We start from the raw sequence: 144,179 nt of genomic DNA, 5'->3' as shown, positions 1-144,179 counted from the left end.
CATAGACCTTATTTTACTATAACTACTACTACAGAAGTACATATACTTTTTTTACTATTACTACTACTACAGAAGTACATAGACTTTATTTTACCATTACTTCTACTACAGAAGTACATAGTAATTTTTTTACTATTACTACTACTACAGAAGTATAATATAGACATTTTTTACTATTATACTACTACAGAAGTATATATATTTTTTAAATATAAGTACTACTACAGAAGTACATAGTCTTTTTTTTACTATTACCACTACTACAGAGGTACATAGTTTATTTTTACTATTACTGCTCTGACAGAAGTATATATACTTTTTTTTACTATTACTACTACTACATTAGTACACAGAATTTATTTTTTATTACTACTACTACAGAAGAACATAGACTTTATTTTACTATTACTACTACTACAGAAGTATATAGACTTTTTTTTACTATTACTACTACTTTATTATTTTTTCACGTAAAAAAGATTTCATGTTGAAAAAAACCCATGTTTTTCAGGGTTAAATGATGTGCGTTTTCTGACTCTTTTCAGGCATTTTTTTCAAGTTAAAAGACGGTTAAAATGTTACGCAATAAAGCATATTTGTTTACGTTAAAAATACATTCGTTTTTTGGAGTCTAATAAGGACTTTATTTCATGTCAAATATACGCCTAAAAAGACACCAAAAGCACATGTTTTTGCACGTAAAAAAGATTTCATGTTGAAAAAACCCCATGTTTTTCAGGCTTGAATTACATGCGTTTTCAGACTCTTTTGAGGCATTTTTTTCATGTTAAAAGACGGCGAAAAAGCTACGCAAAAAAGCATGTTTGCTTACGTTAAAAATACATTTATTTTTCGGGGTCTTTTAAGGTTTTTTTTTTCATGTTAAATACACGCCTAAAAAGACACCAAAGGCACATGTTTTTTCACGTAAAAACCATTTCATGTTGAAAAAAACCCATGTTTTTCATGGTTAAATTACTTGCGTTTTCTGACTCTTTCTAGGCAGTTTTTTCATGATGAAAGACGGCTAAAAAGTTACGAAAACAGCATATTTGTTTACATCTAAAATAAATTCGTTTTTCGGGGTCTTTTAAGGCCTTTTTTTCATGTTAAATACACGCCTAAAAAGACACCAAAAGCACATGTTTTTTCACGTTTAAAATACGTGCATTTTTCAAAGTCTTTTTAGGCTTTTTCTTCATAAATACACGCCTAAAAAGATACCAAAAGCACAAGTTTTTTCACGTTAAAAATATTTAATGTTGAAAAAACCCATGTTTTTTCACGGTAAAAATGCGTGCGTATTAAGCATAAGGAATTTCATATTCAGAATTTGGAAGTTAGAATTTAGATTATAACATTTAGTATTAATTTTGAAATTTGAAATTTGAGGATTAAAGTTCGAATTTAGAATATTGAATTTTGTATTTTTAATTAGATTATTTGAAAGTTAGAATTTAAAATTTTATATTAATTTTGAATGTTGAATTTTGAATTCGAATTTCGAATTTTGCATTTAGAAGTTAGAATTTTGAATTTTGTATTTATTTTGAATTTTGATCTTTGAATTACGAATTCGAATTTACAATTTTGTGGTTTGAATTTCGAATTTCGAGTTTTAAATTTTGAATTTTGTTTTAGAATTTAGAATTTTGAATTTCGAATTTAGAATATGGAATTTCATATTTTGAATTAGGAGTTTTGAATTTTAATTTTTGAATTTAGAATTTAAGATTTTGTATTAATTTTGAAATCGAATTTTGAATTTTCAGGTTTGAATTTGGAATTTTGATCTTTGAATTATGAATTCGAATTTAGAATTTAGAATTTAGAATTTTGAATTTTGATTTTCGAATTAGGAATTTCATATTTAAAGTTTTGAACTTGGAATTTATAATTTGGAATTTATGTATTTTGAATTTTGATTTTTTTGATTTTCGAAATTAGAATTTAGAATATAAATTAAGATTTTGTATTAATTTTGAATTTTGATCTTTGAATTTTGAATTCTAATTTTCAATATTCACGTTATACAATATTTTGAATTTTAGGTTAGAATTTGAATTTGAAATTTTGCATTTAGAATTTGAATTTACAATTTTGAGGTTTGAATTTCGAATTTCGAGTTTTAAATTTTGAATTTTGTTTTAGAATTTAGAATTTTGAATTTCGAATTTAGAATATGGAATTTCATATTTTGAATTAGGAGTTTTGAATTTTAATTTTTGAATTTAGAATTTAAGATTTTGTATTAATTTTGAAATCGAATTTTGAATTTTCAGGTTTGAATTTGGAATTTTGATCTTTGAATTATGAATTCGAATTTAGAATTTTGAATTTTGAATTTTGAATTTAGAATTTTGGATTTTGAATTTTGATTTTCGAATTAGGAATTTCATATTTAGAGTTTTGAACTTGGAATTTATAATTTGGAATTTTGTATTTTGAATTTTGAATTTTGATTTTTTTGATTTTCGAATTTAGAATTTTGCATTTAGAATAAAGAATTTAAATTAAGATTTTGTATTAATTTTGAATTTTGATCTTTGAAATTTGAATTCTTATTTTCAATATTCACGTTATACAATATTTTGAATTTTAGGTTAGAATTTGAATTTGAAATTTTGCATTTAGAATTTGAATTAAAGATTTTGTATGAATTTTTGAATTCAAATTTTGAATTTTGAGGTTTGAATTTCGAATTTTGTATTTTAAATAATGTATTTTGAATTTTGATTTTGAATTTGGAATTTTGATTTTTTAATTTTTAATTTTGAATTTTAAAAGTAGAATTTTGCATATAGAAGTTAGAATTTAAAATTTTGTAATATTTTGAATTTTGAATTCGAGTTTTGAATTTTGAGGTTTGAATTTCGAATTTTGTATTTTGAATTTTAGGGTAGAATTTGAATTTAAGATTATGTATGAATTTTTGAATTCGAATTTTGAATTTTGAGGTTTGAATTTCGAATTTTGTATTTTGAATTTGGAAGTTTGAATTTTGAATTTTGAATTTTAAATTTTGAATTTTAAATTTTGAATTTCGAATTCAAAATTAGTAATTTCATATTTTGAATTTTTTACTTGGAATTTAGAATTTGGAATTCTGTGTTTAGAATTTAGAATTTTAATTTTTGAATTTCGAATTTTGCATTTAGCAGTTAGAACTTTTGATTTTGTATTTGTAGGGTGTATACCCTACCATCCAGCATGAATTGGCAGGAAACCATTATATTATAACTACGTGTCAAAGTGACGATACTTTATTGGAGACCGGAGAATTCCAGAATGACCACGAAACTTAAACGGACGTTGTGTCCCTTTGAAGGGTAATTTACAACTGTTTTATTTAATAGGAGTGGGTGGTCTCATTGGTCCGCAGCGGCCATTGCAATGTTGTGATTGGTCGATTCCAAAGCGTCCACTGAGGACGCCATGCTTTTACAAAAATCTCTAAACTTATGTAGTAGTAGTAATAGTAAAAAAGTCTATGTTCTTCTGTAGTAGTAGTAATAGTACAAAAATGACTATGTACTTATGTAGTAGGAGTAATAGTAAAATAAAGTATATATACTTCTGTAGTAGTAGTAATAGTAAAAAAAATCTTTATACTTTTGTAGTAGAAGTAGAAGTAAAATAAAGTCTATGTAGTTATGTAGTAGTAGTAATAGTAAAAAAATCTATATACTTATATAGTAGTAGTAATAATAAAAAAAAATTATATACTTTTATAGTAGTAGTAATAGTAAAAAAGTCTATGTACTTCTGTATAAGTGGCAATAGTAAAAAAAGACTATGTACTTCTGTAGTAGTAGTAATAGTAAAATAAGGTCTATGTACTTCTGTAGTAGTAGTAATAGTAAAAAAAAGTCTATATACTTCTATAGTAGTAGTAATAGTCAAAAAAAACTATGTACTTCTGTAGTAGTAGTTATAGAAAAAAATCTATATACCTCTGTAGTAGTAGTAATAGTGAAAAAAGTATATGTACTTCTGGAGTAGTAGTAATAGTATAATAAAGTCTATGTAATTATGTAATAGTAGTACAAGTAAAAAAAAAGAATATATACTTCTGTAGTAGTAGTATTAGTAAAAGAAATCGATGTACTTCTGTAGTAGTACTAATAGTAAAAAAATTACTATGTACTTCTGTAGTAGTATTAATAGTAAAATAAAGTCCATGTACTTATTATGTAGTAGTTATAGTATAATAAAGTCTATGTAATTTTGTAGTAGTAGTAACAGTAAAAAAAGAATATATACTTCTGTAGTAGTAGCAATAGTAAAAAAAAGTATATATACTTATGTAGTAGTTGTAATAGTAAAAAAAATCTATATACTTTTGTAGTAGAAGTGATAGTAAAATAAAGTCTAAGTACTTATGTAGTAGTAGTAATACAAAAATAAAGTCTATGTACTAATGTAGTAGTAGTAATAGTAAAAAAAAGTATATATACTTATGTAGTAGTTGTAATAGTAAAAAAAATCTATATACTTTTGTAGTAGTAGTGATAGTAAAATAAAGTCTAAGTACTTATGTAGTAGTAGTAATACAAAAATAAAGTCTATGTACTAATGTAGTAGTAGTAATAGTAAAAAAAAGTATATATACTTATGTAGTAGTTGTAATAGTAAAAAAAATCTATATACTTTTGTAGTAGTAGTGATAGTAAAATAAAGTCTAAGTACTTATGTAGTAGTAGTAATACAAAAATAAAGTCTATGTACTAATGTAGTAGTAGTAATAGTAAAAAAAAGTATATATACTTATGTAGTAGTTGTAATAGTAAAAAAAATCTATATACTTTTGTAGTAGTAGTGATAGTAAAATAAAGTCTAAGTACTTATGTAGTAGTAGTAATACAAAAATAAAGTCTATGTACTAATGTAGTAGTAGTAATAGTAAAAAAAAGTATATATACTTATGTAGTAGTTGTAATAGTAAAAAAAATCTATATACTTTTGTAGTAGTAGTGATAGTAAAATAAAGTCTAAGTACTTATGTAGTAGTAGTAATACAAAAATAAAGTCTATGTACTAATGTAGTAGTAGTAATAGTAAAAAAAAGTATATATACTTATGTAGTAGTTGTAATAGTAAAAAAAATCTATATACTTTTGTAGTAGTAGTGATAGTAAAATAAAGTCTAAGTACTTATGTAGTAGTAGTAATACAAAAATAAAGTCTATGTACTAATGTAGTAGTAGTAATAGTAAAAAAAAGTATATATACTTATGTAGTAGTTGTAATAGTAAAAAAAAATCTATATACTTTTGTAGTAGTAGTGATAGTAAAATAAAGTCTAAGTACTTATGTAGTAGTAGTAATACAAAAATAAAGTCTATGTACTAATGTAGTAGTAGTAATAGTAAAAAAAAGTATATATACTTATGTAGTAGTTGTAATAGTAAAAAAAATCTATATACTTTTGTAGTAGTAGTGATAGTAAAATAAAGTCTAAGTACTTATGTAGTAGTAGTAATACAAAAATAAAGTCTATGTACTAATGTAGTAGTAGTAATAGTAAAAAAAAGTATATATACTTATGTAGTAGTTGTAATAGTAAAAAAAATCTATATACTTTTGTAGTAGTAGTGATAGTAAAATAAAGTCTAAGTACTTATGTAGTAGTAGTAATACAAAAATAAAGTCTATGTACTAATGTAGTAGTAGTAATAGTAAAAAAAAGTATATATACTTATGTAGTAGTAGTGATAGTAAAATAAAGTCTAAGTACTTATGTAGTAGTAGTAATACAAAAATAAAGTCTATGTACTAATGTAGTAGTAGTAATAGTAAAAAAAAGTATATATACTTATGTAGTAGTTGTAATAGTAAAAAAAATCTATATACTTTTGTAGTAGTAGTGATAGTAAAATAAAGTCTAAGTTCTTATGTAGTAGTAGTAATACAAAAATAAAGTCTATGTACTAATGTAGTAGTAGTAATAGTAAAAAAAAGTATATATACTTATGTAGTAGTTGTAATAGTAAAAAAAATCTATATACTTTTGTAGTAGTAGTGATAGTAAAATAAAGTCTAAGTACTTATGTAGTAGTAGTAATACAAAAATAAAGTCTATGTACTAATGTAGTAGTAGTAATAGTAAAAAAAAGTATATATACTTATGTAGTAGTAGTGATAGTAAAATAAAGTCTAAGTACTTATGTAGTAGTAGTAATACAAAAATAAAGTCTATGTACTAATGTAGTAGTAGTAATAGTAAAAAAAAGTATATATACTTATGTAGTAGTTGTAATAGTAAAAAAAATCTATATACTTTTGTAGTAGTAGTGATAGTAAAATAAAGTCTAAGTACTTATGTAGTAGTAGTAATACAAAAATAAAGTCTATGTACTAATGTAGTAGTAGTAATAGTAAAAAAAAGTATATATACTTATGTAGTAGTTGTAATAGTAAAAAAAATCTATATACTTTTGTAGTAGTAGTGATAGTAAAATAAAGTCTAAGTACTTATGTAGTAGTAGTAATACAAAAATAAAGTCTATGTACTAATGTAGTAGTAGTAATAGTAAAAAAAAGTATATATACTTATGTAGTAGTAGTGATAGTAAAATAAAGTCTAAGTACTTATGTAGTAGTAGTAATACAAAAATAAAGTCTATGTACTAATGTAGTAGTAGTAATAGTAAAAAAAAGTATATATACTTATGTAGTAGTTGTAATAGTAAAAAAAATCTATATACTTTTGTAGTAGTAGTGATAGTAAAATAAAGTCTAAGTACTTATGTAGTAGTAGTAATACAAAAATAAAGTCTATGTACTAATGTAGTAGTAGTAATAGTAAAAAAAAGTATATATACTTATGTAGTAGTTGTAATAGTAAAAAAAATCTATATACTTTTGTAGTAGTAGTGATAGTAAAATAAAGTCTAAGTACTTATGTAGTAGTAGTAATACAAAAATAAAGTCTATGTACTAATGTAGTAGTAGTAATAGTAAAAAAAAGTATATATACTTATGTAGTAGTAGTGATAGTAAAATAAAGTCTAAGTACTTATGTAGTAGTAGTAATACAAAAATAAAGTCTATGTACTAATGTAGTAGTAGTAATAGTAAAAAAAAGTATATATACTTATGTAGTAGTTGTAATAGTAAAAAAAATCTATATACTTTTGTAGTAGTAGTGATAGTAAAATAAAGTCTAAGTACTTATGTAGTAGTAGTAATACAAAAATAAAGTCTATGTACTAATGTAGTAGTAGTAATAGTAAAAAAAAGTATATATACTTATGTAGTAGTTGTAATAGTAAAAAAAATCTATATACTTTTGTAGTAGTAGTGATAGTAAAATAAAGTCTAAGTACTTATGTAGTAGTAGTAATACAAAAATAAAGGCTATGTACTAATGTAGTAGTAGTAATAGTAAAAAAAAGTATATATACTTATGTAGTAGTAGTAATAGTAAAAAAAATCTATATACTTTTGTAGTAGTAGTGATAGTAAAATAAAGTCTAAGTACTTATGTAGTAGTAGTAATACAAAAATAAAGTCTATGTACTAATGTAGTAGTAGTAATAGTAAAAAAAAGTATATATACTTATGTAGTAGTTGTAATAGTAAAAAAAATCTATATACTTTTGTAGTAGTAGTGATAGTAAAATAAAGTCTAAGTACTTATGTAGTAGTAGTAATACAAAAATAAAGTCTATGTACTAATGTAGTAGTAGTAATAGTAAAAAAAAGTATATATACTTATGTAGTAGTTGTAATAGTAAAAAAAATCTATATACTTTTGTAGTAGTAGTGATAGTAAAATAAAGTCTAAGTACTTATGTAGTAGTAGTAATACAAAAATAAAGTCTATGTACTAATGTAGTAGTAGTAATAGTAAAAAAAAAGTATATATACTTATGTAGTAGTTGTAATAGTAAAAAAAATCTATATACTTTTGTAGTAGTAGTGATAGTAAAATAAAGTCTAAGTACTTATGTAGTAGTAGTAATACAAAAATAAAGTCTATGTACTAATGTAGTAGTAGTAATAGTAAAAAAAAGCATATATACTTATGTAGTAGTTGTAATAGTAAAAAAAATCTATATACTTTTGTAGTAGTAGTGATAGTAAAATAAAGTCTAAGTACTTATGTAGTAGTAGTAATACAAAAATAAAGTCTATGTACTAATGTAGTAGTAGTAATAGTAAAAAAAAGTATATATACTTATGTAGTAGTTGTAATAGTAAAAAAAATCTATATACTTTTGTAGTAGTAGTGATAGTAAAATAAAGTCTAAGTACTTATGTAGTAGTAGTAATACAAAAATAAAGTCTATGTACTAATGTAGTAGTAGTAATAGTAAAAAAAAGTATATATACTTATGTAGTAGTTGTAATAGTAAAAAAAATCTATATACTTTTGTAGTAGTAGTGATAGTAAAATAAAGTCTAAGTACTTATGTAGTAGTAGTAATACAAAAATAAAGTCTATGTACTAATGTAGTAGTAGTAATAGTAAAAAAAAGTATATATACTTATGTAGTAGTTGTAATAGTAAAAAAAATCTATATACTTTTGTAGTAGTAGTGATAGTAAAATAAAGTCTAAGTACTTATGTAGTAGTAGTAATACAAAAATAAAGTCTATGTACTAATGTAGTAGTAGTAATAGTAAAAAAAATCTATATACTTTTGTAGTAGTAGTAATAGTAAAAAAGTCTATGTACTTCTGTAGTAGTAGCAATAGTAAAAAAAGACTATGTACTTCTGTAGTAGTAGAAATAGTAAAAAAATCTTTATACTTTTGTAGTAGTAGTGATAGTAAAAAAAGTCTATATACTTCTGTAGTCAACAAATTGACTGGTGTGATGGTCAGGAGTCAGATAGTTAGTTATCTCCAATCCCCATTTAATATTTGGAAAAAACATATATGTGTGCCGGCCCTTGGTTGATTCATCCCACCATCGCTGCCAGGTCTTCCACGCCGCGTCAAGCGTCATGAGCCCGCTGCACAGCTAGAATTGGGATTAGTGCTAGCTTCATTTCTGATTTCGGAAATACATTATTTTAAATTATCTACGTATGTTTTTATCTTAATAGCGTCCAAGTTTCTTTTTTGCATTTGTTTAAATAAAATTTGACAATGAGGCATTATTTTGTGAAAAAAGTCAACCAATAAATAAAAGTGTTTTTTTTTCAAATTATTTATTTAGTTTTGGACTTGACTTAGGGAATTGGTGTCATTTTCTCTGTCCAGTATTGAATTAAGAAAACTGTCTCCATACATTTAGCATTAAAGCACCATCTAGTTGGAGCTGCTTTAATAATTATATTAATAATAATTCATCTAAAATTTTCGTTCTTTTTGGTGACCTCGAAAAAAAGACGAAAAATGATTGGCTGAAACTTTCAGACCGGTGGTTATGGTAATTGCTTTTTTAAGAACTAAATGAGAATACAAAACAGTATACAGCGTACTTACACAACGCGCGCCTTTTATTTAAAATCCACCGATTATTATTATATATGCCATTGTACATAATATTAATATTATTATGTCGATTTTAACGTCCAATGACATCCGATGAGGACCAAACGGTTGTCAGCAGACGTTATCGGACGTCATTGGACATCATCGGACCGGGCTGTCACTAAGGATACTAGGAATGAACTGGGAGGTGGGTCTCTCTTGTGGCACCACAACTTTTGATTATCCGTAAATAAAACTCTCGGTAGTGTGATACCAAATTTATTCAGGTTCAATTTTCACAGTGTTTTAATCATATTAATTATTATTGTTCAAACAATTAAAACTTATAAAGATGTCCGTATACTATTTATTTGATTATTGTATAATCTCTATGAAACTTTCAAAAAAGTTTCAAAATGTTCACACTCAATTCGAGGAATGTACACGTAAATGTTCGATAAATATTTTTATTTCGTAAAATATTTTCTTATAAAAAGTTATAATCGTATTGTATTCACCTAATATTAAGTTTATAAAATAGTTTTTATTTTACAAACTGCTTACAAAAGTTTATTTATGTTAACAAACTTATTTACTAAAAGTTTATTTATGTTTACAAACTTATTTACTATAAGTTTATTTATGTTGACAAACTTATTTACTAAAAGTTTGTTTATTATTTATAAATAAAGTTTCAAAAGTTTATTATTATTTATAAAAAATAGTTTCAAAAATTTATTATTATTAATTTCAAACTCAGTTTATTTATTTGTTTTCATTTAAAAACAAAATTTCACGTAATTTATTTCGATTGCGTCATCCCGAAAATACGTAGCGAAATCCAAGCGGCTTTTCCCGGAGCGAAATAAAAAAGAGAATACTCCGCGAATACGTTAATAACGTGCAATTTTGGTTAACGATGGGTAAGCGATGTGAAAAATGGACATTTTTTTGAAGAGTAAGTAGGTACCTACTTATAACAATTTCTACCACTTATTATATAATGTATATAAAGCCAATTTTCAATACGTCTTTTAAGTATACAACGAAAATGCAAATTAAAATAATATGTTCAAAATTGACCTACCACTTTTTCGGGCCTAAGGCCGCCAATGCGTGTGACCCATTATAAATATTTAGGCACATGGTTCAATGAGAAATGGAACCAGTCTCAATAAATAAAAACTAGAATTGAGATCGCAAGGAGTGCCTTTCTCAATATGAGACGCCTCCTTAGCAATCGAGACCTTAACCTAAGTCTGAGCTTGCGTATGGTACGTTGTTATGTTCTCTCAATTTTTTTCTAAGGTATGGAAGTATGGACGCTAAACCAAGATATGTCACGGAGACTTGAAGCTTTCGAGATGTGGCTGTATAGACGCATCCTCAAAATTCCTTGGACTGACCGGGTGACAAATATTGGAGTTCTCAATCGAATGGGGAAGGACGAGAAGTCCTACTTAGTATCGAAACCAGGTGCCAGATGAATCGTCAATTATAAAAAAATATATGAGAAGTTTGTATTATTTGCAAATCTCTGAAATAAAAAAAAACGGTCTATAACAGGAATCTATGGATATCAATTGACGAAACAACAGACATTAAAGGATGACACATTGCCAATGTTATCATTGGTATTTTGGATGTAGATGAAAACCTCTCCAAACAAAAATTTCCTTTGTATGTGGCTGAATTAGAAAAAAACGAATCATTCTATAATAGCTAGACTTTTCGATGACTCCGTAAAAATATTAGGTGAACATTTTGATAAAGACAGAATATTATTGTTTGTTTCCGATGCAGCCTCTTACATGGTGAAAGCAGCAAAAGCTATTAAAGTATTGTATCCAAAGTTGTTACATGTTACCTTACCTGTATCTTTCACGGATTGCTGAAGAAATCAGAGGAAATTTTCAAGAAGTAAATCGCCTTGTATCCAGTATGAAGAACTTTTTTTTAAGGCACCATTACGAATTCAAATTTTCGAACTAAAAGAACCAAGCTTGTCACTACACCCTCAACCCATGATGACTAGGTGGGGAACTTGGCTTAGTGCAGTAAATTACTATACTGCGAATTTGAAAAAATTACAAGAAATTATGGAGATGCTTGATGAGGAAGATTCCAGCTCTATTTGAATAGGAAAAGAAATAATGGGAAACCGTTCCAAAAAAATTAATTGGCATTCATCACTTCAAATTATGGTCATCTGGTAAACACAATTGAAATGTTAGAATCATCTACTAAGTCACTAGTGGAGCAAATTAATATTTTAAATAATACTGCTGCTAAAATAAAAAATGTTCCTGGACCAATTGGAATAAAAATAAGTACACAATTAAATAGTGTTTTAAATAAAAATACTGGACTTTAAACGCTGCAGAATATTAAAGCTGTTTTGGAAAATCCATCAGATGCCTCAGATGTTTCAATTTTTTCTACTTAAGAAATAGTTTCATTTACATACGCAAAACAACATCTGTTAGTAGAAGTGGGAAGAAGTTTTTCCATGTATAAAAATTTACTAACATCAAATCGTCCAAGATTCATTTTCGAAAATTTGAAGCATTATATTATTATTTATTGTAATAAAGCGTTGTCTGTTTCTGAATAAATAATAAATTAAACTGTTGAAATATATATGATTTATTGTAATACTTACTTAAATTTTTAGCACCTATTCTTGTTTTTACCACCTAATTATGAAATTTTAATAACAAATTTCCAATTATAACTACACTCTAGCAGTAGCACCCGGCGCAGCCCGGGAGTGGAATGGTTTAATATTTGAGGTTCTATATGTTTATCCTGGATACAGCGGCAAACACATTTTGAAAATAGCCGATATACTGGATTATTTGTTAGTTTGGGTTAGTTTAGGTTATGTTAACTTAGGTTAGGTTATCCTAACAAATATTTTTTTCCGAGTGTTTAATTTAACAAGATAATTAAAAGAGTAATAATAAATATTATTAATAACTAGCTGAAGTACCCGGCTTCGCACAGGGTCGCTTTGTGGTTATATTTATCTTAGATATTTAAAAAATAATAAGAGGTAATTATTTTTTTAATATTAAAATATCTGTGTAATACAATATGGCAATATGAAAATAATTCTAATATGAGTAAAAGTCAAACAAAAGAACACTAAATTAAAATCGAATCCAAAATATGAAAACTTTATTAATGGTATTAAATGTAGTAAAAAAAATTAAAATTGGATGGAACAAACAAACTTTGTATTTTATATAATACTAATTCAGAAACCTTCGCAGGTGTGCGCATAACAACTAACAAAAATTTCATCGCAATCAGATGAATGGTATAGGAACGCATACGAATAGAAGAAGAAGATGATTTTCTAATTCAGAAATCTTCGTGGGCATGCGCACAATAACTCACCAAAGTTTCATTGTAATCGGCTTAATGGTATAGGAACGCAAACGAATAGAAGAAGAAGAAGATGGTTTTACTAATTCAGAAACCTTCGCCGGCGTGCGCACAACTGGTCAAAATTTCACAGCAATCGGATGAATGGTATAAGAACGCATACGAATAGAAGAAGATAGAATAGAAGGAAAAGAAGAAGAAAATAGCTGTATCAATTCAGAAACCTTTGCGGGCGTGAGTACAACACTTGATCAAACTTTCATTGCAATCGGATGAATGGTATTTATAGGAACGCATACGAATTTAGAAGAAGATAGAATAAAAGAAGAAGATGGTTTTACTAATTCAGAAACCTTCGCGGGTGTTGGCACAATTACTGACGAAAAGTTTCATCGCAATCGGATGAATGGTATAGGAACGCATACGAATAGAAGAAGAAGAAGATGGTTTTACTAATTCAGAGACCTTCGCCGGCGTGCGCACAACTGGTCAAAATTTCATCGCAATCGAATGAATGGTATAAGAACGTATACGAATAGAAGAAGATAGAATAGAAGGAAAAGAAGAAGAAAATAGCGGTATCAATTCAGAAACCTTTGCGGGCGTGAGTACAACACTTGATCAAACTTTCATTGCAATCGGATGAATGGTATTTATAGGAACGCATACGAATTTAGAAGAAGATAGAATAAAAGAAGAAGATGGTTTTACTAATTCAGAAACCTTCGCGGGTGTTGGCACAATTACTGACGAAAAGTTTCATCGCAATCGGATGAATGAAATAGGAACGCATACGAATAGAAGAAGAAGAAGATGGTTTTACTAATTCAGAAGCCTTTGCGGGTGTTACCACAACAACTGACGAAGGTTTCATCGCAATCGGATGAATGGTGTAAGGACCATACGAATAAAAGAAGATAGAATGAAGAGGAAGAGGATGGTTGTACTAATTCAGAAACCTTTGCGGGTGTTACCACAACAACTGACGAAGGTTTTATTGCAATCGGATGAATGGTATAGGAACCATACGAATAAAAGAAGATATAATGAAGTAGAAGAAGATAGTTTTTCTAATTCAGAAACCTTTGCAGGTGTGCATACGACCACTTACCAAAATTTCAGCGCAATCGAATGAATGGTATAGGAACGCATACGGGACAGACAGACATTCATTTTCATATATGAGATATAGCCTATACTCTTCGCGCAAGAGCAAGCAATAAGTTGACAAAGTTTTATCGCAATCGGATGAACGGTATGGCAGCGCATTAAATACGAACAAACAAACACATATTGATTTTTATATATTAAGATTACGGAATGAAGCAATATTTAAACCAGTGGAGCTCCAATAAGCGGCCATTATTGTGAGGTGTAATTTAACAAGATAATTAAAACAGTAATAGTAAATAATATTAATAAATACGGAATGAAGCAACAAGATAATTTTAAACCAGCGGGACTCCACTTCAACTTCCTACCCATAAGAAAAACAAATAATTTGGATAGTTTGATGAACCAAAGAAACACTTTCATTTATTTTGTGAACCTGATTCTAAATCACCACACCAGAGCTAGTCGAAGAATTTAGGTTATCACAAGTTTTGTTTTTGTTTTGTTACGCCAAAGTATAATTCTTAACGCGCGTACATATTAAGTACACATACCGATTTTTTTTTATTTTGTATTTTGATCACAGTATAAAAAGAATTGAATCATATTATGTCAAATATTAGCAGGTGGGGCACCCTCACTCAGCGGACAACTTATAATGGTGGATAGTATATATTATGAATATTGAATTTATTTCAATTTTAATATTTTATTTTTATTTTATTTTGCATTTTCTTATAACTACCATCATAAATTATCATGTGTTCGAAATTTGAATTAAGCTCATAAATCACGTGGGATCAGTCAGAGCCGAATACTATTTGTCAGAAATGTTGAGAATCACTCTAAGCAAAACAAAAAGTGACAATGACAATTTTAATAAGTATCAGCTCTACGATCCTTGGCGAGTTTTGGATTTTTTGTGAGTTTCAGATATTTTCTTCATAATATTATCATTAGACGATGGTCGATGAGACACCACCGCTCTCCAATAATTATTTTTATCGTCCTTCTTCAAATCTCATTTGGCAGATGTGTTTTTAGCGTCAATATTAGTATAGTATTCCTACATAGTCCGCCTTTGACAAGGAGAATAAAATTATTGTATCTTACAATCAATATGAAAAACTCACGCATAGGTATACTTCAAATTAGCCAGAATGTCGGAATTTACAGTGGTCGAATCTATGTAACAGATAAGGGTAAAAAATAAAGGGCATATTTCAATCGATTACTCGTCTCAGCGTCTCTGCCAAGGGTACTTCTTTAACTGTAGACTATTTGGAATAATAAATATTGATACTCTTACCATAATATTCACACTCTTCAAATCGCTTCCGCACTAAAACTCCTCCTTCTCGCGAAAGACAGGTGAAATTTGACACGTCATTTAGATTGTTTACTGTGCGTTTCTCTTGTGAATGGTTAAGAAAGAAACCCGTCAAAAGTTTTATCAGAGCGGTCCCGTTGTCAGTGTGGTTTATGGCCCCCACAAAAGGGGGGCTGACAGGGCTCTAGCCTGGGGGCCCGGGCTTAGAAGTTTTATCAGAGCGGTCCCGTTATCAGTGTGGTTTATGGCCCCCACAAAAAGGGGGCTGACAGGGCTCTAGCCTGGGGGCCCGGCGTGGCAAGGCAAGTCGACCAGTTAAATACACAAATTTGCTCTAATACTAAGTAAAAAAAAATCGGCTGCGGCGCTATTTTCCATTTCAAAATATGTGGCTGTGTGATGTGATAATATGATGACTGATATAATTAAATGATAATTCATGCGTAGAATTTGATTTTATAATTATTTTTTGTGTGTTTGTTGACTTTCAAAATGGCTTTTCATCAAATATGGCGAAGGATTCCATGTTGCTTGGGTACCGCAAAAGGAGGTCACGATCAGTGCTACATAATAAATGCTGAGTGTCGACAACTCAATAAATCAACTGGATTTATTTAAAAATCGCTAAAAACACACGGAATACCCTTAACCCTGGGGTTCCGTGGGAACCACTTAGGGAACACTACTGTAGAAAATCACACTGCCCTTAACCTTAGCGGTAGGTAGGGGGGCCACCATAGATCCTGGTCTGGGGGCCCGCTATAGGATGTGGGGGCCATGGTGTAGTTATATGTGAAAAATGAGATCAACCGTGTCATAATGCTTTAATTTATCCACTATAATGGAACTAGTAAATTATCTTTTCCGGGAATAGCAAAAGACATTGAAAAATAGCATAATATATTATTCATGTATTATTTAAAGAAAGCAGGTGTCCATAGACGGAAGCATGCACGATGAAATTGCTCGAAGAACAAAGCTGGGATGGAGTGCTTTCGGACGTCTGAATATTATCTTCAAGAGTAACCTACCATTATGTCTTAAGCGTAGGGTGTTCAACCAATGTGTGCTACCCGTGCTCACGTATGGCTGCGAGACGTGGACCCTCAACACGAGAGATGTCCAAAGGCTAAGAGTCACACAGCGAGGCATGGAGAGGTGCATGTTGGGCATCACGCGAAAGGACCGTAAGAGGAACGAATGGGTTAGGAAGCAGACAAGAGTACGCGATGTAATAGACGTTGCCAAACAGCTGAAATGGAGATTGGCGGGGCACATTGCTCGCCGAAAGGACGGCCGCTGGACAAATGCTGTCATCCAGTGGTACCCAAGGGGTACGAAACGGCCACAGGGTCGCCCTAAAAGCCGCTGGATTGACGAACTGGTAAAGTTCGGCGGAAATACGTGGCAGCGAACGACACAGGACCGAGATAGTTGGAGAAAGCTTGGGGAGGCCTTCATCCAGCAGTGGATTGACCCCGGCTGATGATGATTTAAATAACACGTTGTAAGTATAGCTACAAACTTTTGGCTTAATTTTTTTTAAATCGGAATGGTATATTTTAGCAACAAGTTTCATAAAATAATTACGAAAGTTCGTTTACAAACCTTTTAAGAATTGAACCTAAAAATTGGTGAGTGTCGAGTTACAACTTTTCTGAACTGACCGCATATTCAAAATACAGCCGTTCATGGTCCCCACAAAGGGGGGCTGACAGGGCTCTAGCCTGGGGGCCCGGGCTCAGGAGGGGCCCGACGTGGCTGATCAACTAGTTAAATGAGATAAACACACCGTGAATTTATAAGCTCTAATAGTAAAAAAGTCGCCTGCGGCGCTATAAGACGAGTGTAATTTTATTTTATAATTATTTTTAGTGTCTCCTGACTAATGAAAACGACTATTTATCCAACATGGCGAAGAGTCAGATGTAACTTGGCTATCACAAAAGAGGGTCGCGCTCAGTGCTTCATAATATGATGCTGAGTGACGACAATTCAAGTTGATTTATTTAAAAATACGAAAAATCGCTAAAAAAAATACACGGAATACCCTTTATTTTACGCGGAACCCTGGAGTTCCACGGAATATCATTTGGGAAACACTACTATTGAACATTACACTGCCCTTAATCTTAGCGATAAGTTGGGGGGGGGCGCCAAATATTGTGGCATGGGGGCCCGCTTCAGGATGTGGGGGCCATGCAGCAGTTACAACGTAGTTTTCCGTGGACGAATCTAAATTTTTTTTAGGCATACATGTTTTCCTCGAATGCACTCAATTGATAATTAACTGAGCACACTTAAATGTCGACTTACTTTGGCAGCAACCCCGCGATATATTTATGTCCGATAGAAATTTGAACAATCATCTGCAGCTACGTGCTACAATAAAAACAACATCAACAATTTATGTACATTTATTTTATCATGTAACATTTTTATATTATATAATATTAATATGCAATTTATTAATTGTACCTACCTAATTTTTAGTTTGACAGTTTTTCAATCGCCAAACAGAACATTGTTTCCGCATGTCTATTTTACTTCAGATTTAAATATAAAGAGACGCATTCGTCGATTATAATTAATTATTGTTTGTCCATTTGAAAAATTTTCAGATGCCATAATATTTATTATATAAGGTAAGCACTTGTAGATATAAACATTGTGGATAATATACAGATTATTTCATTACTTAAAAAAAACACAACAAAATATTTACCTTTTGAGACTATCGAAATATTTGGATAGATATATTGCACAAGAGTTAATACAATTAAAATAACTACATAAAAAAATAATTTATCTAATCATGAAACCAACTGGCTCTATCATGTCGGAATTGTTGTTTATATGGTTTTATAAAAATGCAATTATGTATTATTTTGATAAAATACTAGTAGGTACACACTATGTACACAGACTATAGTTTACATTTAAATTGATAAGTTATTGTCATAAGATCTCTGCAAAACGAAATATAGGTACACATTAAATAATTATTTTCAAATAATATTATGTATTACAATCGGAAGTATAGTACAGACTATAGATATATCAGTATAAAGAGATTCTTAGGCCCGTTTCAGACGGGACACCGGTGTCGCGCTCGTATATAATAAGAAGGCCTTTGTATTCGAATAAAGGGTCCTTTGTATAATTTTTATGAAAGCCCCAGAGATAATGAGTCAACGCGTGTCCGGTACACGTTTCCGTCGGCTGCTACATTCTCAAGCCGACGATACACTTGTTTTTGTTGTTTTTATTTAATAAAACGCAATTTTTTGTAGTACTTATTCCACTTTTAATCACTAGATTAGGACCGGTTTCGTCCGCCTCGGAGGGACATTTTCAATGCAGTTCCATCATGAATTGACAGTTAACAAAATTAAAAAAAACACTTGTTTTTATTACCGCAGCATTTTATGTTCTAATTTATAAAGCGAAATTGTGCGTTGACTCATTAGCTCTGGGGTGTTCATAAACATAATACAAAGGCCCGTTTATTCGAATACAAAGGCCTCCTATATTATATCGAGCGCGACACCGGTGTCCCGTCTGAAACGGGCCTTAGATACGTAATATCTGTGGGGATGAAATAAATTTGTTATTTTATTTACGTTATCGTTATTTATAAATATGAAATTGAAAATTAATAAATTATACATATCCGTATGTTATTATTTATATATGCATGGGTTTGCAACCCGGGTCGATTTCTTGAACCCGACGAAATACTGGAATTATAAATAACATTTAATATTTTTAACAAACGACGAAAATTAAACTAGAGTATGTAATCAGTTTTTAAATAAAAAAGAAAACATCATAAATAGTCATATGAAAATTTCAATATATTATAACATCAACGTTCCCTCCAATGTCTATAAATTGATCTGCACAAATATTTACAATTTCTGCATACATATGTGTTATAATAATGAATTAGTATGCAATACCAGACGAAGTACTAAAATCGAGAACGAATATTGTGCATGCATATAAAAAATAGTTAGTTACTTCCTCGGTTGATCTAAGGCCTATAATTTAACAAGCTCAATTTATTTTATCTACGCAAAAATGTGATTATTTACTAACATATTTTTTGCAAAAATTGTTCTGCTCAAATAATGAACTTATGATCCTTACACACAACAGACAACTCAGAGGGAACGTTGCTTATAATCCATATGTATAGAATACTATGAACTTTTAAAAAATTGTATAAAATTCACTATCCTATATCATATCGTATATTACTTTCAATAATAATAATCAAGATTTTAAATTTAAGTTTTTCCGAAAATAGTTTTTAATAGTTTTATTTATTTTCTCAGAGTTGCTTGATTGGTAACTTTTCTAAACATGTAATTATATTTTTTCTCGTCAATCAGAGAATTAAGATTGTCTCTAAATCTGTTTTTGTGCATTTAATGTTATTACAAGAAAAACTGTCTCCAACTTCATCTTAATTCGGTACGAATACTGAAAAAACACAACCCCAGGATTGCACTCCCTAATCTATACCATGTAGGTACTTAATAGTTATTATAATTAAGGTAGTTTTCGCTTGAAGTCGATGAAGGCACATAGCGCGATCATAATATCCGACAGGCATTCCTGAGGACGTTCTTCTTTTTGGCCCCTCGGTGCTTCCCCGGCCGCAGGACGATCGTGCCGTTCGTCGGGTGAGAGAGGTGACTAGGGCTGAAGGCACCTGGAACACATTTATTGATCAACGTTAGGTAATTCTACACTTAACATTTCAATTTCGTCAATGTTAATTTCATAAAATCGATATTTACACCCATCACCTATTCATAGAATTCAGAGCACCATCATGTGATGATTTCGCGGGCATCCAATAACTGTGATCAACCATACAGTATCAAAACCTTAGACTATAGATACATCTAGACGCCACCCGTTGCATTGCTAAATGAAGCCGCGTGCCTTGCGTTTGGTTTGTGGGCGAGCGAACACATTCGTCTACAAATGTTCGAGACCATAGACCATTTCGCTAGTGCTCGCCCAAAGTGCTCGCACTAGACGCTCAGAATTAAAATATGATTTTCTATTTTTTAACGTTATATAGTATTTTTAAGCGGTCAAAATGCAACCATTAGATAAAGATATCAATAACTTAAGTTATTTTAAAGAAACACTATGTCACTGATATTAAAATATATAATAAAATACAAATAAATTATCACGAACATGTATCAACTTACCTATGAAACGTAATACCATCTTCATGCTTATCAGTACGGCTACCAAATTTTAAGACAACACACAGAACTATCTTTTCTACTTAATTAACTAAAAATATTTACCACTGACTTTATGTTTAACACAAAAAATATAAATTTTAGCAACACGAGCTCGCAAGTTATCGACGCTATGTGAAGCGTTTCGCCCCGATTTGATGGCGATATTTTTGGAAACTGGCTCACACTTATGTAGACCTTTTATCTTACTCTAGCGCGTGTCGCAGAAATTGTAAGGGTGCCGAATACTTTCTCACTCGCACTCATGCATAGTTTTTGTTCAGGCCTTGATCAAAACTGACAGTGATCTACCACACTCTTCCATTTTCATTCTTCAACTAAAACAAGCGTATTACATTTCACTGAGTTTCTCATTCGTCTCGGTCTTCTTTTGGGCACTCATTGCCTTCATTTTCAAACTATTCTCCTACTGTACAAAGAGACTACTGCGCGACGTTAAGGGGAAACTACGTCTCAGCTTAAATCGCGGGGATTCATAACTTGCCTTCTTTTTTTACTCCTAATACAGGTAGTGAGTTATGTAATACAAATTAGGTAAGCATGACAACGATTACCACGTAAGTCGATTAAGGAAATATAAATTGAAATGGTCAATGCTTCCATCGTGTTCTGATATATGCTAAAAGTTTCAAATGTCTAACTAGTCGGAAATATAGTTAAAAATTGATTGCAAGACTTGTCCTGGATAAACAACCACCGGACAAACAAGATACGAGCTAAGAAAAACGTGATAAAAAAAAACAAATCACATTCTCAGCAAACAGCAGTTTTTTAGTGTCAGTTCACTGTGTACACGTCTCTATGCATCCCACAAGTCTTTGATCACCCCAATCTCGCCTCTATGCACCCCTGTATTTTATTTTAATCGATTTTTTTCAACCAAGATGCATAGAGACGTGTACACAGTGAACTGACACTAAAAAACTGCTGTTTGCTGAGAATGTGATTTGTTTTTTTTTTATCACGTTTTTCTTAGCTCGTATCTTGTTTGTCCGGTGGTTGTTTATCCAGGACAAGTCTTGCAATCAATTTTTAACTATATTTCCGACTAGTTAGACATTTGAAACTTTTAGCATATATCAGAACACGATGCCAATGCATTTTTTAAATACTTTTAGGCATCTTTAAGTAGAATTGAATTTTCAGTTAATTCTGTTTTGTATGAAAAGTTATTTCGACACCATTATTGGTTGCTAGGGGTCTGGGGTCCTAGCAACTAAATTATTAATATATACCTACGTGCGTTACAATGGAAGTCAATATGACATTTCAGTATTATTTCTATCAAGTACAAATTTTTTTGATCGTTTAAGCAAAAATAAGTCAAATCAAGTTTATATGATTCAACAGAAAATTTAAAAACGTATATAAAAAGTTCTTTTTGTCTTGTAATTATTAATATATTGTCACCTATGAACTCCTATATTTTTTTTTATTTCTGTGCAAATGATTTCTTGGTGAAAACATGATTTCGTAATACGATGTATTAATTGTACCCACGCAAAATGTCATACAATGTGACATAACATTTTTTCTATCACTTCCGTTATATGTGTCTATAAATCTGAGGGCAAACCATAGGACGGCCTCAATAAAATAAGAAATGAACAGTATGTTACTGACTGATAGCAATATGGCGTCGGGGTTCAGCGAGGTCCGCTTCCTCGTCCTGACGGTGCAGATCGGCGAGACATCGCGCCGCGAGATGGCGGAAGACAGCGCCCACGTTGACGTCCTCCTTGACAGACGCCCGCATCAGTCGGCAGCCCAGCGAGCGGGCCAGCAGCTCGGCTTCGTCCCTTCAAATCGAGCCAGTACAAAATGACAAGTTCTTCAATTAATAATTAATATAATGAATATGCAAACAAACTATGCGACAGATTGTCATATTATGTTACAACTCGAAATAGCCATGTCCGTTGCAACACTCTCTGACATGGCCCCCATAAGGGGGGGCTGACAGGGCTCTAGCCTAAGGGCCCGGGTTCAGGGGGGCCAGGCGTGACGGGTCGACCACATAATTGAGATAAACACATATCTTAAATATGCTCTAATAGTAAAAAAGTCGCCTGCGGCGCTATTTTACTTCGAAATTATTAGCATTTTAAAATATAAGTATGGTTGTGCGATGCAATTTTTGGTTATTGTGTGTTGATACTCGACAACTCCATAATTAGATGTGTTAAAAATTACTAAAAATACACGGAATTTTTATTGACCTCAAACACAATTTAGAAAACGCCACTGTAGAGCGTCAGACTGGTAGGTAGGGGGCCCGCTTAAGGATGTGGGGGCCATGCTTTCTGGCCATATGTTTTTATTTAATATTAGTAATACTCCCGTTAACAATTATATCAGAGTAGATGTTTCATGGAAATTGGATTTGAACTCTATTTTTCTAGGTTTTCTACTTTACCATGTTCATCAATTTTAGCGACCTGGATTTCTGATTGCAACAGATAACGATTATATTATATGATTTTTACCCCACGGCGGAGTAGTGGCAGAGTGCCTACTTCTCACTGAAGCCGCAGTTCCGAAGTCGAATCGGCGTACTGTTCTTTTTAATCTGTGTTTGATCCGAGGAACATACACAATGGGTTGGACGTATTTTATTGCAAACAACTCATAAAAACCCCCTGTTAATATAACCTCCACTCTGCCCTACGTGCGTATAAAAATAGTAATTTACTATCGTAGTAGATTTTTGGGTTTCCACCGTGTGTCCTTCCTTCTTTCCTCGACGTTTTGGGGTCGTTGCCCTACCTTACCTACACTAAATTTCATCATAAAACATATCATCTCTTGATAATGGCATATGAAACGAGCCTGAAACGTCGAGTAAAGAAGAAAGAAGGACACACGGTGGAGACCCAAAAATCTACTAAGATAAAAAAAACAACCGTGAAAGCCTCAAACATTATATAGTAATTTACTGTTTATATACTACGTATACCTACACTAAGTTGAATAAATTTGCATATACCGACATTATTTATGTATATATCCCATGGCATACCCATTCCCCATATTATATACATAGCTAGACGTACCTATACATGACACGAAAATGCCGAACAGCAAAAGACAGGTCGCTAAAACTGATTTTATAGAATAGAGCCAAATTCTTATAAATGATTAGGTATATTTTTTACATCTTTCCAACATTCCAACCATTCCAGAAACTATTGCATTCAACATAAACTATAAAAAAAATAAAACAAATAATAATACAGTGTGATTAAAGAACTGATCACAATTAATTGGCTCCATTGTGAAGATCCCAAATAATAACCTACTCCTGATATGCTGTTCACGGTTACGATTCTTTGGCAGAATGAAGACAGAGCACCTACATACGAATACGAGCGACTTAGCTAGTAAGTAGTGAAGGGCAAATAAAAAATACTTACGGCCCAACAACGCTTTGGTCCATTAAATCAATTTTGTTTTGGACGATGACCGTTGGAATGTCGCCGCATTCATTTTCCACCTGCAAAATATGCATACACACGTGTCAATTTATGATCGATATTATCTGAGACATGCAGTGACTGGATTACCAGTCATGCGATCGAGAGGCAGAGGAAAACAAGATTACAAATGACATTAATATACTTAAGTATACAACTATTTAGAAATAGTTTTCACTTCAACACATAGATATCTACTTATCCATGAAGAAAAAAAACACAAACATCCAACTTTTTATGAAAATTTATAAACATCAGTGGTGAGGGGTGGAGGTAAGCTGTTAAGATTCGATATAACTAGTGCATACTAAACATTGTCAGTCATAATTATTTGTTTTCATTGAACTAAGAATACAATTTGCAGATAGTGCTAGTTCATCATCATCAGGGGCGCGACAACCCGGTGTGGGTCCTGGCCTCCTCCAACAGCTCCCTCCACCTGTCCCTATCCAGTGTGGCCGCTTTCCAATTCGGTACCCCCAGAATACGGCAGTCACTGGCAGCTCCATCCAACCAGCGAATCTTTGGCCTGCCTCTTCTTCTACGCCCTATTGGATTGCTGGACATCACTCTCTTTGCCGGTTCATTGTCATTCATACGGTGCACATGACCTAGCCATCGCAGTCTCCCAATCGTAATTGATTAAACTGCGCTGCAATCTTCGTACAGCCCGTAGAGGTCAGCATTATATACGATAGTGCTAGTTAGTTTTGAAAATTCAATTAAACCCTACCTCAACCAAACCATAATAGTTTAGATACACTATGGGCGATCCGAAAAAGAGTGCACACTTTTTCAGTCATACTTATTTGTATTATTTGTTGAATTAAGAATACATATTACAGATAATTTTGACTAGCTTTTTTTTAAGTCATTAACCCTTGCCTATACCACACCATACCTAATCGATTAAAAATATTCTTCTTTTTATAAAATATCTAAAATTATGTAAGTATGGTGAATGCCATAATTTTAGATATTTTGTAGATAAACGAACATTTTTTAAATTATTATTTACTATGGCTTGGATTAGGCAGGGTTTAATTGAAATTTAAACACCATATACACATTGTAGTATTAGTTCATTGCAAAAAAATACGTTTAACTGACAAAGTTTAGTATCCACTATTTATATCGGATCCTTACATCCTACATCTACCCTTCGCCACTTATAAACATATTATAATATACAACCTGCTCTCAGAAAAATGGCTGAGAAGTATTAACTTTGAAATTAACCTGGAGATCCAGCTCCACGATTTGCTGGAAAATACCTTTGTTACGATATAACAAGTAGAAATAATGTAAATTTCATTATAAAACAAACATGTAGGTACCTATACTTTTTGTCAGAGCAGAGTCTACAGAATAATAATTATTCCAGACGATTTCAATGATAATCGCATTATTAATAATGAAACTTAACTTTTAATTTTAGTTATTTAAAATTAATATCGTATAAAGGTACAGACTGTAGATGTCCGATTCAGTATAAATTATGCAGGTAATTTAAAGTAAAATGCATTTTTACAACGTTTTTATTAGCCCGCATTCTTGTTTATCTGGTGGTTATTTATCCAGTACAAATCTTGCAATCGATTTTTAACTAACTTCCCGACTAACTAGACATTTGAAACTTTTAGAATATATCAGAACACGATGCCAATGCATTCGTTTAATACTTTTAGCCATCTTTAAGTAGAATTGAATTCATTTTCAGTTAATTCTGTTTTGTATGAAAAGTTATTTCGGAAGAAATCCATAATCCAATCCACTATTAATGGTTGCTAATGGGGTGGTCCTAGGAAGGTCCTATGGAAGTCAAAATGACATTTCAGTATTCTATATTTTGTTTGTTTGTTGCAAGATAGCAAAAAAATGATTTGTCCTAAATTATTAATTCATAGAATTGTCAAGTTTATATGATTCTACAGAAAATTTAAAAACGTGGTATATAAAAAGTTCTTTTTATCTTGTAATTATTATTATTTAAATGCAAATCCTCCAGGTTAGATATTTTTTTTAGATCTCGATTAGCTAAGAAAAACGTGGTAAAAAGTATCTGAAAACCTTTCACATCTTCAATGCGTTTCTTGACCGGAAAACAATAATATAAATCTTTGTGAGTAAGTAGGTTGGTAACTCGTAACAGAATCGGTGAATAATTTATATCATTGTCTATCATTGGTTATTAAAATTCAACAATAAAAATACAATCAGAATTCAGAATGGAATTGATATGTATCCAAAATAATTGTTATTCTTATTGCATCGCTACTCTTAATCAAAATTTTCGTTTCTTTACCAACCAAAGATGCTTGTGTAATATTATAATATAGAGATCGCTTGCATTATTAATATTTACGTGGATGAATAATTATTATTTCGAGGCGCTTGTTTTTCCATTAAACTCAGCATCATTTTTCACGGCATATAGGAAGATTAGTAGACAACGATATTTATTACACATTGGTGAACATTACAAAAAGCATAGCAACAGTGCAATACATTCACGTTGACGATGCTTCTATCTTTTTCAAACAAACAAAAGAACAGGGTACAAGCTAAGTAATACGGTAGTAAGAAAAACAGACCTTATTATTTTATTACAATGTTTTTATTAGCTCGTATTCTTGTTTGTCCAGTACAAATCTTGCAATCGATTTTTAACTAACTTCCCGACTAGCTAGACATTTGAAACTTTTAGAATATATCAGAACACGTTGCCAATGCATTCTTTTAATACTTTTAGCCATCTTTAAGTAGAATTGAATTCATTTTCAGTTAATTCTGTTTTGTATGGAAAGTTATTTCAGAAAAATCCGTAAAAAGTAAAAGACTATTATTGGTTGCTAAGGGGGTGGTCCTAGCAACTAAATTATTGATACATACGTGCGTTACTATGTAAATCAAAATGACATTTCAGTATTCTATATTTGTTTGTTTTTTTTTTTATTTACTTCATATCAAGTACAAGTTTGACCATATTGAGCATAATAATTCAACAGAAAATTTAAAAACGTTTTATATAAAATGTTCTTTTTATCTTGTAATTATTTTTAAATAAAAAGAATATAGGCGGATCTTAATTATTCTCCATCACTTCAGTAAAATATATCTATAACTCGGGCAAATCAAAGTACATGCAGTATGTCGGCATGCACAGTCAAGTCAGTCTGAACAATATAACCTGTAGATACTTCAATTAGTAACTACGGCCGAAACAATCGACCCACTCTGAAACCATTTTAAGAAATATTTTAATTTAAGAAAATAATCTAACCTCCGAAAAGACTTGTTTAAGTAATGATGTTAACTGTCAATTATTATTCTTGGTTGAAAAACATCAATTAAAATAAAACACAGGGGTGCATAGAGACGAGATTGGGGTGATCAAAGACTTGTGGGATGCATAGAGACGTGTACACAGTGAACTGACACTAAAAAACTGCTGTTTGCTGAGAGTATGATTTGTTTTTTTTTTACCACGTTATTCTCAGCTCGTATTCTTGTTTGTCCGGTGGTTGTTTATCCAGTACAAATCTTGCAATCGATTTTAACTAACTTCCCGTCTAGCTAGACATTTGAAACTTTTAGAATATATCAGAACACGACGCCAATGCATTCTTCTAATACTTTTAGCCATCTTTAAGTGGAATTGAATTAATTTTCAGTTAATTCTGTTTTGTATGAAAAGTTATTTCGGAAGAAATCCGTAATCCAATCCACTATTATTGGTTCCTAAGGGGGTGGTCCTAGCAACTAAATTATTAATACTATATATACGTGCGTTACTATGTAAATCAAAATGATATTTCAGTATTCTATGTTTGTTTGTTTGTTTGTTGCAAAATAGCAAAAAAATGATTTAGGACAAATAAGGCATTATTTGTCCTAAATTATTAATACATAGAATTGTCAAGTTTATATGATTCAACGGAACATTATATATGTATATGAAAAGTTCTTTTTATCTTGTAATTATTTCAATTCCAACTTCACACACAATGTAGTCAGTTATTATCTTTTTTCTATTTGGTGATATAATCTCGTATCAAAATTTTCTAACGGTCAGTTTGCAATCCACACACATCAAAGACAAAGTTTTATTTAAATTTACGTGGATTATTGAGAAAAAAAATAACACGGAAATTTGTAGTGCGATTGGTGCCAACTGCTAGTAGATAAGTTTTTTTTAGAATTATTAACCCAATGCTTACGGGCTGCACAAAATTGTGTTTTTGCTAATTACTTTTCAAATGCAAATTAACACGTTAATTACAAAATTAATTAAGGGCCCGTAAGCATTGTGTCCATGTCCTTGCTTTTTCGTACAAGGTGGTTGTTAGTAATTTTGAACAATCACAAACACCCAGGTTTTGAGAAAAAAACACACCTACATAGTGTGTCCTCACCGGGATCGAACTCAGAACTCTCTCAGTAGATAAGTTGCTTGAGTCGTTTGTCCAGGTTTTGTTTCTATTCACCCATTATATTGTACCTAATTAATCTACATTAGGTATCTAATGACGATCAAGACTGGTCACTTTTCCTTAGAAGCCGATGATATAAGTCAGTTATAATTAATTGGTAGAATACATTATGTTTTACTTGAATTAATAATATGAGTGTAATTGATTTTGTTATAAGGTTGCGAATAATGAATGAAGAGTTACTTTAAGTTTCCAGGAGTGCGCGGCGTGGAAGGAGTCGCGGTCGGTGGTAGAGAAGGCCAAGACGCACGCCTGAGCGCCGCGGTAGTACGCCTTCGTGATGGCGTCGAACTCCTCCTGCCCCGCCGTGTCCCACAGCATCAGCCGGACTTCTTCTCCGTCCAGCCTTCAATTGAGAAATCGCGCGGATAAATCAAACAGGAAGTCTTGAAACAGGTGTCGGGTAGTCTCGGAATCCTAAGATCTTGCTGAATTTGTTCATCCCGAAATCACGGAATTGAAAATTTTCAAATCGGGGTATTATGTAGCTGTTGCATGAGTATGCTCTGAGATAATCTATGTTTGTGGAACACAGAAGTATATACAGTGATGTCCCATGGGGGACTATTTTTTTTCTATATTAAAAATATTTCAGACACTATTCCCTTCAGTTATGATAGTGGAGACAAAAGTTTAAATCGTGTCGATAGCAAGTTTTGATTTACGTACGTGTGATTTTTTTTTTGCGATTGTGGAGGTGTAAAAAGTATAGATACATAACTACTAATGATTTACCTGCTAAAGCATAACGAAATCAAACTAGACGTACAATTTAATATAGTTTGTAAAGATTTTCTATGTCAGCAAAAAAGACATAGGCATTCATAATATTACAGAATATTACATTTCTTTTCACCACCGATGCTGGAATCGAAAATTCTGGTATGAAAATTTTGTCCGCGAATTTAATCCACAGTATCGAGTTCGACCGTACTTGAAAGATAAGCGTACTCCGACGAATAAAATAATGTATTATAATAAAATATCATAATCATTAAGGGCGGACGTGCTCAGCGTGGGTCAAAATGGAGCTTTTTTTCTATTTTCAAAGCACGATCCTGGACATACCTTAAACGTTGTAGATAATCTATTTATATAATTTTGAAGCCTTATTTGTCCTTTATATTTATTTTAAACATGTTATGTATGTTGTAGCTTAACCACTAGGGGATGACAAAAGAAATGGCGTATTTCAAAAAAAACACTACCTTATTCTTAGGTCAATAATTATAATAAAGCAATCATTATTCGTAGGATGTTTATCACACTTGAATAGTCAAAGACATAGCTTATAATTAGTATCTTTAGAATTATCTTCAAGTGTGTTAATCTTGTCGATTTTTGAATAATAAAATGCCTAATTCTTGTCAAATTTGGGATCACAGAGATTATCAATATAATTTTTTATCGTAAATATTTTACTAAAATTATCTCGTCATAAATTATACTAATGGTTTTATAAATGCGTTTAAAAATTAATAAATGTAAAAAAATCTTAACACCACTGCACAGTTATGTACTGAAATATGACTATATTCTAAAACATTAGAGCGAGAGGTTTAAAAGAATACTATTTTATGTTATAAAAATACTTTATGCAGTCATCAAATGTTTAAAATAAATATAAAGGATAATAAGGCTTCAAATTATACAAATAGATTATCTACAACGTTTAAGGTATGTCCAGGATCATGCTTTTAAAATAGAACAAAAGCTCCATTTTGACCTACGCTGAGCATGTCCTCCCTTAACCAGAGTTAGATTTAGTACCTACCTACCCAAGGATTATCTTCCCTTAATAATAGACATAGGCAGGTATCGTATGAAATCTTTTAGTTGGGTCTAGTTCTGATTCTATTTAGATATTACTCATTCAGATCATTGCACAGTTCGAAGGAAGGAGGTGGAAAAATATTTACTCAATCTGTCTCTCGAGGAAGTCCACGCCGATGGTCTTCTTGTACTCTCTGGTGAAAGTTCCCTTGCAATATCGCTGGATCATGCTGGACTTTCCGACTCCGCCGTTGCCGACTATCACCACCTGCAGTAGACAAAACCGAAACATCATGTTACATCTAAGAGCATACATAAGTGAAACGCAAATAATTTTCAACAGTAGGTGGAACAAAATTTCGCAGTCGTCGCCAATCGGAGACTGACCGTCGAGGTGTGAGCACGTCAATTTGTTTTGTGATGGCGTCGGAGGAATATATTCTTAAATCGTGTAAAGATTACTAAAAAACGTTCCGCATGTACGTGAAAAAGAAAACTTGTCAATGAATATACTATTATTATTACGAATATAACATTAAAAGGACGCATGTTGAATTTTTATGACAAATTATATTTCGTTCGGCTCGCGTCATTTGCACATTCCGCGCATCGCCCACTCACGATCTTTTTAGACAATGCCTCAGCTGAAGTATAGCCTTAAAATCTGCATCCGATTGGTATCTGCAAAATACTGCGCCGAAAAATGTTGCATGGAAAATTATTTATTATCAATATAACAGCTTATTTCACAAATATTCTCAGACTTTCACGGCTCTTTCCAACTCTAACAGACTTCTTCCATCGTGTCGTGCCAGAACAAGTCCTCCTCTTGTCGAATCCCGGTCCAGTCACCGATGTTTCCCAGCCAGAAGAATCCCCGCCTCTAAGCGAGTAGGTAACTAGGATCATGGACAATATGAAGAAGTAGGGATACTGCGATGATCCTCGAAACTGGGAATGTGGTACCGAGGAAACTGCACTATTCGCGATGGTATATCCGCTCGATCCGACCGGCTGCACCGTCGACGATGTGTTTGAAACCAATCGCCATACGCGGCCATCAAGATGGCCATGGCACGATTGGCCAAAGTCTAAACGCATCTCTCGCATGGACACGAAGGGAGAAGAACGCCATATGTCCACGATATGCCGTTTTGCGTTGACTCACAGTGGCCGGTTGTTCTCACCTTTCGCATTTTTTTTATCAGGACAATAAATATTGTAGAATAGTAGTCTTTCTCAAAGTGGGTGATAACGCCCCCTTGTGGGCGGTGGAGGCTTTCAGGGGGCAGTAGAAGACTCAAATAAAATTAGGGGGCTTTAATGAAATCTAGAGGGGCGACGGCAGACATATTCTATCTATAAAAATCCGACGGAATCTAGACATGACACCACTTGAGATGCGATTTACTACTCGAATGCTTAGAGTCCCATATAGACGGTAAAATTAGTCGCTTACGCATGTAATAATTTGGATGTAGCTTTATATTTCATGTACTTAGTCCATGGTTAAGTTAACTAAATAAAATTCTGTGATTTCCGATATTTTTTTTCATACAAAAATTTTCGATCGATTCGAGAAATCGGCTGTTTTTAAGTGAGTTCGAGCCTGATATTAACAAACTCGTCGAAATGCATCAGGTTCATCCTTCACATTAGATAAGTTTTAAATTCAAAGCCTTATTTTAATGTTAATAAAAATACTTCTACATATGATTAAGTATGATTTTTATTTCCTCTCATTGAAATATTCTTTTATATCAGAAATATGATATGGGTCACACCCTATCTATCCTATCCATATAATAATGCATGTTTAAAAATTATATTTGCAATAACTGTTTTTAAGATACGCAACAGATGGTAATGTAAAAAGGTAAGTTAAAAAATATGAGGGGCACTAGATTTTTTTTTAATCTCAAAGTGGGCGGTGGTCGAAATAAGTTTGAGAACCTGTGTAGTAGAGTATACGTTTTACAACTATGCACTTTTTACTACACTGATACGCCACTTTGACTGATTACCTCGCATAAAATTAGATCAAATGATATTGACTTGTGTTAACACAATGCTTATGGGCCCTTTTAATTAATTTTGTAATTAACGTGTTAATTTGAATTTGAAAAGTAATTAGCAAAAACACAATTTTGTGCGGCCCATAAGCTATGGGTTAATATGTGTAGCAATAAGTAAATAAATAGATAATATATTGGGTATGTAAAAATACATTTTTAGAATATATTACATTAATTTCATCCTAGAGCCGAAGCGCAAAGTTATGAAGCATATTATACTCTAACAGCCCTGAATATTATGCATGTGTCGTGAACCATTTTTTTTAATTACTATTGGGTATAATTTATGTTTTCAACATTTTTCATAGACCAGTTACATATTATAAACAAATAGCTTTAAACGTTTAAAAAATAATTGGTATATATGAAGGAAACATTTTAAGTTATTTTTTTTTCGATTTTAACTATTTTATTGTTTCATATAAGGCTGCGCGCAGACGGCAAAGCGAAGTTTCGGATTCATCCGCCAAACGTCGTTTACGGGTCGAATGCGTTTTGTTTGCGTTTCGTTTACGGCGATATATCGACGATGCTGTCCAAACATCTGGACAGAGAAAACACAGTTTTCAAGGAGATTCATAAACGCCTTTTTTTGAAACTGCACCCTGCTGCGAGAGTATTTATCTCTCATTACAGTGGTGTACAAGGGTAAATAAATCAATATAAAATCAGTACATAATATTGCATTATACCTACATTTATTTTCCCACTATTGCTTCTTTTGGAGCTGGACTGTTTTATATCGATAGCGTTTCAAAAATTACCTATTATTGTGCCTATTATGTATCATCATAAACTTTGTCTGATCAATACTATCGACCGAGGGTACTTGATGGAGTTTGAATTTAAATTCTAATTGATTTAAGTTTTGTACTATTATTATTTATTAATACAATAAAAAAAAATAATTATAAGTTAATACACGAAGAAAGGGTAAAAACCTTATTACCTAGATACCCACTAAGTAAAGGATGAAGTATAAAAACATAATATTGTGAATAATTTGAATACTTGCATTGTTTCTAAAAACTTGTTGTAAATACTATTAATACATTCGGTAGGTAAGCAGTTTTACAAAATAAAATAAAAAAGTTTTGACACAGCACAGCTATGAGAAGAAGTATTTCATCAGAAGAAAGGCTCGCCATAACTAGAAGGTAAACTAAACTAAACTAAAAAATATACATATACCTATACAAGTACATAGGCACATACCTATCAATAGTAGTAGGTAGGTATTCATTATTCTCACTACAATTTATTATTATTGGTACCCGTTTACATTTTAGTGTATATATATATAGATCATCTAGATGAACAGATTTTAAGGGAGATATTTCAAATGTTTATTTATAATATGTGACAAAACAGAACACCCGGAAAAAACCTGGCTGTTCTGTTTTATCATGTTCTGTATTGTTATTGTTTTGTTTTGTCATGTTCTGTTTTGTCATGTAAAAAATAAATTATAAATAAACATTTGAAATATCTCCCTTAAAATCTGTTCATCTAGATGATCTATATATATACACACTAAAATGTAAACGGGTACCAATAATAATATATTGTAGTGAGAATAATGAATACCTACCTACTACTATTGATAGGTATGTGCCTATGTACTTGTATAGGTATATGTATATTTTTTAGTTTAGTTTAGTTTACCTTCTAGTTATGGCGAGCCTTTCTTCTGATGAAATACTTCTTCTCATAGCTGTGCTGTGTCAAAACTTTTTATTTTATTTTGTAAAACTGCTTACCTACCGAATGTATTAATAGTATTTACAACAAGTTTTTAGAAACAATGCAAGTATTCAAATTATTCACAATATTATGTTTTTATACTTCATCCTTTACTTAGTGGGTATCTAGGTAATAAGGTTTTTACCCTTTCTTCGTGTATTAACTTATAATTATTTTTTTTTATTGTATTAATAAATAATAATAGTACAAAACTTAAATCAATTAGAATTTAAATTCAAACTCCATCAAGTACCCTCGGTCGATAGTAGTGATCAGACAAAGTTTATGATGATACATAATAGGCACAATAATAGGTAATTTTTGAAACGCTATCGATATAAAACAGTCCAGCTCCAAAAGAAGCAATAGTGGGAAAATAAATGTAGGTATAATGCAATATTATGTACTGATTTTATATTGATTTATTTACCCTTGTACACCACTGTAATGAGAGATAAATACTCTCGCAGCAGGGTGCAGTTTCAAAAAAAGGCGTTTATGAATCTCCTTGAAAACTGTGTTTTCTCTGTCCAGATGTTTGGACAGCATCGTCGATATATCGCCGTAAACGAAACGCAAACAAAACGCATTCGACCCGTAAACGACGTTTGGCGGATGAATCCGAAACTTCGCTTTGCCGTGTGCGCGCAGCCTAAGTTGGCAACCGTTCGAATATTATAAAATATTTCCATCAGAATCTACTTTAAAGTTGTCATATGCCGTGTAATTATAATAAAAGTCGTCGTATGCCGGTGCAAAGATGAGATATAAGACATCATAATTAATAAATTTCAGAATCAGAATCGCCCATTATTTGTTTGACGCAATATCGGTATGTGACTAATCGTTCTAATGATTATAATACAAGCCATAAATGGTCAACCCACGGCCCGCGGGCCGGTTACAGTCCCCAAAGTATTTTGTCTGGCTCACATACACATACAGACATCTATAAATAAACATACCAAAGTGTTACCAAACAGTTTTTTCGAAGTTAAAACAAATTGAGGCTAAAATGTTGAACGACGACAACAGACTAAAATTTCGAAAGTTCTTTGCAATTATGCACAATATTATTTTAGTCTAATACTCCCAGCACTATAAAATTTCTAATAAAACCACATTTAGGTATTTATTTACATATTTTAATATAATTTGTAATCACAAGATTATAAAATACACACAAGTACCTAAATACTTAAAATGCTTGTACAGGTCAATAAATAAAATAACTGCTTTTACGTTATTTAATATTGTCGACAAAGATCCGAGAGTGCCTACCTTCTCATATAATATATTATGTAAGTACCTATGCATATACGCTAATGTAACGCATGAGAAAGTATATTTAGTTGAACCCTTGACCCCCCCCATCAGTTCAACAGAAGTGTTTCAAAAAGTCTTTTTCGTAACGAGATATTTTTTTTTTCGACCATGTCCGATCCTAATAGGATCATATGGGCCTCCACAGATTAGAGGTTTGTATTAACACAATGCTTACGGGCCCTTTTAATTAATTTTGTAATTAGCAAAAACACAATTTTGTGCGGCCCGTAAGCTATGTGTTAACAGATTTTGTTTTTTTACGAGAAATGGATGTCAGCCACTTGCTCAACCTATTAGGTCCATACCCTGATTCACACACAAATTGAAAAACAATATGTGTACTTGCCAGACCCAGGATTCGAACCTGAGACCCACGGCGTGATAGTCCAACGCTCAAGCCGCGCGACCACCGTGGGTGTCAAACGAGATATTAGTACTTACTTACATAGAAACTTAATTAGATATTAATAAATATTTACCTTTAATGCTATTTCCAGCTCTTCTTCCCTCATTTCAAGCAATTATAGAGCCCAAGTATTTTTTAATGATTGCTACATTATTTTGTGTATAATAGTTGTTCTTAAATAATTATATTATTAATTTCTTGTTTCTGCTGCAGTGTGAGCAGCCCTAATACAGCTTCGTTCTGAAAATTAAAAAGAAAACACAATTTTAATCACCCTTGTCGAAAGTATGCTACATATAAATTGCGAGGGCGTTCATGTATTTACCCACATCACCATGAAAGGGTTTTTTTTTTTTTTTTTTTTTTTAATTATTAATAACCATGTCCTTGCTTTTTCGTACAAGGTGGTTGTTAGTAATTTTGAACAATCACAAACACCCAGGCTTTGAGGAAAACACATAAGTGTTTTGTCATGACCGGGAATCGAACCCAGAACTTTCGGGTGGAAGGCCAGCGCCTTACCCACTGCACCACGAGAGCCGCCTACCATGAAAGGGTTACATGTAAGTTGTACGTATGCAGTTAATCGTGGGACACTTATTCGTGCGCCGCAGTACGTGAAACATGAGTTCGTATAACATTTTATCAAATGACGAGTTCTTCGTTGAACATTTCACCATGGAATACATTTGTAGGTATCTTATAAAATGCGGCGATATTTTTCAAATAGTACTGTTCCAATTAGATTAACCCTAACCTAACCTAGTAAAGACATCTCATAAAATTCGCCACATGTTGTAGCATACGTACAAATATACTCCACGGTGAAATGTTCAACGAAGAACTCGTCATTTGATTAAATGTTACACGAACTCATGTTTCGCGTACTGCGGCACACGAATAAGTGTCCTGCGGTGAACTGTTTACGTACAAATTTCCGGATACGCCATGAAAGCGATGATAGATCAAAATTATTTTTATTTTATTTTTTGATTTTTTTACTATTATAATTGTAGTCTGACAATTCTGACATGTAAAATGTACTTCGTCTACTATTCGTGCAATGGCGTTAACCCTCGAATAACCCTCACAGTTTCTGTGCCTTCTTTAGCACACTATGTGAACTCATATTGTCGCCTTAATAAAACTGTCGCAAAGCGGCTATTTTCTTACCGTAACTCTCTCCTGCTATTGCACTGTGTAGTACCTATGAAGACATAGAAGACAGTTGCCATAACCTTGTGAGCACACTTTCCACCTTGAACTTTTAAGGGAAGGGAAAGTTTTTGAATCGGTTTCAGCATTCACGCGATACATTTCGCTATGGTGTTATACATTTCCAATATTTCACGAAACGTTTTTAGAACTAGACCTCCCGAATTTCCATTTCTTCAGCTTTTCGAGAAACTTACAATCATCTGTCTAGTAAAATTAAATCTTCAGATTTCTTTCACATTTCTTAGAATATAAATTACGCGATTCGTTAAAGTGTGAGGGTCGTCTATAATGGGACCCACCCTCATTATTCTGTTTGCTCCGAAATTGATATTTATAGTTTGATAGAGAAGTCTTCCATAAACTACCATCATGCGCGCATCGATCTCCGGCTTCTCCCCTTTATTGGTAAGCATGGCCCCCACATCCTGAAGCAGGCCCCCAGGCTAAGATGTTTGGCGGGCCTCCCTACCTATCGCTAAGGTTAAAGGCAGTGTGTGACGATCTACAGTTGCATATTCCAAATGGTGTTCGAGGTAAAGTTAAGGGTGTTTTTTAACGATTTTTTGTATTTTTAATACACCCACTTTTATGTTGTTATGCGCATTTATTTACGCACTACCGACACAACCACATATTATTATTAAATGTTAGTTTGCTTGAAGTGAAACAGCGCCACAGGCGTCATTTTTACAACATTTTATTAGGTCGTATTCTTATTTGTCCGGTGGTTGTTTATCCAGTACAAATCTTGCAATCAATTTTTAACTAACTTCCCGACTAGCTAGACATTTGAAACTTTTAGAATATATCAGAACACGATGCCAATGCATTCTTTCAATACTTTTGGCCATCTTTAAGTAGAATTGAATTCATTTTCAGTTAATTCTGTTTTGTATGAAAAGTTATTTCGGAAGAAATCCGTAATCCAATCCACTATTATTGGTTGCTAGGGGTCTAGGGTCCTAGCAACTAAATTATTAATATATACGTGCGTTACTATTGAAATCAAAATGACATTTCAGTATTCTATATTTGTTTGTTTGTGTGATGGTTTGTTTTTTATTTACTTCATATCAAGTACAAGTTTGAGCATATTGAGCATAATAATTGAACAGAAGATTTAAAAACGTTAAATATAAAAAGTTCTTTTTGTCTTGTAATTATTTCACAATTAGTGCAATTTTGTGATGTGTGTTTATCTCACTTGGCTGGTTGATCTGCCACGCTGGGCCCCCTTTAATCCCGGGTCCCCTGGCCATGTTGGTAAGACATTTTATCATTCAGTGATTTTACAAAGCGAGTAATTTCTTAGTGTGCTGCTTTGAATGGCAGAGACGTACAGAAATGAAACTGTGCATGCATCACCTCAAGACAAATCCTAATGCGCAAGGACTTTCATTGCGGTCATTATTTTTCTTTCATACTACTCAGGTAGATAATAATATTTATAATGAAAATGAACGCCTTGCGTACATACACATACCTACCTAATAAAGGTGATTGATTACACATTCGACAATAAATAGTATCACATGTTCATTTAAAATAATTACAAGATAAAAATAACTTTTTACATACAACGTTTTTAAATTTTCTGTTGAATCATATAAACTTGACTTGACTAGCTTAAACGATCAAAAAAAATGTACTTGATAGAAATAATACTGAAATGTCATTTTGATATTCATATTGATTTCCATAGTAACGCACGTATATATTAATAATTTAGTTGCTAGGACCCCAGACCCCTAGCAACCAATAATGGTGTCGAAATAACTTTTCATACAAAACAGAATTATTTGAAAATGAATTCAATTTTACTTAAAGATGGCTAAAAGAAACTTCAAAATACATTGATAATTTATACATAAATAATTATAAGATAAAAAGAACTTTTTATATACCACGTTTTGAAATTTTCTGTTGAATCATATAAACTTGACAGTTCTATGTATTAATAATTTAGGACAAATAAGGCAATTGTCAACAAATCATTTTTTTGCTATTTTGCAACAAACAAATATAGAATACTGAAATGTCATTTTGATTTCTATAGTAATGCACGTATATATTAATAATTTAGTTGGAAGGACCACCCCCTTAGCAACCTATAATAGTGGATTGGATTATGGATTTCTTCCGAAATAACTTTTCATACAAAACAGAATTAACTGAAAATGAATTCAATTCTACTTAAAGATGGCTAAACGTATTAAAAGAATGCATTGGCATCGTGTTCTGATATATTCTAAAAGTTTCAAATGTCTAGCTAGTCGGGAAGTTAGTTAAAAATCGATTGCAAGATTTGTACTGGACAAATAAGAATATGAGCTAACGATGAACATGTTTCCAATCGACATAAATCTACATACTTTCTTACTACAGGTACCCATGCATAGAGTTGGGTATTTTCCGAGAAAATCTCAATCTCGAGATTCGGGATTTCCAGAAAAGAATTCTTGAGAATTCTCGAGATATCGGGAAATTAAAAAAACACCTGTAAAAATCCTAAAATCGGTGTAAAAACAGACAAATTCCAAAAAAATATGTTTTTTTTTATTTATGTGAGAAGACAAACAAAATAGAAGTAGGAAAACAAAAATAATTCAAAACATTACTTATTAAAATAGAATTTCAAAAAACACAGACTGTCAATCGCTGCGTCTGACAATCGCATAAGCTTTTGGGACACAGAATTCCCTGATGTTGTAAAAATTTCGCTCATTTTGAGTCGACATTGGCTTAATTGTGTTAAATGCCCCAATCAGTCTTTGAACGTTTCGTGTTATAATTATGTCCACTTTTTTCATATAGAAAATCGTTTTTCAATTAATATTTGATAATAAAGGAATCTCGAATCCCGAAAAAAGATTCTCGAGATCCGGGATTTCCCCAAATGTAAAAAATTTCAATTCTCGAGATTCGGGATGGGAAATCTCGAAAATTTCTCGAGAATTCCCGTCGGGAAATTTCCGAAACCCAACTCTACCTATGCATACTATTTGACAACATTTTAGATATATTTCTGATTTGATATTAAGCGATGCCTTTTCCACGAGACATTTTTGTTTGCGAAATTTTTACGTCAGCACCCCGAACCTCTTCATCTCTACCAAGAAATTAAAAAAGTGGATATATGTTGGTACACGATTCTTGCCCATATTCATATGGTTTTTGGAAGAAATAAAATATATAAACGGTTTCGCGTTTTTTATTCTTAAATGAACAATGAAAATAATGTCAAAAACACCATTTGACGACGATTTTTGATAATGATTTCAATCTAAGAAAAATTGTTTAGAAAGAGAGTAAAATTGTCTTTCACACATTGTGGAGATTAACGATAGCCAATTATTTGGATAGCGATAAGCAAAAAGGAACCAACTAACGTTTTTAGGTATTTTAAGTTATAAATGGGAACTTCCAAATTTCAATTTACCAAAGAGATCCAAGTTCAATTTGGTCTAGCTTCCATTATATTTACATAATTTTCTTTTTGCTTAACGGATAAATGTTCTAAACCTCAAATTTTCTGTTATGAAAAAAGAACCAACTGCTAAGTATCTGTCATATTCAGTATCAAAGTGTCAAAAGAGGCAAGAGGTCAAGGTTTCTTTGATGGTATGGAGTACTCTATCTTTACCTTACGTTATTTTGCTTAGGTTATTAGAGATATACAAATACTTATTTGCAGTTTGATATTTTATGATAAATAAATAGTTTACAACTTTGCAAGTAACATGGAATAAGAAAAAAGAGAATCAGCAGTTGGTTCCTTAATGTAAAATAATTTCTAGTGATTGTTTGTATGGAAAATGTCATAAAATGAAAAGGAACCAACTGTATATTTGATTAATATCCTAAGATATATTACTGTATTTTATATTCTTTTACTGGCATGTAATAGATATTATATTAATAATAGTCACAGTATTTAATAGTTTTCACGTTCACAACATTTACATAAAGTATATAAAAACATGTACAGACTTTGAAACTCAATATTTCCATTTAACAATTTTGCAGTTGGTTCTCTTATGCTTATCTCAATCCATTTTAGATCATCTTCCATCTTATTATCGCCGAATAAATGTGTGATTTTCGAACATATTACCTGCATTAATTTTAGAAAATGTATGCACAGTGACGTCCCGTAGGGGTAACCAGATTGAGCGTCGCTTGGGGGCGGCAGTTACTCGAAGGGTGGCAAATTGAGGAGAATAATTTGGTAGATATATTTAGAATTAGCTACCTAAACTTAGTACCTAAGAAATAACGAAAACATCTTTCCATAAAAAAATTCAGCTCACTGGTTGGAAACAAAATGAAATAACATACAAGATTTAACAAAACTGTATTTTTTTGTCGGGTTCACGATGTCTAGTTTACTTCCGTTGCCCTTCAACGTCCATGGTGACCAGAAACGACATGTGCATGGATGATAAAAAATGGGGCGTTAGTTTGGCGTTGCCCAGGGGCGGCATTTTGTCTAGGGACGTCACTATGTATGCATGTTTTTCCATGTGTCACACAAATATTGCTTTTCATTTTTAGTTGACTGACGGCTGAGTATTATTTTAAACAGCCATTAAGTTTATCTAATTCCTAGTAAAAGTATTTTAATTCGAATTAAAATATTTGTGGTGAATTAAGAAACCGGGATTTCACACATTCTTAAATATTTATCATTAAAATGGTACCTATGAGTTTCTACTTAGTTTTACACCTACTTAGATATTGTATTTTTTGGTTCTTGTATTCAATATTGTGGTTCTTTATCGTTTTGTACATTTCTTTTACAGCAAATATAAAAGTAAAAATTCAAATTTATGACAAAAAGTGGTCAACATTGTATGCCATGTCAGTTTATAACAACAAATTCCAATAAGAATGACAAGTAAGACCGGCACTAGTTGGAAAGTTGCGCTCCACACCAATAACACACGACACGTGACACGACATGGTAGATAAGTACACATTAATATTATGCACTTTTTACCAAAGTTCGCCGTTTATAATTGAATTATGCATCTTATAGATCACTCTTTACAATTAATAGCATTAAGTCTATTAAAGCCGAATAAAAATGGGCGTTTACAAACTTTGTAAATATACCTGCATAAAGTGAGGTCGAGATCATTCTTTTCACCTGTCGTAATAATAAAAATAATAATTATCAGGTTAAAGGTGTCATATTATTCTTACCGCGAACACTTGATTTCCCAAACAGAGATCGTCGGTTCTTTCTTCAATCTGCACTTCAAAATTGCGGAGAACATTGTTTGAGCCGGTCAATAAATAATAACTAATTGTACCTAATGTGTCGTGTGCTATAACTTCAGCGGTCACATCTTAAATTTCAATAAACGGGTAAAGTATTGTCAGTCTGGTGTTGCATTTTTAATTAATCCGAAAACTTGGCGCCTGATCGAGTATCGCGAGATAGTTATTATTACTTTATACAGTTTTGGATACTTTTATTAACTTATACGGACTGGAGACGACGATTCGCAGACAAAGTATTACGGAACTTTCCACATGAAGTTTACTGTTCACACATTCCGTCAGCGAAATCACAATACCCGCGACTAAAAAGTTATGAGTTCACACAGCGACAGCGCACGAATGGCGTGGTATGCGAAGAGATCAAACGCCGACTGGAGGACTGCACACACGCCCGCGCCGATACTTTACAATTATAAAATCATAAGCCGATCCGAGTTATTTATCGCGACTGATCGAATCGAGCAATAAAAAACCGCTATGCATTCTGAATTATTAGCATTCGACGAAAAGACCGAGAGGCGAGCCGGAGCGACGGTTTCTTGGATTCTCTTCTCTTGTCGGGACGTTGGTCCCGGGCGCGCCACGCAACACTCACACATTCACACGCGCGCATCGGCCGGCAGCCACAGGTGAGCTGAGACAGCGCGCACACAGACGAGGACAGGTGGAATGAGAGGGAAAAAACTATTCTTTTGTAGCCATGCGCGAGTGTATTGGAGAATAACATCTTAACTGCCACCATAAAACACGTTGCCGACAGATAGTTACAAACAAAACTGCGAGCACACCTGCGATTCCTAAAGCGTCAATGACATTGAGCTACTTTACGAGCTGCTTGTTGGCGAATTTACAATATGCCTGTAAAGTCGCACAGTGTCATCATCGAACATGCTAACAAGCAGATTGTAAACAATCTACCGAGAAAAGTTAAAAGCCGGTCAACTTTACACGCTACCTACTGCGTCTGCGCAGTAAAGCGTAGTAGCGACCTCCCGGTAAAGCCTCAATTACATTGAGCTTCTTTACGAGCTGTTTGTTGGCGAATTTATAATCTGCCTGTAAATTCGCCCAGTGTAAAGCCTCAATTACATTGAGCTTCTTTACCAGCTGTTTATTGGCGAATTTACAATCTGCCTGTAAAGACGCCCAGTGTAATCATCGAATAAGCTAATAAGCAGGTTGTAAACACTCTACCGAGAAAAGTTGAAAGCCGGTCAACTTTATACCCTACACGCCGGCGTGTGGGCCTACTGCGTCTGCGCAGTAGAGCGCAGTACCAACCTCCCGGTAAAAAAACGAACTACGTTCCGTCAAAATAGTGGCTGGCTTGTGGCTTTTCAGCGAATGGAAAGTTTTGTGTGTAATCATCAAATCGCAGTAGCTGAACCGCCCGCTTTTAAATTCGCCAATAAACAGCTCGTAAAGAAGCTCAATGTAATTGAGGCTTAATCATCAAACAAGCTGACATTTCGATGATTACACTGGGCGAATTTACAGGCAGATTGTAAATTCGCCAATAAACAGCTCGTAAAGAAGCTCAATGTAATTGAGGCTTAAAAAACGAACCACGTTCTGTCAAAATAGTCGCTAGCTTGTTGGCTTCTCAGCGAATGGAAAGTTTTGTGTATCATCATCACAATCGCAGTAGCTGAATCGCCCGCTTTTAAATTCGCCAACAAACAGCTTGTAAAGTAGCTCAATATCATTGACGCATAAGTCGACTACTGCTGATGATGGCGATGACGAGTGCGCTCACACATGTTAGCTGTAATCAGTGTCAACATAACTGTCAATACCGATTTTAATAATGAAGGGTTTTTCACCTCTACCTTCTTGGTCATAAATTTAATATTGTCATTCACTCAGCGATACGATTTTCTTTGACGCAAATGACGCACTCGGTCGTCAGAAGGTTTAAAAGAAGGCGTCTAAACACCTCAAACTAGTCATACAATCATTCAATTATTATTCTTTTCTTTCGACCATGTCCGATCCTAATAGGATCATATGGGCCTCCACAGAGTAGAGGTTTAAATTATTACCTAAAGCATAACAAAATCCCTGCAACTTACATCAAAGTAGCTTATAACATAACAACAGATACGTACTTGTACACAAAAAAAAATAAACCACTAATATTATTATATGCCATTACAATCATTTTCAATAATAATTGTATAGAGAAACGATACTTATAGGTATCTAGTAATTGTAGTTACTAGATACCTTGGTAGTTGGAATTCGCGACTTTTATTTTATTTTTTATCGTGGGGGGCCTCAAAATCAGTCAGTGTTTCGAGCCTCCAACTCTCCAAGCCCGCCACTTTATACGTTATTTAATAATTCTTAATCATACTCGTAGCAATATGTATTGTTGATCATTCCATTCATCCAAGAAAAACAATTCTGTTGTGTAAACACAAATGACACAATGCATATTATGACGGTATATACTGACGGTAGGTACCTATATCGATAAAATACCCTTGAGACCGAAATGAATATAATCATAATAACACGCTAACAAAATTTGTTTTTTTATTAATTCATCATGGGCACTTCTGAATCGATTATAACCGCTGTATGGCAAAGATGAGTTTTGGTCCAATACAATAATTATTTGTTTTGTTAAGCGTCAATTACATTGAGCTTCTTTACGAGCTGTTTGTTGGCGAATTTAAAAGCGGGCGATTCAGCTACTGCGATTTGATGATTACACACATAACTTTCCATTCGCTGAGAAGCCACAAGCCAGCGACTATTTTGACGGAACGTAGTTCGTTTTTTTACCGGGAGGTTGGTACTGCGCTCTACTGCGCAGACGCAGTAAGCCCACACGCCGGCGTGTAGCGTGTAAAGTTGACCGGCTTTCGTGTTTACAATGCTTATTCGATGATTACACTGGGCGACTTTACAGGCAGATTGTAAATTCGCCAATAAACAGCTCGTAAAGAAGCTCAATGTAATTGAGGCTTTACCTACGCCAAAGAAGTATAACTTCTAATGCGCGTACATAAGTAAACACACCGATTTTTTGTTTACTGTATTATCGTAAATTTAACTATTTTAGGCAATGAGCGATCACACAGAATGAATCTCGTTCAAAAGATTGTGAAAGTAGTCAGTTACTGTTGTGTGGTACTATTTGAAAACACTACTTAGCGGTACAGAATGTGTTAAAAGTAGGTTGGGCCGTCTTTTCAATAAACACAGTTGAAAGCTTTTAAATAAATTGATTTCACGGTGAATAATACTATTTACGATTTACGAATAACCTTAATGATAATATTAGTGGATAGGTATTTCAAACATAAAACTACCGCAATACTCTGTACCTAATTGGCTACCCGAAAGTAGGCAGGTACTTATCTCACGTGGTAGAATATGAAATGGTGATCAGATGCTATTCTTTATGAATGCTTACCTAACAATGTTCAACGTATAAGTGCGAGGTCGTCAGTGACGTCCCGTGGGGGTAGGCAGATTGAGCGTCGCTTGGGGGCGGCAGTTACTCGAAGGGCGGCAAATCGAGGATAATCATTTGGAATATATAGAAATAGCTAAAATTATTTTGTTTACATGTTGTAAAATAAGAGCATAGTGAAAATGATAAATCTAATAATCTGTCTATTGCCAAATGGTACAAACCAAATGTGTCTGGTGATTTGGGTATATAACATAATTACCTACCTATTATTATATTATATTAGTTCGCTTTTTATATCTAAATTCAATTGTTTATATTTTAGTGGTATTTATTTTGTTAGTAATGTATCCATACAACATAATATTTCTTAGATATATACTGTATAAAATACTGTATAAAAAAATGGGGCGGCATTATGGCGCTGGCTAGGGGCGGCATTTTGTCTAGGGACGTCACTGGAGGTCGTTACGTCAATCCTATCGCGGAAATTTCTTGAAACAATCCAGTCGTTTCGACGTTTCAAAAATCGCGGGTCACGAAAAGTCTATAAGTTAATCAAATACTTTATTAAGTATACATACCTAATTGGAAAACAGTTGTGTTTATTTAACACGGTGAATTCCCTATGGTTGAGGTACCCTCTCCGAATTGGAAAGCGGTTACTGTGGAGAGGATTGTCAGAGGAACATGGCCCCCACAAGGGGGGGAGGCTGACAGGGCCTGGGGGCCGGGCTCAGAAGGGGCCCGGCGTGGTTAACCAGATAAGTGAAATAAATACACATCACAAATTGACCCTAACAGTAAAAAAGTCGCTTGCGGCGCTGATTTACTTCAAAATATTAATGTTGATTATGGTTTTAAAAGATGTACATAGTTATGCGATGCAATTTTTGATGTGTGGTCGATACTCGACAATTCAATAATTCAAGTGGATGTATTAATAATTACAAGATAAAAAGAACTTTTTATATACCACGTTTTTAAATTTTCTGTTGAATCATATAAACTTGAAAATTCTATGTATTAATAATTTTGGAAAAATAAGGCAATTGTCAATAAATCATTTTTTTGCTATTTTGCAACAAACAAACAAATATAGAATACTTAAATGTCATTTTGAGTTCCATATTAACGCACGTATATATTAATAATTTAGTTGCTAGGACCACCCCCTTAGCAACCAATAATAGTGGATTGGATTACGGATTTCTTCAGAAATAACTTTTCATACAAAACAGAATTTACTGAAAATGAATTCAATTCTACTTAACGATGGCTAAAAGTATTAAAATTATGCATTGGCATCGTGTTCTGACATATTCTAAAAGTTTCAAATGTCTACTATTCAGGAAGTTAGTTAAAAATCGATTGCAAGATTTGTACTTGATAAACAACCACCGGACAAACAAGAATACGAGCTAAGAAAAACGTGGTAAAAAATCGCTAAAAATATACTAAATAACTAATTACTCTTAATTTTGCCTCGAACACCATTTGGAAAATGTTACTGTAGAGCGTCATACTGCCTTTAATGACGTTAGTTATATGTAGGGGGGGCACCAAAGATTCTGGCCTGGGGGCCCGCTTCAGGGTGTGGGGGGCATGCGGAGGACTAAATTCATCCTGATGGTGACGATTAAATATTGGTAGTATGCGAGCACAATGAATGTTTTTAAATCGGTGACAGGTTTTTGGAAATTAACCTGTATAAAGGAATATTATTTTGGTATTTTGGTAAATATGCATAAATCCTATACCTGCGTATGTTATGCACTTACCCAGACTCTTCCTAAATAAATCAAATGTTTGGGATCATGAATCTTCGCATGTTGAGAATTGTTTTACACCACACCAGATTAATAAGATATAAAAGGTTCGTATCATTCAACCTGAATCAAACAAATCAAACTAAACCATGGACAATATACGTACAAATTGTATGAGTAAAAAATACACCGGAAATGCTTTGAGATTTGACGTTTGGGAAGTGTATCATTGAAAATCAAACCGTTCTCGGACCATCATAAATCGTTTGACATGAAACTTCAAACCAATTCGGATGGTTCATAGACTAATGACGATCTGTCAAACGTCAGAAAAGCGTTTCCGTGTACATTCTACCAAACGGTCCCAAATCACACAAATCCAACGTGCAATTTGATTTGTTCAATGCAGGTTGAATGATACGAACCTAAAATAAATATGAAAGCCAGGTTCAGCTTATTATTTTATTTTCGTAATATAACTCAACTGTGCCATCTTCCTCTGCCTACATAAATATAAATGAAAATGATGTCCTGAATGGGTATTGAATTGAATCCATATTCACCTTTTCATAGACAGGTATTTTCTTGAAAATATCTTTGAAACCAGGTCTCGAGATGGACCGGAGTGTACCGGAGCGCCGTTCCGGTTTGTGAAATCGGTAAAATTATCGCTCTGTCTCGTGGAAAAAAAATAATTTGACCTTCTGAAATCGACAGGATAATAATATAACAAAAAAATCTAACAAACTTATTTTTTTTAAATACACAACTAATAATATGTTAATATCTTCAGAAAATTGTCGAGCGCTCCGGTTCATAAACTTTCCATTTCGAGCGCTGTTTGAAACCAATTGCTAAACTGAAATAATATTAATTATTATGTGCTTTTTAAAAACGAATTTACTGGATATGTGGTAAGTAGTTGGTACCTACCAACAATACCACAAGATATCAATCGCACTGATTAGGTACCTCCAACAAGACATGCGTTCGTTAGCGATAACTGCCAAAGAATCTTTTATTTAATCTAACCTTTCCTTTAATGTTCCAGTTTTTTTATAAAATATACGTTTTTCAATACACTTTCCATGACTAAAATAAATTTAGTCTATGACTCGATATAATATCCGAATTTGATTTTATGCCTCTGTGCGTAATGTCTGTGAATATGCTGAAATCTATCATTATGAACATGCACGCGATCATGTACCTATATATTTTATTTAAGATTTTCTCGAATTATATTTTTTCAAGCGGCATAATAATAATATTTATTAGGATACCTCTGAGGATTGCTCGATTTGTTCGATTGTCCAACCGGATTCCGGCGTCTGGAAGCCTGGCCTGCTTTGACCTGGAACGATGCAAGAAGACTGGCGAGCGACAGGGATTCTTGAAGGCGCCTCGTGGTGTCCATAATACGCTCCGTCCAAGGGACGGATATTGCCGAAAAGGAAGAAGAGGATTTCTCGATGAGCATCCTTTGAATGTCACTGGTGTTTAGTGGTTGCTTTTTTTCCGGAAACAATAAATGCCGAATGTGTTGTTATCATTAGCAGTCCTCTCCACTGATATTAGATGTAGTTACCTACCTACATTATTATTAGGCATATAAATCACCAATTAATTACACACATTAATTGATAGATTTATCTCATCACAATAATTAATAGGTATGTAGGTATTTATTACAACGTTTTTATTAGCTCGTATTCTTGTTTGTCCGGTGGTTGTTTGTCCGGTACAAATCTTGCAATCGATTTTTAACTAACTTCCCGACTAGCTAGACATTTGAAACTTTTAGAATATATCAGAACACGATGCCGATGCATTCTTTTAATACTTTTAGCCATCTTGCAGAATTGAATTCATTTTCAGTTAATTCTGCTTTGTATGGAAAGTTATTTCAGAAAAATCCATAAATAGTAAAAGACTATTATTGGTTGCTAAGAAGGTGGTCATAGCAACTAAATTATTAATATATACTTCCGTTACTATGGAAATCAAAATGAAATGTAAAAAATACATTTCAGTATTCTATATTTGTTTGTTTTTATTTACTTCATAATATCAAGTACAAGTTTGAGCATATTGAGCATTCAACAGACCATTCAACAGAAAATTTAAAAACGTTGTATATAAAAAGTTCTTTTTATCTTGTAATTATTTTTATATTTTAAAAACCTTCTAAAATATTGTTAAGTATAAGTGTTATATCTAAGTTATGATGATCTGGTTCTAAATTCGTAAAATTAAAACCAAAAATTACTCAAAACATTAGATTTATCAGATTCAAATCATTATCTACTCCTACATGTTTCTTATTTTTATATTTTATTTTAAAATTCAAATTTATTTTTGTAGTTGGGTGTAAAGCTTCCTTTTGCTAGATATCTGTGTACTTTTTATTTGATGTCTTCTGAAAATTAGTTGTGAAGAAACAAGATTTGGCTTAGGTAGATAAGGAAGGCTACAGCATTAAAATTTCGTACAAGAGATCCACAATCCACGGAATAATCTAACAATATGTAAATTTATATGTAATACCTAGAGTGTAAATAAATTTATTATAATTAATTCATTCGGATAAATAAAGTTTTGACGCGTGCAATTATGTTTTCGTTACACGCGCGCGATCGCGGCGGAGACGCCTTCAATTTTCAAATCAACTGTATTTTATGATTAGAGGCTCCTATGTTCTAGTACACGATTATGATAGCATTGAAGATACCCACAGGACCGGCCCGCGAACTCGGGCAATCCTCCGGGATGTCTAGATTCAGGAAAACAATATATATTTTTAGAGAAAGTAAAATAATTATTCATTTTCACTCGGTTGGGTCTGGGCAGAATACAAAATGAAACGAAAGCATGGTCTAACTAGGTATTACCTAAATTATTTCACTGTTACCAATCAAATAACTCATATTTAAAATCTGTGGGTCTATTCTATTCTTATCGACCGCTAAAGTGATAAAGTGATACATATTATCATACTTAGGGTAGGTTTGTGTCAAAGTATTAGCACTTATTGCAACAATAAAATTACAACCAACTTATTGTAATTGTTACAATAAGTGCTAATAATACTTTGATACAAACCTACCCTAAGTTTGATAATATTTATCACTTTATCACTTTAGCAGTCGATAAGTATAGAATAGACCCTCTGGAATCTGAAGACATTATACCTACCTAGTTTCCAGTTTTATCAGAATATGGTAATACCTAAATGGCAAAAAGCTGACTTACTTTGATCAACGTATTTTTACTATAACCTAATTACAAACCAGTAACACCTTGAAAACTTTTGAGAGAGGATGATAATATAAAAAAAATATGACAATTATATTTATAGGTAGGTACTAACGTAAACACCCAAAATATAATTAAAATTATGTACCTACCTATGCGCATACTGAAGGCTGTTTATCAAATAATAAATACCAATCCAAATCGCATAAAACTGTATGAATTAATTCTTAATCGGAAATCCATTTTTAAAATCAGAATCCACGTGGCTGGAGCCCAACAAGCTCTACCTCCAATGTAAAAGAACATTTTATTATAGAACCCCTTGGGAGCGTGCCACCAAAAATACGTTTGCTTGGGACAGCAAAGTCACGGTGCGGCCCTGGTCACTCATCCACGAAATTCCTTAAACGTTCGTTTTGTATACAAATTATGCTTTAATAACTAAAAAAATGTAACATTGAAATATTTACGAGCATTAGATACATTTTCTTGGTTCATAATATTTTTTTATTAATTAAGAAATAATAGTACTTAATACCTATTTAACTTACCGATTTAATCTTATTCATTATTAAATATGACACATTAACAGGAATAATCATTTAAGTTGACTAGGTACTACTATCTAATTAGGTACCTACATTGGCAGATAAGTTAATATTATTTCAGTGATTTCAAACCGTTTTTAGTTGGCGGAACCGTTTTAATATATTGTCATTTTTTCAACCGTTTAACATTATATTATACAAGACGTGTATTTTGCGGTACCTATTTTATATAAATCTATTCAATAATAATCACCAGGATCACACGAATATTTTACCTACTCGGTATTGAGACCCTTACCTGCGACCTTAGATGACCAGCAAGTGATGATATCTAATCGTCACCCCTTCTCGCTTCCAATTTACGTTGTGATCCACGGACGAAGTCTAGCAGCACGTAGAGTAAAATATTATAAAACATGTTTGAAATCCAACGAGCCTGGTCTGCGGATTAAAAAGTCCTCAGATCTGGGGTGCTCCACGCGAAAATAAAGTCCGAAGACTGTAAATCATCTGACTCGCGTGCCAATGGAGCGCTGGCATAAACGGCAATGGCCCAATCTTACCCTTTTTACGGTATTACTTAGGGAAAATATACTTGAAAAACAGCAGCACTGGATTTAATGTTTAAGAGCCACGTAGGGTGGCAACACAAGGCAATATAGAAAAATATAGAATAGGTGGCGATTGGCGAATAAATACAACAGAAAGTTCATCGGTTGAAGATTTTGACATATTCGGCGTGTTTATTAATATTATAGACGCAAAATTTGTTTCAGTTTTGAAAAAAATAAGAAAGAAGGAGATCAACTCACCATGCCTCAATATTCAGGTACTCGCGATTCTGCGCTTGTATGTTAAAAATTGCAAAGTCACCGGGTCCGGCCGATAGGTTATGTCAAATCTGTAATGTCATTCTATACTCGACGCTAACGAAAACAATGTTTTTTCAAACGAACGATTGCTAACTTTTAATTGTTTTATATTTTATTTTATTCTCGATTCAGGATTACGCAAACTCGGTTTTCACCTCATCCAATTTCGATAGTTAAATTATTTAAAATCAGTTGCGACTTTGTGCAAGATTTTACCTCATCGTATCTTTTTGAAAATACGAAGGAGATAATACCACGCATACAGTAAAATTACAGAAAATTTACACCTCGAATGGTACCTTAAGTCACTTTACAATATTGTAGAAAAACACTTATTTTCATTAACATGTTTATTTATATTGTAAGCTCATCTTAAAAACCCTTGAAAAACCAAAATTTGTTAATACAACCTCCACTCTGGAAACCCGTATGGTCCTGGTCTTATTGAATATTATTATTATTCAATCGTGGGATTTGAATCTGCATCAAAAACGAGCAATCTGACCTTGTTCCTATACGCCAGTGGCGAAGGGTGGAGGTAGGCTGTTAAGATCCACCATAAATAGTGCACATTAGACTTTGTCAGTCATACATATTTGTTTTCATTGAAATAATACTACAATTTACAGATGGTCTTGATTAGTTTTTAAAATTCAATTAAACCCTGCGACAACCAAGCCATTATAGATAGTAATCAAAAAATACTGGTCTATAAAACATCTAAAATTATGCAATTAAATCATATATAACTTTGGATATTTATAGATAGAATAATATTTTTTATCTATTATAGTTTGGTTTAGGCAGGAATTAATAAATTTAAAAAAATGAACCAACAATATGTATAATATGTATTCTTAATCCAACGAAAACAAATAAGTATGAATGGAAAAGTGTGCACAATTTTGTCGTATCGCCCAAAATATACCAAAACTGTTATGGTTTGGTTTAGGCAGGATTTTTAAAACTAACCAACACCATCTGTAAATTGTAGTCTTAGTTCAATGAAAACAAATATGTATGACTAACAAAATTTAATGTGCACTATTTATGTCGGATCTTTATAGCCGCCCTTCGCTACTGCTATACGCCATACAGCCTCACCCGGCATATTGTTAGATTTTTTAATTATCAGTCTTTGAATGATTTTCAGTAAAAATAAAATGGGGAAAGGAATCTTTCCAAGGAGTGGAGGTAAACACGGACGAGGACCCCATACTGTTCAAGGCCCAGATATTTGCTCTGACGGGCGTGCAGCCCGACCGACAGAAAGTAATGTGCAAGGGTGTCACGCTCAGGGATGAAGATTGGGGGAACATCAAACTTGCCAATGTGAGACTGACAATGTTGCACTTGTTATCTATGTAATATATTATATTGTTTAAGTATGTGGATTAGGTTACATAATAACTATTTTAATTAACGGCCTCCTGACTATATTTGGCAGTCATTAAATATAATCATGTACTCAAAGTGAAAAGAAGTGTAAATGATTGCGATTAAAATAATTAGGGAGCGATGGTGCTGGTGATGGGCAGCAAAGAAGAGGACGTGCCGGTGGAACCGGCAGACAAACCTAAATTCCTGGAAGACATGACCGAGACTGAACTCGCTTCCGCCGTAAGTCTCACATTTATTTACTGTTCATAAAAAAATTGAAAAAGATTATCATCCGCTATATTGCTAATTTTAAGTATTTTTGACAAACTTGCACATTATCGTAAAAAAAAATAATTTTCATTTACTTGTTTTCGACGAAGCAAAATTGTATTGAGTGCTGATTATCTATGCAAACACGAAAGACTAGCAGCATAAAAAATTCTTATATTCAAACTATAAAATCAGTTTGCTATTTTTTGTATGCATGCATTTATTCCATAAAGCAACTATTTAATTATTTAAAGTTTATATTTTTTTTTTTACCATGTCGATCCTAATAAGATCATAATATGGGCCTCCACAGAGTGGAGGTTTGTATTAACAAATTTAGTTTTTTTTTACAAGAAATGGATGTCGGCCACTTGCTCAACCTATTAGTTCCATACCTACTTTGACTCATACACAAATTGAAAAACAATATGTGTACTTGCCAGATCCAGGATTCGAACCTGGGACCCCCGATGCTATAGGCTGACGCTTAAGCCACGCCGCCATCGGGGGACTATTTAATTACATATTAACTAATAATATGTAATTATTTAATTTATTATAATATTCTGCAGTTTTCATACTTCCGTCATATTATAATTATATTATCATGTCAATTTGAATATTTTCAAAGTTTATGAAAAATGAAATTCACAAAATGGCAACATTTTCGATTGCTATGTTATTTGTTGTTTCACTAAACTCTCTGGATTAGGTTCATAATTAGTTAGTCATACATAAAACCTATATCTTTGCATTAGACCTTAAGTATTATTCATTCCTAAATGTAGCCTAGCTTGTCAAGCGACCAACCCAACGGGTTGGGCGAACAGCGAACAACTCTTAAAAATTTTGTTAACCTCTATCCTGTAAAGGTCCATATGCTCCGCTCAAGAGTGGACATGATAATGTACTTTATTATTACTTATTCCAAAATAATATAAATGGCGTACATAAATGCGAAACGAAAAAGGCGATAACTCTTAAAATGTAACATTGAGTTAAATATGCATAAATGAGAAAAGGGGCGAAGAGTCGAAACAATGTCTGATATAGTACCTACATTTCACAAAGAAACATTGAAGATACAAAGGTTTCCTGAAAAGGGGTGATCTATACTTATCTCCCTTTTCCTTTCACTCACAGGTTTTTTAACGATTGTGTGATTTTGCAGTTCGATCTTCCAGCGGGACTGACTAACTTAGGAAACACATGTTACATGAACGCCACCGTCCAGTGCCTCAAGACTGTACCCGAATTGAGAGACACTCTTCAAAAGTTTGAAGGTGATTCGCTTCTTTCAATTGTAGTACTATTTCATATTCCTAAATATTGATGAATATCATGATTGCTATTAAATACTCCTGCTACTTAATTGTTGGGTAAACCGTGGGTTCAAATCCCATTCGGTGTAAATATTTTTCAAAAAACAAATCTGAAAGGTATGTTTCTGACGGCGGTCTGTGTTGATGTCTTCCTGTGATTACTTACTTAGGTGCATATTTACACAGGTATAAATTTGCACGATTCTTTATCTAAATAATTATTGTTAATTGTATACACCAAATACTTCATTTGGCCAGTGATTCCCAACGTGGGGCGTATGCCCCACCGGGGAGCAATTTGAATGTTTTGGGGGGGGGCAAAAAAGTCATCTTGAAAATCATTTGAAGACGAAGCATAGCACAAGGATCGCACTAATTTTCTTCCGAGTTCTACATGTAACGTAATATACATATTTACTTACGAAAGTTAAATTAAATATAGTATTGCCTTTGTGCATTTTTTATTTGAGAATTAGGTAACTATAAAATTTTGACCCTCATGAGATTTTTGAAGCGTTGAAATGGGGGTTGGCAGAAATAAGGTTGGGAAACACTTTAGACTGATTACATTACTGCTATGTGTTTTCTCTCAGCCTATTTAATCCATTGGTTAATTAATCTTTTATCATCTTCGCAGAAATTGTACAGTTTTTACAATGTCCGAGTGACAGCTCCAAGATACCATCTCCAGAAGTTCAATATGTTTGATTGACAATGGTGGGCATTTGCCATCCCCACGCCATTTCACAAAACAAACAAACAGATATGTAAAGGAGCGCTGCAAAGGCGTGTGCCTTGGATTTCCTGAAAGAGTGAAAAAGTATTAATGTTACATAAATGTTACAATCATCACTTCAGGTGGCAGGTCAGGCGAGATGGCAGGCACATTGGTCGGGGCGCTGCGGGACACGTGGCAAGCCATGGAGGGGGCGGCGCGCATTGCTCCTCTCACCCTGCTGGCTGCGCTGCACTCCGCCCTGCCGCGCTTCAAAGAGCGCGAGGCACGGGGACCGGGCGGGGCGCAGGGGGCGGGAGGCGGCGGTTGGGCGCAACAGGACGCTAACGAGTGCTGGACAGAGTTGGTTCGCATGCTTCAACAGAAACTGCCTTCATCCAAAGGAAACAGCGAGTGAGTGTCCCATATGTATCACAATATCTAAAGAGTAATAGGTACCTACCATACTAATAGGATTAATACAAAGATGTCGATAAAAACCTTCTTTATAAATAGAGCCTAAATGTATGAAATGGAAGCAATAAAAAGACCTCTGGTCAACTGATCGGGTTAGCTGCATGTGACCACGTTTTAAACTCATTTGAAGAAAACTTCAGATTTTAACTATAATGGGGCGAATCACACATTACCATCACTATGTGCTGTCACCGTATGTTTGCGCTACCGTAAAAAACTATGCAATGTCGTTTTTCTTAGTATTTAAAATGTTCCCGGACTGATGTTCCCATCCCTTAGCACATTTTGAACCAAAAACATATATTGTCAGTTGACAAAATCTGCTGATATGGCTAAAACAACAACGAGGTTACCTCAAGCGTAACACGGTACATCATCAACCGCAGGAGCCAGTAAACGTTAATTTTTCTAGAGGTTTTCGAATTTTCAACTCATGTAAAAACCGCATGCTCTTTGTTTTTAGCGGTTTGGTCTATGGATTTTCTGATGTATTAATGTTGTTAATGTAATGTTGCAGGACGGTGATTGACGAATACTTTGGTGGGAAGCTGGACACGGAGATGAAGTGCGCGGAGAGTGAGGAGGAGCCGCTGGCCACGGGCGAAGAGACCTTCCTTCAGCTCAGCTGCTTCATCTCACAAGATGTCAAATATCTGCAGTCAGGACTGAGATCGGTGACTATTGCTTACCATTTTGATAGCAGTTCTCATATTCCAATATGCAAGCCTCTGGATTCGATTCCTGGTGTATTTCTCAAAGCCTGGCTGTTTTTGTGATTGCTTCAATTCGACTACTATACTACTGTCACATATATATATATTTTTTTTAAATAACACCGTTACCAATGTCACTTTTAACATTTTGTCAAGGCTGTCCTTTGCTCAAGATATAAATCCATAATCCTCCGCCGACATGGATGTACAAAATTATGTGGTGTGTCAAATACCGCTCTATCTCCGTTTAATAATATTTCATTTGACATGATTTTAAAAACGTTGATAATTTTTTCATAACTTGAAAATGAATTTCGAAAATATATCTATTTAATATTATGTATGTATCTTTCGAATGAATCATATTTTGATTATGAAATATATCATGTATGTTTTTTTTGTTCCAGAAAATGCAAGAACAAATTACCAAAATGTCATCTGTATTAGGTAGAGACGCCGTATTTACAAAAACAGTAAGGAAATATTTATCATTTGGTTACCTTATTTCTGACAGTACAGAATAATCTGTCATGAAAATTTTGTGGGCCATATTAAAAACATGGCTATACTATAGGTCGTAGGACATGGGGCCCCCAACCCTGTTTTCAACGGGAGCACATTAATAGCCAAAAATGGAATGGCAGGCAATTCGTTTTTACATTAGATATTAACTTAAGACAGACATTTTTGACAAATAAATATTATAAAATTAATCCGACCGGGGGGGATAGATACTTGATGGATTTGAATTTAAATTCTAATTGCTTTATGTTAGTCGTTTTTTGCGACCCATGTTTCGCCTTTTCACCAACGGTAAATGCACATTGGCAACAAATACCGTTAAATCGTGCTTATATAATAATTTTTTATTCAATAAAACAAGATAAAATCCTTATTACCTACCAAATAAAATGTTGGGAATTTAAAATAATTATGTTCGACAAACTGCAATATGTCGTCACCCACCGATTTGGATAAATTGATATTTTTGTTGATTCTATCGAGGAGTTTTAGTATTTAGTGAACCATTAGCTAATGAGAAATGTCACTAAACATACCTACCTACTTAAGGCTATACCTCAGTTGAGGCATGGTCTAAAAAGATCGTGGCTAGGCGATGCGCGGATTGCGGGTCGCGGGTGCAAATGACGCATGCCGAACGAAATATAATTTGTCATATAAATCCAACATGCGTCCATTTAATGTTCTGTTTATTGTTCTATTAGTAACAATAATAATATATTCATTGACATATTTTCTTTTTAAAGTAAATGGGTAACGTTTTCAGTCATCTTTAGACGATTTAAGAATTAATACCCCCATCGCCATCACGAAACAAATTGACGTATTCACACCTCGACGTTCGGTCTCCGAGTGCAAGCGAGTCCAAAATTTTGTCGCGCCTATAGTTGAAAATTATTTGCCGTTTCACTGAAGTATCGCCTTAAGGTTAAGGTATAATCCAAAATCGGTAAACTAAATAGATCAATGGCGGCACCAAAATGCCAGATTTTAAGAAGATATATTAGTTAAACATACATAAAAATAAAATGGAAAGTTGCATCTGACAGCATGCTGATTGATGATTTGTTGTGTGCACTCGTTTCAGGCCAAAATAAGCAGACTGCCTGCGTACCTGACAGTTCAATTCGTTAGATTTTATTACAAAGAGAAGGAGGCGATCAATGCCAAAATATTGAAAGATGTCAAATTCCCCATCGACCTGGACGTATATGAATTGTGTTCATCAAAACTACAAGAAAAACTATCCACGATGCGAAATAAATTTAAGGTAAGATTGATCATTCGATTACGTCACTATCATTTCAGGCCAGCCGGTGCGGGGCATTGCGCACGGATTCCACATTTCCTTACGCTGTTCGCCCATCTTGTTGCCATGCTTTTCTTTTGGCCTTTTAACAGTATCTTAACTGTGGTCCGTTTGATTTACAATATCCTCCATACATTTCCACACCAATACAGCAATTGCCTCCATGACTTCATGATATCAGGCACTTTTAGACGAGGCCAGTCTAATCTGAACTCAATCAACAAAATTGCTTTCGTGACTTCACACACAGACGTCATTTACCTTAATATCAACTGAAATGTGAAAACATACAAAACTAGTTAAAAACCATTCAACAAAGTGTCGTCATACGAAGAAGAAACACTTTTGCTAAATTTTTCTTCTTTCTTTCGACCATGTCCGATCCTAATAGGATCATATGGGCCCTCCACAGAGTGGAGGTTTGTATTAACAGATTTTATTTTTACAAGAAATGGATGTCAGCCACTTGCTCAACCTATTAGCTCCATACTCTGACTCTTACACAAATTGAAAAATAATATGTGTACTTGCCAGACCCAGGATTCGAACCTGGGACCTTCGACACTATAGACCAGCGCTTAAGCCACGCGGCTATCGTGCATGTGGTTTTTTTTTTGCTAAATAAGTAAGCAAAAAAAATATTTGGTTTATCCATCAATCGGAAATATGTATATCGATACAGAGTACATCTATCGTTGCAAGGGTTACTATGGTCATACGTCACTGTCATGATATAAAACATAGATCACCCACAATAACGGCAAGTTCATCCAAAAGTGATAAGCATACGGCGTTCAGTTGAATGTCAACTAAATTAGATAGATAAAGTTGACAAGCTGTGATTGCATCGAGTTATGTGTGAGGCTGGCGTATATGATTGTGAAAATCCAGATGCTCAATTCAATAAAATGGAAAACATTTCTACGATCTTTTGGGGTAACCGGTGACTGACGGTTAATTTGGGGACATTGTGTGTAGACATCAGCAGTCTGCGTGATGTCATCGATCTGATATAAATTATTTCTTTCAGGAAATAGATGAAGCAAAAGTAGAAGCATCCCTGAGTTCTAAAGGAAAAAGTCAAGGAGACTCAAAAAATCCTCCTCCAAAGCGAGACACAATCAAAACTGTTCAACCGTATTCATTTGAAGATGGTGGGTATAATTTTTACGAGATTTGCCAATTTTAATTCAGTCACTGAGAGACCTCGCCTTCTAATGAATTTAGAATCAATCGTTCTGTTCAATACCGAATGACAAAACCTAAATTAACAAGTCGACTGATATTTCTTTACTTTACCTGTATTGTTCCGTTGAGAGTTTTTTTTTTTGTACACAATTTTACCAAATCTTTTCACCTGTTCATCTGCAAGTCACAGCTCTACTCTTGTACCGCTCAGATTATTGTACCGTTATGTATGCAATGTCCTCCTGAACGTCACAACCGAGTACAATTTTACTGTCCCTTCAATTGGACAAAATGGAATCATATTTTTCATCAATAATCAGAATTGCATTTGCTCGATCATCCGAGGGAGGAAGGGAATAGCATAATGAAGAAATTCAGATGTTTGTCAAACCAAATTTAATATAGTTATGGCCAACAATGTTTTTGACTTCCGACTGTATACTTTGCGATTTGTGATTCAGACGTGGGCAGCAACAACAGCGGCTACTACAGCCTGCAAGCCGTGCTGACGCACCGCGGTCGCTCCTCATCCAGCGGTCACTACGTGGCTTGGGTCAAATGGAAGGGGGCGGGGGCGGCAGGTGTCGACCCCTCTTGGCTCAAGTGCGACGATGATGAGGTCACGGCTGTCACGCAGGACGAAGTCTTGAAACTCTCCGGAGGCGGTGAGTCCGCATTCCAAAATGATTTAATAATTCCAGAGTATTACCGTACGCGGCCTCCGCGTCATGGGAGTTTCTTTCTGGAATGCTCCCAGCACAACTTTGAAAGACACTCTTCGTTGCCCCATAGTGAACAACCGAAAGGACATGGGCGAGAACCGTGTGCTCATTTAACACGCAATATGTAACTACTTACGAGTGCGGCAGTTTCTTGTCTCATGTCTTGTAAGTACATAATATACGAGTGTTGAATAAAAAATAACTATAAAGTACATAAATGAGACTTCTACATATTTTCAAAAACCTATATGAGGCGTCTAATTCCAAAAAGCGATAAGTCCACATTTGGTCAAAATCGAGAAAAAAATACGCACGTATTCTTTGTGTAATTTTACACAATATGTATTGATCTATAAATTCCAAAACGCGACATAACCCTACGAAAAAAAATATTTTAAGTCTGATTTATTACAAAAAGCGCCAAGTCCATGTTTCATATTATTTAAAGCTTGGTTGATTTCACGCGTGTTTAAGTCAACCAATAAGGAAACGTTCAATATTGAAAAGGGCGTCTCCCATGCTGTAGCATCTGGTAAACTTATGACAGTGCCACGGAAATATGTGCCTTATGCGGGATAAATTAAAAAGTGAAGTACAAGTAGCGCTAAGTCCAATTTTATTTTGCCTATATTTATTACATTTAAGAGTTTATCGGCTGAAACAAATTGCCATTTGGTTCTAATTTCGACATAGAATACAACGGGAAAAAAAATCTCACATTAACACAAATAATTGAAGCTAGAAACATAAAAACGTTGTTTCCCGATAATATTGAATTATCGACTTGTCGCTTTTTGTAATTAGACGCCTTATATATTATACATGTCCACATAATATGGTCAAAACCTAATGAAAAATACATGAAAACTTAATATCTAATTTCACATAATGATCTAGGTATTTCTAAAGGCATATGAAAAAATAATATATTTAAAAACTTAATAGCTTACGGAAACCGACAACCTTACTAAAAAGATTTGAACAAATGCCGATATGTCCAATTTTATTTTGCCATATTACCGGTTGTTCGGCTAATAAAATTTGTTTTAATTTTATTTTTGTAAAAGAGATGTAATTAATTATTGTCTATAATGTTAGCATGTTTTTAAGCTTTCGCCGAATGTTCATCGTCATATATTTTACAGGCGACTGGCATTGCGCGTACGTACTGCTCTACGGCCCCCGAGTATTAGAAGTGGAATCAGAAAAAGAAACACCCGTCGAAATGGACACGGCATAGCATTAAACCGATTTAATAATAAGTTAATTATATAATTTGAGTCACATATAATTATGTATATTTTGTATTTTTTTCCAATGTCACAATAAGTTCTAAAATTTAAATCAAATATGGAACAAATGAGCTCTGTTAAAACATCAGTTATGTATGTTCATTCATTTGGTGAAATGATATTGTGTATAATAATTTGCGAAATACCCAATCTGTTTTATAATAAATAATGCTACAAATATTTAGTCGTTTTGATTTATCAATACCCTGTCTGATGGAATGTTAAATTCGGTTCTTTCATTTTTAAAAACATCCGTTTACAAGTGTTCTCCTGTCAAAGTTTTGCTGCTTTCTGACGCAAGAAAGTGGCGTAAAAGTAAAATAGTCTGTCGATTCTTTTGGGGATTGTTCGTTGGGATTCTCTTTAACAGGTTTTTGATAAACGGATTGAACTTTCCCCCGCTCATCGAATTCTGTGTGTCATTATTCATCTGCATAATCCTAGGTAAGCGTAAGTAGTTTGGCAAACGAGGATCACTCGCCTCTATATGTTTTTAATGTTAATTATTAATATGTTCAACCATTTTTTAGCTGCAGGAAATGCTATTTCTATTCAAACCCGTTGCATTACATCACTGGTTGTCCCGTCTCTTCTTGGAAAGTCGGGCAGGAGCGTGATTAAGGGACTCATATTATCATACATTGTTTCAGGTACAAACTGTTTAGTAATAAAAAATAATTAGGAATAAATCGTCGCTCTTCAGATAAAAGTCACCATCACTGAAATTATCATTTTTAGATATCGCTCTATGAATTGAATGATGAATGGTAATGATGCTAAAAAGAATGTTTGCTATCGGCTTTTCCGGCAGAATCCGACGACCGGTTTGACAAACGAGTCGCAATGTATTTAGATCGGCATCATTTTTTACTCTGACCGATGTTTGCTGTCATCTAACCCTGACATTTTTCAACATAGTTACCCATTTATTTGAGCAGCGTTCGCATGCATACACCTGACAGTGCCCTTTACCGGTTTACACACGTCTGTACCTCCTCGGAGCCGGAGTATATTAAGTCCGACTTTATCAAAAGTAAGTCAAATAGAGATTTTTTATCAAATCTAACAGGTCCAATTCACACTTTGAATCTATTCATAGCAGAAACCTGAAATTATTTAATTAATAAAGCCGTAATTATTAGGTACATTAAAACATTTTTTGAACTGTCACCGCGTATTTTTTTTCCTTCTGCGGCGAGACCGAAAGGAAGAATATACAGTGACAGCCCAAAAGTCGATTACGATTATAAATCTTGTTTATAATTGGTCCTTTGAGGAATAATTGGCACAATTGATATATTGTAGGCTATGAACCCACTATCGTGTGTGGGACCAAAGGACCGAATGCTATAATCCGATATAACTGTCAACATCCCCATCTTGACTATACGGAATTTACATATTGTAAACCTCATAATGGAGTTTTGCCATGATTACGCTCAATTCAATCAATCGTTGAAAGATCTGCGCGTGTCTAGGTCCTTTGAGCAATGTGATCAGCAACGGGAATGAAGTGGTGAATGTGTTCACGTGCGGCGTTTCTTTGAGGTACAATCTGACACAAGTAAAGTACGAGTTGATGCTTGAGCCGTTCCAACAAGCCGTACTCGGAGCTCACCTTGACTCGCGAGAAATAGAAGAAACAGTCAAGTACGTATCTGTCAACATTATACCGTAAGGATCTGGACTGTATTGTACGACAACATCTTCTTGGCTACGTGAAGGAAGACGCTGTTGTCGACTAAATGGGAGGAGCTTGTTAGTTTATAATGGAAGTGCGGTTAAAAATGGGAGGAGCATGTTAGTTCACAGTTTTAACACGTAGCCAAGAAGATGTCATAGAGTAGTGCAGTGCGAAATGGAATTTGGCCGCAACATAGTATCCGCTTTCGCAGATTACCGCCCGGGTATCAATTTCGAAATATTGATACTTTTATGAATTTTTTGGAAAATAATGCAAAAATGAAGATAAAACTACCCTGAATAGTGTAAATATTTTAATGCATTGTAATTGGCATTTGCCAATTCCCAGAAGGGATAAAATATAATGATCTGATATTGGATACAAAAAAAAATATTGATACTTTAACAGCAGCTTTTCATCTTACACACTACATTTTACAGTAGTGTGATGTTGTCTATACAAATACACGTTTTGCGAGATGCAGAGAAAGAATGGCAATAGTTTTACCATTTCCATAATTCTAATGGGTGCGATCGGACCGCAAATGTGCATCGGTTCTCTGATCGATGCTTCTCATATAGTGGGACTGAAAGGAATGCATCGGAGATAGGGAGGCCTTCACCCTGCTGCCCTGCTGATGACTCCGCATAATTTAACAACGATCAGGACCTATGATAGTAATCTTTAAACCTAAAAATAAGACAAAATCAGTCATGATCGTATTGTAAATTATGAAGACTAAGTACCTAGGTCATGGCCCCCACAAGGGGGGGGCTGACAGGGTTCTAGCCTGGCGGCCCGGGCTCACGAAGGGCCCGGCATGACGAGTCGACCAGACAAGTGAGATAAACACATCAAAAATTGCTCTAATAGTAAATTTAAACGCTATTTTACTTCAATGATATAAAAAATTTTAAATATTTGATTGTATGATACAATTTTTAACAGTGTGCCGATACTCGACAACTCCATAATTTAAATGGATGTAAGTACACATTAAAAATACAAAATATCGCGTAAAATACACCTTAATTTTACGCGTAGACCATTTGGAAAACGTTACTGCAGCTCGTCATACTGCCTTTACCCTTAGCGATAGGTAGAGGGCCCACATCAGGATGTGGGGGCCATGACCTAGGTACATAGGTACTGTATGTATATTTATATTCCAACCGAGAATTGAAAGTCAACATTATTCAAGTGCTAATATAGTTTATTATTATAATAAATTTATTCCAATGTTAATAAAATTTAATCTATTCACATTACAATGAAATCTTTAAGGGCGGACGTGCTCAGCGTGGGTCAAAATGGAGATTTTTTTCTATTTTCAAAGCGTGATCCTGGACATACCTTAAACGTTGTAGATAATCTATTTGTATAATTTTGAAGCCTTATTTTGAAGCGTTTAAAAAAAAGATTTTTTTTTTCGGTTAGGTACATGTTCAAATACGCGTGTTAACATGATCTTACTCCCTACTTCAATTTTAGTTTGTCAATTTATGGCTACGGCCGTATGTTGTATCTTAACCACTGGGGGATGACAAAAGAAATGGCGTATTTCAAAAAAACACTACCCTATTCAAAGGTCAATAATTATTATAAAGCAATCATTATTCATAGGATGTTTATCACACTTGAATGGTCAAAGACATAGCTTATAATTAGTATCTTTAGAATTATCATCAAATGTGTTGATCTTGCCGATTTTTTGAATAATAAAATGCCTAATTCTTGTCAAATTTGGGATCACAGAGATTATCAATATAATTTTTTATCGTAAATATTTTACTAAAATTATCTCGTCATAAATTATACTAATGGTTTTATAAATGCGTTTAAAAATTAATAAACGTAAAAAATCTTAACACCACTGCACAGTTATGTACCGAAATATGACTATATTCTAAAACATTAGAGCGAGAGGTTTAAAAGAATACTATTTTATGTAATAAAAATACTTTATGCAGTCATCAAATGTTTAAAATAAATATAAAGGATAATAAGGCTTCAAAATTATATAAATAGATTATCTACAACGTTTAAGGTATGTCCAGGATCATGCTTTGAAAATAGAACAAAAGCTCCATTTTGACCTACGCTGAGCATGTACCCCCTTAAGGGATCACAAACTGCAAAACCTGCCTTTTCAAACACTACTTTCTTTTGATATTTTTAGAGCTGTTCAAGATATTGTTAACGTCATCGGCAAAGAAATCGATGATAAATCGTATTACGCAAAAAAAAACGATTTCATTAAAAAAACAAAAAATATCGAAGGCGTCGAAACCACCACTGCCACTTTGGAGTTAGTATTTTGTTTTCAATTTATTTTGTGTTAAATGTTTCAGAGCATCCGTTTATTAACAGACAATTAACAGCGGAATGAATTCACTTCATTCATAAAGTTATTATGTACCTACTCACTGCGATATTGAAGAAAATTGATAATCTTCTTCTTTGGCCATATCCGCCCCTTAATTGGAGCATATGGACACCACACGGCGCCTTCAAGAATCCCCGTCGCTCGCCAGTCTTTTTGCTTCGTTCCAGATCAAACCAGCATCCCATAGCTCTGCCGTATACACTCTGTAGATAGTATTTAGCGGCCTTTCAGGACACTGGAATCCGGTCGGCTTGAAGAACAGGCAAGCCAGGTTGAGGTTCTCTTCTGGCATTCGCAGCACGTGGCTGAACCAGGTCCAACGTCGCCTCTTCACTTTCAGCACGATGAGAGGCTGCTTGGTGCGATAATCACCGATGCTAAAATAATTATAATTGTTTATGGATAATGTTCCATAGTACCATGGATTTGAGTGTCTCCATTGCAATTTTTAATGGTTCACACTATTGACGACAAAGAGGTTGGACGGATCGACGACAACGATAGATCCAAGCCTGAGGTCTCAACGGGAATCGTACCCGGTCCCTGGTATGAAAAACCAATCCATCGAACGAGAGCCGCCTATGCATTTACAGCAGATTATACAGGTTACATCGTTGGATTTTTCTTTCAATCCATTCCTGAATAATACAGTAAACAAAGAAATGCTTAAAAAATCTTGGAATTAAAATATTATAATCTACAATGATTTTTTTCATGCTGCAAGAGAATCTCCCCCCACCTGCTAATTTATGGCTCTCTTTCTCATAGCCTGAAGACGAGACGAGGAGCCTAGTATGTAAATGTCAACTTTGATTTCAATAATGTGCACCTGTTTTTAACTAGGCAATAGCAGCTTAAGCGTCGGCTTATATTGTCGTGGGTCTCGGGTTTAAATCCTGAGTGCGCGAATACACATAGTTTTTCAATTTGTGTTTGGAGTCAGAGTATAGACCTAATAGGTTGAGCAAATAGCTGACATCGATTTCTCGTAAAAACAAAATCTGTTAATACAACCTCCACTCTGTCTACTAAACTGCCACAATCCAAAAAATGTCAAACACAGAAAATCAGCTTTGAAGTTTTTACCTTTCGCATTTTTGTACTGTGTTTTTGAAATATGTTTAGATGTTGAATGAAGTTTTGACTTGAATTTGATGACTTGTAATATGAAATTTTCGGTACATATACTATGAACGATAGACAATGAAACGTAATTAACTCAAAACATGTAAATTTGGACTTGTGGCGGTTTGGTTGCGAGGATGCGATATGATCCTTTCAGGATCGAACATGGTGAAGTAAATAATAAAAAAAATATGTTCTTATTTTCTAAAATACCATTTGCAGGAATACTCACCGAGTAGATGAGGGGTATCGAAAGAAACTCGAAAGCAAATGTGACCAAATCGTTTCTAAAGGTGATTTGAACTGTCAATATTTCTATCTAATATAGTACCGAGTACCCCAATATAGATTCTCTACGAGTCCCCCTGTATAGTCAAAAGCAACAATGTCTTTGATGACAGGGTTAAATGGATCACTAACCTAACCTGTCAAGTGTATTATTTCGAATACCTATTCACGAATCGCTTTTATGGCATAATATCTAAGAAGACCCTTTACCAAATGCGTAAAGTTGAGTCAACGCTTCTGGTTACACCGTATAGTACCTTAATATCGACTTAATATTTGGACACAGCATTACACACAGAATTTCAATATTTTAGTGGAAGTGAATTTATAATATGTTCCCTTATTGTAGTGTATGTAGAATTCATTTTTCAACCATACAATGTATGGCAATATTACATGAACTTAGCATAGACATGATCTTGATGTGCAATATGCACCCTTGTTGCAATGTAGATTCATTTTTCAACCACATGTATACCATAGTGACATGACGTATTGAATTTGTAATGAATGGTTTCAAGCCAAATGACTATGTATAAAATATATTGTTTGCATGCGGGCAGCTGATGAAAAATGTAGAGCCGTTTTTTCACGCGCCTCCGACGACTGCCACAAAACATATTCGTGGATTTCCTCTCTGTTCGTGTGCCTGCCACTACAGCTGGGCGCCGTTTGCAACATCGCCCAATATCTGGAAGGTTTCAAAATGTGCAACGCCAGCGACAAAGTGAGATAGATTACATATTCAACCTTTGTAGAACACCGCCATGTATTAATAAATTAAGGGGCTGAGGGCATGAATCACCATATTATTGAGTGGATTGACTATACAGTTAAATATTATACAATTGTAAATACTACATAACTATCTTCAACATTCTGTAAATAATGCCGGATTCACACTAGATTTACGTGTCATGTTGTGACGCAAACTGCTAGACTCCGATCTCATCAGTGCCCCCACCACCGTTGTGACGCGACACTCTAGTGTGAACGCCGTTTTTCTCTTGTCTTTATAGGCTGACGAAATGGTGTATGCATCTTTTCTATGTCGTTCGCAATAATAGAATGGATTTCTTCAAACTGTACCTTATTCATTCTAAAATATAAGAAGAATCTTCATCGTCCTCGAGTTCTTTCACAAGACGGTGAAATTCTCCTTTATTCCCTCTTAGTTTGTTTATGGGATGAACCCTATGTCTTTTTTTCTTTTTCCCCCCCCTATAAGTTGAGCTAACAGAAGAAAAGCGAGGTCTTCTTCAAAATCACTGTCTGAATCGGAATCTAACATTTTATTCGTCCTATCGTACCAAAATTCAAAAATGATTCAAAATAACATCAGTAGGCATCACAACACGATACATAGATGTGTACGCTAGCAATAACATCAGAACCCATCACAACACGACATGTAAGTCTAGTATGAATTCGGCTTTAGGTTGTACTCTCAACAGACGCAATATTATTAGTATGCCAAGAAAAATATTGACAAATATTTCTTTACATTTTTTTATGTGTACACTCGATTGATTAATTTGCAGAAAAGGGAGTTTTACATTTGATTTAATAATATACATGTGTTGATGTATAACGGTTTATAACTCAACTTAAATACAGTCCTCTGCCCGTCAATTACATATTATCTCTTGCGGTAGGATTATTCAATGCTTTTATTTTAACATAATACGAAATACTGGTGACTCAGAGACGGAATATCAGCCGGAGAAGGAGAGCGGAAGGAGTCTCGAGACTGCCGAAGTTCAACTGCAGCGCCATAAAAGTTGAAATATCAAATTCAAATTTATTTATTTTACATATAATGAACATAACAAATTACCAATTCAAAGCGTTCACGACATGACATAAAATAACTGTTAATTTTTAAAATAAAAATACAGAGAAATGTGATTTAATTATACGATAAGTAATAAAATAAGAAATAAAAGTAGATGGAAGCACACAGAGTGAACTATCGATAGACCCTATCTTAAAAACTTATAAAACAACGTCCACCTAAATTCAACTCACGTAAGTGGAATATATCAATATCCGAAGCGATTTAATTAAACATGGTTATTGCCCTCCCAATTGGCATCACCAATGGCAGGTTAGCGTGAACCTATATCATGGAAATTACTTATCACGTCATTAAGTCAAGACGTTAACAACATGACATTTAGATTTTAAAAGTACATAATAGAACTGTGACATAAAAAAGCAGTGAGAGAAGTCGATTGAGTTAAGCAAACTGTATTAATTTAAGAAATTAAGGATTAATGCCCACAAAATTGACCGTTCATACTCGTAATTGAAATACATTCGTAACTAGGGAATCCAATCCCGGGATCGCAAACAATTTTCAATACCTATGAATCCCGAGATTAGTAAACATAATCCCGAATCCTTCGGAATAGATTTTTTTATCAATCACAATCAATTAGTATGTGTACAAAATTATGTTAGTGAAGTGTATGTAGATACACTTCACTTCACATGTCACAAAGGGAATCGCCGGATGCTCAACGGATAATAAATAACCATTTTTTGTTGTCATACGCAATCGTAAGAACATCATAAAAATAATAAATTCATTCACTTAACCAGCTAGACGCCACTGACGTTCTGGCACGTGAACGGCGTCTAACCGCCAGTGCCACGGACGTGCATTGGGGGAACAAGCTTTTAATACTCCCAATTTCTTAAAGTAATGAAGGCACTCTGATCGACACCAGCAAGAATGGTTGAGTGGTAATTTACACCGCTCACTGTGTTTGTACATCACTTAATCATTTATTGTTTCCAGATTGACGACGGACTCGGTGAAAACTATCTACGTTTAGTGAACATGAGCGAATCGCTCAATAATAATTTGAAGCCGGTGGACAAATATTACAAATTGAATAAGCCAAAACAATTCATTGATCTGCACGACACCCGCGAGACGTCCAAAGTTATTTTGAACGAATTCAATGAAAAAAAGAGTGCATTGAAATGTCGGTTTATATTTTCCAATATCTACTTTTGAATAATAATATAATGCAAAAAGCAGACTTCCTTGGAATAATCGGGTGCATAGAATATTGCACGGATCTACATAAACACATACTTGTCCTGCACTCTCTGACAGAGTCTTAGGAAATCATCATACATTTTTTCAATGAATATGCGATTGATAATAATCAATTTTACACTCTCGTCGCTGTAGGATTGGTTTGTCGATCCGAGACGAAGAACAAATTTCATAACCCTATATTTAAATACATGGAGATATTTAAATTGTTGTTTTTACAGCATATGAATGATGTATTCACTACCATTACAAAGTAATTTAAAGAGAAGGATGGTTCTGGTCCGTTTAGATACAAAAAAACATTCTGCATTAAAAGGTCGATTTTGACAAAAACATATATTCGACAAACCAATCCTATAGCGACGCTCTGTTATCGGAAAACTTCAAACTCGATCAGCTATAGCTGAAAGGAGGCAATAAACTTCTTTAGCAATCCCATAACGTTTTTATCATAGTCTGTCTACAGAAAAATTTATAATGGTTTTGAAACAAAGTTATTTTTGTTAATTGTTCTTTAATTGAGTCATTTACATTGACAGTTGTTTCGGACTACAAACCCATCTTCGGAACGGTCGACTTTAACTTGTTTCAAAACCATTATAATGCATACTTAAAAGCCAGTTCAATTAATATATTAAGAAAAAAAAATGTTTTTGATAACAAGGAATGCATTGTAGTCATGTTCATGACTTCTTTTAGACATCTAACTCTACTACAAGGCTAATCATTTATCTCACAGAACAGCGGGAACTGATGAACTTGCAATGCGAAATAGCCTGCAGCTAATTTAATCATCAGTCCTTACTACATAACATTTTTTTCAGCTCACTTTCATGTAATTAAATAAAGACAAAATTCAAAATCTTTAGTAGTGTTGCCACTAATGTTCACCGAATCCAATTATTCATAACAAAACATCCACAGCTCTCGCCCTCATCTATTAATATTTCACAAAATTAAGATTAAATGTAAATATCCTATAATACTCAATAAAGTTCTGTTTTCCTCAAGATATATTCAAAATTATGGACACTGCGCTGTCATTATTATTTCTACGAGTGATCGTGGTGTCGCAAACGTACCACGATGATTATTTGACGAAGATAGACTTTGATAATATCTATGTCACTCAATATTTCAACCAAATCGATGAAAGACGACGCGTTGCCGGAAAGTATACCATTTTACCACTGAAGAAGGTAACTACCCTTATCGAGTTATGATTACTCGTGCATAACAAATTATTATTATCAATGACCGTATATTAACACAATGCTTACGGGCCCTTTTAATTAATTTTGTAATTAACGTGTTAATTTGCATTTGAAAAGTAATTAGCAAAAACACAATTTTGTGCGGCCCGTAAGCTATGGGTTAAGATTAGGATTCTGCATAGGGGCATGCAATATTCCCTTCTTTCTTTTATATGTTGGATACACGACAACAAGCCAAGTTATTCTATCTATTTGATGACTTTTACTTTTACTTACCATAATATTATTTATTAGTTTCTTTATACGCAGCCTTTAACTTTAGATAAATGATTAATTTTCGTATTGGTAGATTGAAAGGAAGAAATTTGTCAATTTAAACTCCATACGGTGTCTGCAAAATGAAGGGCGGACATTTTTGAGTCAAGTGGTAAAACTCGTTTTGGAAATGATAACTGCCACAGCGGTAGTCCTGCTCGACCGAATGTTTTGCGAAGCGTTGCAGATGGTGCGGCGACACGCGACCGTTGAATACTCTCAAGCAGGCACTCACACCATCAATCTAGAGGTATCGTATACTCCATGTAACACCATATTTTATAGCTACAAAACGTTGTTATTAAAGTTTTAGTCATTCATCTTTTCCTTTGTTACTTAACTATATGGATTGTCATAAAGCGCCTCCAAAAAATTCTTTGCTCTGCCAATCTTCTTAGACCTTTTCAGGTTAAGCCAGCATCCCGTGTACATCCTGCAGATGATATTTAGCAGTCTTCTGGAACGCCGAAATCCTATTGGCTCGTTGAAGAAGCAGACCGGGTCGATACTCTCTTCAGGCGTCCCCGTAGCTTTTGGCCGTGTCAGGACCAACATAGGATCTTGACCTCAGATGCAATGAGTCGGTGCAGACTCTGCTCTCTCATCGCCTCATTTCTGACAGTCTTGCCACCGCATACCCAGTACCCTTACAACACAAAATATATTATGTAAACTTAATTGATTGAAAAATAAAACATTCAAAATTCAAAACACCCCCCTCGGGATCCGAGCCCGTGTATCAGCAATAAACTATGCTAACCTCTGCTCTAATAAGAATGACACGAACATAGTACATTGTGCGACCTGATGATGAAAATGTTTCAAATCTCGTTGTCATTTTTAGATAAAAGGTTCAGGAATGTTGGCAAATCTCGTTCGCTCCATTCTCAAAGGCTTCAACATCACAAAGACCATGAAAGCGATGAAAACCAACACACGTTGCCTGCCGATGCCCACATACACGTCGGAGACAATTTTGTGCAAAATATACGGCGGTTACTTTTTGCTGCTGCTTTTAATACTACTGGATGTGTACACAAAGAGACTGCACAGGTGATCTATACCTTCTTCAATGGTCTTAGCTGAAAAATCTTAATTAATTATATTATGGACCTCAACAGAGTAGCAGTTATGAGGAACGGTTGTAAGTCATTCGCCCGATCCACTGACTAAACACACATTTTCCAGATACATACGAGATTCAAACTCGCACCCTATTGTTTTAGAGACACGAGTGCATGTTATTATATTAAGTAAAATAAAACAAAATATTTGTACTTCAGCCACACAATTTAGTCATCAGGACTGGTTTCATCCGCTTAGAAAAACTCTGTGGAGGCCCATTTATGATCTTAGAATTGGACATAGTGTAATAATAAGATATTGTTAGCTGATACAACAAATACAGTTTTATAGCTACATATTTAGAGAAACAATTTAATGATAACAGTTATTAAATTTATCAAGGATGAAACTAATTAAATACTTTCGCCTAGCCTTTCAGATTAGAGGACGGCCACCATAGTCCAAAGCGTAGGGCACAGGCTTCTCCGCTAATTAATCAATATGCCAATATTTATCTGTGTACCTACACTGCTTTTTAGAATTGTCTGCGCATACTTCTATCCGAAACGTGAAAAATGCAGAACCCTCTTCATTTACAATGAGTTTCTAGTGAAACGTTCAAGATTCTTAAGCAACCTCAGGGAGACAGTGAAGATTATTCGAGAAGAGCATCACCTGGAAATGGAGCATGATCTGCTCAGGATATTGAGGTCAAGACACCCAAACACCTTCGGATGGCTTCGATCCATTGAAACATGGAACAAAAAATGTTTTCTCTGCTCCGAACGACTGCTGCATTACGGTAAATTCCTATATTATAATGTCGATCCTTTTATTTTATAAATAAGTTCAGTTCAAAATATTATGAAACCTTTTTATGTTAAAAAAAATATATTTTTCTGGTTCTTGTCCTTCATTTTTTACCAGCATCTTGGGAACAACTGATGCCTGACTAGAGCTAGAATACATACCTACCGGTCTAAAAACTTTTCCGACCATGTCCGATCCTAATAGGATCATATGGGCCTCCACTCCACACAGTGGAGTTTTGTATTAACAGATTTTGTTTTTACGAGAAATTGATGTCAGCCACTTGCTCAACTTATTAGGTCCATACTCTTGACTCATACACAAATTGAAAAACAATATGTGTACTTGCCAGACCCAGGCTGGGACCCATGACGCTATAGTCCGACCTTTACACAACATTAATGAGAATGATTTTTTCAGCATCTCACGCATTTCAACAAACATCTCCATTATGCCATTCGCCTGACAGGTTTTATAATGCGTCAGTGTCTCTTGTCTCGCAAAGATAACTCATCTATATTTTTATAATTATAGGAAGACAAAAGAGAGCGTTTCACGATTGCAGTTCACCCGAATGCCATTTCATTTATTGCTATGAATGCTGGATGGATGTGAACGAAGTTTGCTACGCTTGCGAAGAACTCTCGGAGACCGGCCGTAATCATTATACCGACTCGGAATCGCAAGATTTTCCCTCACCCACTCATAGCTATTAATTAGAAATAAAACCGTTTGTTATTGAAACTCAAATGTCGTTTCATTGTTGTCGAAGAATTGTGTGGTTCATTTACTTACATATTACTCGTTTAGTCCATCACATAAAATGACAGATTTAGCAGAACTTAACCTGATCAGTAGCCAAAGCATGTATGTCGCGTCAGGCCACGGATGAGTCAACTCGCGAGTTCTTGTAAACGTCATAACTTCTGAATGAACTGTTTGTGTATATTTTCTAAACAATATTTATCATTTTAGTGTGAAAATATTCACGATAAACTCGAGAAACATGTTGATTTGGTAAATTTTCACAAATATTTATCTTTCTGTTCCTATTTCATATTTTTTAAGGGATTTATTTTATTTCAAAAATAGCTGGCCTACAAGTGTCCACCTAGTAAAAATTGGCTGGCAGTGATAAGGTATAAATCCGCATGATTTCAATAAAGATCAATATCGACTGGGATTTTTCAACCAAATAAAAAATGGCGAATAAATGTTGGCCCATTTTGCTCGTACTCAAGCCCTGAACCGATTACAATTAGGTTTATCATTTACTGCACAATAAGTACTACATATATTTTTATTTCTGATTATTGTCTCACCACTTCTCTGATCTGATTAATCTTTCTTGTACGCTTCATTGTTCATCAGTTTCTTTTGCGGTACTACCACTTTTTTTTTTTAATATCTGGTACGACCGCACATTGAAAAACAAAATGCGAATTTTTCACTTCGATTCGAACCTGGGACCTGCGACGTTAAAGCCTAACACGTCACCGCTCGGGTATCATTAATCAAAGTGATTATATTCAGACAATAGAGTGGCTAAACATTAAGGACCGGTTAGGAATTAAATGAACTAGTGGAAGCCCTCATCGGGCAGCGGATCCGCCTCCATTGATAATTATGTATTAATATTTTTAGCATAAATGAAAAATTTTCCCCTTAGATAATTTTAATTCATTCGAATATTGTAGAAATAATAAAAACTTTTGTTTCCAAACCATCGATGAGCCACATGAAGTTTTATTCTAATAATAATATATCGACGGTGATCTGACAATAGTATCTATCTGACATATTGTAGTCAATTTTTTAGGGGGTCCAAAAAACTCTTTTTGTCGGTATCAGTATTATTTTTATTTTTCAAGTGAAATGATTTAATATTAGTACTAAAACCATAGACTATAGATACATCTAGACGCCACCCGTTGCATTGCTAAATGAAGCTGCGTGCCGTGCGTTTGGTTTGTGGGCGAGCGAACGCATTCATCTACAAATGTTTGAGACCATAGACCATTTCGCTAGTGCTCGCACTAGACGCTCAGAATTAAAATATACTTTTCTATTTTTTTACGTTATATAGTATTTTTAAGCGGTCAAAATGCAACAATTAGGTTAAGATATCCATAATTTAAGTTATTTTAAAGAAACACTAGGTCACTAATATTTACCACTGACTTTATGTTTAACACAAGAAATAGCAATTTTAGCAACACGGTTATCAATGCTTAGTTATGCAATAAGCGAAGATTTGCCGGCTACACCGTAGCAAAACATCTCCCAGATCTGTAAACCTTTTATCTTACTCAAGCGCGTGTCGCAGAGATTATAAGGGTACCGAATACTTTCTTACTCGCACTTATGCATCGTTTTTGTTCAGGCCTTGACTAAAACAGTGATTTAAAGATGTATGGAAATTGTAATATCATAATAAAATAAACCAGGCAGAAAGATAATATTTCTTTTTAGTTTCTAGACACTTCGATGCAGATAGACACTATTTCCCACGTCAAATTTGAGCACTTTAGGATTTTTTTCGTAGAACAATAATATTTCCATTCGATCCGTCACCAAATTTTGTACAAAGTACACCAATAACCCAGAATTTGCCAAAACTACAGATAGATACTATTAATTGTCAGATCACCGTCGATATGAATGATGATTTTAATGTGTTTTCTCGATCTAGTTTACTGGATGACCAAGAATGCCGGTGACACTTTTGCAATGACATTCATTAATATGGACGAATCATCTGGAAAAGAAAATGACACTCACTTTATTGTCGGGTCTGCCGAATGGCATAATCTGTTCTAACGTCATTACAATAAAGGTGATATTGCTATAAATTCCTGATGCTTTTTGTTGGGTCTGCCGAATGGTTCGGTTCGAACGGGTTCGCTCAAATGAACATTGACATTAGAAACACTGCTCTAACGCCATTACAATAAAGGTCATATTGCTGTAAATTCCCGATGCGTGATATCGCATAAGTAAATTGCGGAACGTCTACCTATCCATGCGAATGCGCGAATTTACTTGCTAGCTACTGTATTGAGTGCGTCGTCCATTAATAATGTCATTGCACTTTTGTAACTGAAGCAGGAGAGGTACAGGTATCAGGTGGTTAATGGTAGACAAGAAAACAGCGTTGATTTCAGGAACATGTGCTTTATTGCACAAAAATATTATGTAGCATCTAATGAATACAGCAAAATCAAATGATTCGGTCTACAAAATTATACATTATGACTATCAGTCAACGAGATACATCACTCGCAATTTGGATTCAGAAGTACAATTTATCATAATTACAATTAGGTATGTTATTTTAACGTATAATCATTATTGAGGTAGATTTGTGTGAACGATTCTTTTACACTCTTTAAATAAATACATAGGAACTCCGTACTGTTGTACCGTTTCAAGCGATATCTAAGAGATTAGTTTATTAGTCAGTTGAAGCGCTCGGTTTCAAAAGCTGCTAAAACAATTTGCAAAACATAAAATAATGGATATTTCACAAATCACAATATATAACACATAATGAGATAATTTCTTTCTAAATGTATTAAAATTAAGTCGGTTTTTGAACACACTATCTATGGATATAAGTTAATTTTGGAAGTGACATTTCGCGAGCCTAATACTACAAGGTTCTAAGTGTTCGTCCTTGAAAAAACAAACTCAACAATGAAGTAGTATTCTAAGCCGCCACATTGTTACTTTTGTTTCGTCAAGGACAAACACTTAGAACCTTGTAGTTCTCCACTCGCGATTTAGTGCAGCATACCCTCCAAGCTGCGCACTCGGTGTGCACATCAAAATTGAACGCCAAATTTAGCCCAATCGAGTGACTCGACACCAACATAGAGTCAAAACGGGTAAATGTCATTGTATAAATAAGATATTGGCAGAAATATTGAGTACATTAATAATTATTAGGTACTTATTAGTGTTTCTATTGTCGAAAGGATATTTCTTCACCTGAAACTTTATGTCGCCATTTGTCATTTTCGTTCTCCCACGATATGACCCTGACAGGTCACCGCGGACGACTGATGATCGTTTCTGAATGCACTGCGAACGCATAGTATGGATTCTATGCATGGCAGCGGTGACCATTTAAAAGCAGCATTCATGCTGTGTGCTTCCATTAGTACTGCATCTCGTGTCGGAACATGTCACGGTCCAAACGAGTTTATATGCGAGACACCTCAGCTTGGATATGAATTCTTTTTGTATTTCCTATTCTACGCGGTCTCAATTCTGAATTTTTTCATGTCCGCGCGAGAACTTAACATTGTTTTGGACCGAAATAAATTTCAAAAAAACCTTCTCTTAATAAAACTATCATAAAATAAGTTTTAGCAGTCTGTGCAACCGAGCGCTTCGGTTATGTACTATAATATTTAATATTTATTGGGTAAAAAAACAAATATATCAGTCAATTTTAGTCTCATGGATTACTATACATACTTTAGGGTGAATATACAATCATATTATTTACTTGTGGCACAAAACACAACATAGAAGATTTCACAATATAGTCAAAAGCAGGATATTTTTAAAATATCAAAAATACAATTTTACATTTCGAGTTATAACATTGATGTACTTAGGAATAGGTCGTAGGGGAGCTACCGTTTTAATTCACATTCGATCCGTTCTTTAAAAAGTGACGAAGTATTCTGATCTGACTAGCCTCTGAATGACAAATTTTAGTTTTACTTCGAGACGAGACGTCAAAACTACCGCATAATGGCAAAAGGTCATATGTCAAATCTATTACAAAGCTATGCTTTACGTTTAAAATATTACTAAGATTATATTTATGCAGAATATCTTGAGAAAATATTTAAATTATCTTTTTTTCAAAATGAATTTGATATCATTTTTGTTTTCTTGAAGTGAACGACGTATCATGTTTCGCGATAGCAATGCAGAAACATTCAGTTATTATATTATGTATTGTAACAGTATTTTCTTAATATTTCTCAATTATTTATCTATAATTTATAACAATAAACCATTGACGATATTATATTAGAGCAAATTGGACAATAAGTTATTAGCATTTCTCTTTTCATTGAATATGATAAAAGATCGCACATTTCCAAAGTCAGCTGCGTCCGCTTAAAACTATGCAATAAATGGAATTATTAAAAATATCACAAATCGTGATTGCGGAAATGGTAGTGTTTAAATATTATATATTTAGGGTGACTCTCGCAGTCAGATGTGCGGTGCACCCGTTTCTCATACCGGAGGTTCCGGATTCGACTACCGGTGAGGATGCGAAGCATTTTTGTGACACATTATTCTCAAACCCCGAGTGTTTCTATGATCGTTTCACGACTACTACGACACTGGTATTTCACTACTTCACATCGCATCGCCGCATTCGACCATATGATGATCATGTGGGCCTCCGCAGAGTGAAGGTTGTATTGACAGATTTTTATTTTGATGAGAAAAATGGACGTTACCATAATCAGGCCTTTCGAAATGTTGTAGTGTTAAAAAGAAGAAAAATGTTTAGTAGGAACATTCATTTTTGAAAAAGTCAATATTACCTTACGGCGGATTTGACCACAATTGAAAAATAATACTTAATGCAAAAATTGCAAATGGATTTACTGCGGATTTAGCTGATATTGAAAATAGGCACTTGATAAATTTTATTTAGACAGATAAGAGAAAAGAGAGATGCATATTTTTATGGAGTAAGTTAGTAAGTTAAAAACTCACTGCATCTGTATTTTTAATGTCTAATATGTATGTACTCTAATGATTGTTAAATTCAATGATGATTTTCTTCAACAAAGACTTTCTTTTAATTAAAACTAAATTAAAATAAAAAAAATTATAATGATAAAGATATAACATCGAAAAAGAAAAAATGATTTCACAAAAAATGATAAATTTATGATGATAAACACTATATCGGCAGCACACTTGCCAACTATTCTATCTCAAATTTTGGTTACTTCTACTAAAGAAAAAAAACTTTCGTTAACTATTCATAATTCTCATCAAACATTGTTATATCTACATCCTGCGACAACAAAATCGCTACCATTTAACATTGCGCGTGTGTGGTTTCACTCGTTCACCTCAAGGACGAGCTCTAAAGAGGTTGAAATTCGTGAATTTTATGTAAACCTGAACAATCCGTAAACTTTACATGAAAGATTTATCATATTTTGAGATACTTTTCGTCATATGTACAGATATAAAATATGTAGTATTATTTTAAACCTTTGTTCAAAATTGTAGAATAAAGTAATATTTACTTTTATGGTATGTCTGCGGTTATTCTTTTGTCAACTCGCATTTTACATTTTATTTCATTTTCAGTCAAACTCACTGGAAGTTTCTAACTGACGAGTGATTTTTAAAAAAATCTTAAGTTTTGCAATGTATATTTACACTATCCAAATTATACAATGATTGATTTAATAAAAACTAAAATAACATTAAAAATATTAATTTCTTATTATAAAATATGATTTTTATTGGCACCTTATTCAACCTATTTAGAGCACCTGTCCCCTTAACTATCATTACAATATGATAGTGTCAATTTGCATTTAAATCAGATCCCTCTGCGTCAATGCGCCGGAAGAATGGAGAGAGAACCAAACCGAGTAGAAAGAGATGCTGCATCCTGGAGGCGGTTGAGCCCCACGTCGGTTTGCGACGGTGAAGGGAATTATGATCGCGGTATGCTAAAATACTTTGAAAGATTCTTTGCGAGCGTGCTGTCGATATACATAATAATATTATATTAAGAATTGTACAAAAAAAATACTTAAATAATTTCACATTTTCAAATAATAATTGGGAAAACATGATAAAATAATTTTCCAATGAAAGGGTCAAAAATATACAAACAATAATTGACAATGCACATTGAGCTGACGTTTTGTACATTTTCAAATTAAATTTATATAATATTTAGCGAGAATCGCGTCACTTTAAGTATATTAATAATATGTACTGACTCATTACCGTACTGTGATAGCAAACGGTTATAACTGCTGTCTACACAATTTGCAGAAGAACAAAAAAAAAGTTTTGAAACAGTCTGACAAGTTAGTTTATACGATATTTTGAAGTATTTTATATCAAAATAAGCAGAAGTAGCATCCCAATGCAAATTTTTAATCGTTTCTTTTAAAAAGATTAAAGTTTTATTGTTTCTTGCATTTTAAGCAGATATATCTTTTTGCCATATCAACTTTTTTTCACAATTTGGTCAGATGCAGATATCTTTAACATTACTTTGAGACCAATAAGTTGCAGCTCTAATATTTAGCCGCATCAAAGATTGTACAATAGAATTTGGAACATTTATGGAAGAGAATTTAAAAAATGAAAAAACTGCAGTAATGACCTTTTGCCATCACAGTACCGATTAGCGTTAATAAATTGTAAATGTTTATTACTCACTTTACATTAAAAGTTGTGTGTGTAAAGTGGTTTCTACTTTGTCGTACAAATCAGCCAAAGAAGTACGCACTATTATTTTAAATACATTTAATGAAACCTTTATAATACCTAAACAGAATAACAAGTGAATACTTTGCTGCGAGAAGTGGAAATTTTTTACAACAGGGTCAAATTAGAATCGATTAGATTTGTCAAAATTTCACCGCATCTACATTAACGGTGGTTATTTTCTCTTTACATATTTTAAATCGGAACAGTTGACCAGAAAAGACAGGGGAGACATATTGGATATAAAGGTGACCCTCTTTTATCACTTTTTACATTTCTTTATTCATATCAATATTGCCGGTGTGGAAAATATAACAATAAAATTGTACTATACGATTTCATCGAGCACCTCTTGTGCATACTAGACAATTTTAATAAAACATAATATCAAATATTTATTTCTAAAGGTGGCCAGGGGGCCGGGGTTACATCACATTCAGATTACAATAATGAATATGTATTTAAGCACAATATCAATGGAATATATCCCGCAGACAGAATTTATTGCGCTCATAATGAATGCCGGCTTACACTTTGTAATTTTAAATTAGTCACATATATTTATTTGGTATATATTTAATTTGTTCTACATATGGACATAAAAATAACCAAAAAAAAACAATTAGGTACCTGATATCATCATTTCAAAGATAAAATTCCCAGAGTGTGTAGTGATATTCTGGAAAAACAAATTGAAAACTTCACAGTTCATCAGTTTGACAGTTATATCTGTTGTGAAAATACATTGATTCGAAATCAAAACAACTTTTTCTTGAAGTGTAATAAGGCACTCGGCGAGTGTCCCTTGAAACGATGATATCACGATCCGTGTTCTAATTCGAGCTGGCCACCTGACCGCCCTCTACAAATTATGGTACTAAAGTGACGTTCAAGAGAAAAGGCCTCCTTGCCGATATATTAAACTAAATTTGTACTTACCAACATTTAAGTTAACTACATTTTCACTATCATTAATTATACTTCTTTAGCTATTATATTTGTATCAATACTCTATCGATTATTACGCTAAGACAATTTTTAAGTCAGTCAGTCTGTATTTTGCGACAGGTATACCTCTGTTAAAAGCTTCATTCGATTTGTTAAGTCACACTGTCATGGCCGCTTTAAATATTACGCAAAACATATCACGTGTGTTGACATCACTAAAATATACGCACACCTTTCAATCTCACAAAATACTTATGTAAATCTTCTATCTTGCATCTGAATAATTTTTATGGAGAAATTTTTGACTTTAACTGCGGACGAACAATTTAACAGTCTCTTCAATAAATGAAGTAGGTTTGGATTTATTAGTTAATGTGAACAAAGCAAATTCGTCCACTGCGGGTGACAGAGTGCAAGTCAAATTTTAGTCAAAACAAGTGAAATACAGGTATGCAGTTTGATTTTCAAAATTATTATCTACAGATGTTAATACCGAGCATGTCGACCCAAATCCGTCTAGATTCTAGAACATGTCCAAAGAAGAAGTGTGCAAGACACGGTGAAAAAGAAAATCTCCCAAACTATATGCAGATATACATGATTGTCATATTTTTTTAACTTGCAGTGGTTTTTACTGATGTTAACAAATGTTAACAGATGTTAACTAATTAACAAATTTGAAATTTAGTTAGTTTTAATGGTTTCTTGAAAAATTACTTTCTTTCGACATATTCTTAGAGCCAACCATTATATTATTACCTATATTAAATAAGAGGCATCAATTTTCAAAAACCGACCAGAATTTACTATTTATGGTTTCATTGATTCATTGAATTTATTCAGAAAACCTTTTACTCAGTTTACTGCAATAAATATAAGCAAAACAAAATTGGACATATCAACATTAGAGACGTCTAATTCCAAAAAGCAATAAGTCCACATTTGGTCAAAATCGAGAAAAAAATACGCACGTATTCTTTGTATAATTTTACACAATATGTATTGATCTATAAATTCCAAAACGCGACATAACCCTACGAAAAAAAATATTTTAAGTCTCGATTTATTACAAAAAGCGCCAAGTCCATGTTTCATAATATTGAAAGTTTGGTTGATTTCGCTCATGTTTAAGTCAACAAATAAGGGAACGTTCAATATTGAAAAGGGCGTCTCCCATGCTGTAGCTCATGACCTAAACCAATGACAGTGCCACGGAAATATGTGCCTTATGCGGAATAAATTAACAAGTGAGGTACAAGTAGCGCTACATTCAATTTTATTTTGCCTATATTTATTGCATTTAAGAGTTTATCGGCTGAAAGAAATTGCCATTTGGTTCTAATTTCGACATAGAATACATCGGAAAAAATAATCTCATGTTAAAATAAATAATTGAGGCTTGAAACATAAAATCGTTGTTTCCCGAAAATATTGAATTGTGGACTTGTCGCTTTTTGTAATTAGACGCCTCATTTATGGTTTCATTGATTCATTGAATTTATTCAGAAAACATTTTACTCAGTTTACTGCAATAAATATAAGCAAAACAAAATTGGACATATCAACATTTGTTTGTACCATTTAAATAATCAAATTCATCATGTTTTCAAACTTCTCTTTTGTCTGTTTTTAAATGATTCAATATTATGTGAAATTACACTTTAATATGTACATTGTACATACATATGTGTTTTTGGTAGGATGTGACAAGACATCGCCTGGCGTTTCTTATCTGAGCGTGAGATATACCTGACTTACAGAAGTATTAAAGATTGTCGAGCATAAATACAAAATGGTCTGTTTGAGCGAGAGGATACAGTCAAAGTCTTATTAGAGTATAATAAATGCGATCGCATTCAAGTCTTATAAATTCAGTCTTACTGTTTCAAAATAAAAAAATTCGCCTGAACCGCCATTAAAACCTGCCCGAACATTATAATCCTCACGGTGTCGCCGGTTTAACCGACTTTCAGCGGACAAAATGTTGCAATCGCTTATTTTTCTCTATCGATTTATTTTGTTTACGGAGGAGCTATATTTTTTAGGGAAGATTTTTGCGGCAGGCGATAGAACTAAACTTTCCAAACAACTACAAACGAATCAAAATGTTCTTAAAATAAAATAAACCTTAGGAAGTATTTAAGTTATTGCGGTGAAAAACATTCATATCGCTACGATCACAACACAGATGGCTTCGTTCATTACATTTCATGCAATTTAATAACCAAATATTGTAGTATTTTTTTATTCGGCCGACGGCGGCCGTGTTTCTTGCGCCCGCTTCGCCGGCCCTTAACTAAGCCCGATGTCGCCCCCGACATGACAGCGCCTCCGTTTGCCCTAATAACACATGAACAATGATGGCAAAATGTGTCAGTTTTTTGGTGCACGCGATATACATTTCTCTCTAGTAATATGTGAACCGTCTTACAGTACGAAATGCGAATCGCCAACGAGCAAAACGGTGGCCGGCGTCAAATCGGAGTCGACGCGCTTTCAATATAGTTATAATAAAAATCTTAGACATAAGAAGGTTCGAAGCTTCACTTCGGCTTCCGAGGTAATCAATATTCTTTTAGGTAATAGAAAAATGGTATAACTTTGTTATAACTAAAAAAAGGTTCAAAATGCTTCTTTAGAAAATTTGAATAAAGGTCTTTCCGGGGGCGCTGACCTCGCGAGAGTCAGGCAGCCCCTCTACCACCACAAGAAGGCGGCCATGCGGCGTGAGCGCCACGTCCGTTGGGCGGTCGTTCTCGTCGGGCCCCGTCCCCTTTACCTCCAGCGCCCACAGGAAGTCCAGGCAAGGGGAGAACACGATCACCCGCTGATTCTTGGAGTCCGCCACGATTATCTTCCCTTCGTCGTCGCAGATCACTCCTGACGGCCGGCTGAACTCCCCGATCGCCGGCCCCTCGTAGCCTTTAGCGCCCAATATGGTGCTCAGGGTGGAGTCTATCAGCAAGAGCCGATGATTTTCAAAGTCCGAGATGATGATATCACCCAGAGGGGTGAAGCAAACACCGCGCGGCGTGGTTAGACCCTTGAGCATCCGGCTGTGGTTGACGCCGTCGAACATCAGCACCGTGATGAACACCCCCTCCGAGTTGAAAAGTTGGATGCGGTAGTTCCTCGAGTCGGTGACCACGATCTGGCGCTCTGAGTTGACCGCCACGTCCCACGGGTAGCGGAACTGGCCGCAGCCTTTGCCGTACGAACCGAACGCGAGGACGAAGCCTCCATCCGGCGTGAAAGTTTGCACGCGGTGGTTGTCCTTGTCCACGACCACGATGCGACCCAGAGGGTCCGTGCTGACCCCGGCCGGCAGGTCGAACTCCCCCGCACCCGTCCCCTTACAGCCGAACTTCAGCCGAAACGCGCCCTCGGAGCTGAATATTTGGATCCGGTTGTTCCGGCGGTCGGCGACCACGATGTTCCCGTCGCGGTCCACGCAGAGGCCCCAGGGCCTGCTGACCTGGCCGTCCTCGTGGCCGTCCGAGGCGAACGTGATGGCCGGCGCGCCGGGGACCGGGCTGCGGCTCCGCTTGGCCACCACGGGGCCGGGACTCCCCGGGATGCACTGCCCGGTGCCTTTCCGGACGCCCCTGTCCGCCGCGCTGGCGCTCTGAGCGACCGCGGCGATCCCGGCCGACGACGCGGGGGCGGCACTTCCGACGACGGGCGGAAACGCGGGGCGGACCCGCTTGATCGGCCGCGGATCTCCGAAAGCGGGCCCTACCGCCGGAACCGACGTCGGAGCGATGCCGTTTTCGACGGCCCCCGCCGCTTTGCCAGACACGCCATAGATGCTGGACATGACGTCGCCCTGCTTCTTTATTTCGAGCGTCAGCTCGAAGTTAGGCGAAACGAATAGAAAGCCCTCGTCCTTGGGCTGCAGAGTCTTATACATGCCGGCGAACATCTCGATCTTGGCGTCCGACTTTCCTTTGGCCGACAGCATCTCGACGCCGTCGAGCTCGATGACCTTGGCGAGGTAGTCGTTGGTGTGCGCGAGGCCGGCCAGCGCGTTCCGCAGGCCGTGCATCTGATCCGACAGCTCGTCCAGTTTGACCTGTCTCATCTTGGCCACCTTCTCCAGCAGCTGGCGCTCCCTCTCCTCCACGGCTAGGATGAAGTGGCGCATCGCCTTTCGGATCTTCATGGAGACCTGCGCCGCGTCCCTCTCGACCGTCCTGGAGATGGCGACGGCCCGGTCTATGCTGCCCTTTATGTATTTGGTTCCCATTTTGCCGCTCTCCAGGGACTTTTTGACCTTCGCCCTGCAGGCCTCGATGGCGTCCTGCAGCGGGACGCTCTCGTGGTCCTTGTGCTCCCAGAGCGTGCACTCCTGGCAGACGATCTTCGAGCACGTCCGGCAGTAGTGGCGGATCGTCTCGCAGTGAATCTCGCACTGGAGGTCCCCGGGCGGCTCGGCGAAGATGCGCTTGAAGGCGACGGGGGAGGCGCGGGCGCCGGGGGCACCGGCCCGGTCCCTGGCGCAGCAGCCGAGGCAGTCGCCGCAGAAGATGTCGTTGCAGTCGAGGCAGCGGCCGGAGACGAGGCGGTCGTCGCACTTGGAGCAGGAGAGCGAGCCGGCGGAGGAGGAGGTCTGCGGCGACTCGCTCGGCGACAGGTCCGAGGCGTGCGCCGCGCCGGCTGAGAGGAAGTCGCAGTCGAAGGCGCGGCGGGAGGGGATGAAGGCGGGCGAGGAGCGCAGGGGGTCGGAGACGGAGGCGGCGTCGCCCTGGCCGATGGCGTCCAGCAGGTTGGAGAGCAGCTCGTTCATGCCCAGGTTGCCGTTCAGCGGCGAGACCGCCGACCTCATCGATCCCGAGTAGTTCATCGAGTTGGGCAACAGCGCCATCTTAGTGTTCATGGAAAATCTGAAAACGATCACAACAGTCATCAATCAACATTCAACATTGTCATTGTCAAAAAAGGTGGACATCTCAAACGGCAGAATGGACAGAGCACATACGAGTGGAGGTGAGCATCGACGTGTAAAGGCTCGATGACATTGAGCGAGTTCACTAGCCACTAGCCGTCGAATTCACTATCTGCTAGTAAACTCGCCCAGTGTAATCATCTAACTAGCCGATTGTAAACAATCTACGAGAAATATTGAATGCCGGGCTACTTTACTCGCTATTCGCTGGGGTGTGGGCTTGTTAGCTAGTAAACTAGTCGTGTGTCATCATAGTTGCTATAGTATAGTAGCATAGTTGCTGCGAGTGCGAGCAAATTAAAGAAACAACACATGGTTTCAACTCTCTGGCTAGTTGGCTACTGAGCGAGTGGAAAGTTTTGTGTGTCATCATCACTATCGCACTAGTTGACTCGCCCGCTTTTCAACTCGCCGACTAGCAGCTAGTAAACTCACTCAATGTAATTGAGGCTAAACGTGTTGACCGGATGTCCAAGATTGAGCTAAAGATTTTAAAAAAATCTTCCAGCCAGAAACCCGAGTCGAGAGAGGACTCCCCGTACCACACTCGGTCTTAATCGAGCGCATTGCGAGGTCCTAATCTGATGTCGGTCGTGTAATAAGTCCAGGCTCCCTATGTTTGAACTTGCGAGTGCCAGCTTCCCGGTCGACATGACGTCATATGACATCATTATGACGTACTACCGGAGTGATAATAACACTCGAGAATATAACGCTACCCATACAGCGGCGCTATTCATTGTCACCATACACATATAGGTGTTTCATCATATTATAATCTATGGTAAGCACTGTGCGCGGGCGGCATGCCTCGAGCGTGACGTCACAATTACGTCATGTCGTCTGCAGCCCGATTTCCTAACTATCGTCTCGTGTGGCACCAGACGACATGACGTAATTGTGACGTCAGCCAATACACGCTCGAGCGGACGGCATGTATTGGCTGACGTCACAATTACGTCATGTCGTCTGGTGCCACACGAGACGATAGTTAGGAAATCGAGCCCCTGCACCGCGATTTCCTAACTCTCGTCTCGTGTGGCACCAGACGAGATGACGTAATTGTGACGTCACGCTCGAGGCATGCCGACCGCGCACAGAATAACCATAGAAAATTTTATTATGATACACCTATATGTGTATGGTGACAATGAATAGCGCCGCTGTCTGACCACTCGCTATTTTCTCGAATGCTATTATCACTCCGGTAGTACGTCATAATGATGTCATATGACGTCATCTCGACCGGGAAGCTTGCACTCGCAAGTTCTAACATAGAGCCCCTGGTGCCATACGAGTCGATAGTTAGGAAATCGCGGTGCAGTCAAAAAATATAGCTACTGTGTACGAACGAAGCCACAGGGCCTCGCATTTGCTAATACCGGTCTGGCACTCTCTAAATCCGTGGCCATGTCGTCTTCGCCCAGTGAACATAAATAATTTAGGATGCAGTAACAAACAAAGCAAGACACGAAGACAGGAATTTCGTAAATGATATATATATATACGCGAAGGGAAGGAATTGGATTCTCCACGTTTTATCTCATTCTCCTTATCAAAGTTCCAATTGTATTATCAGTGGAAGCACCGACGATAAACCAACGAGATGTTTCGGTGTACCTAAGTGGGCTGCAGAGCTGGGAATTGAACCGGAACCGAACCCTGGAACCGATAATTATTTTGGCACCCTTGATTTCGGATACTGAACCCCGAACCGGAACTCAGAACTCGAATGTCTGGCTCCCGTGCCGACTATTGCAATTTATTTTATATATTATTAAACCAATAATAGGTATGTAGGTACTTATACTAGAGATTGTGATAAGGTGGACAATAAAATTTTCATATCTAGAGAAATCGAGAAATTGTCACTAGGCTAAACTACCTAATAAATTTGATATCTCAATTACTTTAGCCTTTTTAAATAAACATAAATACAATACATAATTATGTAGGTATATTATCTATTTATGTATAACTAAGTAGGTACCACCAGTGGCGAATGGTCGGGGTAGGCTGTTAAAATCCGACATAAATAGTCCACAATAAGCTTTGTCAGTCATACGTATTTATTTTCATTGAAATAAGACTACAATTTACAGATGATGTTGGTTAGTTTTTAAAAATACGTAAACCAAACCCTGCCTTACCAGATTTTTTATAGATAGACGAGAATTTTTTTTGACTATTATCTATTATGGCTTGGTTTCGCAGGGTTTAATTGAATTTTAAGAATTACCCCAACAGTATCTTCATCGTGGGACACTTATTCGTGCGCCGCAGTACGTGAAACATGAGTTCGTATAACATTTTATCAAACGACGAGTTCTTCGTTGAACATTTCACCGTGGAATACGTATCTTACAGAATGCGGCGATAGTTTGCAAATAGTACTGAAGTAGATTAACCCTAACCTAACCTAGTAAAGACATCTCCACAAGTTGTAGCATACGTACAAATATACTCCACGGTGAAATGTTCAACGAAGAACTCATCATTTGATTAAATGTTACACGAGCTCATGTTTCACGTACTGCGGCGCACGAATAAGTTTCCTGCGTTGAACTGTTTACGTACAAATTTCCGGATACGCTAGCCTACATGGCATATTAGAATGAGAAAATGTCCTAATACCAATTAGCGTGTTTCGACTAACCCTAATCAACATGGTTACATGTAAATTGTAAGTAAAACATTTCACCGTGGCACAGTTCGCCATGAGCTTTCTTATCGGAAAGAGAAGACCATACACTATACTGTCTCCAATTTTATTAGATTCAATATGAACATTAATTCAATTTTCATTGCTGATTTTGGCAAAATTCATGAATTCAAGAATGAAAATCTAATCTAACAAATAATAATCCAGTATATCGGCTATTTTCAAAATTTGTTTGCTGCTTGCTTCCTGTAAAGTGTAAACCGACAAGAAACGTGTTTTATTTAGACATGAATTCTATGTCAGTACTATAGGTACGACCCAAAGAAGTTGCGTTGGATGGTCTTTAATATACCCACGGCCATATATTTCCGGTACAGCATTTCACGGTGAAGTGTGATACGCCGAACTGCATACGTACAAATTTCCGGACACGAATCAACATAGGGAAAATCGAACAATGCGAATCAGTGCGGTGTGCTGTGAGAAGCAAGTCCATAATAGGAAGCAGACAAAGAATAAAATTAAAGATCCTGGTTAAGAAAACCCTCATCTGGGCTGTGTTAACTGTAAACAAAAAAACCACGTAAGCATATTAAGGAATGCACAAAAAATGGTACACAGTGTGTACTACTAGAACACGTTCCTATCAAATAATAGGGTTTCCATACTATGGTAACCAAAAAAAGGACAGAAATATATTATATACTTAGAGCGGAATGCAGAAACATTTGTCATAACTAAAATTTCCTTAGCAGAAAACACTATGCAGAAACATTGTCCTTAGGATCATTTCTATTGAAAACAATACCATATTTAAAAATTCTCTTTCCTATAGTTTAGGTAAATTATTTTATAATTGTTAAACGATGACAAAAATATGACAACTGCATTTTTTTAACATGGTAACACTAGCGTCAAGTGTCATTTTATCATCTGACATCTTGTATTTCTGCGGGCTGGCGTATACAAGTAAAATAATATTCTGCAAATACATGCCAAACGAATTAACACTATCAATATCCATATTGAGATAAATTGTTAAATGAATATGAGTGTATGGACTGTTTTATAGCACGCGAATTTATTTTGACAGCAGCTGCTGTCAGTGGTAAAATGGTAATACGGAAAGAGGCGTGTTCATAACAAAAGTTGTCTATGGTTAAGGATTCCTTAACTCTATACTCAGTATAGTCTATAGTTAAGTCATCCTTTTCGGCGACTTATCCTTAGGACCGAAATCTTAGATTGTGCATGCCGCTCCTAATATCCTTCGTACACGTTAAAATTGAGCGTTTCTGAATGTATGAATGAATGAGAGAATGTAAAATCCAAGGGTGGATTATTATGATCCACATGGTTCAAGCTAAAATGTAATACATATTACGTAATAGGTATAGGCATACATAGTTATTATGTATTTTTTTAAATATACATATAGGTACTTAACCATTAATCTCTAGGATCTAAGGCTAGGATTTTTGGCGGGCCCCCCTATCTATCGTTAAAGATAAAGGCATTGTGACGCTCTACAGTAGCGTTGACCAAATGGTGTACGCGGTAAAATTAAAGTGTATATTTAGTGTAGGTATTTTAATACATCCATTTGAATTAAGGAGTTGTCGAGTATCAAGTACAAAATAAAAAATTGTATCGTACATCCACATAATTTTAAATAATAACATTATTGAAGAAACGAAGCGCCGAAGAACTTTAACTAAACTATTAGAGAGAATTTTTGATGTGTGTTTATATCACTTAACTGGTCGACTCGCCACGCCGGGCCCCCAGGCTAGAGCCCTGTCAGCCCCCCTTTTGTGGGGGCCATGGTAACAACAGTAAGTATATAAAACTCAGCTGAGACTTCGTAGATTAATAAAAATAAATGAAGCAGTAGGTACGGTACAAGTCAAGTCGGTTATGTGGAATACAGCCGATATACTGGATAATTTATTAGGTTAACCTAACCAAACCTAAACTAACCCAAACTAACAAATAATCCAGTATATCGGGTATTTTCAAAATGTGTTTGCCGCTGTATTCCGCATAACCGACTAGAACTTAGGTACCTACTTAATAGATTCTAATCGCCATGATTTTTTGTGTGCATGGAGATGTTGAAAAGCGAAACTTATATGATAGATAGTAGTACAAAACTGTCATCGATAGATAGTAGTACAGAACCACAGAACAGATAATAAATAGTACCTATACCGATAGGCTATATTCAATACGCCGCATCTTGATGCAGGGTTTTGAATGTGTGAGTGTCCTACGAAAATGAAGCACGCATTATGCACGTGCAATAGTGTGTGTAATACACCAACATTAAATGAGCGTAAATGCATAAAGCGAGAGCAGTTTTCAGTATTCGACGTAAAACGTATTCTTGACACGTGTCCGTGAACCCGGATTCTTCCTTACTCGAGTCGGTTACCTGCTATCGCCTTGCCCGTTATGTATTTCAGTTCCCATTATTTCTGAGTTCCTTGTACAGAACTTAAATTCAAACTCCATCAGGAACCCTGAACCGATGGTAGGTACTGATATATAACGCTATTTTATCAAAAAAAACCAGGGAACTCAGAAATAATACCTATCTGTTCTGTGAAAAAAACCCATAACTCAATAATATTGTTTTATTTAGATTATAAAAGATAATAATTATAATAATATTATGTCCTCCATTTCCTTGCATCTGGTAACCCTATCAGGGCGTAGCACATAATGTAGGTATATGAAAAGAAAAAAAACAAATGAAATGAGTAACGCGATGTAATGTATAATATAGCCCAGGAAGGGCGCGAGGCGGGGTCGGGTGTCGGGGGTGCGTGGGGTGTGCAGATAGGGCAGGCGCGCACGCGCTCGCCGACTTCGCTTTCTCCCTGACCTTGAATGTGGGCATGCTCGCAACGGCGCAGCGGCTGCGTGGACTTGAAATTTATTATTATTATTTGTATTTTTCGACTTGGGGTAGGTTATCTCGAGCGAACCGCTTCTCGCGGGCGGCGGCGCCGGAAGGAGGAAGCCCCGCGCATGCGCGAACCGGCAGGCGGGTCAGCGATAATTAGACAGCGTCTATCAGTTGTTATATTGCGACAACACTTCTAAAAATGTCACAAAAACTCGAAACCGGGTAAGATGGCGGACAAGACATAAACAGTCACAATAATAGAATCAGAAACTTGGAGAAGCACAACGTGGTATGGAGAGGTGCATGCTGGGCATAACGCGAAAAGACAAAAAGAGGAATGAGTGGATAAGGGAGCAGACAAGGGTTTGCGATGTAATAGAGTTTGCTAAAAACGTCAAATGGAAATGGCTGGACACATAGCTCGAAGAAAGGACAATCGTTGGACAAATTTAGTTATCCAGTGGTATCCGAGAGGCACAAAACGACCGCAGGGTAGACCTAGAGGCTGCTGGATCGATGAAATGATAAAGTTCTGCGGAAGTACGTGGCAACGCAACGCACAGGACCGATCAGCTTGGAGAGGCCTTCATCCAGCAGTGGATAGATTCAGGCTGATGATGACTTATAACAATCATCATATTTTACAAACAGTTTACCATAATATTGCATTAAAAGTAGGTATAAGCAATATTCGACGTCCACAGTTTCGTGTCACGACCAGACTATTTATAGTAGGCCTCAGTAGCTATCCTAGAATTTTTATTACCTACTTAATTAAGCTAGTTATGAGTGTCGTGACCATGACCCCCACATCCTGAGGCGGGGCCCCAGACTAGGATATTTGGGAGGCCCCCCTACCTATCGCTAAGGGTAAAGGCGGTGTGAATAAAATTATGCAATTAAATCATAAATAACTTTGGATATTTTATAGATAAAATAATATTTTTATTTATTATTATTATAGTTTGGTTTAGGCAGGGCATAATAAATTTAAAAAATAAACCAACAATAGGTGTTATATTATCTATGTATTCTTAATCCAACGAAAATAAGTATGAATGAAAAAGTGTGCATATTATCTTTGTCGTATTGCCCGAAATATTACTTGGTTTGGTTTAGGCAGGGTTTATTTGATTTTTAAAAACTAACCAATACCGTCTGTAAATTGTAGTCTTAGTTCAATAAAAACAAATACATATGACTAACAAAGTTTATTGTGCACTATTTATGGCGGATCTTTAAAGCCTACCTCCACTCTTCGCTACTGCTACCGAGTTAGATTCAAACTCACACCTTCCACTGACCGGATGAGTGCACTTATTAATTGAGCTATTGTTATCTTTATAAATTCGTGGGAATTATTGTATTTTCAATAAAAAGAATTGAAAATTTTCAATGAAAAGAAGAAAAAGAAAGACTCGCCAATCGGAGACGGACAGTCGAAGCGTGCGCACGTCGATTTGTTTTTGTCATGGCGTCGGATGAAAATATTCTTAAATCGTATAAAGATGACTAAAAAACTTTACGTATGTACTTAAAAAAGAAAAGAATGGGTACTGTTCGGTTAAAGCGGATACAGCGGAAAACGCATTTTGAAAATAGCCGATAAACTGGATTATTTGTTAGTTTGGGTTAGTTTAGGTTAGGTTAGGTTGGGTAAGGTTAGGTTAGGTTAACCTAACAAATAATCCAGTTTATCGGCTATTTTCAAAATGCGTTTTCCGCTGTATCCGCTTTAACCGAACAGTACCAAAGAATGTCAATGAATATACATACTATTATTATTAGTACCTAATATAACAATAAACATAACATTAAATGGACGCATGTTGGATTTTTATGACAAATTATATTTCGTTCGGCACGCGTCACTTGCACAATCCGCGCATCGCCTAGCCACGATCTTTTTAGACCATGCCTCAGCTGAAGTATAGCCTTAAATCTTGTGTATGTTCAGTACTACCTTTTGAATAAAAAAAATACATTTATTAGTGTCAGTGTTACAATTACGTCGACAAAACTATGGGTTTTACCTACCGACAACAGCTAGCACGAAGCGGTAGGTCCAAAGAAACATTCAAACGAAAGAGGGTCTAATTAAATTTCTTGAATAATTTATTATTTAGCATCGATGATATTATTATTAGTATGGATCGTTTAAAAGGGCGCTGAATCCCCCCCCTTGGCTCCCGGGGCTGAGTATCGATCGCCGTCCGCCGCGCCGGTTCCCTCCGAGCCCCCATCGCATGGCGCCCCTAAATATTTGGGAGAACTTGCCTACGATTCTAGGATAGGCCAGGATTCTCCCCTATGTCTGCGCTTCCAAAACCGCGGAGCGGGTACCGCCGCCTTCGGAACCCGCATACGGCGCATTCTTTCAGCAACATTATAATATTACATTATGATTAGGGAATCCAATTCTGGGATCCCGGACAATTTTCGATACCTATGAATCCCGGGATTAGTAAACATAATCCCGAAACCTTTGTGATTGATCTTTTTTATCAATCACAATCAATATAAATGTACAAAATTATGTTAGTGAAGTATATGTATGTAACTGCACATGTCACAGGGGTAATCGCCGGATGCTCATGGATAACAAATAACCATTTTTTGTTGTCATACGCAATCGTAACATCAGAAAAATAATTAAATTCGTTCAATTAACCAGCTAGACGCCAATGACGTTCTGGCACGCGAACGGCGTCTAACCGCCAATGCCATAGACGTGCAGGCAGGCACTTTGTTTCTACGCCAAATTTTATTAATGTTAGCTTTTCTTAAATAAATACAGAAAACTGTTTTACTTTCACATTATTATCTATATTACAATATTATTTACTCCATTAAACCCACGTATTTCCAAGATTGAACGTACACAATAGTAATATTAAATGTCTTAAATAGTATAATTAAATTATACTAGACATTTTGACCGATTTTATCAATGCTATATGTATAAATAAAAAAAATAATAAAATAAGTGAGATAAACACACATCGCAAATTTGCTCTAATAGTAAAAAATTTCGCCTGCGCGCGATTTTCCTATATTAATGTTTATATTTTTAAATATGTGGTTGTGCGATGTAATTTTTAATACATTTTGTCATTAGGTATCTACTTGATAATTCCATAATTCAATTGGATGTAAGTATTAAAAATACACTAAAAACCCTTAATTTTACCGTGAACACCATTTAGAAAACGCTACTGTAGAGCATCACACTGCCTTTAACCTTGGCGATAGGTAGGAGGGCCCGACAAAGATCACAGCCTTGGGGCCCGCTTTAGGATGTGGGGGCCATGTGGTGTACAGACACAGACGCATTTTCCATATCAGATGGAAGGTCAAAATACAAATGCCGAGGCGATGTCGAGGATGATAAGGTCACAGAAATAATGAAAGTTTTGGCCATATCATTGTGGCATCCCGAGAGGTTGGTATCGATTTCTGCACCCTGTCATCTAACGGAACATAACCGGTGTGTGAGGTCCTGGCAGAAGGAAAACGGCCCCTCAGAGTGATGTTGAGCTCAAAATTCAATCGAAGAAAATCATCAGAATAAAAAGAAGAAGAATGATTAGCACCATTTCCACGACACACTTCAATGTAAATTTGTAAATTATATACCAGCCAATAAATATTTTGTGTCGAGTTGAGTGGCGCTGGTTTTGAAAAAGACTCATGACAGTGCAGGCGGGCTCGGTTCGGACTGAGTAGAATGGCAAGTCGCGAATAATCTGGCCAAAATGGCAAGTACCATTGTCTCATCCCCGCCCGGCATTATCACCTGTCCCTTATCACGCGTATGTACTTGCCCAATACCCATATAACCATGAAAAGGGGTTTTCTTTTGTATCTTAGCTGGCCAATGAGGGCGGAAGAATCAGTATCTCCGTCAGTGTTTATGGTTAGAAGTCGCTATTCATTTGTTTTAACAGAAGGGTAATTAATTACTATATAAAAAAGCATATCGTCGGCTTAATTCCAACATATCGAAAGTCATTTTTCTTCAGATTTCATGTTTTGGTGATTTCGATTTACAAGTATGATAACGCATCTATTTCATTCGTTTAATATTCAAATATGCAAGTGGAAGGGAGATAGAATTTGTAAACATTGTAAGCTAACAACGTATCTCAGTAGTGTCGTACCTATATTATCTATGGTAGTGTCTCGACAGCCAGTCGAACATCACGTATGTCATAAGTTTGCAAGCTATAATGTCAGTGAGTTAGCTGCGTTTGACTCGATAATAACACGTAACTCATACGCTTGATAGTTCTAATAACATGTAAGTCCTGTAGATACATTATAATTTAAAAATTATTAAATATTTTGTTTAAAGTATAATACAGAATAGTGAAAGATTATCCTACAACAAAAAAAGTATAATCATTTGATTCCGTAAGTTGAAATATTTAGTTTTAACTGCCTCCTGAACACTTAGGTTAAACTGACTTACGATATGTTAGAATTAAGCCGACGATATTATTTTTAATCGGCACCTATTTAGACGTATACATGCATAGCTCAATGAGTTCAGAAATCACAGATGAATACAAAAGAATGGAGTGGACATACGACGCCTTCATAATACAATGACAAGAAACCGAGTTTTGAAAATAGGCCCAGATTGTTAAGTAAGTACGTTGTTTACAATAATATTCTAAGGTTCAAATGTATCCCACCTCTTCAGAAACATTATTATTTTGATTACAATATTTTCATATCCACCGAACTTTTCAAAAGTTCGGTTGATGTACGTGACAGCGAGGAACTACGGACCAAAAAGAGTGGAGGAAGCTAGGGAGGCCTTCATCCAGCAGTGGATCGACCCCGGCTGGTGATAATGATGATTCTCATATAAATTTAGGCGTATTTATAGCCCGCCAGGTAGAGCTGTGAGCATGGACTGAGATAAGCAATTAAATCCTTTTCAAATTCGGCTGCGACGTTGTGAGCCATTCGCTCAATATCGTAAGATAATTACAGCATTTACTTACATCATCAAGGTTTCACCTATATTTAATTATAGTGGAACTACATATTTTAAACATATGCAGATGTGATTTCTTGTCGTAGATATGTCAAGCCTATTTAGTTGCTTTTTGTCGCTTTTCGCCCCTCCCACTATGTATTATTTCGTGCCAAAACTACTGTCGAACAACATATTCTTGGCTACGTGTTAAAACTGTGAACTAACAAGCTCCTCCCATTTAGTCGACGACAGCGCCTTCCGGCTTCTGCATAAAACTTCTTGTTGGACGGTATTGTATCTCACGCTAATATGTATGTTGACGTTCCTTATACTGTCAGGTTTTAAAGTCATTACAAAGAGTGGTTCAATACATGATTTTCATCTTATCAGTGAATACAGGTGCCAAAGTAGGTAATAGAAATAGACCTAATAAGACTGCACATTTTTATAAGTCATGTCATGACATTTACAAAGAATTATTTGGCATTATGAAATTCACGCCGCGGATTTAAATTCGGGCGGGGAATAAAAATTCGCGTTGAAACAGATTAATATCCTCATAAAAGTGGATATTATTTTTATACAACGGGCAACTCTAATAAATGTGCACATCCGTGGCGCTAAATTTAATATCACAGATTCGTTCGAATTTTAAATTTAACATTATAACTCCCTCCCGACAAATATTCCTCGTTCTGCCAAGGTAAAACAATTCCTTTTTCTGAAGGGCGTAAAGCTCAATTTTGTCAGTGGGTTATAGTGAAACGTATGTCCCTTCTATCACCCTAATTGAGCGTTTTCTGACCTACCCGAAAAGGCGCCGCCCTCGGTTTTCTCGTTCCCTCCGACGGGGTGACAAATAAGTTTGTCCCTTTCTGGATTACGCGGCATAACGCGGCCCTACTTGATGTTGAATCTCTTCCTGAGGAATCGATTTTAGTCGGAAATGAATAAAATAATAATGAACATGTATTGATTATGTAAACTGGCCTTTCATTTTACCTGATGGAACTCGATTTCGATCACAGATAGAGCCTAATGTCTGTGATTGCGATCATATGGACAAAAATAATAATGACAATATTATTATAATCGACCAGCTGTTCAGTACCGAGGTACTCTTGCATCGCATCTTTATGAAAGACGCGATGGTGTTGGTTTGGTATCGATGAATAACAATAACAGCGCGAAACAGCTGTTAACATTTGGTGGAAGCACTAATATTATGCAATAAATCTTTTAAAACGTTGTAAACGTACCAACTCGATAGTGAATATTTTAGTTTTATAAAAATGCAATTAATGAACAGTTTTAACCTTAGACTATAGATACATCTAGACGCCACCCGTTGCATTGCTAAATGAAGCCGCGTGCCTTGCGTTTGGTTTGTGGGCGAGCGAACGCATTCGTCTACAAATGTTCGAGACCATAGACCATTTCGCTAGTGCTCGCACTAGACGCTCAGAATTAAAATATAATTTTCTATTTTTTTACGTTATATAGAATTTTTAAGCGGTCAAAATGCAACCATTAGGTAAAGATATCCATAATTTAAGTTATTTTAAAGAAACACTAGGTCACTGATATTAAAATATATAATAAAATACAAATAAATTATCACGAACATGTATCAACTTACCTATGAAACGTAATACCATCTTCTTGCTTATCAGTACGGCTACCACATTTTAAGACAACACACAGAACCATCTTTTCTACTTAATTAACTAAAAATATTTACCATTGACTTTATGTTTAACACAAAAAATATCAATTTTAGCAACTCGAGCTTGCAAGTTATCGACGCTATGTGAAGCGTTTCGCCCCGATTTGATGGCGATACTTTTGGAAACTAGCTCACAGATATGTAGACCTTTTATCTTACTCTAGCGCGTGTCGCAGAGATTGTAAGGGTGCCGAATACTTTCTCACTCGCACTCATGCATCGTTTTTGTTCAGGCCTTGGTTTTAACAATAGAATTATTAATTGATGTTATGGCGTTTGTAGAACTCTGCTATCTTTAATGGTTTGAAGAGAAACTTTGTGTTATGTTAGTGTAGTTACTGTAGTTCATAAGACGGGTCATCATCATTATCAGCCTGAATCTATCCACTGCTGGATGAAGACCTCTTTAAGCTGCTTCCAGCTCTCCCGGTCCTGTGCATTGCGTTGCCACGTACTTCCGCAGAACTTTATCATTTCATCGATCCAGCGGCCTCTAGGTCTACCTTGCGGACGTTTTGTACTTCTTGAATACCACTGGATGACTAGGTTTATCCAACGATTGTCTTTTCTTCGAGCTATGTGTCCAGCCCATTTCCATTTAAGGCCTTTAATAAACTCTATTACATCGCAAACCCTTGTCTGCTTCCTTGTCCACTCATTCCTCTTTTTGCCGTTTCGCGTGCCCATTTGCCCACTTTGCGCTTTAGGCACAGTGGAAGATCACCTTTGAAGACATTATTCAGGCGGCCAAAAGCACTCCAGCCTAGCTTTACTCTGCGAACAATTTCATCAAATATACATCCATCTATAGACACTTGTCCCAGATAGATGTAGCTTTTCACCTGTTCGAGCTGAGTGCCATTGACGAGGATCTCTTTTTGCCCGGCAAAGCAGTTAAACATGACTTTCGTCTTTGTTACGTATACTATAAGACGGGTACATAGTCCGAAACAGCTGTCAGTGTGAATAACGTAATTATCGTATGTATAGGTACCTAATTTAAAAAAAAAAACTCTGTTTTAAAGTCATTTACAGGTTTTATAATGAACTGCGCGGTAACGAACTATAATTATTTATTTACCTAACCAACATTCCCACTGGAGTGGAGTGATTAGGCAAATATAATTGAATAACAAAAATAAAACCAAAACTAGGGTCACAATTAAATCAAATTATTTTGATTGTTTGACAGGCTACAATCTTTCGTGTGCGCAAGCGCGGTGCATCTTCGGTCATTTCCGGAATGTTCGTGCGCGTTCGCGGGATGGAATATTTGAATTTAGAATGCCGCAATAGGGTTGCCACAATATGACTTTAGTCTGATAGACAAAATTCAATTCCAAGAGATAACAATACGCAATACCAAAAGCGTCTAAAACTAAATTTAATAGACACAAAATATTATAAATGCAGAACATGTTTGATATTCCAATTCTGTAAATTGAACGTAGTTATGCATAATGTAGCCAGGCCACAATAATGTCGAGCTGAGATAATTGCACATTAGCAACAACATGGTATTAAAAATGTATGTAAATAGTATATTATTTCAAGGATATTTTTTTGCGGCTTGGCTATTTTCAGCAGAACGTAGAGAAAACCTTCTCGCATCTGATCTATAACATATATATTTATTTTTTATTTTTTGTGGACTGGCTACTTTCTGCATAAGTATGTCCAATTATAAGTCAGTACCCCCCCGCAATACTTTCGAGTAGTGGAGAAATTTAATACTAATATTTCGGATACGCGAAATCAGAAGACGCAAACAAGGCGATCTCCTGGTACGGCAAACGGATCATCTGAAAGATATGGCACGCTGTACCTTGGAGAAAGGGTTTACTGTGGAAAAATTGTTTTGTAATTCTTGAAACTATGTTTGATATCTGTTTCTAATTATTATTGGAATTGAAGTCTATTGCCCCAACATAAATAAACCTTTAATTAACTATTTTTATTTTTTATTTAATTTATATATTATTGAAATAATTGGAATGTTACATTCTTAAGGGGGGACATGCTCGTCGAAGGTCAAAATTGAGTTTTTATTGTATATTCAAACCATGATCCTGGACACTCCTTAAACGTTGTAGATGATCTATTTATATAATTTTGAAGCCTTATTATCCTTTATAGTTATTTTAAACATTTGATGACTGCATGAAGTATTTTTGTTACATAAAATAGTATTCTTTTAAACCTCTCGCTCTAATGTTTTAGAATATAGTCATATTTCGGTACAGAACTGTGCAGTGGTGTTAAGATTTTTTACATTTATTAATTATTAAACGCATTTATAAAACCATTAGTATAATTTATTACGAGATAATTTTTGTAAATTATTCACGATAAAAAAATATTTTGATAATCTCTGTGATCCCAAATTTGACAAGAATTAGGCATTTTATTATTCAAAAAATCGGCAAGATTAACACATTTGAAGATGAATCTAAAGATACTTATTATAAGCTATATCTTTGACCATTCAAGTGTGATAAAAATCTTATGAATAATGATTGCTTTATAATAATTATTGACCTAAGAATAAGGTAGTGTTTTTTTGAAATACGCCATTTCTTTTGTCATTCCCTAGTGGTTAAGCTACAACATACGGCCGTAGCCATAAAATGACAAACTATAATTAAAGTAGGGAGTAAAATTATGTTAACGCGCGTGTTTGAACATGTACCTAACCGAATTTTTTTTTATTTTTTTTTAAACGGTACATGTTCAAACACGCGCGTCAATATCATTTTACTCCCTACTTCAATTATAGTTTGTCAATTTATGACTACGGCCGTATGTTGTAGCTTAACCACTAGGGAATGACAAAAGAAATGGCTTATTTCAAAAAAACACTACCTTATTCTTAGGTCAATAATTATTATAAAGCAATCATTATTCATAAGATGTTTATCACACTTGAATGGTCAAAGATATAGCTTATAATAAATATCTTTAGAATTGTCTTGAAATGTGTTAATCTTGCCGATTTTTTGAATAATAAAATGCCTAATTCTTGTCAAATTTGGGATCACAGAGATTATCAATATAATTTTTTATCGTGAATAATTTACAAAAATTATCTCGTAATAAATTATGCTAATGGTTTTATAAATGCGTTTAAAAATTAATAAATGTAAAAAATCTTAACACCACTGCACAGTTATGTACCGAAATATGACTATATTCTAAAACATTAGAGCGAGAGGTTTAAAAGAATACTATTTTATGTAACAAAAATACTTCATGCAGTCATCAAATGTTTAAAATAACTATAAAGGATAATAAGGCTTCAAAATTATATAAATAGATCATCTACAACGTTTAAGGAGTGTCCAGGATCATGGTTTGAATATACAATAAAAACTCAATTTTGACCTTCGACGAGCATGTCCCCCCTTAAGTCTTGTGAATTATTCGTTGAATAAAAAAAAGTTAATTAAACATTATTAGCAAGTTCAAGTTACAACAAAAAATCTTGAGAGTGATCCGTGACGTCGGTTAGTAATTAAAGTAATACCTACTTTGATTTAAAATACAAAAGCCGATCTCCAACGTAGCTCAATTTAGAAAGCGCTTCAGTGAGTACTAAAAGCCATTAATTAAAATTTGTCGTAATTAAGTATGACTCCTTTGGCATTGTGGTCATCATCGATACCCGAGAGATGCAGGTTCAATTTCTGAGGGGTGTCTTACCTTTTTCAAAAATATTTTTTCTATTGGTTATAAAATATTTTCTCAGAAGTGTTTTCAAAATTATGTATGTTCAATAAATACACTTAATAGAAAAATAATTAATATTTGTAGAAAAAACAGTTATCACTGCGATTTGCGGAGATGCCACGAGTAGCTAAGTATTGTAAAATTGTGTGGAGACTGGTTCAATTGTGCAATTCGGGCCTTTATTGTACCATAGATTGCCAGTTACCCATACATATCATAATATGCTCACCTGATATCTGGACATAAAATCTGTGAAATAAATAAACCCTAAAGTTTTCTAAAGAACAATCCATAAGGTGATCGGGGACGGCAACATTTTGTTGAATAACAAGATACAACGCTTAGCAGTGCATGCGCTGGCAAGGCCATGTGCACCATGTCCCGGCAGAGGAAGTAATAATGTGGATTTGTGGCTATCAATGGCTCTGTGAGAACCAAGCAGTGTCAGTCGAATCCATGATATATGAATCGCTTTCAAATTAATGTTACTAATTAATTGATGTATGTGTAATTTTATTGTATATATTTTTCACACAATCGAATTACTACTTGGTAAGCACTTTGTTTACCTCAGTGATTTTTATTACACGTTTATTATATTTTCTCACCAAATGGCTGAGATACTGAGGTAAGCATTTTCCATCGTGACAGGTTCAATGAAAGGCTGCCTGGAGGAAACAAGTCAGTCTCTCCGTAATATTCACTCGATGAACTTGTATCTTGCTAGAGAACTTAGTGCCTCGGAAAATAACACCTAACTTTGTTATATTGTACCCTTATACTTATGTAACCATAAATAAACTCTCACTTCTACATCCATCATCCCGAATAACCACGATCGTCTTTCATCTACCACACCATCGACCACTCACACAGATTTATAAGTCAATGTGCCGAGCGGTACATATAACAAACAAATCGCTGGCTATTTGAAGGTATCGTTGACTGCCATATAGTTGCATTGGATATCTTAGAAATCAGCCGCATTAGATATGGATGAAAATGGCGAGTGTCGATTGTCACATTCTCGCAGTTAGGGCAACCCTGCATTGGCGCGCATTCATCAACAGCAAGGCCTAGGTTAGTGCATTTACAGCGGAATAGGAAAGAACTCGCCGGAGCGGAGTTTAGAATATGAGCGGACGAGCGCGCAATACGCATGCGTTCGCGTAGTGTCGTGCGCAGGACATGGCCGCCATAGACAACCGAAATGGCACAAACCAAGTCGCGTCGCATCCCACCAGTGTTGCCAACCGTACCATAATTATAGTATTTGTACTATAATTTTGGTCCGCGTACTATGTACGATATAAAATAGGTATAGTACGCCCAAAATACTATAATTTTGAAAATCGTACTATAATTTTATATAAAAGTACTATAATTCTGCATTTGCCATTTCGCAATCGAGTGGTCTTCGAAAATTTGGAAATCTGCGGCCCGCGGCGAAATATTTTTCCTAAAAAAACAAGCCGACCATGAAAATTTGGGAACCTGCGGCCCGCGACGAAATATTTTTCCTAAAAAAAACGAGCCGACCATGAAAATTCAACAGATGACAACGCGTACTATATTTTATCTCCAAATACTATAATTTTGGAGGCTCTGTACTATAATTCCACTTTTAAAATATGGCAACACTGCATCCCACTTCCCAGCACTTCTCATCGACAATCCAACCGTCCAACCCGAATCCACTATTCTACCGACCAGGCGCGGGTATACATATAATTACCTATTTATTTCCCATTCATAGGCAGACCACGGAGGTTTTCCAATAGGCTCACACATAGTTATTCATATCGTTGATAATCTCCACACCCTTTATTTATGCTTATGGTAGCGAAAATAACCAGAAGCGCCCTTCAACGTTGTGCTGGAAGCAACGCAGTAAAATTTCACAAAATCGTGGCATTTGACTACTATCTATTATAACTTTGGTCGAAACTCGAGCTGGATTAGAAGACAGTCTAGTCTATTCATTTTATATCGCAATTTTACAAACTTTAAATGACTTCATTTCGCTAGATAATTATCAAGGAAAATCGTGCAATAAGCGAAACTTTGTGAAAATAAAAAAAAATAAAAAAAGCGAAACGTTGTGATCAATACAACGGGTACACGCCCTAAAAGTACCACAATCGACAAATTAAATAAGTATGGCCGATATACGTGGGAGCAGGGCCCAGAAGGGACGCTTTTTTCCAAGGTGCAAAGCTCAATCAGGAGAGCAAGAACCATGTTCAACCAAATCATTTCGAATATCGATGCAAACGTAAGGCCTTCCGCTCACGAGAATACTAAAAAAAGGAGAAACTGAGACTAAAATTCCAGCCAGTATCTAGCTTATGTATTTCAATGGCGGCTCGCTCACGGCTAGACTGGAATCTCTCAAAAGAGACGCGACATACTAGTCTTCCAGTCTCTCAGTTTCCAGTCTCCCATAAAACAGTGGTGCCAATGTCAGTAGATTCGATGACAAATCATATTTCCTTACCAAAATTGGTAGCATTGAACTTAACTGAACAAGCTATAAATCAAGACGTCAAAAGTTCAAGATGGGCGAACGAATGTGAACCAATTTTTTATTTCAATTTTGTGGCAGAAGTTGAGAAATATACCCCTGCAGAATATTCCCGCAAAGACATCACGGAAAAAGCTTGAAATGAAGTAGGAAGTAGGTCCAGTTTGACAGTTTGAGGTTGAGATTATTATTTCAAGTGGGTTTCAGTAGCGCCGTGTGCGAAGCATCAGTCATTGGCCAGTTTATGAGTTCCATCAGCAACCAGTTCGTCGGATTTTAGTTTCTCCATGAGCGAAAGGGCTAAATCTTTATATATTCAGTTCCACAAAGGTACTCGGCATAAGTTACAAAGTATTTATTAGTATTCGTTATTGTTAAACTCTCTACACGATCGAGCTATTTGCGCGGTCGGCCGGCCGATTCGAAATAAAAATAATCCACCTCGTCCACTTTTCAAATAGACGTGTGTACTGAGCGTTCTAAAAATCACGTTTGCCACCTCCCCGATGGTGCAATCGGTGGAGCCTTCGCCCCCGCGGAGTTTTGTTTTATTTTTCGAATCGGCTGTGACGGGTTTTCGTTACACATACCTACCTGCCGCCGGAATTGCTGTACCGAGAGTAAAACAGTTCACTAGACAAGTCTGATAATTAATTTCGAAGTACATTCCACATATTATGTTACATAATAATATGTTAATATGTTGTCTTTTCTGCATTGAGAATACAGCAGTGGCGAAGGGTGGATGTAGGCTGTTAAGATCCGACATAAATAAGTTCATACTAAACTTTGTCAATCATACGTACTTGTTTTCATTGAACTAAGACTACAATTATTTGCAAATAGTGTTGGTTAGTTTTTAAAAATCAACTAAACTCTGCCTTAACCAAATCACAATAGTTTAGGTATGCTATGGGCGATCTGACAAAAATATTGCACACTTTTTCAATCATACTTATTTGTTTTCGTTGAATTAAGAACGCATATTACATTTGGTGTTAGTTTTTTTTAAATTCATGAAGCCCTACCTAAATAAACCATTATCGATAAAAAATATTCTTCTATCTATTAAATCTAAAATTATGTATAGTTTACAGGCATAATTTTATATTATACATATTGTAACTATGGATAAATGAATACTTTTCACTATTATCTACTTGGATTCATCATCATCATCAGGGGCGCGACAACTCGGTGTGGGTCCTAGCCTCCTCCAACAGCTCTCTCCACCTGTCCCTATCCAGTGTGGCCGCTTTCCAATTCGGTACCCCCAGAATACGGCAGTCACTGTCAGCTCCATCCAACCAGCGAATCTTTGGCCTGCCTCTTCTTCTACGCCCTGCCCTATTGGATTGCTGGACATCACTCTCTTTGCCGGTTCATTGTCATTCATACGGTGCACATGACCTAGCCATCGCAGTCTCCCAATCTTAATTGATTGAACTGCGCTGTAATCTTCGTACAGCCCGTAGAGCATTATACCTTCTCCTCCAATTGGTGCTATCCTTGATCGGTCCATATATACGGCGGAGAATTTTTCTTTCAAAGATGTTCAGGGCTCGTTCATTTCGCAGAGTTAATGTCCAGGTTTCCGATGCGTAGGTGAGCACTGGCTGTACAAGTGTATTGTAAAGAGTGCTTTTAGTACGGCGAGATAGTATGCGGGACTTAAAATGTCTTAACAGGCCAAAGTAGCATTTATTCGCAGACACGATTCTCTTGTTGATTTCTTCTGTAATATTATGTCGAGTTAGGCCATCCTCCCACGGCGCAACTTATGTCCGTCGGAACTGAAACTAAAATTCCAACCAGTATCTAGCCAATGTATTTCAATGGCGGCTCGCTGACGGCGAGACTGAAATCTCTCAGCTTCAAAACGGTCGCGAAGAGACGCGACATGCTAGTCGCGCGGTCTCTGAAGTTTCCAGTCACCGTAAAACAGTGTTACCAACATCATTAGATTCGGGAAAAAATCATATTTTCTTACCAAAATTGGTAGCACTGCGAACAAGTGTCATGCTATAAAAACCATTAACAGCCCAAGACGTCAAAAATACAAGATAAGCAAAATTGAAATAACCTAATTGTATTCGAGTAAACGCAGCAGCGTGCGTGTTGTCGGTTTTTATACAAAACAGCCGATGGTCCAGTTTGACAGTTCGAGGTTATGTGATTTTTATTTCAAGTGGCTTCAGTAGCGCCGTGTGCAAAGCATCACATTGGTCAGTTTATGAGTACCATCACCAACCAGTTCCGCCAGATTTCAGTTGCGCCGTGGGAGGAGGGCCTTACAAGAGATCCAAGGTATATGAAACTGTCGACCGTATCAAACTTGTATGTACCAATATATCTAACTTATCTACTTGGATTAGGCAAGATTTAATTAATGTTAAAAATTAACTTACGAAGTCTTAGTTTTAGTTCAATGAAAATAAATACGAATGATTGACTAAGTTTAGTGTGCATTATAATATTATATGTCGGATCTCAGCCTACCTCTACCCTTCGCCTGTGGGATACATCCAATGCACATAAAAACAAGTATCAAACAAAACCAATGCTAAAATTGAATGTGAAATGCACAATAATGTATTAATATTATTATGAGAGTGACGTTACAATATTAGCATTAGATATAGGTACCCTACATTATTTATTTTGGTCACCGCAAATCAGGTTGTTTGGTTTTCGTATTGTCATTATTTTGTTATCATCCATTAGCGATGCATTACAAGAATATTCGAATAGGTACATACATACTACTAATGCAGGTATACGATAATTACACCAATTAGTAAACGCAGTAGTGACACTTATAGTGATGCCTACATAGTGCATCCAACAGCTGTTTTATTACAAGCCACACACCATAAAATCCGAGATACATTTTATTATAATTAATATCATTTTGTTTAAAAAATTACGACTCACTTGTAATAAGATTAAGAACATTATGATAACAATAACAACATTGAAGTTCATAACCCCACACTACACCCGGTCTTAATCGGGCGCATCACGGACCCTACGTTTGATGTGAAACATCAATATTATGACTGGAAATATCTCAAAAGCCCCAAGACTAAGTTCACCACAGAACAGATAATAAATAGAATTCCGAGAAGCCAAATGCAATACACTAAATTTTGGTGCAGGGTTTTGAATGTGTGAGTGTGATACGAAAATTAAACACGCATTATGCACGTGCAATAGTGTGTGTAATACACCAATATTAATGAGCGTCAATGCATAAACCGAGAGTATTTGTCAGTATTCGATGTATGATGTATTCTTGACACGCGTTTAAGATTACCCCTTACTCGAGATCGGTTACCTGCTACTCCTTACCCGTTGGGTATTTCAGTTCCCACCATAAACTATAGATACCCACTATTTCTGAGTTTCCTGGAGTTCACCATGCACTCACGAGTGCTTTGACTGAATTTGCATTAGGTACTTTGAGTTGAGTAGTTCCGCAGTATGACGCCGCAATTTTTTAAAGACCTTGGTGTCGACCAGGTCGGACGGACCGATGGGCTCAACAGTCGGTTGAGTGACTCGAGCAGCTCTTCCCTTCCCATACAAATGTTGGGATCCCCATAGGATGTGGTTTGCATCCTGTATTTCTCCGCCACATGGACATGTTTGACGGTTTACAAGACGAAGCTCATCAGTGGCGCACCCAGGATTTAATATTGGGGGGGGCCCAAGGAGGAGAATGTAAATTAGTCATATAGGCTCTTTTTCTTCTTCACAGCCTAATTTCTCGTTTATCGGTCTTTTGTCTATTGCACTCGGTGTACCTACACCATGGTCCCCACATCCTGAAATGGGCCCTCAGGCTAGGATATTTGGCGGGCCCCCTACCTACCGCTAAGATTAAAGGCAGTGTGAAACACTACATTAAAGTTTTTCAAATTGTGTTTTAGTTCAAATTAAGGGTACTTATACAGTGAATTATTGGCGATTTTTAATACATCTACTTTAATAATGGAGCTGTCGAGTATCGACACATAATAATCAAAAAATATATTGCACAATTATATACTTAAGTAAGTAATTGAAAATGTTCATGGTCATGAAGTATATTAGCGCCGCAGGCGACTTTTTTTACTATTAAAGCTAATTTATGATGTGTGTTTATCTCACTTATCTGATCAACCCGACACGCCGGGCCCCCAGGCTAGAGCCCTGTCAGCCCTCCCCAGCCATGACCTACACTACTCCGGAATTCGGGTGGACACCGAGAATTTTTTGATAGTTCATTAGGGATTGGGTTTCTAAAAAAACCTGACATTAGTGTTTCGAAATTTTTGTGTTAGAAATTAAAATCTAAGAAATTTTTCTAAAAGGGGTGCTGGAGAATTATTACAAATCATTTTGTTGCCGTGTTTTTATTTGTCTAAGCCCAAATGTATAGTTTATTGGCTTTCAATTTCAATGTTCATTCATGAAAAATCATTCTGATAATTTTCATTTTTGGGGGGTGTCAGGGCCCCTTGCCACCCCCCCCCCCCTGGGTGCGCCACTGAAGCTCATGGACTATAGGTGGAGCCTGCCAGCGAAGCCACCACACATAACAATCTATTCCAAACCGAGTTTGAAATATAATCAAAACTGAACCGCCTGTGGCCTATAATATTGTGAACCCGAATTCATTTTATCACCAATAATCAGAAGAAAATCCATGAGTTCATTTCAGATCAGTTTTACCGATCCAGGATTTTCAGACGCAATAGGTACTTATAGATAATCAGACCTAGAAGAATAAATAAATTAGCAAAGTCTTCTTCCAGATTGTCACGAATAAAAAAAATCTATCTGTTGACACATCTGTCAGGCAGTGGCAAAGGGTGGAGGTAGGCTGTTAAGAGCGTACATACGTGAAACGGCAAATAATGTTCAACACTGTGGGACGTAATTTCGGCCGCGTTCCCATTCGGAAAGCGATAGTCGACTTGTTTAGTGATGGCGTTGGAGGAATATATTCTTAAATCGTGTAAAGATGACTAAAAAACGTTCCGCATGTATTTGAAGAAGAAAACATGACTATTAATATACTATTATTATTAGTAATATAACAATTAACATAACATTAAATGGAAGCATGTTGGATTTTTATGACAAATTATATTTCGTTCGGCTCGCGTCATTTGCACAATCCCCGCATCGCCTAGTCACGATCTTTTAGAGTATTTTAGACCATGCCTCAGCTGAGGTATAAGCCTTAAGATCCGCCATAAATGTTGCTTTTGTTTACAGTGAAATAAGACTACAATTTACAGATGGTGTTGGTTAGTTTTTAAAATTCAATAATTAAACCCTGCAATAGTAGATAATAGTCTAAAAATACTCGCCTATCTATAAAATATCTAAAATTATGCAATTAAATCATACATAACTTTGAATATTCTATAGATAGTATTATTCTTTAATCTAAGGATAGAATAATATTTTTTTATCTGTTATAGTTTGGTTTAGGCAGGATTTAATGAATTTTAAAAAATTAACCAACAATATGTGTAATAAGTATGTAAGTTTAGTATGTATTCTTAATCTAACAAAAACAAATAAGACCCATGAATGAAAAAATGTGCACAATTTTGTCGTATCGCCTAAAATATACCAAAACTATTATGGTTTGGTTAGGCAGGGTTGAAATGGTTTTTAAAAACTAACCAATACCATCTGTAAATAAATTGCAGTCGTAGTTCAATAAAAACAAATACGTACCTATGAGTGTATGACTAACAAAGTGTAATGTGCACTATTTATGGCGTATATTACCAGCCTACCTCCACCCTTCGCTACTGCTGTCAGATATGTTCATTTTCTCTAATTTATTGTCAATAGAGACTGAAATGTTTAAATTATCACAAGAATATTAGGTTCGAGAAAACTCACGATATTTTTATAACAGAAATGATGAATTGATCAAGTTCCATAGAGTAGATAACTCAATATCGGTCCAAAGTAAAGTCAGTAGGTGACTATTGTAGGAAAATTCTTCCAGATGTAGAAAGATATTTATTGACTTTAACTTGTTCCACCCAAGGCCCATTATAGTCAAGTCGTGACATGAAACTGTAAACTTCGATGGTAGTGCTAGTTATTATAGCTCATACTTCGAATGCAATATGGTAAACTGATGCGCCTAATTTCATCAAAAGCCCCTAAAACGGTTTTTGAAAACTTTTGAGTTAGATATGTAGGTATTTAGATTGATATTTTAGTTACCTATATCAGTGCTCCGCAACCTTTTCTCAGCCACGGCACACTGCAGGTCTTCCCAGAATTCCGCGGCACACCACACGTAAAACAATTTATACACCAAAACATGCCAGAATATTCGGCGCCCCCCCTTACCTATCAATGGGGTTAAATCAGTGGCGAAGGGTGGAGGTAGGCTGTTAAGATTCGCTATAAATAGTGCACACTAAACTTTTTTAGTCATATGTATTTGTCTTTATTGAACTAAGACTACAATTTACAGATGGTGTTAGTTAGTTTTTAAAAATCAATTAAACCCTGCCTAAACGAAACCATAATAGTTTTGGTCTAATTTGGGCAAAACGACAAAATTGTGCACACTTTTTTATTCATAATTATTTGTTTTCGTTGGATTAAAAATACATATTGCACATATTGTTGGTTATTTTTTTAAATTCATTAAGCCCTGCCTAAACGAAACTATAATAAATTAAAAATATTCGTCTATTTATATAATATTCAAAGTTATGTATGATTTAATTGCATAATTTTAGATATTTTATAGATATACATGCATTTTTTGACTATTATCTATTATGGCTTGGTTTCTCAGGGTTTAATTGAATTTTAAAAACTAACCAACACTATCTGTAAATTGTAGTCTTATTTCAACGAAAACAAATATCTATGTCTGAAAAAGTTTAATGTGCACTGTTTATGGCGGATCTTAACAGCCTACCTCCACCCTTCGCCACTGGGTTAAATACAGGTGATACTTTAAAATAACGTTTTTTCAAATGATGTTCGATGTAAAATTAATCGTATTGATTCTATGTTTAACGACTTTTTGTATTTATTAATACATCCACTTGAATTACGGTTAGTTGTCGTTTTAACAATAATCATATATCGAGTATTGACACAATAATAATAAATTGTATCACACAATTGTATGTGCTAAAATAGTAACGGTAAAGAAGTAAAACAGCGCCGCAGGCGACTTTTTTGCTATTAGAGCAAACATTTAATTTGTGTTTATCTCACTTATCTGCTTGACCTGCCACACCGCCCCCCCTGACCTTGGGCCCCACAATACCTACATATTCCCATGTATTTGTATTTGCAATAGAATAACTAATTAATATGATACCTGAGTTTGTTTCAATGAACGTAAAAGTTTTTAGTTTTACTTAGTTTGGTACCTAGCCTTGTCAAAAATACGAGGATATTCTTTATTAACCGAAATCCAGAAAATAGCGTAAGCGCTTCTATAAAATTGTCAGCATTGGTTGCAAAAGGGTTTCGAAACCAATCGTATCGATTGGATGAAAATAATGATGAAATTTCTTTTAAAGCAAACTTAAATGTTTTGGAGACGGATCCAAAATTAATTGCTTGTTTTCATTGGTGGTCTGGCAGGTCCTTTGGTACATTTGTAGAGATATTGTCTTAAATCCTTCTGATTTGTCAGATCACGTCAATATATTTTCATTCTGACCTTGCATTGTTTTATTAAGTTTACGCAGGTGCTCAAATTTATTTATTACCAGCCATGTACGTAATTTTGGCTATCAAGTAATTATTGTATAACATACAAAATCATTTGTGTTTTTTAAGCAATGCTCCGCGGCACACCCAGCATTGTCTCGTGGCACACTAGTGTGCCGCGGCACACCGGTTGCGGAGCACTGACCTATATGATGGTTAAAAATTTAACTTTAATAAACGCCAAAAACCGTCAATACATATGATCGAAAATTATGGTAAATTTCAAAACCGGTTAAAATGGTTGGGTGTGCTTTTCAAGTTTTTCTTTTTAAATGTTAGCACTTACCTACCCCTAAAATGGAAAGCCAAGATACTCTTCAGAATGTAACGAATTAAAAAATAAATACATACCTACCTACCATAAAGTTAATAGATTTAATAGATACTTATGAGTTTTTTCTCAAAACTACCTAAAATCGTTTTAGGGGTTTTTGAAACTAGGCGCTTCCTGTGTGTGCATAATGATAGTTGCATATTGAAATAGGTAAATGGTAAAAATTTGAATGAAATATGCAATCAAAAAAGCATTCGATTATTGAAAGATAATCAATAACTGGCGCTACCATAGTAATTCGCAATTTAGTGTAATTGTCTGAACATAGTCGGCCTCGGTTCCGCCATACAAAAAAGGTTGGGAGTCGCCGATGGAAAGTAATAGTCTGCATTAGAATAATAGTATGTAATGTATTTTAAAACGAATTAAAAATAAATAATATTATGTAGTTCGGATTATCGTCACAATACCAGTAAATTGAGTAAATTAACAACAAACTTCGATGTTATTATTAGTCACAGTACGTATGTAGTGGTGTATAGTAGAAAAATTTCAAGGTCAGCATGTGTTATTTTGTGGCGTTACTATCATTAGAGAGAGATGCAACGTTTCAACCCTACTTCACGCAGCGACGGGGTGACTGCCGACTGCCGAGTGGTGACTGCACTGAACCCGGTCCGCTCACTGTCGTTTGCGCAATTCTTCAAAGGTGAGCACATCGATTTTATAAAATATAGACTTTTAGTTTAGTTTTAGCAGTCCAGGCTGTTTTGTGCAAAACGGGTTTTTTAGAATGTTCATTCTTGAATGCAGCCAACTCTTATTTTTGTAAGAAAAATCGTTATTTTTGCATCTATTTTCTTAAAAAAAAAACCGGTACTGTTCGGTTATACGGAATAAAGCGGAAAACGCATTTTGAAAATAGCCGATAAACTGGATTATTTGTTAGGTTAACCTAACCAAACCTAACCTAACCCAACCTAAACTAACCCAAACTATCAATAATCCAGTTTATCGGCTATTTTCAAAATGCGTTTTCCGCTGTATTCCGTATAACCGAACAGTACCAAAAAAGCTTCTAAGTTATTCAAGTATTATGGGAATTTTAAAGTTCTGAAAATAATTAGAAAAACTTGTAAATTATACATTAATATTTAGCTGCCGGGCACTAATTTTTATATGAAAAATCTGTATATTATATTATAATAAAAAACATATAATGTAATTGAGGAAATAATGTTTATTAATTGAATGTAGAAAAACACACCGTAGTCAGGATTTTGGATTTCAGCAGCTTGGTTGCTTTATGCAAATCGAAAATGTAATATTCTACGTTTTGCAAAATCTTTAAAACGCATTTATATGAGATTTTTGTATGAGAGCAGCTTGGTTGATTTGTGCAGAACGTAAAACAAACGTGTGAGATTATGAAAATCACAATAACTCATTTTTTTTTTCAAAATTGTGGCTTGGCTGCTTTGTGTATAACTGCGCTCAATTCAGATGGGCTATACCCCAATACATTACATTTTACGCAGGGTTTTGAATGTGTACGGAATGTAAGTGTGTATAATCTAATAAATACATCTCCTAACATTAATCAAGTAGTTCGCCATAACAATGCTATAAGGTGGCTCATATAACGAGAAGATAAAATGGTATAAATTTGGGGAATCGCTCAAGTGTGGTGTATCTGTCCATGGTGGATACACCTCCAGGATGGCGTCCTTGAAGTGGATTTGAAATCGATAAAAGAAATGTGTTCTCCCCTCCTCATCCCGGCGAATGCAATCTAAAAATTCTTTCTTGCGCCGACCAAAATAAAGGCAAGCCGAAGAACCAAGTACCTACCTACCTATTATGCATATTCTTGATACTTCAATCAAATTTAGAACGACCGTCAGTTAGGTTAGGTTAAGTTAATCAACGATGGAAAATTAGGTATCGACCCCAAGAAACAATTGAGACGTCAGTAGATAGGTACCAGAGTTTTTTTTCTAGATGCCTTTATGGATACCTCGCATTTACTATCGAGTTTCTTTCATCATGCAAACTACTCTACTTGAAGCTAGTCAGCTAGTCAAGTGAAAATTGTGCCGGCTGAGAAATATGCCTAGGTACCAGAGTTGGATAAAGGTACATAGGGCTCCTAATGCTGTTTACTAACAGAATACGTCATAATATGTTACATAATATCTAGCAGTGGCGAGGGGTGGAGGTAGGCAGCTAAGATCCGACATAAATAGTGCATACTAGACATTGTCAGTCGAACAAATTTCTTTTAATTGAACTAAGACTACAGTGTGTAGATAGTGTTTGTTAGTTTTATTATAATTCAACTAAACCCTGTCTAATCCAAGCCATAGTAGATAATACGGTACAAGTCGGTTATGGGGAAGCCAGGTGGGAACCGCGTTAATTACTGTGATAGTCGATTTTGGCCAAAATCATGAATTCAAGAATGAAAACCTCACCTAACCTAACACATAATCCAGTATATCGGCTATTTCGAAATGTTTGTTTGCCGCTGGCTTCCCCATAACCGACTTGTACCGATAATAGTCAAAAAAATATTCGTTTATCTATAAAACACCGAAAATTATACCATTAAACCATATAATATACCATACATACCCGGCAAGGTGATACCATTTCACCTAAACTATTCACCGCTACTCTTGAGGACTTATTTAGGAAACTTGATTGGGAGGAAAAAGGTGTTCCAATTAATGGGAAGCACCTCAGTCACCTGCCCTTTGCAGATGATATTGTTATACTCTCACAAGACCCGAAAGACCTCCAAAGTATAATGCAAGAAGTCGCGGATGTCAGTCAAACGGTCGGTCTAAAGATAAATGTCTCAAAGACAAAAGTGATGAGGAACTGTTTTTCGGACCCTGCGATTATCTGTATTAATGGCACCCAACTCGAGCAAGACAGCAGCTACGTCTATCCCGGGCAGCAGGTGTCCATAGACGGAAGCATGCACGATGAAATTGCTCGAAGAACAAAGCTGGGATGGAGTGCTTTCGGACGTCTGAATAGTATCTTCAAGAGTGACCTACCATTATGTTTTAAGCGTAGGGTGTTCAACCAATGTGTGCTACCCGTGCTCACGTATGGCTGCGAGACGTGGACCCTCAACACGAGAGATGTCCAAAGGCTAAGAGTTGCACAGCGAGGCATGGAGAGGTGTATGTTGGGCATCACGCGAAAGGACCGTAAGAGAAACGAATGGGTTAGGAAGCAGACAGGAGTACGCGATGTAATAGACGTTGCCAAACAGCTGAAATGGAGATGGGCGGGGCACATTGCTCGTTGAAAGGACGGCTGCTGGACAAATGCCGTCATCCAGTGGTACCCAAGGGGCATGAAACGGCCACAGGGCCGCCCTAAAAGCCGCTGGATTGACGAACTGGTAAAGTTCGGCGGAAATACGTGGCAGCGAACGACACAGGACCGAGAGAGTTGGAGAAATCTTGGGGAGGTCTTCATCCAGCAGTGGATTGACCCCGGCTGATAATGATGAAACCATATATAATTTTAAATATTTCTCTTTCCTATCTCTACCAAAAGCGGCTTCTTAACATGGTTGAAAATTGAGTGTGTAAAAGTAAATAAACACAATAGGTAGATAGGTATATTTTCATAGCAAACATGTTGATACAATTATTATTAGAAAGGTACTTAAGTACTTATACATAATTTGGAATACCTAACTACCTAGGTACTTTTCTTCTTTCTTTCTTTTAACGATACATGCAATATACCTATTTGTTGTTTCTTTTTCTGATAAATACAGGGTCAGACCTACCATAGGGCAAAATATGCCCATAATAAGAAATCATCCACGAAAAGCCTTGGAAGAGTAGAATTCGTAAATGTGCAAAATTCTAGATGCTGGGATCTCACTTCTAAATTATTTTCCCAACGTTTTAGACTTTTTCTCAGTGTATGTAGGTACATATCTGCAACTACAGCATTGCTGGGCGGTTAGGCAGAAGGTGATTCCCAAGTCAATCAAGTTTACTTGCACTAATATGAACGATGATAGCTTTTGATGATTACATATATTTTTCTATAATCTAAGATTACATATTAAAACAACGAACATTTTTAAAAGTTACGGTACATTACCTAGTAAGCTAGTGCCCCCAATATAGTCTGGGGGCCCGGCGTGGCGGGTCGACCAGCTAAGGAAGATAGACACATACTTATCACAAATTTGCTCTAATAGTAAAACAAGTCGTTATGATTATAGTTTTGTTAAATATGTGGTTGTGCGATATAATGTAATGTGATTGATATACTTGAATGATAATTCACATGTAGAATTTGGAAAACATTACTGTCGAGCATCACACTGCTCTTAACCTTAGCGATAGGTAGAGGGGACCGCCAAAGATACAGGCTTAAATGCTCCCCTGGATACACATCTAGTGAAATTCCAATTCAAATCATAATTTAACCGCAACGATAATATGATAAATACCTACAGGTAAAGATAAATAAACGTACTTACCTATATAAACTAATAATAAGGATTTAATCAACTAAGTACTTCTTTTATTCAACGAATAATTCACAAGATTTAAGAATGTACCATTCTAATTATTTAACAGACATAACTCTGAAAACACTCATGAGAAAATATAGCCAATAGAAAAAATCTTTTTCGAAAAAAGTAAGACACGCACAGGGCGCGATACCTAAGAGACGCAGGTTCGATCCTGTCGGGTGTCTTACTTTTTTCGAAAAAGATTTTTTCTATTAATTGGCTATAATATTTTCTCATGAGTGTTTTCAGAATTATGTATGTTTAAGAGCATACATAAGTGAAACGGCCAATAATTTTCAACAGTAGGTGGAACGAAATTTCCCAGTCGTCGCCAATCGGAGACTGACAGCGAGGTGTGAGCACGTCGATTTGTTTTGTGATGGCGTCGGAGGAATATATTCATAAATCGTGTAAAGATTACTAAAAAACGTTCCGCATGTACTTGAAAAAGAAAACATGTCAATGAATATACTATTATTATTACGAATATAATAATAAACATAACATTAAAAGGACTCATGTTGAATTTTTATGACAAATTATATTTCGTTCGGCTCGCGTCATTTTCACAATCCGCGCATCGCCTGGTCACGATCTTTTTAGACCATGCCTCAGCTGAAGTATAGCCTTAATGATATGTACCTAAGTAGGTACTAGGTACCTACTGAAATACATCATTTAGGTGGGTATCTACCTATTTGATGATGATTTTAAAGATCAAAACACCCCCGCCTAATTTTATACCCTTTTATGATTTCAAATATTTTAATGAGGTAGGAAATTAATTTTAAGAATCCGATGAAGGTGTAAATAAATAACTATGATAGCTGACGACATAGGTAAGTAAAGTTTTTGTAATACTTTGTCAAGATTCGTAGTAAGTAAAATAATAATAATAATATAATAATGCTGATGATGCTTTTTATTGATAAATAAAGTGGAAATTAACATGTTTCAGCTGCACATTATGCAGGAAATGTACAACCGCGTTGAAATAAATAATAAATTCCTTTGAAAGATGTAAACAGTGCACCCGAAAGTGATTTAAACATGTGGTAGAAACAGATGTTCCCAGATATTCTAAAATCGGCCGAGATAAACAAATGGAATTTTACCAGAGCAGCGGGTAGGTATAGGTATCTAGAATCTAGATTCTAGTATCTACCACCGCACATCGTCCCCGGGTACCGGGTACGTCAAATATACTCAACATAGGTATCAAGGCGCAGGTCCCAGTATCGACAAACCCTACTGCCGGCACAATATCGGCACGTAATCACCGTCAAAATACTACAAATACGCCAATACATAATAAACCAGAAAAGAATAGTTTACTCACTTTTCACTGACTGATGGAGGTCATAACACAATTAACTAATATAATTATTATTTACATGCTAAGTAGGATTACTTCTCCCCTGCACCGGCGGATGCACCCGGCCGGCACGCTAATTTTTCAAAAACTGAATGCATTTTGCCTTTGCCATAGACGAAATGTAGATAGAGACAATTCAGTTTTGCGATCGCCAGCCGCCACCCGTGAGTGGCTCTATCTCTGTATCAATTCGGGAAATATTACAATAATAGTCATTACAGCCCTACAAACTTATCTGGAGAATGGCCAAAAATGGAACTACGATCTACCATAGGACGCCTTATTGAAAAACGTCATCTGAATGTCAGATTTTGCCAGTTACGAGTCGTGATTGGATATTTTTCGACAGTGGCTCTCCTATCTCATTCTCCAGATAAGTTTGTAAGTCTGTTCAATATTTTGTCATCCTTTTCTTACGTTATTATGTAAATATACTTATAACGCAACCATTTTCCTATGATGCTTATAATAAATATATAAATAAATTTTAGGGTATTAAGGTGCTTTGTCCAGACCCAGAACATTTTATATCTTCATCTACAACAAACAATAAACAATAAACAACTCATTGGACGGTGTCTCTTTGGTAACAACAGTTTTATGCATAATGTTTTTCATCGCAATCGAAAAACCAAATAAAATTAACCATATAATTGTATCGGAACAATTTAATGTTTGGACATAATTATCATGTTGATACAACTTTCCAACAGTTTTTATAAAAAAAATACTACAGTCCTAAAAAATCTAAAGAACGCTCAAAAATTTAATGTAACTACAAATTACTAAATGGACGCCATTTTGAAGACGTCATTCGAATGTCAGATTCTATCCAGTTGCGAGTCTTGATTGGGTAGTTTTATATTGTGACTCACCCATCCATTCATATGAAAAGTTTGTAGGTACCTACCTAGTGTATACACTGATTTACCTAGGCATTATTCAACTTTAATACACATCAATCACAATAATTAATACATTACACTCAAAAAGATTTATTTAAAAAACCTTGGTTAGACTAGGTAAATAAAAAATACAATTATTATAAATTATATTATTTTATAAACCATAACTAATTCAAGTTATGGTTTTTCCTTCAACTTGCAACATTTTCCCAACTTTACGCGCGCATTTCTTCGATGACAGTTCAACTTGCTTTGGAATGTCAGCACGTTTCATAACAGTTTAAGTTTAGTATTTGTTTTTGTCAGTATCTTGATATATCCAGTGCGTCTGATCAGATTGTCGTCACTAAAGTACTGTTGTCATCATGTCTTCACCGGCAAGAGCACCGAAAAGGACTCCTTCGCGGCCACCGTCGGAAGGTGTGGACACCCCGACAAGACGAACTCGCAGCGCGAGACAGGTCGTGGTGCTCGAGACTCCCGTCAAAGCCTCGGGCACTCCTACAGGTTTGTTTACTCGTTTGCTTCCCCATAACCGACTTCGATATAATTTATTGTGCAATCAGCGTCTTTGATGTCATACAAATTCTTTTTATTTTTTTAAATTTAATTATAGATGGAGGAACTCCCAACAGCACGGCGGAGGCCCTCACTCCTCAAAATCTGCCGATGACTTCTCCGGCTCGCAGTTTTCTCGCCACCAGTCCTGCCGGTAAATATCTTTTATTCTATAATATCTCCCACGCCATTTCATTCGAAGTAATATTTCTGCTGTAGAATCCCAACTTTTGCATGTCAATTCAATTTGCATATTATTTTATTGAATATCAATATGCCCGAGGTCATGCTATTTCACATCGCATGTAGCACCGTTACATGATAGAGGAAGGTCTGCCTGAAAGAATACTCCGGGGTCGACGATAAGCGTGCTGAGTGTCTCACTTTGCGGGATCCGAAAAGCATGTCCTAATGAAACATCTCTAGGTGATAGCCAAAACACAGAAGCCATAACTGAATAATGAAGTGATAATTCAAAAAAACATAAATCTGCCTTTCCAAAGAATTGTAATTTTAATTAAACCATTTGTATTTTCATGGAATATTGTATTGTACTGTTCTTTATTGAAAATTTGTGTATGTTAATTACATATATACTTAATTTGGAGCAACTTTAGAAATATCATCATCAATCCATCGCTGAATGAAGACCTCTTCAACTCCTCACCTCATGACCAATCACCGATCACTAATCAAATTTTGTTTTATTCATTGGATGTTTGCTTTGTGACAATGTTTGAAAAGGAATGCTTTTTACACAATGAAACAAAAGTCAATGTTATTGATTCGGTTCAAATGTCTCATCGTAGGTTTGCGGATGAGTGAAATAGACGTGAGTTCGCCGTTGAACTACGGTACGCCGAGTTCGCTGAGCACACCACGTTCCGGCATCAGGGGCACGCCCGTCCGCATGCGCCCCGACATACGCACCGACAGGACTATGCGACAAGTCACTATTCAACAGGTTCACTTCACATTGATTTCTTCAAATTTTGTCAGCATCTTTCTACCCTAGAGTAGTAGAAATGTAAGATCATTTCACATTTCGTCAATAGGATGCAGTTAAAAATATTCTTATTTTGTCATTCATTATTGTCAACAGTGAAGATTGCTTGATTGGCGAAAGTTGACGATTATTAACATTAATATATCTTGCGAAAACAACGGCAGTACGCAATTCAGACAGTGAGTGACTAATGTGTTATCATATCCCCATATACCAGTGGCAAAGGGTGGAGGTAGGCCGTTAAGATCCATCATAAATAGTGCACACTAAAATTTGTTGAAATAACACTACAATCAACAGATGGGGTTGATTAGTTTTTAAAATTCAATCAAACGCTGCGAAACCAAGCCATAACAGATAGTAGTCAAAAAATACTTGTCTATCTATAAAATATCTAAAATTATGCAATTAAATCATACATAACTTGGGATATTTTATAGATATAATAATAATCTATTATAGTTTGGTTGAGGCAGGGCTTAACCTTTTAGCAGCCCAGTTGATAATACTAGGTATAACTCCAGGGCCCAAGAATTAAATAATATATAAAAAAATAAATTACCCGTGGAAAATTTTATATCTAGCACTTACATATGATGAGACATCATTTGAAGTTCGTCGAAAGGGTTTTTCATTCATAATTTCATGGAAATGTCGGAAAATTTGCACCAAGGTTAGGGTTATCACAACACTGCGAATTTACAAGAAATAGTTCAAAAATATTTTTAAAAAATTCAAAAAAAAAAATTATAAAATTTATAAATTTTACAAGTACACATTTTTTTGCAATATCGGTATTATTTTCGATATTATAGTTTTGATAGACCAGTGTTCAGTAATTTTGTTGCGAGAATTACGTGACATGAGCATGCACACTCCCAAAAATGTGTATATATCATCGGTTGTGCAGTCTACCCACTCAGAACCGTGATATTTTTTGTAGCAAATTTAAATTGTTTATTTGTCTCTCGCACTATCATTTCAATAAAGGAAATGTGGATAAAACACTTGAAATAATCCATTTCAAGTGCATCCGAAGCTAAACTATCTGCTTTGCATCCCGATTCAGTATCATCGAATGAAAATGCGCGCGGGTCAAATAAATCCGATTTCCACTCAAATGTCGGCCTTTCAGTAGCTTCGGATGTAGTTGGTTCATTTTCTTCAACTTCCAAAGTATCGTCAACTTCATCAACTTCGGAATCATCACTATCGTCTTCAGATTCAATCGTTTCTAAAAGATTGTCAATTTCACCATCTTCACAATATTCATCCATTTTGAATTGGAAAAATTGGTAAACTAAACTCGTAAATATAACACTTTTGTTTGTCCAAATTGAATGCAAAATATAAATAAAAATAGTCACAGTACTTAGTCACTCGACACAAATAAAATTTTCAATCTGAAAATATCGAAAATGTTTCAATTCAATCTAAAAGTAAACTCGTAAATATAACACTTGTATATGCAAATCATACGCAAAATATAAATATAAATACTCACAACACTTCGTAACTCAACACAAATTAAATTTCAATAAGAAAAAATGCAAAATCTTTCAATTAGAACGCAAATCAGACTATCATCCCGACGACCAAGTATTACGCGATCGCGGGGCGAACTAATGAGTCAACAATTTCTCAGTACATGGGAAGTAATCGGTAACCCTGAATGGGCCTCTCGGGAATCCCCTTTATTCTCGCGATGTATTTGACTTTTCAAACGTTTCTGCCTGCAGAGCTTGCCCATAGATGTCAATACACGTATTAAAATTGAAAAAATAAATATATGACTCATATTAGGCGCAAAAACGGCGCGACGAGTTTCGCTCGTCACGGGCGCACGAAAGTAGATGCCCATGACGAGAACCACTCGTCAGTGGCTGTTAAAGGGTTAATGAATTTAAAAAAACAAACCAACGATATGTGAAATATGTATTCTTAATCCAATGAAAACAAACAAGTATGTATGAATAAAAAATTGTGCACAATTTTGTCGTACCGCCCAAAGTATACCAAAACTATTATGGTTTGATTTAGGCAAGATTTAATTGATTTTGAAAAACTAACCAACACCATATTATGTAAAGTGCAGTCTTGTTCAATAAAATCAAATACGTATGACTGACAAAGTTTAGTGTGCATTATTTATGGCAGATCTTAACAGCCTACATCCACCCTTCGCTACTGGTAGATACTGACCTCATGTAACATATTATATATTATCTTCTGGCATATTCGCTTTTAAAATGATCAATGTAAGTTCAAACTTCTGAATCTTGCGTGCTGCGCTGGTTATCGTCATATCGACGTTGCTAATCCAAAAGAGTGTCGGTGACAATTTGCAACTATACAGTAGAGCAATTTAAGTTAAGTTAACCCATAGGCGTCCGACTTTCCGGACCACAAATTGGTCATTCAATCCAAGTTTATTTTTGTATATAGAACAGTAAAATGACTTCCAATAATAAAATATTATTAACTCAAAATATATAACTTGAAATCAATTGATTTTTGGAACTTATATAATAAAAGGATGGCCTATTATAATTTCAGAATTATAAAAATAATAAAACACATGAAAATGGAGATAGGGAGGTTCAAAGTTCAATAAATAAGAACTTTTGTTGATTTTTTTTCTAACTTCCCGCGATGTTTTCTAGTATTTATTAAAATTATTATTTCGTTGAAAACTTCACTAATCATTGATTTGTAGAGTATAGGAAACTGTTTTAAAATATATTAGATCAACAATTTAAACAATAGATGTCACATAGTCACAAAAAAATTCACAAATATATTCAGTACGAATTTACACAGTGCCACTTTCTCATGGTGATGCATTTAAAAAATCTATAATATATTTATTTGGTAAGAAACCCCGCTAACCAAAGTTTTATGTGGTGCAGAAATATTCTTCTTAAACTTATTTAATTCATAATTTTTTCGATAGATGCCAATGGATGTCCCAAAAAATTAAAGAAAACGTGCCTTCTCAGGCGCGTGAATTTCTCGTGCTTGATACAAAAGACAAAAAATTGCCGCACGTGAAATCCTCGTGCTTGGTCGGCTATGGGTTAAGTTTAGAAGATCTATAGACGAAATTTGAAGAGATTTTATTACATTATGTTAAATCAAAATATATTTAATTATCTTTTACAAGTCGGTGAATATTAAATAAATGACGTATATTAACACGTCATATTAATAGAAGCTTTGTTCCCCTATGAGCGATTGAATCATTGGCAGTGATAACAGGAAGACGTGGTGAACCGTGCGGCGGCGGCGAGCCAGAGTGGCGAGGGCGGTCCGCAGCTGGTGATCTGGGGCACGGACGTGGTGGTATCTGACTGCAAAGAGAAATTCAAGCGGTTCGTGATGCGCTACATCGACCCGCTGGCCGAGGAAGACGAGAGGGGGGAGACCATGAATTTGAATGAGCCGCTCTACATTCAGAAACTAGAGGAGGTAATAAAATTAAACTTCATAATATATTATATTTATGGGTCAGTGCCCTATTTGGATGTAGGTACCATATTTTTTCAGCATAATGGTACATGTGCAGATTTCTTTTACAATTTCAGTAAAAACTGGCCATAAAATATTATAATATACCAATATGTATGTAGATATTCAAATTTATTTATATGGGTGAAGCAAATATGTCTATGGTAAAATAAATATAAATATTTTCATTCCCGAGCAAAGCATCATTATCCGGGGTCGATTTACTGCTGGATGAAGGACTTCCCTGGCTCCTACCACTCTTCTCGGTCGTTAGTTTTTCGCTGCCATGTACATCCACTGAACTTTATGAGTTTGTCTACTCAGCAGGCTTTAGCTAGGACTGAATGAAAGCAATTTTCCAGCAGTTGTCGACTCGCCGAGTGACATGTCCAATCCGTTGCCATTTCAACTCTATCATATTGTGTATTCTTGTCTGCCTCCTTACCCCCGGTTCCTTTTGTGGTGTTTCGCCTTATGCCCAACGTGCACATAGGGTTAAGCATAATATGAAGGTTATATTAACAATTTTTTTTTTAACAAATAGTTAGCCATTCATCCAATCCCATGTATCCCACGCTCAGTGTCGAAAATAGATTGAAAAAATTATGTGAAATTTTTTACCAGATGGAGGGTTAGAATCCGGCTCTACTAATAGGTGTTAATTTTTAATTTAGTTCACTCTGTAGTCCTCCTTGTATCCATACTATGTTTCGGTTCATTTCAGATCCACACCCTGGAAGAACCTTTCTTGAACATCAACTGCGCTCACTTGAAGACATTTGACGAGGGTCTGTACCGTCAGCTGGTGTGCTACCCGCAAGAGGTGATCCCAACCTTTGACATGGCAATCAATGAGATGTTCTTTGAGAAGTATCCGGCCGCCGTTCTGGACCACCAGATCCAAGTTCGCCCTTTCAATGCCTCCAAGACAAAGAACATGAGGTCGCTCAATCCCGAAGGTAGGTACAACTCTATTCATTATTTTTATCGATGATCAAACTAGCCATATATGGTGAGCTGTTATATCGGTATCCAAATGTTTGCTGAATCTAATTTTCCATGTATTGTGTTCCATCAGATATTGACCAGCTGTTGACAATCTGCGGCATGGTGATCCGGACGTCGAACATAATGCCGGAGATGCGGGAGGCATTCTTCAAGTGCATCGTGTGCTCCTTCTCGAGTGCGGTGGAATTGGACCGGGGCCGCATCGCAGAGCCTACCCTCTGCACTAACTGCAACACTAACCACTGCTTCCAGCTCGTTCACAACCGATCGCAGTTCACTGACAAACAGATGATCAAGCTGCAGGAATCTCCAGGTGAGAAATTTCAATACGATTCTTATTTGAGGTTGGAGGTTGGGTTAAGTAAAACTTCTTTAACCAAAGCCTAAAATCGATTGAAGGAAAGGAATGTTAGACCAAAATTCGTCATATAATATCATTACGTATCAGGACAGCAGGATATAGGAGGAGGTGTTAATTCCATTCAAAGACAAACTTTATATATAGAAAATTCGAATTGAATGACAGATTTTTCTGTCAGATCAATGAATTGATAGTACAAATGAGGTGTCTAATTCCAAAAAGCGATAAGTCCACATTTGGTCAAAATCGAGAAAAAAATACGTACGTATTCTTTGTATAATTTTACACAATATATTGTATTGATCTATAAATTCCAAAACGCGACATAACCCTATGAAAAAAAATATTTAAAGTTTCGATTTATTACAAAAAGCGCCAAGTCCGTGTTTCATATTATTTAAAACTTGGTTGATTTCGGGTGTGCTTAATTCAACCAATAAGGGAACGTTCAATATTGAAAAGGGCGTCTCCCATGCCGTAGCATCTGGTAAACTTATGACAGTGCCACGGAAATATGTGCCTTATGCGGCGTAAATTAAAAAGTGAAGTACAAATAGCGCTATGTCCAATTTTATTTTGCCTATATTTATTACATTTAAGAGTTTATCGGCTGAAACAAATGGCCATTTGGTTCTAATTTCGACATAGAACACTACGGAGAAAATAATCTCACGTTAAAACAAATAATTGAAGCTTGAAACATAAAAACGTTGTTTCCCGAAAATATTGATTTGTGGACTTGTCGCTTTTTGTAATTAGACGCCTCAAATGCTCATATTTCGATTGAAATTTTATTGGTTCTCGGAGGCCCTGCTACCATCCTGTAGTTCCGCTGTAAACATCAGGTAGAAGGCAGTGCCAAAGGGTGGAGGTAGGCTGTGGAGATCTCTCATAAATAGTACACACTAAACTTGGTGAATCATTTAATTTGTTTTCATTGTACTAAGAATAAAAATTGTTAGGGTGATGAGAGATAAAAAGTATTCTTCTATCTATAAAATATCTAAAATTATCAGAAATACTACCTCTAAATCATACAATTTTAGATATTTTATAAATAGAAGGATATTTTTTATCTTTTATGGTTTAGCTTAGACAGGGTTTGATTGAATTTTAAAAACTCTCCAACACCAACTGCAATTTGTGTTCTTGATGCAATGAAAACAAATACATAAGTATGACTGACAAAGTGTGCACTATTTTTTTTTTGATCTCCGCAGCCTACCTCCACTCTTTGATACTGTAAGTACCTATCCATGTTATATTATGTTATCACTGGTAGCACATATTTCTTTTACCACATCAAACTTATGGGGCTTCAAATGGCATATATAGACATTTTTTCACACATTAGATATATCGCTTTTGATAATATTTGCATTCAAACATATCAAGGGTAGATATTCCATCTAATTATAATTAAACATGATGTAATAGCGTTTGATGATTGTTTCCAGACGACATGCCGGCAGGTCAAACTCCGCACACGGTGGTTATCTTCGCTCACAACGACTTAGTGGATGCCGTGCAGCCGGGTGACCGTGTCACGGTTACGGGCGTGTATCGGGCTGCGCCTCTGCAGGCCAACCCTCGCCAGGCCAGTGTCAAAGCGGTCTACCGCACACACATCGATGTGCTGCACTTCCGCAAGGTCGATTCCAAGAGGCTCTATGAAAAGGAAGAAGGGTGAGGAGAAACATTCGCTGACTATTCATGATTGATTACCAGATATATGCATATTCAAATTGTATTTTTTTTCCGTCCTATCGCTAATCCTGATCAGGCACAGATTACCATCTTTTCCACAGTCTTCATAATAATATTAATGGGATATGGTTGAGTATATTCTTCAGCACAAAACACAGAATTCACGATATAGATGGCTTATGAGTGTACGATGTATAAATCTTAAGTAATAATGGAAAATATATTTTCGATTATCATTTCAAACAATTGTAGAATAACATATCTACATTATAATCAATAACAATATATTAAATTTTGATTCAGGAAAGAGCACCACTTTCCACCAGAGCGCGTAGAACTTCTTAAGCTGCTGGCTGCCAAGCGTGATGTGTACGATCGTCTGGCCCGCGCCATCGCCCCCTCGATCTATGAGAATCTCGATGTAAAGAAGGGCGTTCTGCTGCAGCTCTTCGGAGGCACCAAGAAAAACTTCCACACTGCCGGAAGAACACATTTCAGGTGCGTCATTCAATTCATCTTCACAAATACAATTTTGCTTCATTCTGTATTATTTAGAAAATTAATATATATATTTTTTGTGAATTTATTATAATTTAAGTGAAACGATCACAAACACCCTGGTTTTGAGAAAATCATATAAATATATTGTTACCTCAACAGGGATCGAACCCGGAACCCCCGGGTGAAAGGCCAGCGCCTTACACACGGTTTTACACACAATCTTTTTTTCTCCCTTCTTCCTTGATGTTTTTTTTTTTTTTTTTAAGTTTTCCCACAATTACTCTACAGAGAAATTCATCTCTCCGGTTTTTGTCACATTATTTTGAGATTACTACAATAGAAATTTTTTATGGGGAAGTGCGAACTAAAATGCTTACACTTACATGCAATGGGTTATGGTGGTTGTGTTTCAATAACATTCTTCAATAAAAATATGATTTATTTGTATGAATAAATATGGTGTTTTCAGGTCAGAAATAAACATCCTGCTGTGTGGTGAGCCGGGCACGAGTAAATCACAGCTATTGCGGTGGGCGCACTCTCTGTTGGGCCGCGCCCAACTGGCCTCCGGGCGGGGCTCCTCCGCTGCCGGTCTCACTGCTTACGTTGCCAGGGATCCCGACACAAGGCAGCTCGTCTTGCAAACGTCAGTATTCATTTTACGTTCAGTATCTGCCAAACTTTGTACCTGACGGCACCCTGGAGAAGGGGAATTTGGTGACACACCACATAAAAATTCCCACCAAAAAATAAATATTTATTAATATGAATAAAAAAATTAAATCTCAGTGTAGGTAATAATAAAATACCCACCTAATATAAATACATACCTACGTAGATAATATAGGTAATGTTAATAAAGAATTATGTTACAATGCGGAACTAAATCAAATAAACAAATACGTAACTCCTCATTTACCATCTGTAATTGGCCCTGTTTTTTTGATTTCATCCCCATGGAGTACGGCGATCTAAACGGCACCATAGATTTAATGGCTGTAGTAGCTAATTGAGGATATTGACTCCAAATGAAATCCAAAATACTAACTCTGGTTCAGAAAACGAGGCTTTATGCTCAGGATCGTTTTTTAAGTGTATTAAATTTTCTTCCACTGTTGGTGTGTGCCGTTGTAACTTGTAACTTATAAAAGAATTGATGACCCAATCAAGTGATAGGTTTTTTACTGTGTTCAGCACTTTTCACGGCCTACAGCTTGACAGACACTGAACTATACGAAAAATTTAATTCTTTATTGAATTTAAAGTCTTACTAAACACATAGGTACATGATAATATTATTCTAGTGTATTGGACTCTATATCAATTTTAATAAAACCATGATAAAATTTGGTATTCTAAGTCTTAATTTGTATAAAATATGTAACTACTCACCACCAAGGCAACAATATATCTCAATCCGGGTAGTGAACTTTACCGATTAAGTTATCGATCCTAATGAACCCTTGACATGTTAGATTACATTTTGTGCCGTTGTATTTCTGTTTCTTTGGGATTGGCGAATTGCCAACGAATAGAGAATTAATTAAAAGCAATATTGTATTATTTCGAGATTGTTTATTTTCGCAGGGGTGCTCTTGTTTTGGCCGATAACGGAATCTGTTGCATCGATGAATTTGACAAAATGAACGACTCCACGCGCAGTGTTTTACATGAAGTAAGTTATTACCCGGCCAATAATTCTTTGATGGTGGAGGGCCAAATGCAAAAGATGTCGACATAATTTTGAATTAACTAACATTATGAATAAAAAAGTTATTAACAGTGTAACAAAATAATCCATAACATGCAAAATGCTGCCATATCTTAATTTTCGATTTCCTGCGAATGTTTTAATTGACACAATGTAAATGTATGAATACTGCACAATATTATATTGTTTGAATAATTACATATTACAGTAAAACCTTGTTAGTTAGAACACTGATAATTCAAAATTCGCCATAATTCGAAATTTTCCCGAAAAAAAAGTCCCTTGAACATTATTTTCATATAAAACCATATCTCTTATTCGAATTTCGTAATTCCTCGCATATAAAAATACTCAATAAATCGTAATAAAGTACACTATTTCATGAGCCAGTCATTGAAAATTGTGGCAGACTTTTCTTAAAACATCAAAAATTACTTATTTTATGATGGTAATAAAAATAATCCTGACATTTTATGACCCAATTCGGTAGGCACATCTATTATCAGAAACAAAATTAATAAAAATCAATATTTTTCAAAATTTTAATATTTTCTCACTATATATGTCGTAATTCGTAATTCGAAATTTGAATTTTTTTTCGATTTTCGGTCCCATGCAATTCGTATTAACGAGATTTTACTGTAATGGTTCATATAAAGATTAGATAATTTTATGGTTCCTAAATTCGTAAATGCACAAATCGTGGATGGGACGACACCCGCATTCTTTATATTTATTATTACATGCGGGATGGTAGAGCGTCTTTGTAATACATAATTGAAACCGGCAACCGGTCATAAAAATTGTGTTTCAATGTGAATTTGATCCAGTACAAGCACCTAATTGATGGGTGAATGGCTAACAACTATCCCTCTTAAATATAACCTCTATCAGGGCTCATACAATTTTGATTTGACCAAAATGAATAATACTATATTTACTTGACATTTATTTACAGATGCAATTATTTTGACACCTGTCATTTCTGTTTCTAAATTCCGCCACAAGGAAGAGTTATGTGTATTAAAATCAGCTACATATCGGCCCCACGATGGCCGAGCGGCTTAAACGTCAGTTTATAGTGTCGTGGGTCCCAAATTCGAATCCTGAGTTTGGCAAATACACGTATTGTTTTTCAATTTGTGTTTAAATCAGAGTATGGCCTTATAGGTTAAGCAAGTAGCTAACATCCATTTCTCGTAAAATCAAAATTCTGTTGATACAAGCCTCCACTCTCGGGAGGTCCATACGATCCTATTAGGATCGGACATGGTCAAAAAAAAAAGGCAGAACGCAACCCCCTTCTTATTTACATAAATATGACAAAACATTTGGCCCCAAATAAACATAAGTGTGTAAATTCAATAGGTGATGGAACAACAGACGCTGTCGATAGCGAAAGCAGGAATCATCTGTCAGCTGAACGCCCGCACATCCATCCTGGCGGCTGCCAACCCGGCCGAGTCACAGTGGAACAAAAACAAGACTATCGTAGACAATGTGCAACTGCCTCACACCTTGCTCTCGAGGTAAACACTCCATGATATCATTACTTGCTTCCATTTTCTTTTTTATTTGCAAACAATGTGATCAACACAATATTTATTTGTTTTTGAAGTTTTTCTGAAATCACTGTCAAATTGTATATTATGATCAGTTCATATGACTTTGTAGGTATAGTCCAAATTCTTCAGATGGGATACATCAAATTTTATTTGATTATTGTCAGGTTTGACTTGATCTTCTTGATGCTGGACCCTCAAGATGAGCTGTTCGACAAGCGTCTGGCTTCCCATTTGGTCTCACTCTATTACCAGAACTGCCCCATCAACAGTGAAGAAGAAATGATTGTGAGTATCCAATATCTAATCGGAGATTGTTCGTTACATGTACATTTTGCCGTATAACAATTCACCGTGAACTGTCGTGTACCGGAAAGAGATGGCTGTATAGCTTTGAGATCAAATAATAACGCATTCATTTAGCATTGTAGACAGTTATGTTCCAATTTTATTAAATTCAATTAGAACATTAATATTGATAATATCGGTGTCATTATTATCAGATATTTGATAAGTATGACTTGACGCTTACAAGCACTTATGTACTTGCTAATCTACTTTTGAACCATTCAGAATTTTATATAAATATATATGATATGTATTAATACCGGGAAGAAGGAACTCACATGTATGTAGGTTAATAGGATTCTTCATCAGCATTACTTCGGTTGGAGGTTATGTGTGACATCATGGCAGATAGGGTAAATTACAACACAGAAACTTTTAATTTGACAGTTTCTCCGCGCGGAGATGTTTAATTACACTAAATTATACAAGTTTGGAATACAAGGGTTCAGCATGACTGAGATAAAGTAACGTTAAATTGACGGAGTTTACGCAATGTATGTCGGTGGCTAACGGGCACACGGCATTCAACTGTATCACACTTCACTTTGCATTTTTTTTTTACGTGGACGTGTTTGGCGGAATTGACGTCTAAGCACTTTGTTGGAGGCGCGATGTATGTTTTAGGGTGGTTATAGGAATTAATATTAACACATTATCGGTAAAAGGATTCACTAATTTATAATGTGAAACAAGCGCGACTGGCATTTTTGCATCGAGAGGATCCACGTGACCACGCCAAAGCGTGGCCCGAGGTCCCTTCTGCTTTCACCGGAGAATCTCCACTGCCGAACCATTATCTCAATCACAAATCTAAGGGCTAGGCACACTTTCACGCTCGGAAGGCGCGGTATGCGAGAGGTGCGGGGCGGTTTACTTGTCGAAGCTTCAAATTGTAAATTTGGGCGCGAATAGGCCGGAGGCCCTTCTTAGAAATCATCGGCTTATAAGCGCATAGAAATGGGCTCGCCTCGTCTCACTCCGACAAAAATGCGTCCCGCGATAACACCATCTCGCACGGCAGGGAAGCCAAACCTTTGGTCGGGGCCCTCCTAGTAAGGACTTTGATTAGATTGTGGATTTGGAATTTGAAACTGTCGCGCACCAGGGTTTTTTTCCATTTGATAACAGTATGTATTCCTAATTTATTTACCTACCTATTTTCTGCAGTCTTTCCCTTGTATTCCGGTGGTTTTTATTTCATATTTTTAAGTGTTTTATTTAGACATGAATTTGATCTCAATGATATACGGCCATTGGTTGCCGATACTCCACACAACAGCTCACGATAAACTGTTATCATAAATTGACCATCATGTTTTTAATGGTTGCAGGATATGAGTGTGATGAGAGACTACATTGCGTTTGCTCAGGAACACATTCATCCCAAGTTAGGAGAAGAGGCTCAGCAAAAGCTTATTGATGCGTACGTCGATATGAGGTAATTCTAACAAATAATTATCATGCTCGGATTCGGATGCAACGTTACAGTGTGGGCGTCTTTGTATTAAATGTTTCAGTGCATTCACATTGTATGTTTTACAATATTATCCTTAGAAGGCTGCTCACTAGAGGTGAGTTGGAAATACTGTCACAAGTTTGTGTACTTAAGTTTCGGATGAAAATACCCATACTAAGTATTTGTTGCCCAATAAACTTGTTTCAAGAAACTTGAAACGTATTAGATGTTCCAATTCGAACGCATTCGCTAATATATGCGCCGTGACTCGCTATTCAGCGCTATTGATATTAAATGCGCGCGAGCGAGATATCATGATACACGTATGTCTAGCCGTGATATTATACTCAACTGTCATTGTTCTCCCTTTCTCCTCTGTTGTAAAGTTGGTATAGTGAAGGACAGAAATGGTCACGTGTTTGTTTTATAGGATACTTTTGAGTTCGCCTTAGGGTTTTAGGTTTAAAAGAGTTTTTGGTTTTTGGTTTTAGTTGAGTATGAAACTTTATCGAGTCCAGGAGTTCGACACGTGGTATGAGATCTCGCCGACCGCTAGCTAGTTCGTAGTTTTGCCACGTATGAAATCATCGCTTCGGCGTCGCGACTCGCGTATGCTTTGTATGCGACGGGTTTTAATTTTAGTTTTAGTTGAGTAAGACATTTACATCGAATTGACGTCAGTCGTAAGCCGGAATAACGGAGTTCTGATAACGTTAACTGACTACGCGTTTATCTGGTTTCGTCACGTCAAGTTTCTCGATTTTTTAGTGGAATAATTGTAATTTGTAAACATAAACTGAATTCAAATTATATGCGTGATTGTATAAATGGATAACTACTGAAACATGAGTGACTAGCGCCACAGTTCTAGCTGTACCTGTCTCGAAAATGGGACATTTCAAAAAGCCGACGTATTTTTAACGATTCTATTAAAGCTGATATTTCAAATACTAGTAAGTATTTTGGAACAAGTTTAGATACCAAGTATTTTTTTATACTGGTAGTAAGTATACTTAGTCTTCAAAATCGACCAGTTTTCCCACCTCTACTGCTCACCTCTATCACTGACCGAGTTGAGCAAATCGACTTCTAATTATTATTATTTCAATTAAAGGACGGTCATAATGTAAATCTATTTTTTCTCCAGGCGTGTCGGCAGCGGACGCGGTCAGATAACGGCGTACCCTCGCCAGTTGGAGTCTCTCATTCGATTGGCCGAAGCGCACGCTAAGGTTCGCTTCTCCGACACGGTCGAGGTCAAGGATGTGGAGGAAGCTTCCAGGTTTGTAAACATATTTTGTGGGAGTTTGCGTAATTAAATGGAAAGATTGCAGAGATGTAGTCACTATTTCACCAGAATTTGATGGTTAGCTGACTTAAAAAGTGCATGACAAATTAATAATACAACCAAAAATGATCAATACCTGTGGAGTGGATTGGAGTCGACTATCACGACAGTCATATTATCCCTACCAGCAAACAACTCTTCGCTGATAAGTATTTGTGATTAAAATAAATAAATGTTAAGTCAATTAATGAATGGATATTATCAAAGTACAGTAAAAACAAAACAATGATTTGGTTGGTCGATGGTGTGCGTGCGGATGTTTAGCCATACTAGTGCTACTAATAATCTGCCAGTCGATGTACTCGTAGCGCTGACGACGGTATACGTACGCATAAAATCCACAAACCGAATCATTGTTTTGTTTTTACTGTAACTATTTATAACCCGTTTACGCGTGCATAGATTTACTGTTGACTTAGTATTAAAGCGGTCATAACAAGAAAATGTATGGGTAAAACGCCCACGGTGGCCGCGCGGCATAAGTGTTGGACTATAACGCCGTGGGTCCCAGGTTCGAATCCTGGGTCTGGCAAGTACACATATTGTTTTTCAATTTGTGGGTGTCAGGGTATGGACCCAATTGGTTGAGCAAGTGGCTGACATCCATTTCTCGTAAATAACAAATCAATACAAACCTCTACTCTGTGGAGGCCCATATGATCCTATTAGGATCGGACATGGTCGAAAGAAAAGAAGAAAGATGTATTATCCTACAGTTGCAAGGTTGCATGCATGAATCAAAAAAGGTTGGAAGTTTCTGAATTTTCATGCGACAGTAGGGATTTTTTCGATAGTAGTTAGTAGTAGTTATAAGTAGGACGATGGTGGCGAATCTGCCGGCAAAAAAAGAACTATACTCATTTTGAGGTTAACTGATTTTCGCTACCTGTCAAATAGTACTATAAAATGACAACATCCCGTCTCGCTTACTCTTGAAGAATGAGATTGGAGAGACAGTCAGCACTTTTACGTGTAAACAGTTATTGTCACGATAATTTAAAATACGCACTATTGCTGCCAGTAAATCCACGCACGTGTATAGGTGCTATTATTGTATTGTTCATAACTATCTAATTAGGTAACGTCATGATTGTTTTATCATACTACGTACCGATTTCAACTGTCTACTAAATAATATTTTTTTTCAAAATAATAAATTCAATTCTACAGATTACACAGGGAAGCGTTAAAACAATCAGCAACTGATCCCCTGTCCGGCAAAATAGACGTCGGCATCCTCACCACCGGCTTGAGCATGGCGGCGCGAAAGAGACGCACGGAGATCACCGCATCGCTCAAGAAACTCATTCTGTCGAAACAGCCTCGTCCGCCGTCCATGCTGCAGGCCAAATTACTCCAAGAGATGAACCAGTCCTCGCAGATCGTGAGTTGAAATCATTTTCTTTTATGATGCTACTACGTACTTATAATTATTGGACTGCGTTACGCTTTTATAAATCGACGCTTCAGTGTTTTGTCTTATCGTAACTCTCTTATCCACTTTTTTTGCTAGGAGATATCAAGACTCTTTTTACGTTCTCGTTTTACCACATTTGACATTAAAATGATCCTTAATAATGTATGACACTTCTATTTTGCTTTCAGATGGTGACAAAGGAACAATTCGAGGATTCACTGAAGGACTTGCAAGACGATGGGGTGATCGTGGTAATGGGAAGAACTAACATCAGAGTGTGTTGAGCTATTTTTTCATTCCTATTACATAGTTATGTTTGTCCTGCGAGTGCTTCAGATCGTCAGATCGGTGCCAGGTGATTCTGTTGATTTGTATGTGTTACCGATAAATCTGGACATTATCAAGTTTTATCAGTAAGGCCTTTTATTTTTCATGAGCCGAACGGGGAATAATGTATCTTTGAGTCGTCACATACTTTTATTTTAAATTAAATAGTTGCCCATCAGCCGATCTAGTGCAGCCATAATTAAAAACACTTGCTTGTTTGTTACATACATATTACAGGTATCTGCTATATTTGGTTGTTAATTTCTTGTGTATTGATAAATGGCAATTATATAAAATTTAAAATATTGGAGAGCATATTAATAATATGTAATTCGAATAACAAAACATTCACCGCGTTACCTGTCACCATTAATAAATATATGAGATGTGTAATTACAAAAAGCGACAAGTCCACAATTCAATATTTTCAGGAAACAACGTTTTTATGTCTCAAGCTTCAATTATTTGTTTTAACGTGAGATTATTTTTTCCGTTGTATTCTATGTCGAAATTAGAACCAAATGGCAATTTGTTTCAGCCGATAAACTCTTAAATGTAATAAAAATAGGCAAAATAAAATTGCGCTACTTGTACCTCACTTTTTAATTTATTCTGCATAAGGCACATATTTCCGTGGCACTCTCATGAGTTTACCAGATGCTTACAGCATGGGAGACGCCCTTTTCAATATTGAACGTTCCCTTATTGGTTGACTGAAACACGCGCGAAATCAACCAAGCTTTAAATAATATGAAACACGGTTTGTAATAAATCGAGACTTAAAATATTTTTTTTCGTAGGGTTATGTCGTGTTTTGGAATTTATAGATCAATACATATTGTGTACCTAAAATTATACAAAGAATACGTGCGTATTTTTTTCTCGATTTTGACCAAATGTGGACTTTTGCTTTTTGGAATTAAATGCCTCATATGTTCTACTGGAAAATTGAGTTATTGGATGTAACAATAATGACAAAATATCCACGTATAGTAAATTCACATTTGTTTTCTTTAATTATGTTCTAATATTACACTAATTGACACTATTTTTTTACCATATTGTCCAATAAGTTATGAAAAATATGTATATATTTTTTAATAAAATAATCATGGAAAAAAAATTTTGTGGTTTCATTGGTAAAACAAAAAGTCAGTACGATGATAATGCAATGTTCTTAATAAAATAATAGTTGGTTGTTCAAAATCCGCAGGCTAGAACCCTCCCCCCCCCCCGCCTTGTAGGACCTATTCAACATTGCCAACTTAGTGTTTTCTTAACAGATCTAGCATTTTTTATTAGGTATCTAGCTTATTTCAACACCTCACGCAACCGAAAATCGGTTCGCCCATCAACTTTTGACGTCTTGACTTGTTATTGCTCGTTTAGTTCAATTCAGTGCTACCAATTTTGGTAAGAAAATATGATTTTTCATCCAATCTACTGATATTGGTACCAGTGGCGGCTCCTCTAATACCATGCAAGTGCTACGCACTGCCTGCATCTTTGAAGACATCGCTCAACTTTTCATTGTTATTCGTACATGTATCACTCACTTCGCGAAGTAGAACATGTAGCAGTATTATGAACAATACTCCGTTCATGTGCGCAAAGCGATTACGATCCAAACAGATTTTCAGTTTGCACAGGATTACAATGAGGTCATTATATACTACTTAAACCGTGGTCGAATGTCCTGTAATGGCGTTCTGTGTAGAATTTTTTTACACACTTTTAGATCAGCGCACGAAACGAAGGACTCTAGAAACAAAAACGCCAGTTTCTGTTTTATAACAATGTTGACGAGTTAATTTTAACAATTTTACAGTTAACATATTTAATGAATCGCCAACATTTTACGAACATACAAACTGCCGCGTTTATTTCTAAACCATTCAAAATAATAAAAAATACAGCAGTTATATATTTGGTTGAAGCATTGTTCGCTTGGAGCATAAAGCCATAAACTGTGACATTTATATTTCTTTATTGATATTAAATCATTCTGTTCAAAAACTTTTTTGAGAAATACGAGGGTGGGTCAATAATTCCTTAGAAAAAAGCATTAAAACAGTTTTTATTTTTGTATTTTTTTTTTATTTCTCAACATAATCTCCTTGGAGCTCAATACACTTGGTTAGACGTTTCTCAATTTTATTTAAACCGTCAGAAAAATAAGTTTTCGGAAGGTCCTCAAAATAAGCATTTGTCCAATCGATGACTTCTTCATTTGAAAAAAAACGTTGTCCACTTAGCCATTTTTTTAAGTTTGGGAAAAGGAAAAAGTCACTGGGGGCTAAATCTGGCGAATACGGTGGGTGGTCGACCAATTCAAACTTCAATTCTTCAATTTTAGCCATTGATCGTAAACATGTGTGAACACGGGCATTGTCCTGATGAAAGAGGATTTTTTTCCTGTTTAAATGAGGCCGTTTTTCTTCAATTTTGTTTTTTAGCTGGTCCAATAAAGATGCATAATAATCCCCTGTTATTGTTTTTCCTTTTTCCAAATAGTCAACGAAAATAATTCCACGTGCATCCCAAAATACAGTAGCCATAACCTTACCAGCTGTTTTTACGGTTTTCGCCTTCTTTGGACATGGTTCGCCTTTCGCAATCCACTGCTTTGACTGTTCTTTCGTCTCGGGAGTATAGTGGTGTATCCATGTTTCATCTACAGTCACAAAGCGACGAAAAAATTCATCCGGATTGCGTTGCATGAGCGACAACAGGGCTTAAGAGGCCACCACCCTATTGCGTTTATTGTCGACTGTGAGCAAACGCGGCACCCATCTTGCAGAAATTTTTTTCATGCCCAATTTGTCATGTAAAATAGAAATGACGCTACCTTTTGAGATCCCTGTAACCTCAATTATCTCACTCAACTTTAATCTTCGGTCACTTAACACCATATCGTGGATTTTATTGATCATTTCTGGTGTAGTCACCTCTACAGGACGTCCTGAGCGTGGTTCATCCTTTGTTGATGTACGACCACGTTTAAATTCATTTAACCAGTTATAAATAGTTGCAAGTGAAGGAGCAGATATGCCGTGAACTAAATCCAACTCATTTTTTATTTCCTTTGCTGTTAACCCTTTTATATTAAAATGTTTAATAACAGCTCTAAACTCAATTTTCTCCATTTTCCATTTTTCCATTTTCCACAAGCAAATTTTTTTTTTAAATGTACGAGAAACACACAACAACCCGACCAATCTGATTGAAACTTCGCAGCATACTGAATCGGTAGTGCCGCTGCATGAAAACAAACCGCTTACAGTACTAGTCGCGCCACCTGTCGGCTTTTCTAAGGACTTATTGACCCACCCTCGTAGTATAAATAAATAAAGACATATTTAATTTACCTTCTGAGAAGTCGGTAAGAGAACACGGCAGCCTTCGGTGATTGAGGTAATCATGAAAAGACGCTTTACGACCTTATGTGGCTAGGACACGTGTCCGGATACCGCCAAAGTGTGTGACACTTCTTACCCTTATGGCACAGCCGCAAGGGTTCCGTCGCCATGCACCTCACCTCACCCTGCAGCGGTGCCACAAAAGCGACCTACGTGCTGCAGGTCTGCCATAGCGGGAGGCGCAAGAGTTGGTGACGGACCGAGGGTAGTGGCGCGAACTTGTGCTTGCCCTATGCCCCAATGCTGGGTCGTGACAGGGTGAAAGGAGAGTATCTTCTTTTTATAGAAGGTTAAACCATTGCGCACTACCAAAAAATGCTATTCTGAAGACCACCGGCCGGCACTGATTGGTACCACTGTTTTATGGGTGACTGGAAACTGAGAGACCGGGAGACTAGTATGTCGCGTCTCTTCAGTTTCGGTCGCGGACATTTTGAAACTGAGAGATTCCAGTCTTACCGTTAGAGAGCCGCCATTGAAATACATTAGCTAGATACTGGAGTTTCAGCCTCGTCTTTTTTGAGTGGTCACGTGAGCGGATGGTCTAAGTATATCTTAGCAATAAAATAAATGTTTTATACAATATTTAAATACATACAGTAAAACCTCGTTAATACGAATTCCACGGGACTGAAAATCGAAAAAAAATTCTAATTTCGAATTATGAAATGTATGGGGGGAAAATATTTAAATTAAAAAAAAAAATTTTTGATTTTCATCAATATTGTTTACGATCATAGATGTGCCTACCAAATTTCTGGTTCCATGTGTCTTAATGGGTCATAAAATGTCAGAATTATTTTTATTACCTTCTTAAAATAAGTAATTTATGATGTTTTACGAAAAGTCTGTCACAATTTTCAATGACTGGCTCATGAAATAGTGTACTTTATTACGATTTATTGAATATATTTATATGCCAGGACTCTGAAATAATTTCGAATTAAAGGTATGGTTTTATATGAAAATAATGTTCAAGGGACTATTTTTTCGCGAAAAATTCGAATTACGGCGAATTTCGAATTATCCGTGTTCTTATTAACGAGGTTCTACTGTAATGACCATATTTCGCAACTGCATTCATTTTTAGTTATGACTTATATATTATTAGTTGTGAAACAGTAAATTCTTCTCCAATCTTTATTCTGGTCAAAACAATTTTAATAAAATTGTTTTTTTAAATGCCAGTTTTTAGACATTTTTTTATTTTGAGAAAATTTAGCATTTTTTCTGGCATCTCACTTATTTTCTTGCCCTATATGGCATATTTTTGTGACAAACACTGGGGCCATGCTCCCGACTAATCTCAATCAGGACAATATGGCAGTTTATGTATCCACTCAGTGGGGTGGCAGAATGCATGCCTCCAAAGCCACGGATTGAAATACCACAACTGGCAAAATCTCATGTTGCTTTTCACAATGTGTGTTTGATCCAGAGCGAAAATCCAATATGTTCAGCTAACGGCTAATAACCAACCATTCCTCTTTTTTTTAAGTCTATTATGATAACATCCAGTCTGTGGAGCCCTATATGTTCAGCTCAGGAGTGAAAATGGTATTTTACCAAAGACATTGAATCTTCCAGGCAGCCTCTTGTGATTTCTCTCTTCTGTCACTTGAGATCGCTTAAGCAAGTTCTAATATTTTGTGTCATTTTTGTATGCAACATCTGAGTACCTTGGAACCTGGTCAGAGTTTGTATTAAAATTAAAATAAATCACAACGTGGAGTACTTATTCCACATGATTTAATAATTATCGACCGGTTTCATCTGCTTCGTTTTCATATGTGTAGGGCAATGACATTAATATGGACGAAGCATCTGGAATAAAAAATGACACTCACTTTTTTGTCGGGTCTGCCGAATGGCATAATCTGTTCTAACGCCATTACAATAAAGGTGATATTGCTATAAATTCCCGATGCTTTTTGTCGGGTCTGCCGAACGAGTTTGCTCAAAATAAATGAACATTGACACTAGAAACACTGTTCTAACGCCGTTACAATAAAGGTGATATTGCTATAAATTCCCGATGCGTGATATCACATAATGGAAATTGCGTGACGTCTACCTATACATGTGCGAATGTCGCTATGCGGAAATTTACTTACCAGCTACTGTATTGAGTGCGTTGTCCATTAATAATGTCATTGGTGTAGGGTCCCTCCATCTCTATAGGTTTTCCTCAACATTTTTTACATTGGCAAATAAAAGCAACAGAAACAGTTTTGATCAAGACTCCTATTAAAGAAAATTAAAATCTCTTACTGACCAAAGATTTGGGAGCCCACGCCGTATCAAAAAAAAAAATGAGAGGTAGCCGGTCATCTTTCAAAGGAAGGTATCGAGAAGGATTTTCGGAGCCATATCATGTGAATATGGCACGTGGCGAGGAAAATACATCCACGGAATATGTTATGCATTGATGAATGATCCTTCTTCGTCTCATTCCTGAACTGGCCAGATTCTGGCAACCCAGAAGGCCTCTAAATAGCATGATGTACTCGGCGGAATTCAAAACTCAAAAGAACTTTTTTTAAACAATATTTTATTGAAAAATAATAGATTTTACAAACTGTTTACATCACAGATCGCATTTCACAGAGGTTATTGTGTTATTTCAAAATATTAAATTTTGTTTAACCCTTAGACTGCTACGCAACAATATATCGTTGTTTTTGATATTGGCCACAACGATCGTCGTTTTGCATTTGATGCCTGAAATGTTAAGTTAATTTTGGAACATACAACATGAAACATTTTTGATATATTTAGTTTTATTGTTGTGTAATATAACTTGATTTATATATGTTTTGTGACTGGGTAGGGGTTAGAACTTATAACAATTGTATTTTTTTTCATCGCATCAGCATTTTTATAATAAAAGCATTAATTTCAAATACAAATTTCAGTTTACAATACAAACAAATTTCGTTTTTTATTTGTTTACAGTCAAATTCTGGGTGGAATGACAATTTTTTATTTAATATTATACATTTGAAACAGTGGGAAAAGTGTTTTAGAACAGTGTTTCCCTAAAAATACTAAAGATTA

At 35.5% G+C, this 144,179-nt stretch overlaps 5 protein-coding genes across 5 annotated transcripts; 3 read left to right on the top strand and 2 right to left on the bottom strand.

The window, feature by feature from the left end:
• Positions 1-19,644: 19,644 nt before the first annotated feature.
• On the bottom strand, positions 19,645-42,950 carry Rab23 (RAS oncogene family member Rab23). The gene is made up of 7 exons (XM_085943658.1): positions 42,263-42,950; positions 35,913-36,079; positions 30,436-30,557; positions 28,700-28,862; positions 23,964-24,043; positions 22,174-22,349; positions 19,645-19,979 (listed from the first exon to the last, which is right to left on the bottom strand). Exons 2-7 carry the CDS (start codon positions 35,943-35,945, stop codon positions 19,861-19,863), a joined length of 693 nt encoding a protein of 230 aa, XP_085799784.1. The 5' UTR covers positions 35,946-36,079; positions 42,263-42,950; the 3' UTR covers positions 19,645-19,860.
• A 9,044-nt stretch (positions 42,951-51,994) lies between these two features.
• Usp14 (ubiquitin specific protease 14) lies at positions 51,995-62,301 on the top strand. Its single transcript, XM_085944112.1, has 11 exons — positions 51,995-52,168; positions 53,365-53,543; positions 53,724-53,831; positions 55,033-55,144; positions 56,042-56,312; positions 56,893-57,049; positions 57,496-57,561; positions 58,698-58,880; positions 59,950-60,073; positions 60,569-60,772; positions 61,975-62,301. The coding sequence occupies exons 1-11, from the start codon at positions 52,153-52,155 to the stop codon at positions 62,067-62,069; spliced, it is 1,515 nt and encodes a 504-aa protein (XP_085800238.1). The 5' UTR covers positions 51,995-52,152; the 3' UTR covers positions 62,070-62,301.
• Positions 62,302-62,632: 331 nt separating this feature from the next.
• Positions 62,633-74,794, top strand: LOC147074387 (protein sneaky-like). The gene is made up of 10 exons (XM_085943957.1): positions 62,633-62,771; positions 63,600-63,771; positions 67,539-67,609; positions 68,168-68,331; positions 70,408-70,597; positions 71,686-71,873; positions 72,238-72,453; positions 73,048-73,256; positions 73,808-74,070; positions 74,613-74,794. Exons 1-10 carry the CDS (start codon positions 62,633-62,635, stop codon positions 74,792-74,794), a joined length of 1,794 nt encoding a protein of 597 aa, XP_085800083.1.
• A 3,070-nt stretch (positions 74,795-77,864) lies between these two features.
• wech (tripartite motif containing 71 protein wech) lies at positions 77,865-120,071 on the bottom strand. The gene is made up of 2 exons (XM_085943801.1): positions 119,946-120,071; positions 77,865-87,415 (listed from the first exon to the last, which is right to left on the bottom strand). Exon 2 carries the CDS (start codon positions 87,406-87,408, stop codon positions 85,168-85,170), a length of 2,241 nt encoding a protein of 746 aa, XP_085799927.1. The 5' UTR covers positions 87,409-87,415; positions 119,946-120,071; the 3' UTR covers positions 77,865-85,167.
• Positions 120,072-121,097: 1,026 nt separating this feature from the next.
• On the top strand, positions 121,098-138,818 carry dpa (disc proliferation abnormal). The gene is made up of 16 exons (XM_085943570.1): positions 121,098-121,393; positions 121,503-121,598; positions 122,254-122,408; positions 125,709-125,918; positions 126,682-126,916; positions 127,036-127,278; positions 128,784-129,012; positions 129,337-129,531; positions 130,004-130,180; positions 131,122-131,209; positions 132,614-132,774; positions 132,975-133,095; positions 134,487-134,593; positions 135,759-135,893; positions 137,130-137,343; positions 137,565-138,818. Exons 1-16 carry the CDS (start codon positions 121,252-121,254, stop codon positions 137,658-137,660), a joined length of 2,604 nt encoding a protein of 867 aa, XP_085799696.1. The 5' UTR covers positions 121,098-121,251; the 3' UTR covers positions 137,661-138,818.
• Positions 138,819-144,179: the final 5,361 nt, after the last annotated feature.

This window comes from Rhyacophila brunnea, unplaced genomic scaffold, assembly GCF_057557595.1.
Source record: "Rhyacophila brunnea isolate RB1 unplaced genomic scaffold, BYU_Rbru_1.0 scaffold_16, whole genome shotgun sequence".
In the NCBI taxonomy this organism is placed as follows: domain Eukaryota; kingdom Metazoa; phylum Arthropoda; class Insecta; order Trichoptera; family Rhyacophilidae; genus Rhyacophila; species Rhyacophila brunnea.
Note: the sequence above shows the minus strand (reverse complement) of the source record. Positions and strands in the feature narration are given on the sequence as shown.

Bases quoted from the DNA above. Each gene is read 5' to 3' on its own strand.
- Rab23 (XM_085943658.1), bottom strand. From the start codon at position 35,945: ATGAGGGAAGAAGAGCTGGAAATAGCATTAAAG. The intron at 28,863-30,435 runs GTAAATATTTTT...TCTCAATTGAAG, and splicing joins TTCCTCGAGAGACAGATTGA to GCTGGACGGAGAAGAAGTCC. The intron at 19,980-22,173 runs GTCAGTAACATA...AATGTGTTCCAG, and splicing joins CCGACGCCATATTGCTATCA to GTGCCTTCAGCCCTAGTCAC.
- Usp14 (XM_085944112.1), top strand. The intron at 56,313-56,892 runs GTGAGTGTCCCA...GTAATGTTGCAG, and splicing joins TCATCCAAAGGAAACAGCGA to GACGGTGATTGACGAATACT. The intron at 60,773-61,974 runs GTGAGTCCGCAT...TATATTTTACAG, and splicing joins CTTGAAACTCTCCGGAGGCG to GCGACTGGCATTGCGCGTAC.
- LOC147074387 (XM_085943957.1), top strand. From the start codon at position 62,633: ATGTTCAACCATTTTTTAGCTGCAGGAAATGCTATTTCTATTCAAACC. The intron at 71,874-72,237 runs GTAACTACCCTT...TCGTATTGGTAG, and splicing joins CCATTTTACCACTGAAGAAG to ATTGAAAGGAAGAAATTTGT. The intron at 74,071-74,612 runs GTAAATTCCTAT...TTATAATTATAG, and splicing joins CGAACGACTGCTGCATTACG to GAAGACAAAAGAGAGCGTTT.
- wech (XM_085943801.1), bottom strand. From the start codon at position 87,408: ATGAACACTAAGATGGCGCTGTTGCCCAACTCGATGAACTACTCGGGA.
- dpa (XM_085943570.1), top strand. From the start codon at position 121,252: ATGTCTTCACCGGCAAGAGCACCGAAAAGGACTCCTTCGCGGCCACCG. The intron at 122,409-125,708 runs GTTCACTTCACA...CAGTGATAACAG, and splicing joins GACAAGTCACTATTCAACAG to GAAGACGTGGTGAACCGTGC. The intron at 137,344-137,564 runs GTGAGTTGAAAT...TTTTGCTTTCAG, and splicing joins TGAACCAGTCCTCGCAGATC to ATGGTGACAAAGGAACAATT.